Source organism: Crotalus tigris, unplaced genomic scaffold, assembly GCF_016545835.1.
Source record: "Crotalus tigris isolate CLP2741 ecotype Arizona unplaced genomic scaffold, ASM1654583v1 scf7180000017887.1893490, whole genome shotgun sequence".
In the NCBI taxonomy this organism is placed as follows: domain Eukaryota; kingdom Metazoa; phylum Chordata; class Lepidosauria; order Squamata; family Viperidae; genus Crotalus; species Crotalus tigris.
The window spans coordinates 243,353-365,248 of NW_024096704.1; the positions used below are offsets into that span (position 1 = coordinate 243,353).

At 38.3% G+C, this 121,896-nt stretch overlaps 2 protein-coding genes across 5 annotated transcripts; one reads left to right on the top strand and one right to left on the bottom strand.

Moving 5' to 3' along the window:
• Positions 1 to 15,770: 15,770 nt before the first annotated feature.
• TET2 (tet methylcytosine dioxygenase 2) lies at positions 15,771 to 90,597 on the top strand. The gene is made up of 10 exons (XM_039343986.1): positions 15,771 to 16,540; positions 69,757 to 73,078; positions 73,373 to 73,463; positions 74,614 to 74,707; positions 75,405 to 75,613; positions 77,651 to 77,801; positions 78,502 to 78,591; positions 79,867 to 80,004; positions 84,444 to 84,804; positions 87,470 to 90,597. Exons 2-10 carry the CDS (start codon positions 69,802 to 69,804, stop codon positions 88,831 to 88,833), a joined length of 5,775 nt encoding a protein of 1,924 aa, XP_039199920.1. The 5' UTR covers positions 15,771 to 16,540; positions 69,757 to 69,801; the 3' UTR covers positions 88,834 to 90,597.
• Positions 90,598 to 101,226: 10,629 nt separating this feature from the next.
• Positions 101,227 to 120,300, bottom strand: PPA2 (inorganic pyrophosphatase 2). 4 transcript variants are annotated; one of them, XM_039343987.1, is made up of 12 exons: positions 120,025 to 120,300; positions 118,208 to 118,272; positions 117,189 to 117,233; positions 116,228 to 116,281; positions 114,933 to 115,052; positions 112,222 to 112,308; positions 110,856 to 110,982; positions 109,317 to 109,444; positions 107,627 to 107,712; positions 105,203 to 105,272; positions 103,529 to 103,568; positions 101,227 to 101,443 (listed from the first exon to the last, which is right to left on the bottom strand). In XM_039343987.1, the coding sequence occupies exons 1-12, from the start codon at positions 120,230 to 120,232 to the stop codon at positions 101,379 to 101,381; spliced, it is 1,095 nt and encodes a 364-aa protein (XP_039199921.1). In that variant the 5' UTR covers positions 120,233 to 120,300; the 3' UTR covers positions 101,227 to 101,378. The 4 variants fall into 4 exon arrangements, with proteins under 4 accessions (XP_039199921.1, XP_039199923.1, XP_039199924.1 ...); XM_039343989.1 differs by lacking the exon at positions 120,025 to 120,300 and adding an exon at positions 119,851 to 119,869; XM_039343990.1 differs by lacking the exon at positions 120,025 to 120,300 and adding an exon at positions 119,752 to 119,797.
• Positions 120,301 to 121,896: the final 1,596 nt, after the last annotated feature.

A 121,896-nucleotide genomic window follows, 5' to 3' on the forward strand; every position in this document is an offset into this window, starting at 1 on the left:
AGTTTTGGGAAGGTACAGAGACCCACACGAGCCTGGACACAGAACGGGGCTTAGGGATTGGACAGCCTCCTGATAGGTCTTGGACGGACCTAGGAGGTTCTATAGAGACGCCCAGCAGTGGCTATCACTTCAAGGGGCCCGAGGGCCTACAGCTAGGCAGGTCAACCAGGTCACAAAGTGACAGAAGCCCTGGCCTGACGAGCCCGGTGGGCGAGCAAGCAGGCCAGGCATCGGGGCAAAGTCCTTGGAAGGCACCAAGGCATGATAAGGGGAACAGGCTCTTGTCACCCCTCAGTCAGGGAACACCTGTCAGAAACCCAGAGCTGAGAAGGTGACAGAGAGCAAGGAAGTCTCCTAAATACTTAGAGGATTACATAACATTGCTGGCTAAACAAAAGCCAGGTAACGCTAGGAGCACTGAGAAGCAGAACACTGCATAAAATAATGATTATATGTTGGTAGTAGTTTTAGCCCGGGGGAAAGGGGTGTTATGTCCCGAGCCTTGCAAACGGATCGGGGCATTTGCAGGCGGTCCCGGGCAGGTGCAAAGCTGCCCGGGACCAGACAGGCTGTCGCCAGCGCCATGCGCATGCGCGGGTGCTGGCGCGGGAAAAGTATCGCATTGACCCGGGAAATGCCTATATAAGAAGCTGGGAGGTTTGGGGAGCTGCTGAAGCCATCTACTTGTGAGCTGAACACAGAATAAAGAAAACTGAGAACTACAACTGCTTCTCGTGTCTTGCTTTCCGCGAGGGACTCAACAGGGGGAGGGGGCTACTTTTGCAAATCTAAATATATACATAATTTTACACAAAAGTAATATGAAATTAAGGGAACTCAATCTACTTTAGATTTTAAAACCATTAAGACTCTGCATTATTGTTTACTAAGAAATGCTGAGTGGTCAGTTACCAGTGATATTTCATTTGATATTAATGTTATATTAATGTGTTAATATTAAAATTATGCTTGCAAAACTAAATTCAGTTTAAATAATCTATTTATGGAGACACAGTGTTTTTATCTCCTAAATTATACAGAAATAATATGTCCTTCACTATTCCTCGGGTGAACATAAGCTGCAGATTTTGAAAACACTATTGTTAATTGCTAGCTATAAAATTTCTGGTTTCTATATATTGAAATCAGACCCCTTTAGGCTATTGGCCGAGCCTGCTGAATTGTAATGGAATGTTTATTAACTTTCCAGCTGCTGAGAAAGGATAGAAAAAATCTGTAAGCATAGATATTCAGATATAGTTAACTGAGGCAAAAGATGCACAAAAGAGAGAAGGCAACACTATAATAGTAAAGTAATTCAACTAGTAAACTGAATGTGTGAATGGCGTCGGTGTGAAGTAGACTGCTACATGAATGGAAAGTGTGAGGAACTGAGGTTCAAGTGTGAATTGCATCAGTTATCAGAAAATGAAAGGCAAGTAGAGAAACAAATAGAAAATATTTCAAGCAAGCAAGACAAAAAAAGCTAGACTTGCAAATTTTTGCAAGTTATCACTTATAGTTGTAGGTAAATAATCTAATAGCTGTGGCTATATGTAATGTTTGAGAAAATGAAATGTTTGCTTAAGAGAGGGAAAAGCTGTATAGTTTCAGGTTGAAAACAGTCGGCCTGCAAACACTGAAAAGTGTTCTTTTGAGCTGTATATATATATATAAAGGGATGTGAAATTTGTAAATTACTCTATGTTGGGGAATTGTAGTAACAGGTCTTTTGGGCATAAAAGAATAGATGAAGACTTGTTTATAATTACATCATGTAGATGAAAATAGCCTTTAACCTAGGAGGGAGTGAACTCCTACTGCTATGGTCAGTGAGATAATTCTGGGAGAAGCTTCCATATGAAATATAACTTTGCCTGAAACACTACCTTCTTGGTTTCTTAGAGCACAATTCTATCAAGTTACCTTCACATCAATATCCCATTCTTGTGATTCATATAGTCTGATCCATCATGATACAGAGGTGATTTGTTTCTGCCTTCTTCCAGGAGTTCTGGGGAGAAAGTCAAAAGAAAATGGCTTAGGAAGTGAATGGCAGAGGTGAGAAGGCAACAGGCCAAGGGCATCAAACACTCTTTTAAGAGACTCTTTAGATTGATGGCTACCTTTTACCAGAAGACAAGCTAGTAAGATTGCCCCATGCCAAACCTCTAATATTGCCCTCAGTGCTGTCATTAGCTGATTATATTTTGGACAGATAGATCCCACTTCCAAAAGACTAGCCCACGGATCGGCAACCCGTGCCTCAGGAGCCACATGCAGCTCTTTGAGCCATCCCTTGCGGCTCCGGAGCCTCCCACGCCATTTTCAGAGAGAGAGAAGGAGAGGCACTTGCACTTTCTCTCTCTCTTTCTCTCTCTCATGTGGACTTGCCCCCTCGCAGGGCTCCTGATTGGCCCTTTGCCCGGATGCCCCACCGCCTGGGAGAAGGGCAGCCAGGAACCCCCTTTCCCAGGCTGGCCCCATATCTGAGACGCACATGGCTGGGGAGCCATGCAGGGAAGCCCCAAGATCCCTGCTAGGAGCAGCCCGCCCGAGCCTCTGCTGAGTGGGTCAGCCCTTCTGCAAACCGCGGCCCCGAGGGAGAGCAGCCCCTCCAACGCCCAACTGGCACAACCGTTGGCCAAGCAGCAGCAGAGCCGAAGACAGAGGGTCAGTGGCAGGGGGGGCTCTGAGTCCATGGAACACTGCTGCAAAGCGGCTTCAAGGCAGGTGGCGCCCCCCCCCCCCAGCTTACTTGTTCCAGGCGGCAGTCTCGGCTGGGGCATCGCTTCCTAGGCCATGCCCGGGCCGTTCCCTGGGCAGCCAAGCCAGCCACATGTCTCCCCGGGCCAGGCGGCAGTCATGGCTGGTGCGGCGGCCAGCGGGGGCATCGCACTTGGGAAGCTGAGCCGGCCACATGTCTCCCCAGGCTGGGCCGGGTGGCAGTCATGGCTGGGGCGGCGGCTGATGAGGGTATCGCTCCCTAGAAAGCCGAGCCGGCCATGTGTCTCCCCAGGCCGGGCAGGGTGGCAGTCAGGCATGAAGCTTGCCTGGCTGCCACAAGGCTCTCTGCTGCCCGGCCTCACTTCGGCTCCATCGGTGGCGCCTTCCTCGGCCACTTTTGGGGAGCCGCCGCTGCTGCTGCCCTCAGTGGCCTGGCTGGGGGTGGCGGGAATCCCAACGATCCTGCAGTGGCTGCTGCTGGAGCCGCTGCCTCCCGTCCTGCTCCCCCTCCCTGCCCATTTGGCTGAGGACATGGCAGCCAGGCCAGGGGGGGCAGGGACCCCCGAAGATGCTGCAGTGGCCACCGCCGGAGCTGCCACCACCACCACCAGAGCTGCTGCCTCCCATCCTTCTCCCCCTCCCCACCCGTTTGGCTGAGAACGTGGCAGGGGGCAGCTGGGAGCTGCTGCCTCCCATCCTGCTCCCCGTCCCTGCCCGTTCTGGATTCCTGCTGTCATCTGTAAGATTTCTGGACCTCTATCATACAAAGTGGCCTTGGGATATGGCCGTGTCCTGCGGCGCCACATCAATCAACTGCGCTGGCGGTTGTCCCCTGTTGATTCCGCCCCTGCCTCTGCTCTCGGGGGGGAAGGGGGCCCAGGAACTATGTCACACTTCAGATCAACCTTCTGAGACACAATCTCACTGTTCCTGGGAATTGCCACAGGTCTCTAGGGATTTCCCAGGGGAGGAGCAATGGCATCCTCATGATTCAGCTATTACGCCGAACAGAGAGTCTGGTGCATCAGCAATTGCTCCCAAGAGGAAGTCATCCCAAGGAGTGGCCGGCATATCTGCAAGAGCGCCAAACAGGAATTCTCCTGAGGAGGGGTTTGCCATAGAGGCGGCTCCTGACTCTGGCACCTCAGCCACATGGGACTGGGAGTATTGGGACACACCTGCAATGCAGGTCACCTCTGAGACTGGTCACATGCTCGAGGGACTAAGTTCCCTGGAGCCATCCAGGGAAGTTGGGGAGTCCTCAACCACTCCAGTGGGTTGGGGAATTTCCTACGCTCTCATGGAGCCTGGAGAGAGCCCTGACAACTCTGCCAGCATGCCTCACCAGGGCTCACCTGCAAAATTTGTGCATAAAGGTCCTGGTCAAGCGAGCCCACCAGACGGGCCGGTAGGCCAGATGCCCTTAAGTACAAGTCCTGGTCTGCCTAGCTGGTCAGGTGAGCTGACAGGCCAGGCACCCTCCCTGATTTTGCGTAGGTCACAATGGGCTAAAGCCCCTCCTAAGCATCTAGGCGAATATGTGAGGTTACTGTCAGTGCACGGGACCTTAAAGGTCTAGGATGAGGAGACGGGACCTATGTTGGGTGGAAGATAGACACATGAAATCCACATTAAAGGGTGGGTTGTTTAGCTAACCCTATTAGTTATAAGAAGGTTGCCTGCATGTGAGCAGGAATATTATTTTCTTTTATTATTATTATTATTATTATTGTAAAGAAAATGGGAATTGTGTGTGTTCTATCCAGGGGGGAGGGGTGTTGTGTCCTGGGCCTGATGAGGGAACTCAGCAGGCCCAGAAATGTTGCAAATGGTCCTGGGCAACCTAAAAGCTGCCCGGGACCAGACTGGCTGGCGCCGGACTACTGCACATGCGCAAGGTGCGAAGAAAGAAGGATTATTATTGGCTGGACTGCCTGGGGGTTGGAAAACTATAAAAGGCCTGCGTGCCTGTTTGCAGTTGCTTGGAGTGGAGTTAAAGAGAAATAAAGAAGTTTGCTTTACGATGTGTCGTGTTTCAATGCCTCAAATCCCGAAACACAAAAGCCGAGGTGGCGCAGCAGTTAGAGTGCAGTACTGCAGGCCACTTTAGCTGACTGTGTTCAGCAGGTCAGCAGTTCAAATCTCACTGGCTCAAGGTTGACTCAGCCTTCCATCCTTCCGGGGTAGGTAAAATGAGGACCCAGATTGTTGGGGGCAATGTAAATATATATATACATTGCTTACTGGTGTACACCGCTTAGAGAGTGCTTGCACTTAAAGCGGTATATAAGACTCATAAATAAATAAATAAATAAATAAATAAATAAATACTGTTCTCCTTGGCCCACAAACCTATCAGCCATGGCTGCAGTGGAAGAGGATGGGTTGGATCTTGACAAAGTTGCCATCCTTTGCTATAGAGCAAAACAACCATAAAATGTTTGTGTGTGTGTGTGTGTGTTTCTCAAATAATTATGTAATTTTTTGTAATATTTTCAATCTATTATAAGTAACTAATTCATAAGTCAGGAATTTTATTTATTTATTTATTTTATTTATTTTCAAATATTTATATGCCGCCCAATCCCAAAGGACTCAGGGCGGCGTACAGAGTTAAAACAATCATAAAACAATAGAATAAAATAATACAGTCATACCGCGAGTCCGATCATATCCCAGCCCCCCGGGGACATCAGCCCCAGGCCTGCCGGAACAGGAGAGCTTTAACGGCTTTCTTAAAGGCTGGCAGGGTGGGAGTAGTTCGAACCTCGGGGGGAAGTTGATTCCACCAGGTCGGAGCCACCACAGAAAAGGCCCTTCCCCGAGGGCCCACCAGCCGACATTGTCTGGCCGATGGGACCTGAAGGAGGCCGAATTTATGGGACCTCACCAGTCTCTGAGAGCTGTGCGGCAGAATGCGGTCCTGTAAGTAACCTGGCCCTATGCCATGAAGGGCTTTAAAGGTGATAACCAGCACCTTGAATTGCGTCCGGAGATCCACAGGAAGCCAGTGCAGCTCGCGGAGGATAGGTGACACGTGGGCGTACCTTGGCGCGCCCACAATCGCTCTCGCGGCTGCGTTCTGAACCAACTGCAGTCTCTGAACGCCCTTCAAGGGTAGCCCCATGTAGAGCGCGTTACAGTAATCCAGTCTTGAGGTGACAAGGGAATGAGTGACTGTGAGTAAAGCCTCCCGGTCCAAATAAGGCCGCAACTGGTGCACTAGGCGAACCTGTGCAAAGGTCCCCCTGGCCACAGCCGATAGATGTTGTTCCAGATTTAGCTGTGAGTCCAGGAGGACACCCAAGTTGCGTGCCTGCACTGAGGGAGGTAAATTTGCCCCCCCAGGACTAAAGATGGACCATCCAGTTGGCCTTTGGGAGGCAAGACCCAGAGCTACTCGGTCTTGTCAGGGTTGAGTCTAAGCCTGTTCACCCCCATCCAGACCCTCACATCTTCCAGGCACCGGCACATCACGTCGACTGCTTCACTGAAAGGACACGGGGTGGAGATATATAATTGGGTATCATCCGCGTACTGATGATACCTCACCCTGTGTCGCCGAATGATCTCACCCAGCGGTTTCATGTAGATGTTAAAAAGGAGGGGGGACAGGACTGAGCCCTGAGGACCCCCATAATTGAGGCGCCTAGGGGTCGATCTCTGTCCGCCCGCCAACACCGACTGCGACCTGTCAGAGAGGTAGGAGGAGAACCACCGCAATACGGTGCCACCCACCCCCACCTCTCCGAGATGACGCAGAAGGATACCATGGTCGATGGTATCGAAAGCCGCTGAGAGGTCAAGAAGCACCAGGATAGAGGAATGACCCCTATCCCGGGCTCGCCAGAGGTCATCGGTCAGTGCGACCAAAGCAGTCTCAGTGCTGTAACCGGGCCTGAAACCAGATTGAAAAGGGTCCAGATAATTAGTTTCATCCAAGGATCGCAAGAGTTGAGACGCCACCACCTTCTCTACAACCTTCCCCACAAAGGGGAGGTTGGAGACGGGACGAAAGTTCTTCAAAACAGCTGGGTCCAGGGAAGGCTTCTTGAGGAGGGGCCTCACCACCGCTTCTTTTAAAGGTTGCGGGAAAGACCCCTCCATCAAGGAGCCATTGATTATCGCCTGGAGCCAGCCTCGTGTCACCTCCCTACTGGCGGAAACCAGCCAGGAGGGGCATGGGTCCAATAAACAGGTGGTGGCATTCATTGCCCTCACGGCCTTGTCCACTTCATCACGGGTCACAGGCTCAAACTCGCTCCAGATAACATGACTAAGACCAGCCCCTGGCAACTCGACTGGCACTGCCCAGTCGGAGTCCAGGTCTCTCTGAATCTGAGCAATTTTGTCCGAAAGAAACTGAACAAACTCCTCAGCTCTCCCCTGCAAGGGTTCCTCCGCCTCCTCCACTTTAAGAAGGGAGCGGGTCACCCTAAACAAGGTGGCCGGGCGAGATTCTGCGGACGCAATAAGTGCGGAAAAGTGAACATGCTTTGCCGCCCTTATCGCCACTAAATAAGTCCTAAGATAGGCTCTATAAATATATAGTTTCTCTCTCTCTTTCCTTCTGTTTGTTCTTTTTTCTTTGCTCTGTTAAATTAAATAAAGAAAAACAAAGATGGCAAAAATAATTTTCTTTGCTCTGTTAAATTAAATAAAGAGAATTAAAGATGGCAAAAATAATTTTTGACAAATTTTGGACTCCTCTTACAAAACAATTGTAGTCATAAGCATAGAAATGGAGCCATTGCATAATGCAATGTGTAATAGTATATTATGGGCTTGGAGTCTGGGTTTGTTTGTTTTTGGACTAAGAGTTGTAACAACATACTGTAACTCTACAAGGTAGGTAACAAGAATTATTCCAAGATATTATAAAAGCAGTTTGGATTATAACCATTACAACAATCTATGAGATACAACATATGAAAGACATCCATAAACAGCATTATTAAAACAAGTTATAACATTAGAACACTGCATTCTTTATACAAAGGTTTTGATTTTAACAAATATAAGTGAAATTAACAAAGATAAACCATATCTGTAGTTTATCTATAGATATAGATAACTATATAATTAAAACATTATTATGAACATCTTAAAAAAGGAAGAAGATTCACATAGCAGAATTTCCAGAAAGGAATACTAATATAGCAAGCCCAACCTATTAATAAGTTAATGTATTAATGTTCCATCTTCTCATTTCTGAAGAAAAGGGTCATTTAAAAAATGTGTTTAAAAGAAAACACATCTCTTGAATCCTCTCCTTAACATCTAAGGCTTTTTTTTTATAAGTAAGATAATGCTCTTACCTGATTCCCAGGCCCAGTAGAGTGAAAGTTCTTCATAAAATGTTAAATTACATAAGAAAGCACCCAATTTTATGATTTTTTTTTTTTTTTTTTTTTTGCAGTAGTAATGAAGTAACCACAGAAGTCATGAGAATGCATTGTTCGCTATGGGACATTTTTGGTGAAAAACAGAAATAAAAACCAGGTTTTGGCAAAAACATCATAAATCGTAGTCATGTGACTATGAGATGCTGCAAATGACCACAAATGCAGGTTAGTTGTTGAGCATCCAAACTGTGGTTACATAACAAATGGAAGACCAGGATGCGATTCTTGTCATTCAATCATTTACTTGGTTTGGCTGTAAACCAAATAAATCTATATATGTCTTCTGCTTCTTGTACCAGAGGTCCCAGGGTGTGTTATAGTTAATAAAATCATATAGCAAAAATATCATCAGTATTAAATATCTCACCTTAAATGTCCTAAACCAGGAAGAATTACATTATGTCCTTTTTTGTTTACTTTGAATCACATTTTAGAATAGGTAGAAACATCAGGGGATGTTGCTATAATTCTAAAGAGATTTCCAGTTATCACAGACTTTATTGTGCCCAGTGCAATGCATTTACAAAACAGCTGTCTTCTGGAAGTGTTACCATTGGCATGGATACTCAGTCAAGAAGCTGCCAGAATATGTGTCTGAACCAGTTGTATGACCATGGTATGGTCAATTAAAGGGTATTTTCTCTTGCATTCAAATGGGACTGAAACAGGAATACATATTAATATATTTGCTGATAATGCTCCAAGCAATGGGTGCCTCCAATAGACGACAAGGATACTATGTCTTTTAGTTTTCAAAAGAAAAGGCAGCATTTTAGAAGAGCAGTGATAATGTCATGTAGAATTCATTTGCACATTTCCTCAGTCTATTGCCTTCCCCCCTATCCCCCCAGGTTTTCCTATTATAATGAATCTCTTTTATTCATGCCAGGAGGTTTGTTTGGGAGAAGACAGACAAATGTGCTAAAATAAATGAAACGTTGTTGAAGATAACCTGATATGGGATAAGAAAAAGAGGTATTCACAAAAGAAGGTAGGTAAGAGATTCAAAGGTTCCTTTCTGCAAATGAAACATAGGGACTATGGTCCAGAAAATAAATGTTCAATTTTTAAAATAGCATGCCACTATTTTATTTTTAAAAAGGTATGCAGCATCAAAATATATGATGACTGCTATTTCCTGTTTGACCTTTACTAAGAATGATGTGTTTCTACTTAAACGTCAGTTGCCTTATTTCATGATGCTGTTTCTCTTTGATGAGTATCAAATTGATATGGTGTACTTATTTACTCATGGTATAAATAGAAACCATCCTCAAGTTTCATAGTCTTTTCCAGGCTTTTTACATGAGTATATGGATGAAAACATTTTCAGTCAGCACAGTTTTTGACTACAGGTTCAATGTGATGATTCTGCATTAATTTGTTTTATTATTTATGAAACAAATGTATACTTTTGCCTATCTTAACCAATATAATACTGAGGTGAACAGGAACATGAAAACATAATGAATAGATAAAAATTCTCAGAAACCCAATCGAGGCATCTTTAAAACTGTATCCAATAACATAAAACAAAACACACTTATGTTGGGTTAGTCCTGAAAAAAGTAGATTAGGTTTTATCTTTTACATTTATTTTATCCACTATCTCTCATTTTTTTTCTGCACTTTGCATATCTTGTGTCAGGGAATTGTGCAGCAGGTGTCCAAATGGAATCAGAGATTCTGACACGAACTTGTAATTTTATGTAAATAAATATATTTTACATGTATATATACAGCAAACTAGGTATTCAGGCCAACAGAAGCATCATGGGGTAAATCACAGAGCACATAAAGCACACAGAAGAAAAAGGTGGGGAAAAGGGGAAACTCCTCCTGCGTACCTATAGCAACCAATCACAGTACCGATTGCCTCACGCAGGAGCAGCACTCTCCAACCAATCAATAATTGTGTGTCCTGGCTCACTGCACAGTCCCACTGCTCCAGCTATTTAATTTAAACATCTTAACATCTTGCTTGTGCCAAGAGGGAATAGCAAAACAAATACATATGTACATACATACGTACATACATACATACATACATACATACATATGTACGTACGTACATTGCCAGTATTATTTATCAGTTCATAAATGGAATATAGTAAATACCTTGAGTTACAATTCCCCAATCAGCCTGTGAACTGGAGATGATGTCTTCCAACACATGTAAATGTTATTGGATAAGGAAAGATGAAAAATTAATCAAAGAACTCAAATTACTAGTGCTAGTTTTGCAGTTCCTGCAGTATTTATATGAATGTTAATCAAGAGCCATGTCACCTTGCATGTCAATCTCTTTTTTGTTTTCTCAAAATGTGAAATATTTCAGGATTATAAAGACTGAAGTCCAGCACCAGTAGACACCATAGGCTAGAGCTCCTCAACCTTGGCAACTTTAAGACTTGTGGATTTCAACTCCCAGAATTCCTCAGCTAGCTTTGCTGGCTAAGGAATTCTGGGAGTTGAAGTCCACAAGTCTTAAAGTTGCCAAGGTTGGAGACCCCTGCCATAGGCGACTCTACTGATGGATCTATTCAGCTGGAGCCTGAGCTTTGAGAAACCCTTTTAAAAAAAAAAACAAAAAAACACCCTAATTTCTCAAAAATAATGTTCTCACTTTCCCTTTAATAATGCATAAGTGATGAAATACTCCAGTTTTTTTTTTATTTTACTTACAAACCTAGGGACACCCATTGATTGTTGAAAAATATGATCAAGGATGAAGAACACTAAAAATTGCTGTTCAGCATCATTTAAAAGATCACAGAGTATTAAAAAAATTGCTTCAGAGGAAGAGTTAGATTATTTTTTTCATATGTATACACTATATGGGAAATTGTGATTCTGCTCAGCCAATGACAGACTAAATACTTTTGGTGCTTAATATATATGAATGTTTTCACGTACTGTACAAATGTATTAAACTATTACTTTTAACTGGTTGAGATATAACATTTATTATATTATTTTAGCTCTTGTCTAAGGATGAAGGTCTCTTCTGCATATTTCCTGCCAATAAGTCTTGAGCTTTCTTTTTCCATCTGGGCCTGCAATATCTGCTGATGTTGTCAATGCATCTGGTTTTCGGTCTTATATCTTAAATTATGTCATTTTGCTTACATGCAGACCAATTATTTGCTATTGAATTAACAGTCAGCTTACATGATCAAATTGATCAATAGAATTAATATTATTAATACTTTACAAATACTTATAACAAACAAAAGAGAATATTTGTTATATGTATTTGTAAAGTATTAATATTAATTCTACTGATTAATTTGATAGTGTAACCTGACTCTTAATTCAATAGAAAATAATTGGTCTGCATATAAGCAAAATGATGTAATTTAAGATATAGTCCTATGCAAGCTTCTATGGATGTAAGTTCTAGAATTGATTGCATATTATTAATTTTTACTAGTTTAGGCTGAGGTTCTACATATCCCTTCTTGGATGTTAATCCTCATGACTTTCTAAGTAGATTCATAAGTAGATACTGACAGACATATTTAACAACTGTTGAATAAAAGCATTTTTGGCAACAATTTTTAAAAATGGAAATACATTTAAATTTTGAAGAATGAATCTGTTTAACAAGATACATTGGCATCATTTCAGCTTAATTTATGGTGCAATATTTAAAATATACTGAATATCTTCACATTAGTCAGCATTTCTAAATGATTCAAACATGGAAGGATATGATTGGCCATAGTTTACATTCTGCTATGACATGATATTTCTATGCATTATATATTGTGTTAACAAGAGACCTTAGTTTGTAAGCTGCCTAAGGCTATTCTAAACCCAAATTAGTCCTGTTTGGAAATAAGTAGGGCAGACTTTTAATTGAGGGTCTGAATAAGCTTCAGTGAAAATGAAGTATTTCATTCTATAATATGTCAGGGTCCTTAATGATGTGGTGGAAGGAAATATAGATATATTAATCGAAATACCTGGAAGTCAAGCTACTTCAGGAAAGCATAAGATGTACACTTTGTATTCAAGGGTTAATTTCTGTTGTGAGATAATATCCTGCTATTTGGGTTATTGTAGCTTTATCAATCCTTAAGCAATAAGAACCTTACAACTAGAACCTTCTTAAAAATAGCTAGGCCACACCTCCAGAATAAGCATTTCAAGAATGCAGTCATGTTCTGCTTTTCGAAAATAAAAGAGAAAATAGGTGGATGTATTTTCTTTCATTATGTAGCAAAACAAAATTATATCTTATGTTTTATAGGAAGTATGTGATGTTTAAAAAAAATGAATTGCAGGCTACATGCATCACAGCAACTGCTTCTTTGTGGATGGAGGGGCGGAAGGCACAAAAAAGATCAGCAGATGTCATGGCATAGATGAAGAAACATTGGCAAGGAAAGGAGGAAAGGCTTCTTTCCAAGCTGGAAGAAAGCCAAAGAAGATTCCAGACAGACAAGAACCACCTGTTAGAGAGAAGGGCAGGCAGAGACGTCAAACATGAAGAAGAGGTGATTTTATTGATCATTTTACGAAACATAATGAAAATGAATACAGAAAGCAAAGAGAAAAGAACGGTTAGGGGTGACTTGTTAGTTTTCTTCCAGGACGTGAGGAGCTGTTACAAAGAGAAGGGGGTCAACTTACTCTCCAAAGGGCCTGAAGGCAGGAGAAGAAGCAATGGGTGGAAACTCACTAAAGAAAGATCCAATCTGGAATTAAGAATAAATTTCCTGACAGAACAATGAATCAATGGAGCAGCTTGCCTGCTGGAGTTGTGGGTACCCCATCACTGGAGGTCTTCAAGAAAAGATTGGATAGCTATTTGTCCAGAATACAATAAGGTCTCCTGTCTTGGGCAGGGAGTTGGACTAGAAGACCTCCAAGGTCCCTTCCAGTAATATGATTCTATAGGCCTACTTCTCTGCAAGCCCCAACACTGAACTGCTCAGGATATGAAGAAGCAATCATGATTATTATTGCAGCAAGTTCACTAAAATAAATTAGTTGTTTTATCTTTGTAGTCATATTTCAATTGTGAAAGTCAGTGTGATATAAGGGGAAAGCACTAGATAGGAGCAGGAAGACCAAGACATACAGGAGACTGGGTGATATTGGGTCAGTTGCTGTTTCTCAGCCATAGACTGGGAAGAAATAAAACATCTGCATGCTAGCCTGCGCTGGACTATTTTAGTAGATTATAGTACACAATCTTTAGTGAAGAAACCTCACCCTGGAGTGGATTGATTCAGGATGATGATAATGATAGTGGATTGTACTGTCAAATTGTAAACTTATACATTTCATTGAGTTGCAGCATATGCAGCCTTTTGAAAATAAAACCTCAACAATAATGCTGAATTTTAAACCTGGGATTATTAAAATCGATGAAAAACATAACAATGGCAGATATAGATACAAAATAATTTGTACAGTTTTGCAAGGATGTTCTTCTATAATTATCTTCCTAATTATAAAATATATGCAGTGGCCTGAATTGTTCCAGGAAATTACAAACCATGTTAAGTTGAAGGTTTTTATAAATCAGGATGTCTTAGCAGATGGCAGCCCTGGCCAGCCTTGTGTGAAACTGGAAACTAAGGAGGGTTACACCTGATTAATATTTGGAGGGGGAGACCTTGTGGGATTCATTGGGCTCTACATTAGGCTGGAATTTTTTTAAAATAAACCCACTACTATATTATTGCCAAGAAATTTGTACGGATCTGTTACTGAAGTCACCAGGATTCAAGCTGTTTCTGAAGCATATGTGATTTTAAAAACACAGAATAGAAGAAATTCTGCATCTCATAGCAACCACTTTTTGAAAAAATCTATAGGCACATAACACATTACTACAGGACAGTTGTCATTATCGTTAGGACTGCTTCTAAGCAGTGAAAGCTACACTTTCCTATTTATATCAGTCAAAAAAGTAAACTCCACAGAATGCATTAAAGTTTACTCCTAGAAATATGAAGTTGTATAATCTGGAACAGGAGTCTTCAAACTTGGTCCTTTTATGACTTGTGGACTTCAACTCCCAGAATTCCTCAGCCAGGCACACTGTCTGAGAAATTCTGGGAGTTGAAGTCCACAAGTCATAAAAGGGCCAAGTTTGAAGACCCCTAGTCTGGAACAACTTTCATGGATTTGACATTTTTAACCCACCATGTCCAAAGATTAGTTGAAGAATAGGCAGTGTGGTGCTCCCTTTCCAGAAACTTTCATCTTTGCAAAGGATTGTGTGATTGTCCAAAATGGGAAGGACACCATGTAATAATAATAATAATAATAATAATAATAATAATAATAATAATAATAATAATAATAATAATAGTAAAGTTGGAAGGGACCTTGGAGGTCATCTAGTCCAACCCCCTGCTCAGGCAGGAAACCCTACACCATTTCGGACAAATGGCTGTCCAGTCTCTTCTTAAAAACTTCCAGTGTTGGAGCATTTACTGCTTCTGGAGGCAGGTTGTTTCTACCACTGTCTTCCATCTTTACAGAATAATACATAACTTACAATCTATTGTAATTGTATATGGAAGAGGTAGGCAACCTTGGCTCTTTTATGACTTGTGGACTTCAACTCCCAGAATTCCTGAGCCAGCATGGCTCAGCTTGGAAACCTCTCCCTTTCCCCTCAGCATGGCTGGCTCAGGAATTCTGGGAGTTGAAGTCCACGAGTCATAAAAGAGCCAAGGTTGCTTACCCTTGTATGGCATTACTTGTAATCTTTTGTAGCAAAGCATTAATAGCACACCTTAGATCGATATATTCAGAAAAAGGTCTGGTGCATTCCCAGATAAGCAATTGTGAGATTGTGCTGTAAATCTATTAAATCTCAAAAGAGCGCTTATCAACAATTTATAAAATAATAGTTATTCCTAGTTACAACGTGCATCTCCAAATTACTTCGTTTCGATGCTACGCTGTCTATACAAAGTTATCAATTGTTATAGTCGAAAGATTTCCATACCATATTACTGTTCTGCTTAGGTTTGATAGACAATAAAAACAAACCATAGAAGCATTCTAATATAAAATATTGAAACATTTTGTGGACCATTTTGACAGAAATCTATTATTTCATTTTCTTCATCTCCTTAAAGTTGTAATCAACTGTATGTTACTGCTAAGAAAATGTTAATATCAACTTGCAGTTCAAAACAAGGACCGCTGGCAAAAGGAACCCCAAACTTACGTCCTTTTTTTACCCTATACCAGTTTTGCCAGTTTGTCATTCTCTGCACCGACTTGGACTTTCTGCCCAATGAAAGACAATAGTTAAATCTCGATTTCCCCCCCCCCCCCACCTATTTTTCCGGGTTTTATAATATTAAATTCGCCAGAAAGTATTCATGCTGGATTTTCGATAAAACTGGCTTGGAAAGAAAGTTGGGCGAAGGATAGGCTTTCCGTGCAAGAATAGTGGGGGGCGGGGGAGAGGGAGGGGAATGTATAGAGATTAGGGAAGTGGCACAAAAGGACGCGTGTGCCATTCGACCAGCACAACTAAGTCACAAGGAGCTACTCTAAGCGAGACCTCATCAACTTTGGGGAAGTTCCGAGGCAACCTTTGAAAGAGACTCCCAGTTTTCCCGGAGACTCTCGCCACCAATGAGCGCTGACTATGGAAATTGTAGGGCGGGGCTTGCGAGTGGGATGACGCTTGGCAGCGAGCCATTGTGAAAGCTTCCTTCTGCTTAAAGGGAGCGAGGATGCGTGTGTCCCCAGCACCCCTCCCGCCCACCAGGAAACAACATCTGTTAGGAATGACAGCTCCTTGTTTTGAGCCCTTTGTTTGCAACTGTCTCCCGCGGCTGGAGCTCCAGCCAGCACTCGTTTTCGGAGACCGGTCTCTTCCCTGGTGTTTCTCCCTTTCCAAGCTATTTCTCCGCCCTAAAGTTTGCAAAGTCCGCAGCTTTGCGGACTTTGCAACCTTCGCCCCCAATACTAGAGAGTCTACTGTGCACCCTGGACGGGCAAGTTTGTGAAATAATTCCCATCCCCATAAAAAGATTTTCCGGGAAGCAGTTCTTGGCTTTTCCTGGGTAGGCCCAGCAGAAGGGGCTTCCCCCCCCCAGGAGACAGTTGTGGTGGCCGGCCTCTCGCCCGCCCCGGAGCCGGCAGAAGCGGCGGGTCGTCCCCTTCCACCTCTCCCTCCTCTTCCCGGTGGGTCTGGGAACTCGTTCGCATGGCAGTCACGTCCGGCAGTGGGATCGTCGCTGGGGCTTCATCGAGTGATGAGAGAACAGACGTCAAAACGGCCTTATGAATATTGATGCGGAGGCAAGGCTGCTTTCGTAAAGGAGCAGAAGGAAGCAAGATGGCTGCCCTTTAGGATTGGATCGAAGGCAGGCAAGATTGCTTTGGCTGGAGTCGACGAGGCGGAGGGACTGCCGAAGGAGGTCAGAGCCCTTCTCACGTTCTTTCTCTCTCTCTCTCTCTCTCTCTCTCTCTCTCCCTCTCTCTCTCATTTACCCTGCCTTCTTCAGCCTCTCCCTTCCCTGCGTTATCTGTCGAGCTTTGTGGCATGACTTAAAGACAGTTTTGAGGGGAAAAAATGGGGGAAGCCCCTCACTCAACTCTCCAAGCCTGCAGTACTAAGTACAAAGGTGGGAGGGGGGCGAGGAGAGAAGAGAAAATTACAGGTGTCAAATAGAAACAAGGCTGTCAAGTAGGATTTTTAAAGCGAAGGTTTAAAAGAGGTTCCTCGATCGCTCGCGCGTTTCTCTTCCCCCGTTTTCTGTACGCGTCGCCGTCGCCTTGAGAACTTTGCGACTGAGCCCTGCTCCGCAACCGTGGACGGGTGGCTGATTATTTCCGTCCGTTTCCAGGGAAGTCACTCTTGTCATTTTAAGAAAGTTCTTCATTTTATTTAAGTTGCGCTTCTCCTTTTTTTTTTTTTTTCCTTCTTTCCCTTCCTCCGCCCTTTAAATATATGTTTCTCGTTCACACACGTGCGGACCTCTCCATCTCTGGCTTTATTCTGGAAAGCGTTTCCTAAGTGGGGTGTGTGGGAGCACTTTAAAAACCCCGGGGAAATCAATGGCTGGGTTAGCTGGACAAAACTTTTCAGAATTTATCGTGTTTTGTTTTGGTTTTTTTTTTTGAAGTGGGTGTGTGATCTTTCAGGAGAAAGCAAACTCTTTCTAGAGAAGTATCTTGAGTGTTATGTTTGCTGGGGCAGAAAGCAAGATAGCTGGGCGAATTTTTTATTATTATTTATACAAACGTTTCTCCTGGCTTTGTATTTTTGATGACTGCACCTTCATTTTGGTTTACCGGTGAGTGACAAGCAGACACAAAGACAGGCGCAATGCAAGGGGAGGGGGGAGGTGGCCGAAGGGGAGAAAAGAGGGGGATTTGTGGAGTTTTGAGGACTAGAAGGTCAGCGCGCCTGAGGAAACTGAGGTGCCATCCTAGAAGAGAAGAACGGAATAGGAAACCATAAGGGTTCCCCCCCCCTCCATTTAACAGTATCGTCTCCATTATCTATATTATGGCTTTAATATTTTGTCATAATAACTGCTGGCCTGTTTCCATGTGGCATCCAGAAAAACACGGAAACACGCGTCCCTCAAAAATGATGGCCTCGTGACAACCTCGATCATAAATAATATTGGCGAGGAGTGTTCCATTCAGATGCAGAATGTTTCATTTTAGCACGAAAAAGAATCCCAAGCCACCTACCTCTTCACTGATACTTTGGACCTGTAATGGAAGCCTTTATAACATTGTTTCAATCGAGCTAAGTTTTTCTCCAAAGCTAATTTATGTGTATGTCAGCTTTGTCGAGAGAAAAATGTGGATTCAGCTCTCTATCATGGGTACAGTATTCTTTTTGTGACTGTTCGTGGGGGTTGGAGATAAGGAAGGAAGGGAACTGAACTGAGGCTTACAGATGCATCCACTCTTAATGATCTCATTTTGAGTGTTTCCTCCCTCCCCTTCCACAGTGAGCATATGCAGATGCAAAATCTGATACTACAACATGGCAAGTGATGTAAGATAGAGATTTGTTTCATATTTTTAAAATGAAGAGAAATCTCTCTGTGTTAGAGAAAGGCAGGGGTATTGTTTGTCAGCTAATGAGGCCATTGTATTTGCATTTTAATGGCAAGCTAACATTGGAAAGGGGGTGGGAAGACAGAATAGTGGTAGCTTGTAAATTCATTTGCTTAATTGAATGTGTATTTTGTGATGGCACCTTCAGTGAAGAAGGGGACATTACAGGGCTTATTTGTTAAACAAATGCAGCAGATAGTTGTTAATGGTGACAAATGATCACAAAAGGTCTGTTATAGGACTGATAAAAGGCAAAGGAATTCACATTACCAGCTATCCCCAAAACATTACCTGTTGAAAGTCACCTTTCTCAATTTTGCCATCCTTCTTGAAGTTAACAAACTGCTGACTTTTTAGAGTACACCCTTAAAAGGCTGAGATAAAACTCATTCGACTGTTTCAGTTACAGTATGCTGGCAATTATTCTGTGAACTTAAGAATGAGCATTTCCCCTTCTTTCTCAAAAACAGCAATAGAAGTTGCTAGATTTATTTGAATTATATAAATTATAGATAGGTGTTCAGAGTTCTATTTTGAAGAAAGATGTTTATGGTTCCTTGGTACACTGAGCTTCTCTATCAACCACTGAATTGATCACAATGTTGTTAAATGTATGTATCAAGCTTCTTTGAAACTTAGGTGTTAAAATTTTCAAATATTTGGATATTGAATGCTTCTGCCCACACCCTGCCTTTTTTAGTTAGAAAAAAGGATTGATTGAAGATCATACTTGAACTCAGTATACACAATGATCCTGTGCATTACAATACAGTCCATGTCCTCAATTACTGTTGTGAATTTCACATGCATGGCTGCATAGAGATATGTCTGGGTATTAATACCAATGTACATGTAAAATATTTACTTCCAGCTCACTGTTTTCTGCTTTAACCTGAAACTAAACTGACAGGAACCTGTGTCCAATCCTGGGGTTCAGGCAGAACATGCTCATCAATTTTTAGTTGTTTTTTCATGCTTATTTCCTCCCAAGCTTCCTCTACATGTTCCTCATGTTTCTTTTGAGGTTGGTTGTTGTTCTCTGTTGACAGATTAGAAGAGACTCTGTTTAGAATCTTAAGAGAATGTTATTTTTTCTTAATTTGGAGATAACTTTTTATTGCCTTTCCACCAAAATTAATACTTGATGGCATCTTTAAACCCTTCCCTCAAACACTTCTAGTTTTTAATTAGCGCCTGCACAAATTTTGTGACTATCTATATGGTCCTTGGCTGTAAAGAAATAAACAGATGTTCTCCATCTGAAATGGGTGAGTCCAGTGTTCTTGAAGTCCTAAAGAATACACAAATATACAGTTAGTGTATACAGTAGATATCAATGTAAGAAATTTAAAATATTTCCTTCTTATCACAGAATGCCATTGAAAGCTTTTCTTTAGTAGAAAAAGGCTTTATCATGGTATGAAACATCTTACAGAGCTTTTTGTGGATATTTACTTTACTTTATATTTTACACACACACACACACACACGTGTGTGTGTGTGAGAGAGAGAGAGAGAATGTATGTGTTTTGGGGGGGGAAAGGAATATACTACTTTTTTAAATTTTTTTTTACCAGATAGGTTAAAAATAGTGATTTTTTTTTTCCACTAAGCATAAGATAACTGCACTGTTCTTGTTCTGGAACAATATGAAACTATTGCTTTGATGTTCTGGCTCATGAAGCCAAAAATGTTGCGCTTCATGAACTATTATTGTAAACAATAATTTTATCATTGGTTAACATAATGATTTAAGCAAATTCTACTTGCAGTCAATGAATCTTTCTTTTCAATTTTTAACTATCCTGAAGCTGACGCCATCCAAATTTATTGGGAAAATGACATTCAGAATATCTATACAACATGGCTAGGAAGGTTTTGGCAAATAAATGTGCTTTGGGCTTGCTGCTATTATTCACTCACTCACTCACTCACTCACTCACTCACTCACTTTATAGCCTACATATTGTTCAGGAATTCTCCTTCCATTTTCTTCACAGCAACAACAATTCTATGACATAGTCCAAATGGGAGTTACTGGCCCAAAATTATGCAGTGAGCTGCAGGGAGACGGGTCTCCCCAGTTCTTGTACAACATCTTAACTCCTACACTGTAGTAGCTTTATTGTTGGTGTCAAAAACATTTTTACCATTAAGATTCCATTGAAAATACAAAATTCACAGTTATGTGTATTTTACTGAATAAAATGAATACTTCAAACTGTACAAACTGTACAACTTGATTAAAGTTTATTTTTACTATATATCTAGCCTTTAATTTCTGACCACAATCCTTTTCTACTTTATGATTATAGAGAGTTCATGAAGTTTCTTTACTCAGAATTACTTTTGAAAGTCTGAATAATTGTTTTCTTGGCAGTAAATACCACAGAAGAAATATAAACTTAATAGGTTGCCCGTTTGAAATTCAAACAGATATAAAAAGTTGTTAAAATTAATATTCGCAAAAGTTTTATACTATATATTATTCTTATTTTAAGGATAATTTTTATATGACAACCATATTCATAATTCAGCAGGAACAGCTTTTCAACCTTATTCTTTTACAAACAAATCTCTATATGTAATTAATGGATTTGTTGACTGGCTTTTTCCTTATGGTTTAGCTGTTATTAAATATACTACTTTCCTTAAACTCTTAAAAATAACCCAACAACAGAAAGCTCATAAAGATAACAAACCATATATGTTTTATAGTTATAATGATCTTGCTCTCTTGGACAATGAGCTTAAGCTCTATCAATTTTTTTAAAAAATAATATCCATTATGTCCATGAAAATGCCAATCCTAGCAAGACCATACAGATTCTTGATATTTATTTCATGTATATTTTATTCTTCTGCTAAAATTTTATGTTCAAGTGTGTTACTTTCTTAACCTTCATGTTACATCCAAATGTGCAATACACAGGTGGAAATTTATTTATTTATGAGACTTATATACCGCTTTAAGTGCAAGCACTCTCTAAGCAGTGTACACCAGTAAGCAATGTATATATATATTTACATTGCCCCCAACAATCTGGGTCCTCATTTTACCTACCCCGGAAGGATGGAAGGCTGAGTCAACCTTGAGCCAGTGAGATTTGAACCCCTGACCTGCTGAACACAGTCAGCTAAAGTGGCCTGCAGTACTGCACCCTAACTGCTGCGCCACCTCGACTCTTGGAATTGGCCCTGGAATTAGAAAATTATATTACTTCATGAAAGTAAGTATATTGAAGAGTTGTGGTGACACAGTGGTTAGAATGCAGTATTGCAGGCTAATTCTGCCTCCACTACAGGAGTTTGATCCTGAGCGTCTCAAGGTTGAGTCAGCCCTCCATTTCTCCAATGTTGGTAAAATGAGGACCCAGATTGTTGGGGGTATTGTGCTGACTCTGTAAACTGCTTAGAAAGTGCTGTAAAACACTATGAAGCAGTATATAAAGTGCTTTTGCTATACCAACTGCTATATTACCACTATCATTACATATATATCATTATATTGAGCAATATAACACTACTTATTAAATCTTGTTGAAAATAAATATGACAAAATGCTGTAAACTGCTCAACAGTAACTGCCAAATAGTCTTTGGCCTATCAAAAATTAGTAGTTATATTTTTGTGAGTGAAGATAGTCTAGATTTACTATATCTGTAATTACTCTGGATGACCTCACTCAGCTATAGCTTCAGACTTTTTCCCCCTAGGATTTCCATTGTTATAGGATAGCTTTCTCACTTTAATATGGGTTATTACTGGCCAACTCTAAGTTACAGCATTTCCATCTGTATATTTGCATAATCATAGAAAGGGTCATGGAGGCCCTGAAGGCCATCCCTCTGGTTAATTCAAAAATCCCAATTAAAGCTTCACAATGGATGTCTGTCTGACTTCAATTTAAATGCACCCAGTGAAATGAATGCTTCTTTTCCAGGCGGCATGTTCAGCTGTCCGACTTTTATGGTATTAGGAAGGTTTTCATCACATCTAAGTGTAATTTGATTTCCTATATAGTTCTTTATTCCATGTCCTCCAGTCTGGGGTAATAATTTATGACCATCTGTGTATCTCTTTAATACAGACATGTCAAACACAAGGCTCGTGGGCTGGATTTGGCCTACCCTGTGTTCCATCTGGCCCGGGGACCTGCTCTGGGAACAGCGAAGGACCGGCCAACGGCACCTTGGCCTGGCCCAGGCTGACTGGGCACTGATCTACAACCTAATGCCAGCCATCAAAGCCAGAATGTGCTCAGCCTTAGATCCATGGGGCAGCCCTGGAATTAGCGACAGGTGCCCCCAACCTGCCCCCTGGGCACGCTTGCAAGAGACAGTGAGCAGGTGGAGTCTGGCATCCCTGCTGGCTGTCTTGCCCCACAGGCTGACTTCACCCAGGACACCAACACTGGTTGCCTCCTGCGTGCACACCCAGAGGGCAGGGCCGAGGTGGTGGGACAGCTCCTTGCTGATTCCAGGGCTGCCCCATGGATCTAAGGCTGAGCATGTTCTGGCTTTGATGGATGTAGATGGTTGTAGATCAGCGCCACCCCCCCCCTCCTACCAGCACCTCCATGGCCTGCTTGCTGACCTAGCCTCGTAGCCATGAGGCCTCCCTTTCACCAAGACCAGCTCTGCTCATGTGGGATAGTGACTGCCAGTGGCAGTAGGGACAGCAGCAGTACTGGCAATCTCTCCCCTTCCCACCACCCTTTCCTGAGCATGGAAGAAGGAAAGAGATGAGAATGAGAAGGGAGGGAGGGAGGGAGGGAGGGAGCCACCATTTTGACAGTTTTGCTGTACTGTTGTCTGTAGATGACCCCACGAAATGCAAGCACGGGATAAACTGAGCCTGGTTTGTTCTCAGTCTTTTAAGTGGCCACCATCTACTAGCAAAAGTGGCATTTGATCACGAGGCAAGTTTCCCCTTTTGCATTTGAGCATCCAAGAAGGGACAGGAAAGGAGAAAGTGAAAGAGGAATGACAAAGAAAAAGAAGGAAAGAGGGGAAGAGAGCAAAGAAGGAAAGAGGGGAAGGAAGAAGAAGGAAAGGAAAATGAAGAGGGAAGGAAAAAGAAGAAAAGGGGGGAAGGAAGGAAGGAAGGAAGGAAGGAAGGAAGGAAGGAAGGAAGGAAGGAAGGAAGGAAGGAAGGAAAATTATAATGAGAGGGAGGAAGGGTCTGAGGAAAGTCCTGCCTTAGCACTTGGCCACTAGCAGCCCTGCTGCCCTTTTGCCATCCCCTTGTCCCCTCCTCCTGGCCTCTCCTTGTGGTCTCCCATCCTATCGCTGAGGATGCTTTGGTTACAAAGTCGGGTCTCTTCGCAGGGAGAGGGAGTGGGCCTCCCTCTGACCCACACATTTTGCCTTCCTGCAACTTGGCCAAGGAGAGCGAGCCAATCAGCAGCAGCCTCGAGGAGAAGGTAAGCTCAGCTGGCAATCCCCTTGGGAAAGGCTGGACTAGGCGCTTGCCCTCCACTGCCCAGGGTTCTGGGCAGCTTGCATCACTGGGGTCCTCTGCAAGTCCTGAGGGGTACAGCAAGGCTTCTCTGGTGGACAAGGGTATAGTACTCATCCTGGTCTCATCTTCCTCAGCTGGAGACAATGGATCCCCCCAGCCCCACCTGGGCTACCACAGGCACCCCTCAACACAAACAATGTTGAGTTGGCCATACCCACCCCAGCCATGCCCACCCCCACTATGGCCACCCCGGCCATGCCCACCCTGGCCCCTCAAGGTCAACCACAACCCTGATGAAACCTTCAATGAAATCGAGTTCGACACACTATTTGAATAGTGCAATCATATCTCTACTCTGTGTTTCCTTCTTAGTCTTTTAAAGACTTTTGAATCATTTTTAGGTGGTCAGTTTCAAAAAGAATTGATAACTATCTAAGAAACATAAGGCTACAGTCACAAATTAATTTGTCTAACAAGATAAAATTATTGATTTATTTCTGTTTCCTGATTGCTGCAAATGCATTTTGCCAATTCTTAGAGCTGTGACATCATTGAAAAAGGCAATTTGCTTGATATGCTGGTTCTGAAACGCAGTGGGATGCATTATGAATCATAAAAAATTTACTGCAGTCTGAATCAGAAATACAGTAATCATATGACTAGATAGAAACTAAAAGGATTTTTGCATATGTATATCTACTATTATTAAGACTTGCAGGTAACAGCATATATACAGTATTTTACTTAGTTAAGAATTTATTTTTAAATGGTCCTGATATTACTGATTCTATATTGTGTATTGTACAGAATTGAAAAGTGTTTTCTCTGCATTGGAGCTGAGATGCTATTTTCCACTTCCAGAACTTAGCTGCATGAATGATAAGCACCAACCTCTGTCAGTCCTGATCTATATTAGTTACTAAGAATTTGAAATATTAAAGAGGAGTTATCCAATTTGATTCTTCCATTTATATACTAATGAACTTATGAACTGTGACTTTAGGCAAACTATTTTCTAGATTCTTCTATTATACAGAAAGCTACTTGATAAGGACTTATATCATTAGGAATATCCAGTATACAGTAGTATTAGATGGCTAAGGTAGATATTATCTACCACTGATGGATAGGGATTTATAAACAAGAGATTCTCCTATCCTGGCATGCCACGATATAACTTGCAAAGTTCTGCAAAACCAGAACTTTCTATTGTACGAGGGCAATTCGCAGATACAGAATTTTTATTATACACATTAGAAAACTACAATATTCCATTACTTTTCAACATAATTGCCATTCAAATTGAGGCACTTGTCATAACATCTTACAAGGTTTGAAATTCCTTAGTAGTAGTCACCAAATCTGGGCTATGGGGAAGGGTTAATCAAAAACATCCCAACGGAACTGCTTCAAAAATTCTTGAGTGCATTTAGCGATATGCGGGCATTATCATGAACCAACCCCACACCAGAAGTCAGCATGCCCCAACTCTTGTTATGGATGGCTCATCTGAGTTTTCGTTTCACAGTAGACTTCTGAATTGATGGTCAAACCAGGCTCCATGAACTTCACTTGCAGTACTCCTTTGGCTTCCCACATTTGGCAGGATTTTCTATGGCAATACTTCTGGTGTGTTGGTTCATGATAATGCCCGCACACTGCTAGATGCACCCAAGAACTTTTGAAGCATTTTCATTGGGATGTTTTTGATCACACACACACACACACACACACACAAACAAACACACCCCATAGCCCAGATTTGTCATCGAGTGACTACTACTAAGGAATTTCAAACCTTGTAAGATGTTATGACAAATGCCTCAATTTGAATGGCAATTAGGTCAAAAAGTAATGGAATATTGTAGTTTGCTAGTGTGTATAATAAAAATTCTGTATCTGCGAGTGTCTGTCATTGATAATCAAACAGAGGTTTATTTCCAAATTGCCCTCATATTTTGAGTTTTTTCATTATCATCCACTTTTGTTCAAATAATGTAAACAGTTTTCCTTTAGGTTATCTCATTGTAGTAAGCCTGTAGTATCTGAACAATTGTGAAATAACTGAGTTTGTTTGACATAGAGAATATGGACTATAGAACTTGATAGTCAGTGGATCTTGTGCACATCTTTATAGAATCACAAGGCTGATGGACTCATTTAGAATACTTAGTATATCTCGCTGCCCATGTTCGAATGAATCTCCATTAGAAGGAAATTAAATCTTGCTTTTCAACAGATGGTGGCCTGAAAAGCATTAATAAATTGATTAGGCGTCTTGACAGACTGTGGGCCTTTCATGTGTCTATATTATGATTATTGTCAGTAATAATACAGCAGTAATGTATATTATACAGTGCTTTGCCATTGGTGTAATTACAATTGAGGTAAATTGTTTTGTTTATTTGCCTGAGGTATTTAAGAAAACTATAGTGTATCCCAAATGGCAGTGATATTTAGGTCTAATACAATATATTAGACAGTAAGCTGCCAAGCAGGCTGCCAAATTTGGATGAAAGGCATTGTGGCTATAGCTATACAGTATATAATAATTTTCTTGAGTGTATCTTTTATCCCATATTGATATGGACTAGAGTAGCTTTCAGTCTCTTTCTGGTTGAATTTTGAAGACTTTAGTCTGAACCTTGAGCAGAAAACATACTTTGAAGTTTTATTTTTCAATAACATTAAATAAAGAATGGTTAATAATATACAGAGGTTTGGATAGAAGTGGTAGATTAGTAATCATCCTATTTCCATGTCTGTATTTTCCATACTTTAAAGATAACTCCAAAAACTTCTTATATTGGAAGGGAACAGAACCCATTGAAAATATGTGTGTAGTCAATGCTTCCGTTGAACTGGAACATGGAAAATATACAAGGAGCATTTATGGAAAATAAATACAAATCATTTATTATAGGAGCCCTTCTCCAGAGTATTGAACCTGAAAACACCTGAGAGTAGGAAAGTAGGAATACTCAAACATTTAGTTTCACAGAAGTGAAGAAAATACAGGTAACCCTCGAATTACAGCCATTCATTTAGTGACCAAAGTTACAACGGCACTGAAAAAGTGATTTATGACTTTCACACTTACAACCGTTGCAGCAACCCCATGGTTTGGGCACTTGGCAACTGGCATGCGTTTATGACAATTGCACTGTCCCAGAGTCATGTGATCACCATTTGTAACCTTCCCAGCCAGCTCCCAACAAGCAAAGCCAATGGGGAGGCCAGATTTGCCTAATGACCACATGAGTCACTGAACAGCTGCAGAGATTAATTTAGCTGTGGTAAAAGTAGATTGCAAAATGAGACAAAAATTGCCTTGCTTAACAATAGAAATTTGGGGCGCAATTGTGGTTGAAAGTCGAGGACTATCTGTAAGGAATAATGGCTTTAAACAACAAAAAAAAATCCCCATTATGAATTATCCCAATTCATAATGAAGTTAGCTGAAAGCAAATATTCCCAAATAAATATAAACTCTACAGCTGAATCTGAATATTTTTTAGTGTGTTAAAGTTCTACTGTAAACATCTTTTGGAACAACTCAGTTCTTGGGAAAAAAATAAAACTTTATTCTTATTTTAGTTATCAGGGAGTAAGATCTGTTGAATTCAACTGCTAAGTATCCTGCCCATGCCTTATGCCTGACTCACAGGACAGAGCTTTTAGTCTCACTACGTTCAAAGTTTTACTATCATTGTTATACATGTACACAGTGTAATTAATGTGTGTACACAAAAACACACTTTATTTAATAAAACATTAGCAAAGAAGAAAGTAAAATGTTAACCAAAAGTATCTCTATAAGAGTTTCTCACAATATATGTATGTACTGCACATAAAATTTGATGCAACAATTTAAATAAAGTCAGACTTTATTTCATTATAATTCCCATATATAATCTATGGTAATAAACAACATGTACACACATTGTACATATAGTAACATTACAGTAGCTCTTCAATCCACTGAGTATGGCCCATAAATTTATCTTTCCATCACTGAAGGACTAATCTTTTGGTAAGAGTAAAGAATCCATTTCTATTATCCATTAATAAATAATAAAATAAATTCCAGGCTTTTTGTTTCAACTGATAATTTTAATCCCCACTCCCTCAAAGCACAGGTAACCCTTGCAACTTTTTGCTTATCTTTTTTATCTATTCTGGCATTAGATATATTTACATTGTAGTCTGCCTTCATATAACCCATTTAGTAATCATTGAAGATCGGTACTCAGTTTGGTCTTGTTTCAGAGTGAGGACAACAAAACTAGTATTGAAAATGTCTGTTGTGCTTCCAGAATTCAAATACCTTCCAGGACTGACCTTTCTGTAAAAATTGTAAGATGTATTGCCTCTGTTCTACTATGGACTGAGTATTTGTTTTGCCCTATTCAGCGTTTCTTCAGATCCAGGCAGAGTAAAGACACCACGTGGACTTTGCGCACATGGCTACACTGTTTACAAACACCCTCCCAGAATCCAAGCAGGCACAACATATCATTGGTTAACAGCATTAGTCTGCAGTAGTCTACAGTTTCTAGTGTATTGTTCACTACTGCCCACAATCCTCATTTATTTAATGCAGGCTGGATGATATATATTCTTGGAGGGTGGGGGATGGGGAAATTGCCTTCCTTTAAAACAAAAACTTGTTCTGGTGATACTCGGCTCTGTAGCATACAATAAGGTCATCTGTGGTGAGCCAAAAATAGAAGCGTCACTATTTGACACAGAACTGGGCAGTGCAAGCTAGAGATTGTGTGACATAGTGAGTAAATATTTGTTTCAGCTTGCCAAAAAGGCTAATAAAAAGTCTGCAATTACAAAGTCAGGATACGTACATTCTGATTTGGGGATTGTAAAAAGTATGGCACAATCCAATTGGCATATGTTAACCAGAGCTGCAATATATTTGGATGCTATAAATAAAAGAAAAAAAGGATATTGGAAAGCAGGAATGTAATCTGTCATTAAAAGCCTGTATTATTTATTATTATTATTATTATTATTATTATTATTATTATTATTATTATTATTATTATTATTATATTGGGATTCTCTTTAGCTAGAATGTTTAGTGTGTATAAGGCCAGTGGGATGGACAGGATAGTACCAATTTATAATTATTAAAGCAGTCAGTGCTTTCTCCTATTTAAAAAGCAAGCCACAAATTATAATACTTTTGAGCCAACTTGCCATACATATTTTATGTGGCACGCCCAGAGAACTGTTAGTACCAGCCATCATGCAAGCACATAAATATATTTAATTCTCAAAAACCTCCTTCCTTCAGTGGGACTTGATTTTGAAACTATGCCAAGAGTAATAGTTTTAATTGTTCTTTAAAGTATTTATTAAAACAAACATAGGTATGCAATATCTTATTACATTTTCTACCCTTTAAGTAACTTTATTGAATGACTACTGTTTTAAAAATCCCTTTTAATTTATTATACTCTGTTATCATAACACATGATCACTGCTGCTCTGTGAGTGAGACAAGTGAGAGTCCTTGACTTGGCTTGATATGAAGGCTTTAGATTTTCCTTATTCCAGATTTAAATAGTCTAAATCAGGGGTCCCCAACCTCTGGGCCATGACCCATTACCAGACCATGGTCTATTCGCAACCAGGCTATGTGAGCTATGGGCTAGCGCACCGGCACACACATGCAGCTTGATTTGTGCAAGTTGGCAGCCCAGTTCTTCGTTTCCCCTCCAGTTGGGTCACCAAGCTGCAAAGGTTGGGGACTGCTGGTATAAATTACTCATGCTCAGTAGATTTGAGAGAGAGAGAAGGAGGGAGGGAGGGAGGGAGGGAGGGAGAGAGAGAGAGAGAGAGAGAGAGAGAGAGAGAGAGAGAGAGAGAGAGAGAATTTATAAGGATGTCCAGTTCATATGGGTAGCACACATATATAAGCATAAAAACAATATTTTTAAAAAATACATATAAAATAAAGGTAACAATGCATAATCACATACTTATTCACTTCTTGTTGTCTAAAAAAATAAGCTTGTGACATTTCAAACTAATGGAATAAGACATAGGTAGGTAGGTAGGTAGGTAGGAGGTAAGTAGATAGATAGATAGATAGATAGATAGATAGATAGATAGATAGATAGATAGATAGATAGATAGATAGATTTTACTAAACCATGGGTAGCCCTGTGGAACACGTTGAAATAAAATAATCCTATGATAATCTCACTAATCTATTATAAGATAAATGGTGGATATGAAAACTTCAATGTTGAAAACACTTCCATTTAGTAAATAGAATACAAGAAAATAGTAAAGGTAATGTCTAATATTTGAGTTGTTTTAAAAATTAGGGTTCCTTTTGTTGCTATGTTTGTTAAAGAAATGTTGCCAGGTTTGTTTGCCATTAGTAAAACATTTGTACTAATTATAATAGCTTTTTTAAAGATATTTTTTCCTTGAAAGGTGAGATTTAGCAATGGACCATTTGTATTTTACAACAAATTGACTATAATTAGCTACATTAAAATTGACCAGAAATTGTTAAAATATTTTCTATATCATTTGCTAAATAAGGCTGAATGTTTTTCTTTGGATTAATCTTCTTTCTCTAAGTGCAAATTGTTTTAAAAAGCTAATTGTAATGGAAGAAAGCAGAGGCCTAAGCCTTTCCTTGAACTTACAACATTTTAGAATTAGAAATAAAGTTAATTGTTTTTAAGACAAATTTTTGACAGCGTCTTATCAACTATGACAAGAGAACTCATTGACCTTAAATAGAACTTCACATTATTCTGTGTGACAAAGATAGCTTAGATGTATAAACCATGTCAGGTCAGAGTACCTCCAGAGCTATAGCTCCAGGTCATTTTGTCATCTGACAACGTGGCCGCGCACACATGGCTATGTTTACAAACATGATCCCAGAATTCCTAAGACTGGTTATGTAACAGCCAACAAGTACAGTATGAGGCTGACCAAATGATCTGGATCGCAGATGTTGGTGTAGTCTCAGCAAAACTGTTGGACGAGAAAAAAAGCAGAGCCTGGGAAACTCCACATTAGATATACCTGAGTAGATAATGTTCCTTTTTGCAGCTATTTTCGGTGTCATGAGCAAAAGCATCAGGAATATGGAATAAATGTAATGATATATTCTCTGTATTGTACTGTAAGCTTTTGTGATTTAGAATATTTTGTGAACATTATAGCAACAAAGATCATTTTCTCAAAAGATCTTAGTTATTAAAATATATTTGATATTTAAACTGTATTTTGAAAAGAAAGACTGGAAGAGCTGCATGCAAATGCAAATATTTGCCCAAGCTATAAGCTATGTAGAGGACTTCATCTGCAACAGACTTGATCTGCGTGCAGCATGCTGAATATTGTGCAGGATCATATGTAGTTATTAGAAGTCTCACTGGAAATCATGCAGGATTTACACAACCTGTGGTAATAATGAAACCAGTGGGTGTTAATCAACTCATTTGCCATATGTTAAGGTTCCATACATGCTGTGAAAAATCCTAAAAGTTTATTGTGAATGCCATGTTAATGATAAGAAAAGGTGGCCTCTTGTATTTATAGATATAGTCATAACAGATTTTTCTTTTCTTATAGCATATTAAAAAACAACTTGTTGTCATAATACATTTATTTTTGTTTTCACTCCTGGTACCAGTTTTACATTTTCAGTGTTATTTTTGTAGTAACATAATTCATATTCTTTCTTGCCACTTTTAAATTGTAAAAGTAACATAAATTGTAAAAGTAAATATTAGAGATGTTTTGTAGCTCATCATGGATGTAACCTTAAATGTAATGTTTAAATTAATACTGATTTTCAAATATAAGTGTTAGCTATTATGGTATTAGATTAAAATTAATGCAGGGGGAAATGTAAATGACTAATGCAAATGTTGCCCAACATTATCATACCTTGAATGAACAACAGTCATTGAAGTTAACAAATATATACACTGAATATGACTGTGTGGATCCTTTAAAGAGCAAAAGGGATGTGCTTATGTACTCATTCAGAAACCAAGGAGCAGCTTATGAAACAGCTGTGCATGCTTTTAAAAAGGCATGGCTGTTTTATTAATTTGAAGAAATGTTCTTTGTATAGACTTCTGCCCTAGGCAAAATACTTTTTTCAAAGGATTTGCACTGCCCTAATGTTGAACCCTTAATTAGTCCAGCATCCATATAGTATCCCATAAAAGGGTGTGTGTAAAGCATTATTATATGAAGTTTTGTAAGAAATGTGGTATACTTATACCTTAATTTAGAAGTTCTGAAGGTAGAATGTCATTGATACCATGAATGAATTTAATCATTATAGCTTAGCATTACAACTGACAGAGGAAGCTTCAAGCTGGATGTTCGTTCAAATGAATTCAGTTTGTAGATGGTTGGCAATTCCATTACATCCTTGTATCTCATTTAGTTGTTTCAGAATATATATTGAAAGAAAATCAGCAACACATTTTATTCTTACTTTAAATGGAAGTATTCAAAAACAGAATAAAATGTTATGAGATAAAGTTGGCACTGCTGTTATCAAAAGCTTATGAAATTGTACATTAAACTGGAAAAGTTCAAGGGCAAAATCTATGATAAGTTCAGAACATGAAATATTCTTGTCATTTTCCATACATTTTAGTAATTAACATCTCTATCATATCTTTTGTTTCCTCAGATTTGTTGTGTTCAGTGTCTTTAAATATATGCAAACTGTGGAGATGAATCTCTGCTGATCCCATTAGTTTATTTGCTAAAATAAGTTCACTGTTTCAACTGTTGTTTTATATGAATTAGGTAACCAATGGCATATGCATTGCTGGCATCCCATGGTATTTATCTATTTTTAAATGGTATGAGCCCTGCTACAAAAGACTATATTTTAAAGCATTAGTTCACTATCTCAATCAAATAGTTTTGAAGATACAATTGTAAAGTCCCTTAAGATTCAGGAATAATAAAGGCAAAATCATTTGCACAGAATTAAATGTTTGAAGGCTGTAATTGTGAACCACGAAGGAAGCTTCACTGAGCTTAATGAGACTTATTTCTGGCTAGACATGTAATACTGGAAGTATTTTACATCACTCTTCTGACCTCAAGAGCCTTTGAAGTAATGTATTATTTTAAAACAACATAGTTGCAACTCGGTAAATAGAAAACAAAATGACTACTATTTCAGTAAAAGCAGAATATTAAAATCCATCAACTGTACAGTAATATAGTACAACTTTTTACCCAACAAAATTCAGTGCAGATTGAGTTTATCTGTTATTCTTTTCACAAACTCCTGTAATAAATGCAATTCTGTAAAGCATACATTTAGAATAATTATGACCAAATGCTACTGATAATACAATTTATTGTTTTTGAGGAATTGTATAATTTTCAAGGGCTTTATATTTTTGGTAGCATCAGAACATATTTGCAAGTTTTTCTATGTATTTTTGAAGTTAATAAATCTCAGTCTAGGATATATCATGGATTCAACTCTTTTGTTTTCATTGTGTGGCTATTTTAGTACATCTAGATTTCCAAAGAGGCAGTGTTTAAAATCATATTCAGCATTTCAACAATTTCATCAGTCTTGATGAAGGTATAAATTGTCTCTAAAGATAATAAAAAGATTTAAAAGTTATGCTATTTAGGGACACATGTAGGACCAGTTTTTTACAAGCAGCAGATGCAAGTTGTCTATTTTTATGTGTGTTTTATTGAGTCACTTGAGCTTGAAAGTGGGGATTTTAAATTTGAATATTTCTACATTGGAAAGAGATTCACTTTAAGTGCAAAAATAGACTGGTAAGAGAAGGGTATTTCTATATGTAGGCTTTTATTTATTCAGTATGTGTGAGAAACTGTCAAGGATATACATTCTATACATGATTTGGTATCTTCTTCGTTGTTTGAAAGTCTGAGTAGCAACCTAGTGCATCTATAATGAAATAATTAATTTGTCTGAGGATTCTGACCCTTATATTAGTCTACCAGGAAACATTTCATAAAATGTAAAGCAGGGCTGCTGTATCAGGGCTGACAAGGACCAAATTACAATAACTTGACATAGCACAACACCTTGCTCCCATGTAGAAGTAATCCATATTTTTGGAAGTAGTTTTCTATTAGTAGTAATAATCTACAAAGTATAACGGGATTCAGGCAATATTCAGAGGGAAAAATACATCTTTTTAGATTTGCAAAAGCAACTGCTACGTGTCAGTTTAGATTTATGTCTCAGAATAAATACAGATGTCATCATGGGTTTGTCATCTAAACAATAAAAAGGAAGAAAGAAATCTTGTCCAGCAAGTTTAGCAAAACCACACCTTAAGCTTGAATGATCCGTCCTTTTGCTGTAACAGAAGTGAGCTGCAGCTATTGAAGGATTATGTTTAGAAGCCAGTTTTATACAATAATTTTCTTTCTATAGAAAAGATATCATTGAACAGATCTGAAGACATGCTAGAAGGCTTCGGAGGATGGCTTTTCATATGTAGACTGCTGAGTTCTTGAACTATAAATAAAAGCACCATCTTCCGACAGATGATATTTCAGTAGTTAGAATCTAGCAGTCTGGGATATAAACCTGTTCTTCTGAAAGTCCTGCATAGTTCATTCCTTCTGCAATAGTCCTTGAGTAAGCTTATTTCTGACTTTTTGAAAAGAACATCTAGAGTTAGATAACCTTGGGAAAAGGAGTGATGGAAGCAGAATGGACTAAAAATATAAAAGCAGAATCCTTTTCCTGGGCTTTGATTTCTGAGGTTTGGAGCATAAGATTTTCTAGAATTGTAGGAAAAGATGCACAGGAGCCTTCAATAATCAAAAAGTATGAAATGTCAAGAATGAAATTGCCACATTTTAAACAGAAAAAAACCCCCTCAATGAATAATACAAACAGTTGCTACGTAAGTAAGTTAGATCATTGGGAAACAATTTGAAATTTGTCCATTTGATTGCTTAAATCAGCTCTGTGAATATAAAAGATGTGATTGTTAAAGATATTGTGTAAAGGTCTACTATAATCTTACATTTCTAAAGAGCTGAAACAAATTCCAGGAAATTCCAGCAGACATTACAAATATTCCAGAAAGATATTCTTGCATGCACTCCTTTGTTTCCCATTTTAATATTTCATGAACATGTGATATTATTTTAAAGCCAGCAGTGATGGGCTTGCAAAGTTTAATATTTAAAGCAGATGGCTGCTTTAATAAGATGGTTGCTATAGGAACTGCACTGTGAATGCAGTGGTTAGTATAATGACTGTCTCCTTGCTAAAGAGCTGAAATGCTCTTGAAACAAACACTGAGTAGTAGCATAAGATGGAATATAATGGTAGTATGATCACATGGGTGGTCTCTTTATTTTAAATGGAATGCACTTGAACTGGACCCTTGATATTTCTGAGCTTTGCTCGGGTTTTCCTTGACGCTACATAAAATGCGAGTGAAGATATGTTCTAAAAATAGCTCAGTTCAGCTGCTGCTGTATGATATGGTAACTGGGATAATTCTGCATACTTATTCAGGGAGAGAAAGGAAAAAGAAGAAGCAGTGCATCAGAACCTCCTGTTATATTTTTATATTTTAAAAATGCAGAACTGGTCACAATTTGATGTACAGCTTTTGTTGTTCATGAAGAAGTTACCAGTCAATACCTGAAATCTTCACTTAAATCTTCATTGAGAACCCTAGAGAAAAAGAAGCTTAGTAACTTTAAGCTGGAGTGAAGTCCTGGGGCTGAGATAGTCTGGATCTAAAAGACTGAGCTTCAAGTTGAGAAAATATCTTGGTGATAAGCAATAATTTGGTTCAGTACTGTACTGCTTATTGAAAGGCACAAAATAATGGTAATCTTTACAGCAACCATGGATGGGTATTTTTTTTCTGCACTGTACACTCTACAGGTACTCCCTGGCTTAAAACCATTCATTTAACGACTGCTCAAAGTTATGATGCTGCTGAAAAAAGTGATTTATGACTGGTACTCACACAACTATCGCAGCATCCCCCAGTCACATGATCAGAATTTGTGTGCTTGGCAACCAGCATATATTTACAAAGGTTGTAGCATGCTGGGGTCACATGATCAACATTTCTCACTTTCCAAGCTGGCTTCCAACAAGCAAAGTCAATGAAGCCAGATTCATGTAATGACTGCATGATTCAGTTAATAAGCCAGTGTTCGGCTCTAGAATTGTGGCAAAAGGTCATAAAACTGAATATGACTCACTTAACAAGCACCTCCTTTAATGACAGAAGCTCTGGTCCCAACTGTGATCATAAACTGAGGATTACTGGAAATAAAACTAGAACAATAAAATGAAAAAACAAGGAGATGTTCCTCCCCACCTCTCAAAAAAAAAAAAAAACCACACTCCAACCCATATAAAATAACTAACCAGATTTTCAAAGCCTTCTGGAACATCCCCACAGTTGGCACCATATCTGGGGGTAGGTGCAGAAGACAGGTGTTGTAAAAATGAAGGTATACTTCTAAGATTCCACTAGATTCTGTTTAATTGAGAGAACCTGAAGTGCAACTATTCAGAAATAGGTAGTCCCTCAAATAACCAAGCGTTGTGCCAGAAAAGGCTTTATATGTAATAGCCATCATCTTGAATTTCATTCAGAAAGCTAATTGCAACCAATGCAGTTTAAAGTGTCACATGGGTCTACTATGGCATGCACATTCTGAACTAGCTACGGTTTCCTAGTGATTTTCCAGGACAGCGTAAAATATAGCCATTGCAGTAGTCCATACTTGCAGTGATAGGGCGGTGACTGTCCAAAGGGCCTTCTGATCAGGAATGGGCACAATTGGCATGCTAGAGGGATCTGTAGAAAGGATCTTATGACCACAGCTGCCCAAATGTGTTCTTGAATGTGGAGATGCATCTCCCATCCAGACTTGCACAACATCCATACATTAGAAGCACGGAGTATCCATATATGTTACACTGGGTTGAGATGTATAATTGGGTATCATCAATACTGATACTGATACCAAGCTCTGGATGAGCTGCTCAGCAGATTCATGTAGTTGTTGAACAAAGGGGGGGGGAGAGAGTATTGAACCCTGCAGTACCCCAAAGATGAAGGTCTGTAGACTTGACTATGTTTCTTTCACAGTAATTTAATTTGACTGTGGGGGAAAAAAAGAGCTTGTCTGCCCTTACTTTCAATAATAATATAAAATAACAGTGGTAAGAGTGGTAAGCAGTGGTAAGAGCAGTGGTATTCTCTGTGGTAAGAGAATAGGCTAATTATAGTATCCCTTGTGACCGCAGAGAAACAATGTATGTGATGTGTTGAGCCTCCTTTGGCTAATGTGGCTTTCTTACTTTGCACATTTGTGGAACTCTGGTGGTGCCTTGATCTTTAGATTAAAGCAGTGGTCATTGACACTTTTGACAAACTTCTGTCTCATGAGAAGAGATTCTTTCCTCTCCCTCCAGATTCATACCTGTTAACTATCATTTTAGCTTTGCGGCCTGAATATTAGAATAAGAACTCTTAATAGGTAATTCACAATTATATCTCAGAAGCATACAACCCATTCTTTTTATGAAGCAGTCAGGATTCTGGCAGTCTTAACACATTTTCAGAAGAGAAGTACAGGTAGTCCCTGATTTAAACCAGTTCATTTAGTGACCGTTCAAAGTTACAGTGGCACTGAAAAAAGTGACTTATGACTGTTTTTCAGAGTTACAACCTTTGCAGTATCCCCATGATCACGTGATCAAAATTCAGATGCTTGGCAACTGGTTCATGTTTATGACAGTTGCATTGTCCCAGAGTCATGTGATCACCTTTCGTGGCCTTCTGACAGGCAAAGTCAATGGGATAGCCAGATTCATTTAACAACCAGCTTAGTGGATATCTTAAGATATCTTAAGTTTTTGCAGTATTAAAAATAAAATAATAGCAGTTATTGTCTTTTCAGAGAAGAGACTAAGAACATTTTGATGTATGTTTTGGACTTTTATTTTGGCAGCATGTTTGTGAGGTAATATAACAACTTGCTTGATAAGAACTGAAATTCTAGATATAATTTTGCAAGTAACAGTTAAACTCTCAACTGGTTTTTCTTGCTCTGTATTCCTTTAGGGAGCTGCTAATAGAGGCATAGATATTTTTAAGAGTGCAGATTTTGATTTGAATGGAAAAATGATTCGTGAATCTCTATTCCAATTAAAAAGAACAAAATGTTCACCTGTGCTTAATTTTTTGGAAGAAGATTATTAAAATGGCTAAGATTTAATGCTTACAAAAGTAGAATCAGCCAAGGAAAGATGTTTTAAAGAAAACTCAGAACATAATAAGAAAATGCTCTGTTAATGCTCACTTAAAAAAGAGCAGAGCTTGCTTCCCTTTCCCCATTCTTTACCTGTGTTCAGTAAGTCCTGCTTTCTTAATTTGTCTTAAAGGATGAACTTTCATCATGGTCTTGGTGAGAGATTGGGAAAAAAATGGTATCCTTGGAATGTGGCATATATTTCTCATTAGATTAGGTCTTCATATCCTCTGTTTTCCCCCAAATAGTCATTTTGCTACCTGAAAGATTTTTGGGGAAGGGAATGTACCTCAGTAATGTTCAGCTAAGAACAATGGTTACAGATAAAACCAGTAATCAACAAATAAGAAAAAAAGCAGCAAGAATTAGCATTTTGTGTTGTTTTAAGATCTGAAGGGAGTTGATAAATCCTCAATTGTTCATCCCTAAAGTCCAGGGCAATTATGTATAAAGTGATCTCTCACTTATACTTGCCAATATAACTATTTTTTGTTGTAGCCAAGTAAGAAGACCTTGTGTTGTAGAGGTACAAAGAACAGTAACAACTTTTTTTTTTCAATTCAGGAGATTGCCAGATATGCAAAATAGCTGCATTGTGTAAATTAAGCTCGGATACGACTTTGCAATTAACAACAACAACAACTCCTTATCTATCCAAAAATTGTATACATGAGGCAGAGCTAAGAATCATCTCTTTAACCAATATTGTTGAATAGTATTGCAGAGTCACTGCATTAAATTCTGGAAAAATGCAAGTGGAGTTGAGGAGAACCAGTTCATTTTCCCCATCCTCTATTGTTTCTATCTGAAAACCAGGTCCAAACCTGGAATTAAGATGTTACTTTACAGTAGCAACATTTTTAAATTGAATGATAATTATCCAAAATCATTTTATTTAAATTAGACTTCTTTAATACACCATTGTGACTTCCTAAGACAGATTATCTTTTCTTGCAATGGTACTTTGGTCATATTCACCTCTGTTTCATTTGTAAAAATGGCATAAATGTAAACAAATTTATTTGAAAAATACCCTCCAAATTTCTTGGATTTTGAGGTCCTATTCCAAAAATGCTCTTTTCTGTCTTTAATAAAAGCTCCATTTGATTCAGAGGTTAAAAGTGGCATAAGGTATCATTACTGCCATAGAATAAGATCATTGGACATTTCTTAGTATTTGGCCATATTTCAGCTTTAATAATTTACACTCGTGTTCCTTTGCCTCCATTCCCTTGAACAGCAAGAATCTAATGTAGGTGAATTGCAAACATTTGTCTTTAATAGCATTGAGAACCTGGACCTTATGTCCTCCCAAAGTAGCATTTAGGCTACATCAAAATTATCAGTTAAACCTGCTGGAAAATTCCAAAAGACCAAGGGGAAAGATTGTTTTAATCTTCCTTGACAGGGTGGAGAAATTGTTTGATATTGGGAAGATATCATATATCTCAATTGTATCTACATCTTACCATAAGATATTGTCAAGACCGCAAAACCAAGACATGTGGAATTACTTCTGAGCAGTTTCATTTTTTTGTTCCTTAGCTATAGACAGAAATTTTGCCAAACTAAAGCAACTATTTTCATCACTATAAGGGTACTTAGAGAATCTTCTTGTCTCTTTCTTCTGACCAAACTTTCCATGCTTTCCTGCCTCTTTGCCCTCTGGAATCGAACCTTTCCTCCTGGGAATCCAGACTACATTTTACCACATATATAGTCTCTGAATGTTCATACTTATAACCAGACCTGGTACTTGTTGAAGGAGAATGGTTCCCTATAATATTTCAAGACTACTATTTTTCTAGGTATATTCAATACAGGTAGTCCTCGGCTTATGAGCGGTCACATAGTGGACCCACCCAAAGCTATTTATGACCTGGTTCCAAAGTTATGATGGCTGCCCCCATTTCCAGCCCCTGCGTTTTGTGCACTCAGCAACTGGCTCATATTTGCGGCCATTTGCAAGATCCCATAGTTACATGAGCACAATTTATGATTGTTTCTGGCAAAAAAAAAGGCCCATAGTGAGCAACGGACTTGCTTGATGACTACAGCATTTGCTTAATGACTTCAGTGATTTAACAACTGCCAGGAAAAAAGGTCAACAGATCAGGTCAAGATATATCGGCCTGGTTTATGCCCATCAAAACTTACAACAGTAATTACCAGGCTCAATTATGGTCATAAATCAAGGACTACCTGTATATCTCAGAAAGAATGAGTCCTACCCCTTCATCCTATGAAAATTGAGTAATACAGATCATATCAGCATGTTCTTCTGGAATTAAGATAAAGCACTCTGGCCAGTTTAATTGACTTCGCAGAAATCAGAATTATCCACTAAATGGTACTTGAAACAAGCACTTTGGATCATTTGCGCTTAGACATGATTTCAAAGATGAGCTGGCTCATAAATGTTTCATCATGTAATGTATATTTCTGGACCCTTTTCTGAATGCCAAAACACACACAGCCGTGTTCACTATTTTTAATCTGTTGCTTGGTTCTAAAGAGATAGACAGATTTCTCTCTACTTCCGTTTTCAGCATAAATATTTATTTTGATTATGGAAGTTACTTTTCTGGGAAGCACATTAAGTAGTTGACATACTTTAATTAAATGCAGAATCCTCTAGACACATTTTGTGACACCTTCAGTTAAAATACGAAATGGAAAACACTCTGCCTAAAGTCTTAGCAGAACTTTTGTAGACAACACTAGGCTAAGGGCCTATACAGCTCATCATGTGAGAGATCTTCCTAAGATCTCATACTAAATGCATTTCTTAGAAAGGACTTGGGAGCTGCAACACAAATTTCTTGTGTTCAAAGAGATTATTTACGTTACTACTGACCTTCTAGTTGATAGCACATGAACTCATTTATCATGTTTGGTCATGATGCATACTACCCTCTGTCCTTATGTGAACTTGGTAGGCTTTTTTCCAGACTTCTGTTTAATAAATCACCCTGCAGTCAGGCTGCAGTCTGATTTTGAACAAATTTATGTATCAATTACAGATGGCATATTTTTTTGCCACATTTGTCCAGCCTTCCTCAATTTAATGTTCTTATGCTACTTTTCTCTACAGTACATTACTGCTGTTTTAAAATAGGCACTGATTTTCCTGCTTAGGTTTTAATTTATATAGCTTCATTCTTATGTGTGCTGAGCAACTATAGGCTGTAATTGTAAACTACTATTTCAGTAAACATAAGCTTTGTTCATACATCATTGTTTCATGCATCACTGTTTTATGTCTGCTCACCAATTTGTTCTCTGGAAAATCCTCCCTATTATGTCCTGAGCCTGTGCAGGCAGGCTCGGGGCATTGCAAACGGTTCCGGCAGGTGCAAGCTGCCCGGGACCAGACAGGCTGTCGCCAGTACTTGTGCGCATGCGCAAGTGCTGGCGCGCCAAAAGTTGCAGATTTACCCGGGGATGGCCTATATAAGAGGCGAGGAGTTTTGGGCGTTGTCGGCGTCTTCTAACTGTAAGCTGAACACATGAATAAAGAAGTTTCCTGAGAACTACAACTGCTTCTCGTGTCTTGCCATTTCGCGAAGGACTCAACACTGGCGACGAGGGTGGGATTGCCTTACATCAACAAAAAGGTGTAAGCTTACCCGAGTGAGTCCTGAGCGGCAGGAACGGCGTTGACTCGGCAGCTACCCGCCAATCCAGCATGCATTCGGGGGTAGGCTGGCTGATAGACCCTTCCTGATACAAAAATGGCAAAGATTGGAAGGCTTTCGGAATTCAATGTCTCACATCCAGAGAGGTGGGAGTCCTACGCAGCCAGGGTAGAAAACTACCTCAAAGTGAACCAAGTGAGGGAAGAAAGTTTGAAGGCTGCCACCCTGCTGTGCATTTGCGGTCAAGACGCATTCGAAATCACTGAGAACCTTGCAGCACCTGTTCCTTTAGACTCTGTCAGCTACGCAGATCTAAAAAAGCTGCTGAAGGAGCACTTCCAGCCTAAGATGTCCGTCATCGCATGGCGCCACACCTTCGAGCAGAGGGATCAACGACCCGGAGAATCGGCCAAGGAGTACATCGCCGCATTAAGGAAAGCCGCCAAACATTGCGAGTTCAAGGACCTCGAAGAACGGCTGAGGGACAGATTCGTATGCGGGCTAAGGCATCGTGAGTTACAACAGAGACTTTTTGCTAAGGAGGACTTGTCTTTCCAGGATGCCTTGAGAGAGGTCACTGCAGAAGAAGCAGCGGGTGGCGCCATCAAGAACATGCGGCCGATCAGGAACAGTCCAGATGCTGCATCCGTGCACCAGGAAGAAGTCCAAAGAAACTCTGAGGAGGATCCGGATGAGGAAGTCGACCGTCTTCACCCCACAAAGGAAGGGAAACAAAAAGGAAGCTCTTCAGCTCCCCCCAAGTGCATCGGCTGTGGAGGTCGCCACAGGAGAACTGACTGCAAGTTCCGCTCCGCTATCTGCCGGGCGTGCGGAAAACAAGGAAACATTGCAGCTATGTGCCTGGGCCGTCTGAAGGTACAATCTCAGGAAGAATTGCGCCTGAAAGGTACCAGGGTCCCCAGCCAGAATAGGGTGGGGTTTTGCGCTTCGCGAAGAAGCATCTATAGGACAGGCACACACAAGCCAATTAAGAAAAAACTGTCACTTAAGGTGAAGCTACAAGGGGTTCCATTAGCTACGGAACTGGATACGGGGTCTGTCCTTTCAATCATTTCCATGCAAAGGTTTAGGAAGATTTGTTCCGGTAGTGGAACTCAGGCCAAGCTGAGGCCTTCTGACATTGTGTTAACAGACTTTCAAAACTCCAGAGTGTGTGTTAAGGGGGAGGCCACCCTTAACGTACAGTATAAGGATTTTGAAGGTCCACTAAACCTATTAGTAGTAGGGGGTGAACGAACGAGTCTCATAGGACTCGATTGGTTTGAGGCCTTGGGAATACACGTCACAGGGCTCAACAGCCTACAAACACTCGACCTACAGGAAGTCTGCAAAGAATTTGCAGATGTTTTCAGCCCCCAGCTGGGCACATTCAAAGGACCCCCTGTGTCCTTAAAGCTAGACCCCACTGTCACTCCCATTAGAATTAAAGCAAGAAGGGTCCCTTTTGCTTTAAAGAGTAAAATTGACACTGAGTTGGATAAACTGATCCAACAAGGAATTCTGGAACCTGTTGACTCCAGTCCCTGGGAAACCCCCATTGTCACGCCTCTCAAGGCAAATGGGGACATTCGCATCTGTGCTGATTACAAATGCACTCTGAATAAGGCATTGCAGCAACATGCCTATCCTGTTCCTGTGGTCAGTCATATTCTGGCCTCCCTCAAGGGGGGGCGCGTTTTTGCAAAGCTTGACCTAGCTCAAGCATATCAACAGCTGCCTGTTGATGATGATGCTGCTATAGCTCAGACTATTGTGACCCACAGAGGGGCTTTCAAGGTAAAGAGACTTCAATTTGGAGTAAATGTCGCTCCTGGGATTTTCCAAAGCGTAATGGAAAACACACTACGGGGCATACCGGGGGTTTGCCCCTACTTTGATGATGTCTTAATTGCAGGAGACTCCATACACATTCTAGCTGAAAGGCTAAGGGCTGTCCTGTTAAGGTTCAGGAAAACGGGACTCAAACTCAAGAAGGACAAATGTAAAATTGGGGTGCCTTCCACAGAGTTTCTGGAGTTCAAAATTGATGCTGCTGGGATTCACCCTGCTGAATCCAAACTAAAAGCCATTATGCAAGCCCCTAGGCCAAAGTCTAAGGCTGAACTACAGGCTTTCCTGGGCCTTCTGAATTTCTACAATTCCTTTCTCCCACATAAGGCTAGTGTAGCTGAGCCTCTTCACAGGCTATTAGATAAACAGGCAGTGTGGCAGTGGTCACAAACACATGAGGCAAGTTTCAATGAGGTCAAGGCCTTGCTCACTTCTAACAGTGTACTTGCACACTTCAATGAGTCCCTTCCTGTGTGCATCGCTTGTGATGCTTCCCCTTATGGGGTAGGAGCTGTACTGAGCCACCTCAGGTCTGATGGAACTCAGGTTCCTGTTGCATATTACTCCAGGACATTGTCTTCAGCTGAGCGCAACTATGCTCAAATAGACAGGGAGGCCTTAGCTGTTGTTGCTGGAATTAAAAAATTCCATGAATTTTTATATGGTAGGCATTTCACGGTCTTCACTGACCATAAGCCTTTGCTGGGACTGTTTACCACACGTAAACAAATCCACCAAATCATCTCCCCCAGGATGCTCAGGTGGTCTATCTTTTTGTCTGCATATGATTTTTCCCTGCTTCACAAGCCTGGGAAGGAAATGGGCCATGCTGATGGCCTCAGTAGATTACCCCTGCCGGTAATAGAAGCTGACCCTGTGCCAGCTATCAATATTCTCTCTATCCAAGCCTTGCCCGAGTCTCCCCTGAATGCCAGGGATGTAGCCGCTGAATCGGGCACAGATCACACACTTTCACGTGTCCTTTCTTGGGTTTTGTCTGGATGGCCTGAGCAATGTCTTAGTCCTGAGTTTCAGAGTTTCTGGTCTAAAAGGAACGAGTTGTCCACCTCTCAGGGTTGTCTGCTTTGGGGAAGCAGAGTTGTCATTCCCTCCTCAATGAGGACTAGGGTCTTAGGTTCCCTCCACGAGGGTCATCCTGGCATTGTACGAATGAAGGCTCTTGTGCGCAGCCACTTGTAGTGGCCTGGCCTAGACAAAGACATTGAAGCTAAGGTGCATGCATGCCACCTTTGTCAACACTCGCGCCCTGAAATGCCACAAGCTCCTGTGCATAGATGGGAGGAAACACAATCTCCATGGTCTAGGGTACACATTGACTACGCTGGGCCCTTTCAGGTCAATTCTTCTTGGTCCTCATTGACAGCCATTCGAAATGGCTTGAGGTTGTACCTGTCTCATCCACCACCGCTGCAAATACTATTCAGGTACTGAGGAGGATTTTTGCTGCACACAGGCTCCCAGACGTCATTGTGTCTGACAACGGCCCTCAATTCCCTTCCTCCGAATTCCAAGCTTTCTTGCAGGCTAACATGATTCATCATGCCACCTCTGAACCTTTCCACCCGTCCACCAACGGTATGGCTGAACACATGGTGCGCATCACCAAGGACGCCTTGAAGAAACTCACCTACAGAGACTGGCATCACAAGTTGGCTGACTTCCTCCTTTCTTATCGCACCACACCGTCCACTTCTACAGGGAGAAGCCCAGCTGAACTTCGTTGGGGGCGCAAACTGACTACCAAGCTTGACCGGTTGCATCCGGACAGACTGCCTCCTTCTGTCTCACACCCCAGGGCACCTAGGCAACTACTTGTGGGTGCCCCAGTTTGGACTCGTAATTACGGGCCTGGTCATACATGGGTCCCCGCATCTATATCCAGGGTCACAGGTCCTCTATCCTACGAGGTATCCCTGGACAACGGTCGTGTCCTGCGTCGGCACATTGACCAACTTCGCCCTAGATGGGACCTTCCCGATGAGATTCCTGGGTCTTTTCCAGGGGGGGAGGGGAAGCCCTTTGGGCAAAGGGAGGGGCATGGAATGATGCCCATTATCAATGGGGAAGCCACAATCAGCCCATCTCAAGATTCCGCGAGTGCTCCAAACAGGAATTCAAGGAGCCCAACTAGATACCAGGCATCAATGCCTACTCCAGCCAGGGAGTTACCCCAGGGGCATAATCACTACTCACCCGCATCACTAAGTACTCCAGTCAGGGAGAATACCCGGGAGCATCCCAATAAACCATTCCCCACAAGAGAGCTGGCACACACTCCTTCGAGTTGGCCCGACACTACCCCTGTCCCTAGAAGGGGGCAAACACACAGGGAGGTGGTCGAGGAACCAAATCCCGATTACAACACCTCTGACTCCACTCAGAGGACAACTGAGTTTTGGGACAGTACTGAAACCCACACAAGCCCGGACACAGAACGGGATTCAGGGGACAGACAGCCTCCTGACAGGTCTTGGACGGACCTAGGAGGTTCTACAGAAACGCCCAACAGTGACAGTCACTTAGAAGGGCCAGAGAGCCTACAGCTAGGCGGGACAACCAGGTCACATAGTGAAAGAAGCCCTGGCCTGACGAGCCCGGTGGGCAAGCAAGCAGGCCAGGCATTGGAGCACAGTCTTTGGGAATCACCAAGGCAAAACAAGGGGGACAGGCATGCATCACCCCTCAATCAGAGGGTACTTGGCAAGCACCCTGAACTTAGGAGGTCACAGAGAGCAAGGAAATCTCCTAAGTATTTGGAGGATTTTGTAACCCTCTTGGCCAAACAGAGCTAGTAGAAAAATAGAGCATTGAAGCTGATGGAAGACCAGGAATACCTGGTATTGGGGAGCATGGCACTACACTACAGAAATGAGTTATGTGTTATTATGGTATAAGGAATAGTTTTAGCCCGGGGGGAAGGTGTGTTATGTCCTGAGCCTGTGCAGGCAGGCTCGGGGCATTGCAAACGGTTCCGGCAGGTGCAAGCTGCCCGGGACCAGACAGGCTGTCGCCAGTACTTGTGCGCATGCGCAAGTGCTGGCGCGCCAAAAGTTGCAGATTTACCCGGGGATGGCCTATATAAGAGGCGAGGAGTTTTGGGCATTGTCGGCGTCTTCTAACTGTAAGCTGAACACATGAATAAAGAAGTTTCCTGAGAACTACAACTGCTTCTCGTGTCTTGCCATTTCACGAAGGACTCAACACTCCCCCTTCCACTGATGTTGCTCAGTCATGCAGACTCTTGGCAAACATGGAAGCCAACTCCTGTGTAGGCATGAAGCTTTCTTCCTGTAGATAGCCATGCTGAATGTACAATTGACTACAGGTTGCTGGCATGATCTGAGCAACATTGTCAGAGATAGGACTAATGTGGAATTCTTTCACATGTAGTAGCATATTAACAGAGCTATATTTGTATTTTGTCATACTACAAAAGGCTAGAGATTCCCATTGAGTTATTTGTGAATTTAAATTTACTACCTATGATTTTACTTGTGTTCTCCAACTTTTTATCTATCTGTCTGTCTGTCTGTCTGTCTGTCTGTCTATCTATCTATCTATCTATCTATCTATCTATACACACACACACACACACACACACACACACACACACCTTGTTTCTTACCTTAACTTCATTCTTTTAGGTCAATCTGGTAGAACACAGGATGACATTGTTGTCCCAATTTCTGTTCTGTTTCATTGGTTCTTAAAAGCAGGGAGCCCAAGCGTAGAGATTATTGGAGGGTTTCTTAAGCAGGGAGGGACAGCCAAATATTATGGCTATCCTCTTTATCTTTTTTATTTAATAAGGATGGGAAAGTGCTTAGACTAAGAACTCTGCTGTCTTTCTACAGCTAGAGTGAAAAGTCTGTTGGGTGTGCATTCTCTAAGACAAGAGAGTAGGCAAGTATCTATGGATAATGCTAGCAAATAAAGACTAGATAGCACAAAACACAATTGATGGCAAGAAAATGATATTTTTTCCAGTTTCCTTGTTACATGTTTATTTCAGGACATGGCTTTTGTACCATTGATCAATGGCTCTTGATTTACATCTTGCTTAGAAAGCAAAATGCAGGAAAAATAAAATCTCTGCAGGGGAATGTCAAGTTAATTCAAAGCAAAAATTATATCTCTTGCAAGCACACATATACATATCAAACAAAATAAGATATTTCTTTCTCAAAGCTCTTTGGTTCAAGTATGTTTTCATTTTCCCTTAAAATCAAGAGGTTGTATCACAGGTGGTAAATTTGTATATGGTCTTTATATGTTATTCACTATCCTGAGGTTCTTGTGGTGGGCTACATCTCAGAATAAGCAAAATAAACAAATTCAAATACAATAAATCCACCACAATAATACTGACAGAGAGGTACTTAAGGGGGAAAATATCACAGTGAGGTTGTAGACACAAAATCCTGAATGTACAAGCAAAATGCTTGGTCTTCATTTAATGCTAAAATACATAATGTCAGCATCAACCTAGCATCGAGAGGAATAACATTACAAAGCCAGGATATTAAGGTGACCAACTTTTTTACAACAAAAAGGAGGACACGAATAAATTGAAGAAAAAAATATCGTAAATAAAAGAAACATTGTATTTATTGCAACAATAATACAGAATACACTATAATATGATAAATGCATAATAAAAAACATTTGTAACAATAACATTTTATATTGTAATTATGCTTACATGCCTATTAATTATTTAAATGAGTACTTTTCCATTGAATGAATATTTTTTGTCAATGTATCATCTTCTAACAATATATTGGAAATATCTGAACAAGAAATATCCTTCATATTGAATTTTACGGCAAGTGCTGCAGCTAGACTATCAATATTCAATCTCGATTTCTCACTTGTCCAAAAATCTACACGGCTGGACTGCACGGGCGTGGGCGGCGGAGGCAGGTGTTGTGAGCCAGGCGCTCCAGGATGGCCATGTAGATGCGCAGGGTGAGGTGGTGGCAGCGCAGGTCAGCACTGCGTAGACCACCAGCTGGCGCAGCCCATGAAAGGTCAACTGCCCGCCGCACCCCCGCCCACAGCCACCCTGCCAGCACTGCTGCCCTGCTGTGGAGAGCCAGCCCTACGGCTCGCAAAGCACCAGCCGCGCCAGCTCCGGCCCTGCAGCCGCTCCCCAGCACCACCGCCCCCCCAGTCACCCCCAGCACCACCACCCCCCTGCCCATCCCCGTAGAGCCGGCCCCGCGGCTTGCAAAGCACCAGCCATGCCGGCTCTGGTCCTGCAGCCACCACCCCCCAGCCGCCCCCCAGCACCACCGCCTACCCTGTGTATCCCCGCGTAGAACCGAACAGGGAAGATCAAGTTAAACTTACCACTCCAGTCTCCTCCAGCTATCTTTGGAACTAAGAAGTAGGAGATCGTGTAGTTGGGTAGCAGTGAGGGGTGCAAGTTCCTGCAACTTGCACGTGCAAAGTTTGCTGCCCAGGTGTTTTGGCCCGCTCAGCAGCAATTCCTATTGGCTTTCGAAAGCCAATAGGGGGAGTAGATGCAAAAGTTGAAAAAAAATTTAAAAAAAGGTCCCGGAACGCCTTCTGAGCGTTCTATGAGGAAACAAAAGCCCTGCAGATTAGTCGTCAAAAAGAGGACATTTAGGCGGACATTTTCGAGAGAGGACAGAACTCACAAAAGGAGGACTGTCCTTCCAAAAGGAGGACGGTTGGTCACCTTAAGGATATGACAATAGAGAACCAGTCAAGCCAGAGCAATGATGGTGCAATGGTTAAAGTGCAGTATCGCAAGCAAATTCTACCCACAGCCTAAAGTTTGATTGACTTAGCCTTCCATCCTTCTTGATAAAATGAGGACCCAGATTCTTGGAGGCAATATACAAATGACGCTGACATTACAAACCACCCAGAGAGTGCTGTAAAGTGCTGTAAATGCTATTGTTATCCATCTACCTACTTTCATATAATGTCTTTCCCAGCTCTGGGAGACTGAGGAGACTCTTCCAACTCTTAATATTTAGTAAGTATTAGTTTATTTGTATCCCACCTTTATTATTTTTACAAATAACTCAAGGTGACGAACATATCCAACATGCCTTCCTCTTGCTATTTTCCTCACAACAAGCACCCTGTGTAGTGGGTTGAGCTGAGAGGGAATGACTGGCCAAAGTTGGCTTTCACAGCCAATAGGGGACTTTTGCCAATGGCTGTTATTATTTGTTCACAAAAATGAACAAGTTTTTCTGAAGCCCAATGAAAATTAGGAGGGGAAGCTTCTTGTCTTTTTTTCTTTTAGCAGAATAATCTTAGGAAGAAAAATACCTGATTAAAATAGATGTATTGTTTCCAGGCTTAAAAGAGCATATATTAACTAAATATTAACAAACATCCCAGAGTTCACTGGAGTTGAGCAGTTAATAAATATGAATAAATAAATAAATAAATAAATAAATAAATAAATAAATAAATAAATAAATGACATTCTGTATCATTGAAAAATCCCATGGGACTATAGTAAAATGTAGTTAGAGTTTTAACTGGAAAACTGGAATTCTGGATTAATTCATTTAGAGAATATTATGTATTTCATTTGTTTTTGATATTGATTTTGATTTTTTGATTTTTTTTACTTTTGTTTTTCTGATTCAGAAAAAAAAGGCCACAGAACAGATATTGTGAATATCATTATTCATTTTGGCTGGGAGAGGTTCATTCAATTAGTCATTTCTTTAAATGAGTTTTTCCCAGTAGAAGAGATACTAATTAAAATAAGAGCATTTAGGAAACTATCTGTATCTTTGTTTCTTTCCTAGTCTCAAAATGCAGATTTCTCATTTCTGTTTTTATTATAATTATTGCACTATTTCCATATCAACTGTTTATTGGGGGAGCCACCTGCCACTATTTATGCAGCTAGTGATTCAGTTCATTGAGGTCAATTTGGACGCATGATAAAAATGCTGATCATCACATTTTTCTAGTTATTTATACTGCATATTTATCAATATTCATTAGTTGCTCAGTTCTGCTTTGAATGTTTGGTTATCCTGCTTACAAGCATGATTTCCTGCTACTGTTATTTGGAGATGCTTTTCTTTCAAAGAATGATTCCAGCTAGATAATCAAAGCAATAAGCATCTGAATGTGATTAAAAGTGAATAAAATGCTGTTATTCTCTGAATTGCCAGCCTCCACCCTTGAAATAGGCACTGTGTTAACACAGTTGTTCACATGTGTTAAATCTATATTGGTGTGTTCAATGTGTATTGGTCAGAATGATACGTCTTCTCCACAATCTCATTCTGCTCCATCTTTCACTGAGCACATCTATTGTTCCCGTTTTAGATATGTGAAATAGGATAATGAAACTACATTTAAAATTATTATGCTTAAACTAATCCAGCACCTGGGCTTTTGATGAACTCCCCTAAAGATGTTTATGCATGCTGTTCATGAAAACAATTTTTCTATTCATGACATATATACATTGCTGGCTAACTGCCAGAAATATGGAAACTATGGGTGGAAGATTCTTTTTCATAATTTATTGAATGGTACTTACTATAGCCTCAGTCAATCTAGTTCTCCTGAGAGTATCAAATAACCCCCAATACTGCTGTCAAATATTGGAAGATTCTTTTAATGGAGATTCTATTTAATTTTCTGCAATTGAGCATTACAAATTCCAGTTATTTTGTAGCTATACTCCAAAGTGTGGAAGAGAATGGGAATGAATAGATAACACTATATAAATCAGTTTAAATTGGTGTAGAACTAAACCATCTGAAACCATCTGGAATTCTTTGTAAGGGTTTGTAAATGCTTCTGAACTGTAAGGGAGAAAATTTTGAATGTTTATTCCATTTTGTAATTCTGTGTTTTTCTATTTATCAAGGAATATTAAAGGGAATTGTTGTTGCGAGTATAGTATGATCCATTGCAAGGTAAATTTCCATTATTTATTTGATGTTCAGTAAGTCTGAAGTTCTTAGTGTGCTCAGCAGCACTAAAGTGCTTAGTGGACTGAGCAGTTTCCAAGTTCCTTCTCTCCTACCTGGCTTCTTATATTTAAATAAATATTTTAATGTTGGTATACTGTAAAGCAAATTGCCAGCCTCCATATCATTTTGGAGATGAATTCCAGATCACCTGCTATCAGTTTGGTAAATGGCTATAAAAAGAGGATAAAGCTAAGCAGGCATACCAGTAGTAGGGAGAAATTATAAGTAAATTTGGGGACATTCATGACTTTATCCCTCATGGATTTATTTTGGGAAAGGGGACTACTTCCACCCCTACATCCAACTTGCAAAAATGCCTAGAGTAATTTCTCAAAATTATAAATGTGATTACCAGATCAAACATTTGGAGAATATTGCAATGCTGATGGAGCACAACATAATATGTCTTCAACAGTAATAGTAAGTGAAACAGCTGTAATTTCTGAAGTGTTTTATTTATTTGTTTGTTTGTTTAATATGCTGCCCATTTCATTCTGTAAAGTAACTCTGGGCTCTTTTCTAGTTTTGTTTCTTATTGCTACAGATAATCAGATCTTTCCTATCTCTTTTCTCCTTTTCCAATATATTGGCTTATTTTCCAAATAAACATTACGCTTTCTTTATTAAAATAATTATAATAACATACTTGTCTGTAGCAAATATATAAAGAGGTTTATTTTCAGTGGATTGGAGGATATATGGACATTGTAATTAACACAAGCAAGTTGGCTTGGATTTGTGGATATGTTTGGCCGCCAGATTATTTGGAGTATTATATGAAACCTGTTACTGAAACAGGTTCGTGCCTGGTCAGTGCTCTCTAGGCTAATCTAGAAATCCTAAACCAGGATAGTCATTTGTTAGGGATCTTTTAATTTTGATCTTTGCTTTGAGTAAGTTTTGCACTGATGTCCCGTTTTAATCCTTTGATTCTGTTGCGTGAAGCATCTAGATCAGGGGTTCTCAACCCTGGGGGTGCGAAAATTTGGGTTTTCAAAATTACAGTGTATATGGATAATACATTGCTGTTGTTTCGAACATTTGTAAGGGGTGCGAGAATATATCAGAAGCGTTCTAGGGGTGCAGGGTATAGAAAAGGTTGGGAGCCGTTGATCTAGATTAAAATAAGAGGAGGAATGAATAAAAGCAATAGTGTTGTTGAAACAAATCAAATATCATTAATATGGCCCCCTAATGAAGGAGAAAATATGGGTTAGGGTTATTGAGCACAGTTCCAGCAAAGAGACATGAAAAAGAAATGTAAGGAGACTTCATTTACTGAGACATTTGTTGGAAAATGAACTTTGCCAAACAAAGTTGTCTTACAGAAAACCTTTCCTTCAGAGGATGGAGAAAACAGAAGAAGGTAAATTACTCTTAACAGAATGCTACCCAATAGGAAAAATGTAATCAAGTTACTGGAAGCAGCAGAAAATGTAACAAATCTGATTAGGTAAAGCTGGATACTCTTGTTTTAAGGTTAACACTGAATATAAGCAAAAACTGAATATCTTGGACTTCCAGAAAGCTGAGCTGGTCAGCAAAGCATAATGGTTGTAAAAGTATTCAGTTGAAATAAAAAGCACCAGTACTGTTTACTTTAAAAATCTTTAATTAAGTAAATGTTTGTAATGAATTGAATTATTTAAAAAAAAACCAACCTTGGAAATATTTAGTGCCTTTTGAAATATTTTGCATTGACATTCAAACCATTTTAAAATGGGCAATTAAAAATTAGCAACAATCATATAGGAGAGATTTCATGCATCTGTTATGAGGTTCACCCTAGTATCCTTTTTTTTAAAAAAAAAGGAGTAAAATTTTGTGTTAAAATGGGCATGTGTATGTATGTGTATGTATTAATTGACCACATACACATGTGTATGTGGTCAGTTAAGTATATAGATAACAATGAAGATTTAAACTCAGTTTTGAAAATCAGTTTCTTACTGTTTAACTATCTAATGGAGAAAACCCAGATTTAAGACTTAAGTGCTTTAATCAATATTCTCCATTAGAGAAATCCAATTGAACTCCCTCTCTCTCTCCCTTTCTCTCTCTCTCTCTCTCTCTCCCTCCCTCCCTCCCTCTCCTTCTCCTTATCCCTCTCTGTGTGTATGTGTGTGTGTGTGTGTGCGCATAAGTGTGTGTAGATGTAGAGTATATGTTCTAATGGAATGGATTTCCTGTTAGATCTCTTTGTTCAGAAGATCTGAGATTTCTTAGAGAAGATTAGCTAGAACAGGAAAAGAATGTAGGATATAATTATAAGTGTGCAAATAAGTGTGTGTGTCCATGTGTGTGTCTGTGTATATTTTAGACTTTCTTCTACAACACTTGACTGGATCAATAGGAGGATTAATATCTTTTGGGGCCAAGGGGGCCAAGGAGCCCTAGCATCTACATCAAGATACATGTGTGGAAGGAACTGACATTCAGTGATAATCCATTTTTGGTGACTGACAGCTTCCTGTTGAGTAAAAAGGGGCTGTAAAAGTTCATTGTAGAAGTGAAACTAGATTTACTTTCTGTAAATGAGCAAGAGGACGTTTGTGGGGCAGTTAAAGGGAGAGTCCCCAACAAATTTTTCCAGTAGCAGATCAATAGCTACTTAGTTAACCTCAGAAAGAAAAATGAAGAAATAAAAGCCAGCTACCATTGATGCCTTCTAAAAATTGAAAATGAATTGAGAAGTGTCAGACAGTTTGTAAGAGGAAGATCCTGCCCAATCAAATAAGAGAATTCTATTGGAATAAGACAGTAATATGAACTCATTAAATGTAGGAAAAAGACCAAAAATATTAAGCTGTTGGCTAGGAATATTGTGACATTTAGACTACAATCTCTGCTAATCTCATTGGAATTCTTGGTAATAACAATAACTAATTTAAAAGATTTAATACTTGACTAATGAATGCGAGCCTTTTATTTAAGCTATTAACATATTTACAAGGCACCCTTCATTTGTGACCTTATTGGGGAGGAACAAGACCTGGCCAATACCAGAGGGGATGTTCCCCTTTTGGAGATGAGTCCAACTGGGTTTAAGGTTTGGCACCAGCCCAAGCCTCAGGGCAAGGGAAGGAGAGTAGCAGTTGACATTTGGGAATCTCTTTTGGCCTTCAGGGGCCACACTTCTCAGGTTTCCAGGTATGAGACGCTGTTCCTGAAGTTGGGCTCACAGGATAAGTTGGGAGTCTTGCTGTTGCAACCTCCTTGCTGTGTAACAACCTCCCTGCCTGAGTTGCTGGAGGCTATCTCAGGATTGGCAGTCAAGTTCCTCAGGCATATTGTCTTGGGTAACTTCAATCTGCCATCCCTGGGGTTGGCCTCAGAAGGGATTCAGGAGTTCATGGCCACTGAGATGGCCATGGGCCTATCCCAGATCAACCACCCCCCAATGCAGTACAGTGGACATACTTCAAATCGGATCTTCCTATTGGAGCAGTGGCAACGTGATCTGGGGGGGATCTATCATTATCTCCTCTGTCATGGTCAGACCATGTTCTGGTGTCCTTGAGATTTTCCAAAGCTGCCTTCTTCCTCAGGGAGCCTGGCTTATTTGAACGCACCTCCCTCAGTGAGTGATAGATCCATACAGTTTCCAGGAGGAGCAGGGGAATTTCCCAGAGTTCTGTTGCATGGTCCTGCAGAGATCCTGGCAGCAGTCTGGAATCAGAAGGCAACAGGAGCCCTGCACAAGATTATGCCTGTGCACCCCCTCTTGGCTCATCATTCCTGACACTCTCCCAGCTTCCCAGAGGAGGTTGAGAATGATGAGGCTAGAGTGTTGTTGGAGGAAGGCAAGGAACAATCATGATTCAGAACCAGTATTAAAGCCTACATCATGGTGGTAAGACCAGTGAAATGTTACTATTTCTCTGCAATTGTTGCATTGACAGAATTCCGCCTGGTGGCCCTATTTACGGTCCCTCCTTGGGAAGGAGGGCTCAGACGAACATTTACAGGGCCATGTGGAACACCTGATGGATAAAAGTGCTCGAATTCATTCTCATTGAGAATCCTCCTTTTCAACCATTGGAATCCAAGCATGGAGCAAGTACATTGGAGATTCCCAAGGAGAGGATTTACCCAGTTATCTGAAAACAGTTTGACCCTGTTGGACCTGAGAAACTGTAAAGGGCCCATGGGGATATTAGTGCAACTACTTGTTTATTAAATCCTTGCCCCTCCTAGTTGATAAAAGCCGCCAGGAGGGTGACTTGCAGATGGGTCCAGACAGTAATTAATACATCCCTGCAGCAGTGAATATTCCAAGGACCTTTTAAGGAAGTCTTAGTCTGTCCTCTCTTTTACTGGATCCCACTTGCCTGGGCAATTTCTGTCCAGTTTTCCATTTTCCTTTTTTAGGGAAAGTAGCGGAAAAAGTGATTGGGCTGCAGCTTCGGAGAGTCCTAGATGAAACAGATTATCCGGACCCTTTTCTGCCAGGTTTCAGGCCTAGTTATGGGATAGAGATGGTATTGGTCACGCTTGTAGATGATCTTTGATGGGAGCAAGATGGGATATTGCATCTATCCTTGGCTATTCTTGACCACTCAGTGGTTTTCAATACCATTGACCATCACATTCTTTTGGGCTAGTTGTGGGAGCTGGGCTGAGTGGTACAATTTTCCACTGGTTCAGCTCATTTCTTCAAGGCCAGTCATAATCAGTGTTGATAGGGAGTGAGAGGTCCAGGCTATGGCCATTCCTTTGTGGCCTGCCACAGGATTCAGTGCTCTCTGCTCCTTTTTAAGCGAGTGGGTTAGATACACCATAATGTATCATTAATATGCTGATGGTACCCAACTTTACATCTCCATCCCTGGTGATCCAGCTGATGTTATAGCTATTCTCTCAAAGTACCTGGAGGCTGCAGGAGTTTGGATGGGGAACAAACAACAAGACGGAGTGTCTGTAGGTTCAAGGTCCCTTGGGATCTTGACGTTTAGCATCCTTGGTTCTTGATGGGATTGCACTACCCCAGACAGACCCGATACACAATCTGGGGTTCTCTTAGACTTGTGACTCAAAGAGCAGGTGGCAATTGTGGCAAGGAAAGCCTTTGTGCAACTTTGTGTTGTGTGCCAGTTGTGCAATTTCCTGGATCATGAGGTCCTGCACACAGTCACTCATGCCCTGTTCATCTCCCAGGTGAATTACTGCAACACACTCTACATGGGCCTACTGTTGAAGAGTTTTTGGAAGCTACAACTGGTATAGAATGCAGCCAGGAACACTGCTGTCATGTGAGCTGTGCTGGCTGCCAATTTACTTCCAGGTCCAATTCAAAATGTTAGTCATCACCTTTAAAGCCCTTTATGGCACAGGTCCAGGATATCTGGGAAACCATCTTATCCAAATAGGATTAGCCCACCCTGCTCATTCCAGCCTACTTCATATCCCATGTGCCAAAGAATTTCAGCTGGTGGATTCAGGAGAAGAGTGTCATGGTTCTGACAGACAGAGCTTTGTGTTCTATGATCCCCATCCTCTAGAATAGTCTCCCACCATAAATGGTCTGCCCCTACACTCCAGACCATCCAGAAAAGCCTGAAAAAATGGCTCTGCTCTTGTCCTGGGCCACCAAGAGAGGTCTGCTAGAGATCTTCTCTAGCTGCTCAGCCAGGTCTTACAGAAGATTCCCAGGATGAAGGGCAGGCAGGCAAGCAGATCAGATCTTTCCTGATCAATATTTTTTAAAATCAAATACCTTTTTTGCTGTTTATTGCAAAACCATTTTTTTTTAGTTCTTAAACTTGTAGGTAAAATTTGTTTTGCTAAGGATTAAAGAAAATTCACCTGGTGCTGTCAAACTTGTTGATCCAAAGGTTTCTAATAGCTGAAAAGCAGTTAACAGTTTCTGAAAATGATTAGAAAAGGATGTATGCAAACCCAGGGCCCTCTCAAAGGCACCAACTGTGGTTTGAGCAAGATGGCTAATCTCCTTTTAAGGAGCAACTTTCTGGAGCACTTATGGGCGGTTTTAAGTCCTCTCCTTGTCTGGAGGGGAATTACAGAGAGCTGATCTATTTGCTTTTTGTGGAACTGTCTTCTGTCTGCCATTTCTTCCTCTGAAAACCCAGCTTTATTTATTTTTCATATAATTTTGAAGTAGCTATTTGAGTTACTTTCTTTTTAAAAAAAAAAATCAGGAGTTTCTATCCACTTATTATTCTATAAAAACTTCATTCAGAATTGCTGCCCTAAATCTCCACCCACCTTTAAAAAATAATTTTGTGTAACGGGTCCCTTCATTGTTAAAGAGAAAGTCAACCTCCCTTTTTTTTAAAAAAATAGTTCATTTTCAGCACATGAATACTACTGCACAGCAATGGTTACAGCAGTGTTATAGGCAGAGGTTTTCCAACTGTGAAATAACATTGACTATTGGCAGTGTGTGAAGGGATTCTGTGTCAAAACTGACACAGGATCATTTTTCATTAACTTTTCATATATTGCCCATAATAATAAAAATGGAGGAAGTAATTTAGTGTTATTTCAACAAACTAAAAATACATACTTGATGTAATTGAAAGATTACCAACTCAAGTGAATTCCTGTCCTATGAGAGGATAGTCAGGTAGACTGTTTTCAAAGCTTTGAAAGTTATTTTAAAAGGAAAATGGGAAAATAAGGAAAGGTTTATGTTGCTTGTTCCAAACTTTACTTAGTGATGACCAAAAACAAGATGTTTACTAGCACCTTTTCTGACTAATATATTTCATTAAAAGGGATATGGTTTTTATGAGCTGCATCATCAGATGCACAGAATGGTTAAATTGATGTAGTACTGTGGAACTGATAAGTAGAAATAAAAAGTCTTCTGCCCGTTTTTGTGTTCTTTTAATTCAAATGCAGAGTGGATATGTGGGATTCTCCCCTTTGCCTTCATATATTGTTGTATGCAATGTTCCCTCAGCTGTACTAGTTAATGGCTAGACTAGGAGCAAGAAAACTGAATCTACCCTTAGACACAAAATTCAACCACTCTCTCAACCCTGTGACAAGCGAGCTGCAGAACAAACATCACATTGCATCCTACATTAATTCACATAGAACTACACAACCACAAAACAAAATTATGCAATCAAGCATGCAAATATTAACAACCAAAGGGCTGTTTCTCCTTAAAGGCAGTAGGCCAAAACAGGTAGCCCTTATTTAGTAACTGCAGTTAGGACAACTCAGTATGAGGCAAAATGGTTGGCAAGTGAAACTGCAACTGTATTTATGATCTTACTTAAACTTTCCTTTGCTTTACAGACCTAGAAAGATCATAAATGTGAGAATTGGTCATAAACTTACTTTTTAATCCCCACTGTTACTGCAAACACTTGGTAAACAAGGACTATCTGTAAGGGCAAGCAAGCTTTAAAGTAAACTGCAAAGGATTATTATTGTGATTTCAGTGATGAAAAAGTAACTTTACAACCATCATAAAAATTGAAGTTGTGTAAATATTTCCAGAATGAAGATTTACAAAGAAATAGAGTAGAATTTCCAATCTTGCCTTTTTGTTTTGTTTCAGTTTGTTTTTTTCTGAGAACAGACTGATTCATTTCTGTCTGGTTCCATAGATCAGTTGCTAGTCTTTGTCTTAAAATGTGCTTGATATGCTACATTCCTATAAAAAGATTGACACCTGTTCTTCCTGTATTCCTTATGTTTTTCTTTATGTATTCCTTTGTGTTCTGGAAAATGCTGTTGCCTCTGCAAGTGACTATCAAGGAGAAAGAAAGCTCTTCCTGTATTTGCATATAAATGCTGTATATTAGTTGGGCCTTGTGGTTATACACTTCCAAGAAGGCTACTATTCCTTTTCCAGCTAAAAACCATGTTAAATATGGTACATCACCATATACCAGTGAAATTAAATGCTACTGATACCATCTCAGGAAAAATACAATTTAGATGTTTTTCCATTAATTACATCTCAGTACTGGATTTATATTCTATCTTTCCAGCAAATACATTAATAATTAAAACATGCTTAATTCATGACTTTTAAAACATAACAATTCATATCTTGTTAGCCATCTCAGTCACAACAGAAGTCTCTTTATATCACAAATAACAATTAGCTACTGGTAGAAACCTTTTAGCCAGTTCCCTCTCAATTGCTTTTTAAATCCCAAAAGGTCAAGAATTAGGTAAACAACAGGTGGTTCTTGGGCTATGTAAATAGAATCATATTTATTGTATTAAGCAAATTAAGACTATATATGCATTTGCTGGACATCAGTAGTGAGCAAGAAGTTATGGAGGGATACAGATAATTTTATCTTTAAAATAAAAAAAGTGGTTCAGGATACTGAGAGATCTTTATTTTCTTATAAACTGAAATACAATTAAAAAAAGAACACGTATTAAACAGCTCTGCAGATTGCATTGGTGGCAGATTATTTTTCCCCTTTCTTTTCTATCATTGTTTAGTCACTTAAATGAGATCTAGCCTCTATGCATTTGAAAACTAGGGAACTTCCTTGGCTCTATTCCAGTGGTTCTCAACCTTTTTAATACCGCGACCCCCAACCGGTCGTAAGTCGAGGACTACTCAACCGGTCATAAGTCGAGGACTACTCAACTGGTGCAGCACCGTTTGCAGAATGGGACTTTTGGCGGGCTCAGCAGGGCAGAGACAGCCTGGACAATTCCTATTGGCTTTTGAAAGAGAGTCTATTCTATCGGCTTTCAAAAGCCAATAGAATAAAAGGGAGTAGCATAGCTAAGGAAAAGGGGGAAAAAAATGGCAGACTGCGTTGTTTGGCGACCCCCATGAAATGATCATTCGACCCCAAATGGGATCCCAACCTACAGGTTGAGAACCACTGCTCTATTCAGTAGGCCAGGAAATGACACTGAAGAGTGATTATTACATCTACTCAGGCTTACTCCTTTATTCCAACCAGGGTTTCAATGAAATTTTCCATTTTTGATAACAGGAAGAATAGCCAGGAATCAACAACAAACCTTTTTGGATCCATTAGTCTCCTGAACCATACCTTCTTAATCAGCTCCTGCCCCCTGATCTTTCCCCCATAAGGATTATGAATAAGTAAATTCTAATTAAAAAGGGTCTTCAGTAGTTTTATGGAATATTACTGTTCTTCCATATATAGTATATAGTCACACACCTGAAATAGAAAATGTGATAAAGCATGTCACCTGATTAATGAGTACAGCCAGATATAAATGGGACAAGCCCATAGTTGACATTCAGGATATGATATCATGAGTGCCTCCTGGCAGGACATCTTCAAGTGTGTAACTGAAGTCCCCTAAACTACTATGTTTCTTAATTTCACTTCTGTTAAATTGAATAATAGTGATAAATAGTACACCAGAATCCTATTCTTATTGTAAGTTTTCCTGATGATATCTCATGAAGTCTCTTAGGGAATTTTCAAAAGCACATACAATATACATACATTCCCATCACACTATTTTCTTTCAAGACAAACAGTGTTATGCAAAGTGAACAAAAGGAGTCAAAACATAGTAAGCCAATGAAATTAAAGGCACAATAAGGAAAATATAACTACATATTATGACAAAATATTATAAGGACATACATAGAAGGAACTGATGGTTATAAGAATTCTAATTGAATATTTAAAAATAATAAAAAATAAAAACACCTCCCTATTAATAAAAAAATGTTGGACAATAAAATCAATCCTTAGAGTGATGTTGAGCCTTCTTTGTTGGATATCTTCAAATAGAGGTTAGATAGTTGTTTCTCAGAGATAATTTGATTTAGATTTTTTTCACTAAGCAAATGATTGATCTTGATTTAAATTGTTCTTTTCATCATTACAATTCTATTCCCCAAGACATTCAATATGCATTGAGTAGCACTTTAATCTCTGCTATGTGCAAGACATCAAACTGGGTCATTTTAAAGTAAGTATGGTACAAAAACAAGAAAAGCTATAATATTTAGAGCTACGTAGAATATTTCCTAGTTAAAACACTTTTAGTATCGTTAGAACAAAAGAATTGCAAAATATATTTTGCATCTATAATAATACTATTATTTTATATAATTTGAATGGACATAGGGATCTCCATCCTTTTCTTTCACTTTTACACTGTTTATACTAAAAAAACACACTTTTATGTCTTAATGAAATCAGTTTATTTTCCATTCCATGGGATGGTCAGATAAAACTACTAAGCTTCATTATTTTAATAACATCTAAACTATTTTTCATGTTCTCTAATACTTTTTAGAAATGAGTGATGATATAAAAACCAGAAGGAAAATAAGAAACACTTCAAGAAAATTATATGCACCAATCTTGTGGTTTGTATTGATAGGCATGGAAGAATTGAGATGAATGAATGATATTATGGACCATGATATTGACATTAGATATTGGAGTTAAAACTCCAGGCACATAGGCTAAGGTGTTACAAGTTCCTAGTGAAATATTTTTTAAAAAAATACTGGAAGTACTGAAAGAAGAAGACAGTCTCCAGGGCATCTGGGTCTAAGATCCATGGATGATAATGTGAATAATTTTAAGTAGTTTGTAAACAAAGTAAGAAATAACAGTATTCAAGAAAAATGAAGAACATCAGAATTATGAAAAATATAAAAGTTCATTCTATCTGGATCATAAGAGAAAACATAGTTCTTTAAAAATTCTTCTTACAAACTGTAAATAATTTGAAAGTGAGAAGATTAAAGTGCCTATCAAAGAAGTATTTGACTACTAGGTGACAAAGAGTGTGTACTAGCGAAAATTTTTGTCTGATCTAAGAATGTTCTTACTTGGTGCTGCTCATGTGCAACTCTACTTCAATGACAAGACTTGGTCAGAAAAGTTTAAGCTTTCTTCATCACCCTAACCTAATGTCAATATAATTAGTTAAAAATACAACAAAAAAGCAAAAAAAGCAATAAATATAAAAATTGATATGATTGTATCTACTATGTAATTTGATTTTAGAGCAGAGAAAATAAATAGTAAACTTCCCTATTTCTAAACCCTCTAGCTAATATCTGGGGTCTTGTCAGATAGTATTTATTGACATAATATGTTGTCCTTTTGTTTCACTGTCTCAGAAAAAAATGGTGCGCCCTCAAAGAAAAACTTTTCTGGAAGTCAGATGAAACAATGATAACCACAATTTATGGCTCACCTGTTTGAAGGAGGTCTTGGCATATTTGCTAATGTACTACCTGTTATAAGAGTGAAGGAAGATGGATGAAAAGATTCTTTTGCAAAGCTGCAGAAATATGTGCCTCTCTTGTTATTTATAGTTTGTGCCCTGTATGAAAAATATTATACCAGCATTTCCTCATGTCTCAAAGCATCCATTGATGGGAGTAAAATTCTTAAAATGCATATTGGACAAATAAGATTCTCAGTCATTTGCATACTAATGTGCTGTTGTAAGTCATGCATCATGACATCTTCAAGGAGGCCAGTCGTAATTATGATGGATTAGACTGCAGAGTTGGTCCTAGATGCAATAATTGTTTCGCAGATGCTACTGATGTGCCCTGAATTTCTAATACATAATGGCTGGTGGGGGAAAAAAAACACCATAGTAAAGTGGCTAAGTGTCTCAGCTCAAGTACAATTACTGAACAGAGTGAAAAGTAAACTGCAATAGTAGACAGCTTGCTTAGAAAAGATACAATTTACTCTTAAAAAAAAAAAAGAACCACAATGCAATATGGATTATTTGTGGCCTCATTATGCAGCACTGCCTTCCACTCTATCATTTACTGTTCCCTGATTTGTACAGATAAATGTATATTACCATGTTTATGGAGGAAGGGGAATTAAATAGGATTTTGTTTTTTCCTGATTGTTGCCCATTTTTTGGCCCTCAGCCAATGCTCTTGTTTCTTTTGAGTGTAGTTAATGGGGTTTTCTCCCACCTAATTCTCTTCTTGCTAAGCAGTTATTTTATAGGAATGTATACCATAGTTGTGCAAAGCTAATCAAATACTGAAAGTAGAAATAAAAAGACAAGAGGTAGGGATTTTTTTTTTCCTTTTAGAATTCATCCTAGCCTCTTCCTCTCCTTAACACTTTATTTTCAGTAGTTTCAGAATATTCCTAAAGGAAAAGGAAGTATTAAACTCTACTTTTATTCAAAACCAAGTGCTAAAATGTTTATTAAGATAAATTAAAATTGAAATATTTTATTAGTACAGTTGTTCTCAACTTACAACAGTTTATTTAGTGACCGTTCAAAGTTACAACAGCACTGAAAAAGTGACTTGTGACCGTTTTTCACACTTATGACCATTGCAGCATCCCCATGGTCGTACAATCAAAATTCAAATGCTTGGCAAATGACTCATATTTATAACGATTGCAGTGTCCCAGGGTCATGTGATCATATTTTGCAACCTTGTGACAAGCAAAGTCAATGGGGAAGCCAGATTCACTTAAACAATCACATTACTAACTTAGCAACTACAGTGATTCACTTAATAACTGCGGCAAGAAAGGTCATAAAAAGGGGCAAAACTCACTTAACAAATGTCTCGCTTAGCTTAATTTTAGGCTTAATTGTGGTTGTAAGTCAAACTACCCTGTAATATTATTTGACTTTTTATTAAAGTAACTTGATCTTCATTACCGTAAATGCCGGCGTATAAGACGACTTCCGTGAGCGCTGAAATCGGCGCCAAAGACGGGGGTCGTCTTATACGCCGAGTCGTCTTATACGCCGGAAATACTGGTAGTTTCCGGCATATAAGACGACATTCTAGGAATGCGGCCCGGCTATAAAGACGGGGGTCGTCTTATATGCCGGGTCGCCTAATACGGCGGCATATACGGTATATATAAACCTTCGAGATGTAATTTGTTTAAAGGGAATAATTGTGGAAAGCAGGAAATTATTTCCAAGGAGCAAAGGCTGGAATTGGAACAGAAATATTTCAACATCATTAGGACTAGTGGTGACTTCTTGAAGAGGGATAGACAACTGCTGCTCTAAGTCTCAAGGATAAATGTACACCAGCAAAATTCTCTCATTCATAATAAGTTTCTGGATAAGAAGAGCTTTAGTATAAGCTGACCTGGGATTAAACAACAGGAATCTGAGCTCAGGACCTACTGTGGATTTACTGACCAGACATTGGGGTAAATCCCAGGGAGCTAGAAGGTAGTAGGTGTGTGTAATATATTAAAATCACCTTTCAAACAATATCTCCCTCTGCCATCACTATCACAATGTTAGTGCCTGTCCAATTCACATTCTCTCCCCTCCCCATCAAATCAACCCACAATCTCTACCATCCCTCCCCCAGGTTCAAGGTTCCTATCAAACATCTATGGGTCATCAGCAGCTCCCAGAACTTTAGTTCACCTCTATTGATAGACTTGGGAAATCCATAAAAAATGTTTTTATAAACATACTCAAGTTCAGTAAACAAAATCAACTAATTAAATTTTAAAATAATCAAAGCATGCTAGGTCATACTAAGGCCCATTTTAGTACAATATGCCCTTCTGATTTCTTTCACCAATTTAAAAATGTCCTATGTTCACAAGTTGTAATTTACATTTACTGTATGTACAATATTGCTATCCAAGGTAATTCTATGGAATATGATGTTCTTCCAAAGTTTGTTAGAATTTATGCCCTCCTTGATATAAAGAATGAAACCCTACTGTAGTTTGTAGTTCTCATATAATTTGTATCCAAGAATTACTGTATTCTATTCATTATCTCAGTTCCATCAGTTCTATTCCATCCTATTATACCCCCTGTATTTATCTTCTTGTTCATAAACAATTTAGCACAGAGATGCTATCTCTTCATCATTCTATCTATTTATCTTGATTCAATATACAGAAAATGAAAAAGTAATATTCAAAATAATATTTATCTTAACAACACAATTTTATTTTTATTTAAAGTACAAATCAAGTATATTGCTATTTTGCAGTCCATATGCCTCTTGCCATAACTCAGGTGGTTTAAAAATTTGATTAGCAGTAAGCTGATCCAACGCATTAGTCCTCTTGTTCACCTACGAAGAAAATTTTCAAAATGGGATTACTCCCAAATGTAAGCTTATCATGCAAATAAGAATCAAATGTAAATTAATGAAAAATTACATAAATAAAAATAAAAGTGAATGTTTTCAAAATACACCTTGCAGCTTTTAATACAGGAAACGTAATCAAACTATTGTTAAAAGTGAAGTCAATTCCCTGACAATTAGAAGTGCTTCCATTTGTGCCAATGATTTTTTTTTTAACTTGATTTGTATTTCATAAAAACATGAGTCTAAAAAGATATGCTTAGTTATAAAGTTGAAAATCAATGAAGTTAACTACTATGGTCATAATTTGCATATTCTAGGCCACTCTTTTGCACCTTCCATATCTGTGTACTTTGACTCCCAGAATTCTCTGACCAGCCATTGTTCAGAATTCTGGAAGTTGAAGTCCAAAGATAAGAAAGCTGTCAAGGTTGAGAATTACTGGTCTTATGCAAAAACTGGAAAACATTCTCTCCTGAGAATAATAGTAATTATTATTCATAACTTGGTTTTCTTTTGTCTTAAATGCTCCCATTTTTGATGCCTTGGCTTATTCCCCCTATCACTAAACTCATCTTTATTTTTATTTTGTGCTGTTCTCAAGCCACTAAACAATTCTGATTCTATCTGCCCTCCTGACTGTTTAAAAGCTCACAACTGTCTTCTTTCCAAAAACTGCTAATTGGAACTAAGATATTGGCAGAGAAGTAAAACCCATCCACTCATTAATTACTCAATGAGTGAATTGCCTACTTCTGTAAGCTCTTCCCCTCAACTATGAGAAACATAAACACACTGAGTCAGAAAAAAAATCAAACTGAAATGGATCAAGATATAATTGGTTCACTTCTTTCTTAGCCATGTATTTTGGTTGAGGGGATAAGGAATATGGAAGAGGAAAGGAACTTTTTAAGCAAGATCTAGGATTTTCATTTCTAGAAAAAGCTCTGCAACCACATCCTTCAAGATAATGGGGACCAGCCAGGAGGAATAACTGCCCAGAGTCAAAAAGATCTTGATAGACTTGAACAATGGGCCCTATCCAACAACATGAAATTTAATGTGGAGAAAAGCAAGGTTTTACAACTGGGCAGGAAAAATTAAAGTTATAGGTACAGATTAAGTGAAACCTGACTCAAAAATAGTAATTGTGAGAGAGAACTTGGAGTCCTAGTGGACGATTACTTAAACATGAGTCAGCAGTCTGCAGCAGCAGCCAAAAAAGCTAATACAATCCTTGGTTGTATAAACAGAGGCATAGAATCAAAATCATGTGAAGTATTAGTATTGCTTTATAAATCCTTAGTAAGACCATACCTGGAATACTGCATTCAGCTTTGGTCACCACATTACAAAAAAGATGTTGAGACTTTGGAAAAAGTACAAAGAAGAGCAACTAAGATGATTAAAGGCATGGAGATTAAAATATATGAAGAATGGTTTCAGGATTTGGATATGGCTAGTCTAGAAAAAAGAAGGACTAGAGGGGGACATTATAACAGTGTTCCAGTATTTGAGGGGCTGCCACAAAGAGGAGGGGGCAATTTATTTTCCAAAGCACCAGGGGGGCTGACAAGAAACAACGGATGGAAACTAATCAAGGAGAGAAGCAACTTGGAATTAAGGAATAATTTCTTAACAGTGAGGACAATTAACCAGTGGAACAGCTTGGCGTCAAAGGTTGTGGGTGCTTCATCACTGGGGGTTTTTAAGAAGAGACTGGACAGTCATTTGTCTGAAATGATATAGGGTCTCCTGCTTGAGCAGGGGGCTGGACTAAGACCTCCAAGGTCCCTTCCAGTTCTATTCTGATTCTGATCTTCAGTCCATATCAAACATTCTTTATTTCAAATTACATGGCAGGGAATTTCTATGCCTTGCCCATTCTCCACATTAAGATCCTTTTTGATCAGAAGATGTTGCCAAATCATATTTCTCAGATTGGTAAAGTTCATTTCTCTTAAACTTTAGGAACCCATGGATACGGAGCACAGCTGCCACTGTTGGTTACTAGAACCACAAGTGAGTGAAGCCCAAACAAGTTTGTGAAATGCAGAACACCCTTGTACTTAACTGCCAGTTTTTCCACAATACTCTGTCCAAGGTCCTGATTGATTCTACCTTGTCAAATTCAGAACCTTCTCATGAAGATTATCTTCAGTCTGATCTGATCTTGTGGAATATGCATCTGCCTTTTTGCTGTTACGTTGCCCATCTGAAATGTAACAGATGCAGTTTCTTCTTCTGAAAACCCTGAAGAAAAACAAGTCATATTTATTGATCATGTTGGTAAACCTATTTGAGAGGAACTATTGATTCTCTGATGATTCTTCTTGATTAAAAAAAGCAAGGATTTTTATTTGATCAGATTTTTAAGTAATTTTAAAGAATTATATAAAGATATAATCTCTTTCTCAGAAGTAATCTCTTATCTCAAGAATTACTCTCCCCCTCATCAAATCCTTTTCTTGGATTGTTCAGAAATATTGTTCGAATATGGAGACTAGAGATTTTATAGCATTGTTTAAAAAGATCTAGAAAGTACTCTATACATTGTACAAGTATTTTAAAATGTAGGTGTGTGAAAGACACAGTAATTTCCACAGTGAAAGAGTGGATGGTAAAAGTGATAAGAGTTAGCAGAGATGGCAAAATTGATTGTTTTAATTTAAAAAATTATCTAGCTTTGTTTCTCCTTGGAAACAAGTAGACTTTTTGCTAAAAAATGAAAAATGAAACATTTTCATTTTAAGTTTCAATGATTAGAATGATTTTGTAATTATAGAAATGGCTTGGAATCTTTTGAAATGTTAAATAAAAGGATTGATGTTGTATTATTTTGTACTCTACTGCACCCCCCAAAATTTGAAGTTTTTATCTTTTTTTCTCTTTCCCCATTTCTTTTTTTCTATTCTAATTTTTGTTTGTTCTATATTTTTATATTATAATGAAACTCAATAAAATAAACAAAACTCTTGGTGAATGCATGTTAAATATACAGGGAAATCTAGCTACATTTATTTATCTATTTATTTATTATTGATAAATTATCATTCACTCTTCTTTATAAACATAATTTCAAGTTTTCACTAGTATGTTATGGTTCATAAGCAAATAATAGCCTTTTAATTCATTTTTCTGTGATATCCATAGTGGAAAATAAGAGTTATATGACTTTTTACCTGTGGAGGAGAAATCTACCATGCACACAAAAGCTTTCTGTATCTTGTGCCATAGTTTTAAACATATGGATATAATTTCCTCAGATGAGTGTGTGGATATAAAATCAAAACATTGACTTAAAAAAGTAAAAAAATTTTCTTGTTATTTATTCATATAACATTAGAAAAGCATGTTGTCTTTTTTATATTAGTTTTATTCATTTATAACATAAAATGTGAAAATACAAAAGCAAATAGTAGGGGACAACAGTAGAGAAAGGGAAAAACATGTGAAAAAGGAGAGGGGAGGAAACAAAAGGCATTGACTTCCAACTCTGTTGCAGTAAAATCAGACATTAAAATCAAATCTCAACATTTTACATTTCTATAGTAGAAAGCACTAGCCATTTCTGTATTGGCAAATCAGTCTAATCAGTAAAACCCAAAATCATAATATCATTTTTTTTCTACCTCAAGCACAAAGTTCAGAAGCGGTTTCCAAGTAGAAACAAAACTACTTATGTTTTTTTCTTTTATCAACACAGCCATCTTTTATCAATCTGGCCATCTCTGCTAATTCCACCAACTTTTGTAACCATTTGTCCATGATAGGAATCGAGGCATCCTTCCACTTTTGTGCATAGAGCAATCTTGCTGCCGTCACCATATATAAAATCAGAGTTCCATTTTTTTTCCCAGTTCTCTTTCCATTAGACCCAGAAGGAAAGTTTCTGGTTTAATCTTTATATTCACTTTAAGAATTTTCTGCATTAATATATGAATCTATTCCAATATTTCTTTGCCTTATCACATGTTCACCATAAAAAGTCACTTCAAAAGCATATTGTCAAATTGCAGAGGAATAATCATGGGAACTTCCAGGGTTCATGAGTTACCTATCACTCTACAATAATCTGTGAAACAATTTTTGATATACAAAGCAGAGAGCCTTGAAAATCAAATATACAATAGATAGCTATTTGGGGGCATGCATGTTTGCATACTCTATAGATGTGATAAAGTAATATTATGATAGCCAAATAAATATGGCTTTCTCTCTCTCTCTCTTCCATTTCTTTTCAGATCCAGTAAGAGGATAACCTCGTGGATGGCTCTACAGTAAGCCAGATGGAACAGGATAGAACTAATCATGATGAAGGCAATAGTTTAAATCCTTTTTTAATTCCACATTCTTCTCGTGTTTGCCAAGCAGAGCCTTTGTCAGTGAAGCTGCATAATGGAAACACATCAGCAGAAAAGATCTACAATGAACTGAATGGCAACCATATGTGGCTGCATGGGAAGGCCAGTTATGGAATGCAGCATCCTGCAAAAAGGAATGAGAGTAGTCGGATAAGTCCTGACCTTCTTCAGCAAAAGAAACATTGCAGCGGGTATTTGCAAAATGGTGGGATAAAACGCACTTTTAGTGATCCTTCTTTGTACGGACTTCACCAGAACAAGAAGCGTAAACAAGATGAAGAAGCAAAAAGCTCATTCGCTGTCAGCAACCAAGCAGGTGCTTCTAATTCATGCAATGAGAAGAATGTTGTGGATTTTGGAACAGAACAAAATACAGCTTCAGTTCTTATACAGTCTTTAAGATGCAACTCTGGTGCTTCAAAATCTTCTCCAGCTCCCCAGATTCAGAATGAACAAGGGGGTGAAAATAGTAACTGCCACAACAGGGACTTTGACATGGCATATAAGAACAAGGCAGCTACAATGCCTAATGGTGCTATAGTTTCTGCCTCTTCCATGAGAGACATGCATGGTGAATTCCTGGAAAAAAAAGTGTCTCAGTATAATCCAGAACATGTTTTCAGTGGAATGCAGACAACTACATCTTTTACAAATGCCATAAACACTCGGGCTAGTAATGTGTTGACATGTGGCACATCACATTTACTGCATACCTCAGGGCAGATAAGTTCCGCTCAAACCTCAAACTCTGAGCTGCCTCAGGTACTGGCTTCTGTAGCTACTGAAGTCCAAAATATAGAAAACTCCAGTAAAAGATCGATTTTACAAGCAAGCTCCAATTTTCATCATTCGGAAGTAATGAACTCAGAGCAGCAAAAGTCAGAAAATACCTACCAGTCACCTACAAACAACCATGAAGTTTCAGAAAACACAGGGCAGGTTCCCAGTCAGGATTTCTCACTCAATCCTAACAACAATCTGAAGACTCATAGTAGCTCAGAGATTTTGTCACAACCAAGAGAAGAAACTGGTGCTTCCTTCCAACAAGATCCCGTGTTCAGGAATGGTTCTTTTAATCTACCCCCTATTGCACTACCTTCTCCTGGGCAGGAAATAAGAAGTGTGCTCTCCATTGAGGCTTCAGAAGATCCTAGTAATATTTTCAATTTGACAGAAGAAAATAATAGAGGGCAAGCACATCATCAGAGAGAACATGCAAAAACAATTTCTAGCTTTTGCCAACAAACTCTTAGTTCTCAACAGGGTCATCAATACAAAATTCAGGTTTCACAAGCAACTGGGAATAAAACAGATATAGATCTCAGTACAGTGATATTGGGTATGAAGCAGCAAGATCCTAGTGAAATTCAATCCAAACTGGAGTCTAAAATTCAGGATCCACAAAGATTAGGAACCAATAAAGAATTGCAACATTTTCCACATCTTCTGAATCAGGTTAATCAGCAGACTTCTCTTGATAATGAAAAAGGTCTGGTGAAAAATCACTTGGAGCAGTCACAAACCCACTCACAAGCTACTTGGATGAGAATGACTTCTTCTCCCTTTCACCCCAGTGATTCTTCTCCAAAATCAAATGAAACACTTTTGAGGACCATGCTTCAACTCCAGACAAATTCAACTGAGCCGACACATCCAAAACAATATATTAGAGGTTCCAATGAATCAAAAGGAGTCACAGGGCAATCTTGCTACCAGAACATTACAGACAGTGAACAAATACCAGCATTATTTAAAAGGGAGGCAACACAACCGCCTCATCATTTTACTCCTGATTTGCAAATTCCATTTGAAAAGCACTCACCACAATCCAAAAGGATGAATAATCAGCAACAAAATTCAACTCACTTTCACCTTCAATCACAATCTGAACTCCACCTTGAACAGACTTTGGAGGCACAGTTAAAGCCTCAGCATTCAGATCTTCCATTTGAGGATGACCAATTTATACATTCACAAATTTTGCCCCCAATACTCCAGACTCAGCCAATACAACCACCACAGAATTCACAAGTAACAATGAACTCTCCACAACAAATAAAAACCACAAAATTGTCCCAAATCTTTCCCCAGTCAAGCAACAGCCAAGAAGAGCAAGGGGAAAGAACGTCCTTAAATCATCTTAAATTAGAAGAGTGCTTTGAAGTAGCAAGTAATTACTTCAAATCAGTTGAGTTCCCAATACAAATTCCCCAGACCAGAGTGGACCATATTTCAAATACAGCCAACAAAAACTCCCATTATAACCAGACAAATAATGTAATGAAACATTCCTGTGCAAACAACATGCACTTGGTTTCTGAGAAAAAGGAAGATACCTTAATTCAAAATATATCTCGCAACTTGCAGCACATGGAATATTATCCAAATAGTGTAACTCCTAAACAAGATCTGTCCCAGGGCTTTCAGGAACAAAAACCTCCATCTCCACCAACTTCATTTATACAGGTGCCCTTCCAGCAAACCCAAGAATATTCTAACATGACTACCAACGTGGATAACTCACAAGCTAGTCAGATTCAACAAAATTACTCACCCTATAATCAGCAAGCAGCATCCCATGCAATAGATCAGAGCCATGGTCACTATCTTCCCTCACAACCTCACAAAGAGTTTCAAAAGCATGCTGCTATTAGATGGCATATTTTGAATAAACAAGCTAACCAAAATAAATCTGTGTCATGTCAAGCTATGGGCTTCAAATCTATCAAAACTGAAACTGGCACAAAGGTGAATGCTTGCCTTCCTCTACCGGTTGGACAGTTGGAAAACAAACCATGGAAGAAAACAATTAAACAAGAGGTTCAGCACTTTGGTTGTGAGAACATGCAACAAAAGAGTATAATTGAAACCATGGAGCAGCAGTTGAAACAGATTCAGGTCAAAACACCTTTTGATCACAAGTCCCTTACTATCAAATCGCCCAAACATGTGAAAATTGAGGCTGCAGGACCCGTTACTATTCTGACAAGGGATTCTAATGGTGCAGATTTCAACAGCCATGACATCTCTTTAGATCAACAAGCCATTCATTCTAATGAAAAAACACCAACCAAAAGAAGTGCTGGAACCATGCTCAATAATTTCTTAGAGTCGCCTTCTTCATTACTAGATACACCTTTAAAAAACTTGCTGGATACACCTGTCAAAACTCAGTATGATTTTCCTTCATGTAGCTGTGTGGGTAAGTTTTGATTGCTATAGTTTACAAAATAAATACTATAAATGTTGCCTATTCATTATACCGTAGTTTATTCAGAAAGGCTAGGCTTCCCCAGTTTGGAATCCTTTAAATATGTTGTTAAGAAACATCATGCTGTAGAACAGAAACTATTACCAAACCTTACAGATATTTTATTTGTCCTCACCCTTCACCTTGAATATTTAGATATACAGTATAGATTATACCAAAGCTATGTGGTATAAAACTTTTAAAACATATCTATTAATCTTTTTATTTCTTTTTTGTTCTAAACAGAACAGATAATTGAAAAAGACGAGGGGCCTTTCTATACTCACCTAGGAGCTGGTCCTAATGTCGCTGCTATTAGAGAAATAATGGAAGAAAGGTAATGAATTAGAAAAGCATGCAGCAGATTAAGATGCAGACTTTTGCATGTCAGAATTTCTTCAAGTCTGTGCACATAAATAACATCATCATTGCAAACCATTATCATTATTGCTAGGTTGTCTATTCTAATGTTAACAATCCTGGGCAGAGTCTGTTCAGTGAAGAGTCACAATATTGGACAGCTCTCCAGGTAGATGCCAGCAAATGCTGATATGAACAAGCATTCATTGGTCTGCTGAATAAGGTGGATAGCAACTGGATAATGAAATCAGTGGTCAATCTTGAATGCATAGCATAGGCACTTTAAGAAATTTCTCTGTTGAATCACAACAAAATACAAACTGTGATTTTTCTATTAATTTTGATTAAGAAATGAGGTTAATCAATTAAATGTTCATAGGTATAAATTTCAAGTCCAGATTGAAAACTCATTAATCAGTAACACACACACACAAATACACAAACGTACACTTTACACAGTAGTATTCTGCCATACAGAGTTCAAGTAACAATGGCAGTGCTTGTATAAAACCTGTCTCATTTATTACAGCCTTTTCCAACTAGTGTACCCTCTATATGTGATGAGCTATTTGCCAGTTCACCAGCCACTGTGGCCATTGATAATATTTCTGGGAGTTGAATTTTACATACCTGGAAAATTACTAGGTTGTATTAAGCTCAAATGAATTCTGGATCCTTGCTGTTGTTTTCGTTGCAATACAAATTTTTCCATACTTTTGGAGAAGCTGCATTTGCCTGATTAAACATAAACTCAATTGATCTTCAACAAACAAACAAAAATGTAATTGTTCTTTTAAAAATATAAATATAAATTTAGTAAAAACTCAAAACTTTTTCATGTTACAAATATGAAGCAAAATTAACTTTCCTCATTAAAATTACACTTCAAATATTTTGGTTTGGTTTGGCTTGGCTTGGCTTGGCTTGGCTTGGTCTGGTTTGATTTGGATTTGCCTTAAAATCTGGACCAAGCTAATTAAATGCTATAGATAGTAAATAATCTCAATACAAGAAAGGATTTCAAGTCATAAGGTAAAAGCTTCCAGTGTTCCTACATAGTTGTGTTTACAGTTATATGAAATTCATGTTTTTATATTTACTCATTTCATGATTTGATTTTTTAAAAGATATGGACAAAAGGGCAAAGCCATAAGAATAGAAAAAATTGTCTACACAGGGAAAGAAGGCAGAAGTGCTCAAGGATGCCCTATAGCTAAATGGGTAAGAATTATCTCCACAACCTTATAAAAGATATTGTTCATCTTTATAGATATAATTAGTGCATGCTGACTCAAATAAATCTTATTTATATTTTTTTTAAATCATGGAAGTTAACTGGGGATATATTTTAAATAAAATATGACATATTAATTACAGTTCTATCTTAGAAATTTTACAGAAAGTGTAGACCAGGGTGAAATTATGTCTTATGCACATAAATCCTTTAAAAATCTGTGGATCTGCAATCTCAGTATGTTATATCTTTTTAAAATATGCTAGATTTATTCTATCTTGCCTTTCCAAATCTGTTAGTAAAATTTGAAACAGCTCACAGACCTAAAGTTGGAATGAAATTCCCAGTTCCACAGTTCATAAATTGATGCTACTATTTTTTTTATCATTCTTACCTTTTAATATATAATTGGGTAGAAGATATAATGATGGGCAATTAATCCATCTAGTCCATTGTCTTTCCTAGCTCATAGTAGCTCTTTCAAGTTGTAGACAGATTATTATCCAATCCTGCTTTGAACATTTCTACAAGGAAAGATACTGCAAGCTGAACCAAAGAACTATGGTATGCAAAAGATATACAGAAATCTAGTTTACCAAAAACAGCACAAAAGCATAATGTGGCCTGTTAACCTGAAATTCCATAATTTTTTACAGGAAAAAAATATTTTTGGTATACTTTCAGGTGATTCGTCGAAGTGGAACTGAAGAAAAACTTCTTTGTTTAGTGCGAGAACGTGCAGGCCACAGTTGTGAAACAGCTGTGATAGTTGTACTTATCTTAGTGTGGGAAGGCATATCTCAGAGCCTAGCAGACAAGCTGTACTCTGAATTGTCTGACACTTTAATGAAGTACGGCACACTCACAAACCGGCGGTGTGCACTCAATGAAGAGTAAGTTAAGTATGTACTTCCTTCCCCTCTAGAAAGTATTTTTTTCTATAGTTTAGATATATACGAAACTACTAGAATGTAGTTTCCCCATTCTAGCATACAATAAATATGTTCAGACTGCAACTCCTAATATTCCTAAACAGCATGGCCAGATTGGCAGATTAATTACAGATCTGGGTCCTCCTTTCACTGTAAAAGCAGGGTAAGTAAGTATATGTAGTGCTCAACTTACAACTGGTCACTTAGTGACTATTCAGATTTACAACAGACCCTCCAAAAAGTATGTACAACCTGGTTCCAAAGTTCCGATGGCCCACTCCCCCCCCCCCCCGCAGTCATGTGACTGCATGACAGGCATTTAACAATGGGCCCACATTTATAGACATTTGTAATATCTCACAGTACATGACCACAATTAACAATGTTTTTGCCGAAAACCAGTATTTACTTTTGGCAAAAACACTCCATGGCAAACAATGGGTTCACTTAACAATTGTTGCCCCCCAAAATCATAAAATTGGATTAATCATGTGATGACTGCTTTATGACCATCATGACCTATAACCATAGTGGGCAAGCTTCATTAAAGTCATAAGTTGAGGATTACCTGTAGCCTTACAAAAGCTGAAAATCGTTTACAACCATTCAGTGAATGGAAAAACTGTCTCGTTTGAAAAACTCATATTTCATTCATTTTATGATCAATCCTATTCTGTTTTATCTCAACAGCAGTGTAGTGGATTATACCCAGTTTGACTGTGTAATAATAACAGGCATGCCCAGTACATGAGAGGAATCTAATGTCATACTTGCTACATATACAAAATACCTCACATAGTTCTTGTGAGGGGAAAATAGGCCTTATACTACACTTAGATACTAATCTTACTAGCTCTTTTCTTAGTGGTTAAATGAACGAAGTTAAATGTTCTTTCACAGTGGAAGATCTGTATTTCTGCTGTTTCTTTTCCATATTTTCTTTAATTATTTACAGGGTTTATTTTTTCTCTTATAGAAATGCCTTCAATATATTGCATGTAAAGTTGCATCTAAATCAACCTCAATATATTTTCAGAGGTATATCCTGCTTAATGACATAATTTTAATATATTTAAATAACATTTTTATTCAAATTATCTCTCCATGTATCCTGTAATGAGACACAGTACTGAATTCTCAAAGGCATCACCACCATCATCTTTCTAGTAGCAGTAAACCATTTTATTACCAAAATTGCTGTGGTGTAACAATAACAGTATCACATGAACTGATTCATAGGAATGCCTGATAGTGTTGAATTTTTTATATATTACATTGGAACTGGTATAGATTAGCCTTTCCACAAATATAAATGCTCTGCTGCTACTTAAAAAATCCTTTGATCAGCAAGATAAAAGACTACAGTGGGTTATGGGGAATTCCCCTTCCATCTCTTGGAACCTGTGTGTTCCCATCCATGTTTCTAGATGATTCTCTGGTCCTTTTTTGTACATCTTAGAGCTGAAAATCTTGAGGGGAAAGAAGGAATTTCATTTTTCAATAGGAGTGACAAATTTGACAAAGCATTCATTCATTGTTTCATTTAGATCAGGGTTGGGGAACTATGGCCATTTTATAACTTGTGGACTTCATTTCCCAGTATTCCTGAGCCAGCCATGTTCAGCTCAGGAATTCTGGTAGCTGAAGTCCACAAGTCATAAAGAGGCCATAGCTCCCCACCTCTGATTTTGAAGTATATCCTGCTTTTACTTCAGGCTCTCTCCTTCCATTTTCTCCACAATAGTAACACTGTACATACATTCGGCAAAAAAATGACTGGTGCAGAGTTACCCAGATAGCTTCCATGACTGAGGTGGAGGTGAATCTGTGCCTCAGCATGCCTAGCACAGCCTGTTCACCACTATACTACACTGGCTCTTATTTAATTTAAAACATCTACATTTCAACAGTAATCAAAAGCTGATAAAGAAACTGCTTTAAAATAACTATGGTATATTGGCAGTACACTGATAACCCTTCTATATTTTCTTTCCTTAGACGAACCTGTGCGTGCCAAGGTCTAGATCCTGAGACTTGTGGTGCTTCTTTTTCTTTTGGTTGTTCATGGAGTATGTACTATAATGGTTGCAAATTTGCCAGAAGCAAGATTCCAAGAAAGTTTAAACTATTAGGCGATGATCCAAAAGAGGTAGGGTTGTCCTTCAATTATTTTTCCTGTCAGTCTGATAGAGAGACAGAGACAGAGAGAGAAAGAAAAAGAAAAAGACATTAATTATAATGATGAGATTCAGTACAAAAAGTCTGGCAATGTCAACAGTCCATTTTTGTTTTATTTAGTCTGGGTATTAGGCTTCAACTCTGTATTTTTTGTTGTTTTAATTTGTAAGTTTTAAACATTGCTCTTCTATATAAAGAATTCCAAGAACTGAAACAATAAATCGGTTGGATCAGTTTGGTTTAATATGGAATCATATTATTTACAGTTCAAATAAACATATTCAAACCCTCTTTCAATACAGGTATTTTCAATTTTTCATTCCTGACAGATGCCGATTCACACCTTGCTTAAATACGACTAGTGGATATTCCATTATTTCCCAAGCCAATATTGCTGAACATTTCTTCTAATTTTAAGCCAAAATCTACTCTCCTGCAGTTTCTGTTCACTAATTCTATTGCTTTTTAGAACAACAGAAGAAAAACCCTTCATTATTTATACCAAAGACCTTCAGATGTTTGAAAATGGCTATCATTTTGCCCCATGCTCTTCTTGGGAAATAGTTTTATGATCTGTTGAATTACAATACACTGAATGAAATAACCATAAGTGTTTTCAGAATTAAAGCTATTACCTGTTAATGAGTGAAGTTTTTTTAAAAAAAAAATAGGAAGAAAAGCTAGAATCCAATCTGCAAACTTTGTCAACTCTGATGGCACCCACTTACAAGAAACTAGCACCTGATGCATATAGCAACCAGGTAAGTAAAGAAAAACAGAAATGTTTGGCAACAATACTAAGATTCATCACTTTATTTTGCCAATGTATAAGTCTCCCAAGGTTTTGAAAGAAACAACTGCACTTAGAAAGTAGAATTTATTTATGAGGCTACATATTTATTATTTGACATTAATATGAAAGAATTAGAAATCAACAAAAATTAATTTGTTTTGTTTCTGGCTACTATGGTGTCTCTGAAAATGCATTATTATGTCAGAGAGAAAAAATATATTTCTTTTCACCTTTTATGATGGAATTCACACTGATGAACCATGGCTTGTTAAAGCAGCACAGTTGCATGGTGTACATATAATAAAAACATTATTTTCAAGTCACAAGGACTGGGTTTATACCAAAACTAAGTAAATTATTGTCCTAGCTGATGTATAAGCCCAAGATGTTAAAATTGGAAATATCCATACATGCAACCCTATGGTTCTATGATTTAGCACCTAGTATCAAATTAACACTGCATGATTGGTTTGCTATCATTGGAACTGTATTAGAAAGAAAGGAACATTAGATTAGTCTTCCTTGGTGTATAATAATCAAAGTGTGAAGACCTTCCAGTTCTGATCTGAAGGGAGAATTTGAAACAGAGACTTCTGCAAGGGGAAAAGGGCAAGAAACAGAATATGCATCACCACATTATAGTCCAAGCTCTTCTCCTTAATAATATAACAATATTTAATCATTTTGACACCACTGTGGTTAGGAATGGAGGAAATATGCATATTTCTCTGTTTCTGTTGCTGAGGGTATTTCAAATTGGGTCTTTCAGGAATATAAGGTATAGGTAAGGCCACAAACTAAACATATTGTTTGTCTCCACAGTTAATTTCTGACTCTTGCAAATATGTTGAAACTAGAATTCCCAAAATTCCCTATTTGCAATGGGGATTTTTTTTTTATTGTAAAATGCTGAGAACAAAAAGAGGAATTTCTTCCAATATCTCATTTTATGATTTTTGGGGGAATGTGTAAATGACTGTTGCTGATGAGGTATCTGTCATTATGAAAGGGAGAGAAAATTAATAGATGAAATTAAGAAGTGTACTACAGCCTATCATCCTCTCCTAATAATTTTAGACCAATGAGCAGTGCTAATTTCAAACTACAGTATCATTCCCACCTTGGATATTGCCCTGTGGTGTTGCAACTTCAGAACTTAAAAAGTCTATTTGTAAGAGCTATTTGGTAACATGCAGTTTTAAAATGTTGGTGAATTAAATAATATAAATATGTCTGTGCCTAGATTGAATATGAACACAGAGCTCCTGAATGTCGTCTGGGTTTAAAAGAAGGTCGTCCATTCTCAGGGGTCACTGCCTGCCTGGATTTTTGTGCTCATTCTCATAGAGACCTACACAATATGCAGAATGGTAGTACATTGGTAAGTCAGTGATTCAACAAGCCATTATTGTGCAAAACTAACTTCTTGCATTAAGTTCATTATTTTTCATAATTTATATTTCTATTAAGCTGGCACATGATGTCTACCAAGGAAATATGTGAAATATTGGATCAGTAAGAATGCAAATCCTCTAGGCTTTTAGTTTTTTAAAAATGAGATTCTCAAGGTTGATTCGTAAATTCCTTGCTCCTATTTGTCTTGTTCTTTTTTTTAGTACAGTGAAATAAAGTAATTCTTGGAAACTTTAATATATGTAGTTTTAATTGGCCTGTGAATGCAGAATCTGTTTTAGAAATGTATGCACAGAAATTTTGCTGTAAAGTTAGGGCATTTTTTTCAAACTTACAAGATTGAAGTCCTTTGAAAGAAATTCCATGTGCTCATCAAGAACATGTTCTCTACAGTCATGTGTTCATCCCATCTGTCATATATCCCTTTGGAGATCCAGCCTGATGTAGCAGTTAAGGCATCAGACTAGAAACTGGGAAAGTGTGAGTTCTAGTTTCATCTTAGGTACAAAACCAGCTCGGTGATCTTAGGCACTTTCATCTTAGAAAGAGGCAATGGCAAACCACTTCTAAAAAATCTTGTCAAGAAAACTGCAGGAACTTATCCAGGCAACCTCCAAGATACTTGTTTGGACAGAAGAAAAAAATAATCTGTTTTATCTGTTGTCTTTCCTTCCCCTTTTCACCTCAACTTTGCCACACATGTCCTTTTTTGCTAATTTTTGCTAATTACATCTCATGCCTAGCATTTATGGCTTTCTGTTTGCTGATGATTGCCTCAAGGGAGCAATCAGGGTATATTTTCTCAAGAGTTGATTTATTCTTTTTAAACTCTATTGTATTCTTAGTAAGTACTCCAAATCCATAATCCAAAGGATTTTTCTTACTGTTTCTTACTGTTCACCTTTCAGAGTCATACATTATATTAGACCAGGGGTGTCAAACTGCCGGCCCACAGGCTGGTTGCATCATGCGGAGGCCACACCCACCCCAGTTTCGGCAATGCAAAAAAAAGTCGCAATACATCGCGACACATCACGTGACGCGGTGAGTTTGACACCCGTGTACTAGACCATCCCTTTAGCTATTCTGATCTTTTTTGCCATACAAACAGCCTTATCTTTCATAACCTTGTCATTGCCTTCCTCTCTAGGATTAATATGCTCTTTACTTCTTCACTGTACTATACATCTATATGTATTCTTGAACCCAAGAAAACAAAACAAAACAAAAACCTATCTACTATCTTCGCTTCTTCACATCAACTATAAGTTCATTCTGGTTAACACTATTTTTGCTTTTCTAATATTTAACATTAATTCAAATATTTTGCTTTCTACTTTTACTTTCATAATGGCTCTTCTGCATCTTTCTTATTTGGGCTGACAAAGTGCTATCATCTGTATGTCTCATTTTTTATCATCAATTTTTATTTCACAGATGTATCTTCTGTATCTTTTTTCCTATATTATTCAGCATTTTTCTTTTGTCCTCATTTTATGCAGCAATCATTCTCTTATATGCATATTTTCCTGTTCTATTCTATTCTATTCCATTCCATTCCATTCCATACTTCTGATCTATTAAGTGTATAACATACTTTCTTTTCCTAAAGTCGTTCTATTTTCACTTAGTTTCATGTCTTCTTTTTCTTCCATGCCCATTTGCCCCATGATCTATTCTTGATATTGTCAAAATATGGTTCATCCCACATTTAGAACCTCTTATCAGTTTTAGAGGTAGAGGACAGGAAGACCTGGAGGAACATTGTCCATGGGGTCGCGATGGGTCGGACACGACTTCGCAATTAACAACAACATCAGTTTTATATCCTTCTCTCTCTCAATTTTTTATCATAAGCAATCACATCATTGACACTTTTAGATTTACAGTCATTCCTCTACAATGTATACCCAGACATATGCTGGTCACATTTATGAAACAAACTGATCTTTTTAAAAACTCATACTACCAAATAGACACTATTATTTATTTTTGAGTCCCTGAATAACCCTATTTTTTTCTACATTTTCTTATCTTGTATTATCCATTTATTTCTCACCAATTTCGTCTGGATTCTATTTATCTAGAATTTTTCCAAAATCCATATTTGATTCTTTGACTATTATCATTTATTTTCACCAGCCTATAGATTCATATTTTCATATATACAACAATCTAGATGAATTACACTTTGACACAAATTTTTGCTTTTATTCCTAATTAAGCCTATAGCTTCATTTCTCTGCATATATCAACTTTGATCCACAAAATCAAACTTTCTTCTTTCAGATCAATTACATCCTTCCCCCATTCTCTCAGTTTTATAGACATACAATATGTCTATGCCATAGTTATTATTTGTTGGGATCATATATGCTGATCTCTACTGCCATTTGATCTTTAATTAAAGCTTTCACATAACATTTTTAGTTAAATGGAGAATGTATAGTCAAGGTTATTTTAGTCATATCTATTTCTTGTACAGTATTCTCTACTAATGGTAATGAACGTAATCAACCATAGCTGAAGCCCTATCGTAGGCCAACCTTGTTTACTCCATTACATGCAAACTATAATCTCTGTCATGTAGAGACTACTTTATAAACCAGCACCTTATTGTATGCATTGTATCAACATTTAATACATTTTGTATTTGATTCAGAATTGTAGTGTCTTCTATCATTGTAGTAAACACACATTTAATTAAGTATTAACAAGGCCCATTCTGATCCACATTTCTAAAATATCCAATTTGATATGCTTAATTTCCACAGGCAATTCTGCAATATTTCCTCAGTTAATACTTCTTTTGTTATATGTTCCAGTTGTATGTGTCATTCTAAAAAGAGGAATTCAGTACCAGCACTTGAAATAATCAGACTTCCTTGGTATGGCCATGTTGTTATTTCTAGGCCTACTCATGAAACTTCATTCTTCCCATTAAGGAATTATTCTGACCTGGCTATTTCATTATCTGGTATCTAAATTTCTCCATACAATTTTCTCAGAAGCCATATAGAAGTGGTTTGCCATTTCCTTCTTTCAGCTTTGTTTTCAGTTCCTTCTCTTAGGTGGGCTGGCTAAGGTTAAATTGGCTATTTCCCAAGGCAAACCTAAAAGGAATACAGTACTGATCTCTTGAGCATGAGTGCCAATGAAGATTGGTTGCTAGGTATATTCCCAAAGTTCTATTTCTGGATTGGTCAACAAATTTGAAATCTTGCAGCCAATCATTCTCTCACTGATTGACATATTCTAACTTTTTTTCTGTATTAACAGAACTACCAGCTTAGCATTTAATAGGATTAAACACAAAAGACCATACTCTCTTCAGCAATGATTAGCAACCTGTATGCTGATGTGAATGTGTATGTGAAGATGTACACCTCATGTAAAATTCCTTTTTTTTTCAATTTTAACATATATGGACATATCAATATTTAATCTTCATTCAAGCAGCATATAAAAATAAAGGTGATGCAACTGAAGAAAAATATGAAAATTTGACTTTATTATTTATTTAATTTATTATTTGCAATTGTTTATTCAACAAAAAAGATGCCATTTACTTCTGTAGAAAAATGAAGTTGGTTCTAATACCTGATATTTGGAAGAAACAACCCAAGTTGCAGTTTGTTATAAATGACAACAAGTCTCTGACATCAATTGGGGAGGAGACTTCTGTTCCTCCATGCAGAATTTTTTCCATTGTGCAATATTTGAGGGACTTCTTGCATGAATATCCCATTTCAAATCACCTCACAGATATTAGAGGGATTTAGATCTGGGCTTTGGCTTGACTATTCCAGAATTCTTAATTTCTCTATTATTCAGCCATTCCTTGTGGATTTACTCACTAATATTTTCTCAAAGCTGTGTCATCAGTTCATGGATTTCATCACTGGAACTTTTATTTCTCAGGAATATTAGGTGTTTCTAACATGAAAAAGATGCCAAAGACTTTATTTTGTACAAACTTACATAATGCACAAATAATAGTGAATACAGGGGAAAAAAATGTTGACAAAATGGAGCCCACAGTGCCCCTAGGTGGCGCTCACTGACCTCTAAATGTTTTGGGGTTTTTTAAAGGAAAAAAGTAATAAAAATGATGGAATTTTCTAGAGAGCAATCCCACAAAACATTCTTGCATGATCTACATTATTTTAAATTGTTAGATTTTTAAAGATTTTTTTTAATGGGTTACTGATCCCTGAGGAAATGGAAACTATTCAAAAATAGAATATTTGTGGTTTAAAAAATTCATGTTTAATTTAGCTTGACAAGCTGCTTCTCAGAAAAAAATTAGCACTATGTGACTTTAAGGTCATGATCAAATTTGTTTGTAGGCCAAGTTTAACCTCATTTGTCAGTCGAAATGTGTCTTCCATCATATTATTTTAACAGGTCTGCACACTAACCAGAGAAGACAATCGTGAAATTGGCCAAACACCAGAAGATGAACAATTGCATGTGCTACCCTTGTATAAAATATCCAGTGTAGATGAATTTGGAAGCACAGAAGGCCAGGAAGAAAAAAAGCGAAATGGTAGCATCCAGGTTCTTAGTTCTTTTCGACGAAAAGTAAGGATGCTGGCTGAACCTGTGAAAACCTGTCGGCAAAAAAAGTTGGAAGCCAAGAAAGCAGCAACAGAGAAGCTGGCCTCCATGGAGAATGGGCCTAACAAACATGAGAGAGAAAAATCAGCCTCAGCACGTCAAAAGCAGCTCAATGCAGAAGTGCCAGCTCATGGCAAGCGATTAGCAGGTATGTTTTTAGTAGGCATTAGTTATGATTTCAGCTCTGTCATATGTACCATATGGACTATTTGTACTATGAACATGAGAGATATGAGACAGGATCACACTGTGACAAAAAACTTACTTAACATACATACTGATGGGGTCCCAACTAACCAAGAAAAATGATTTTGGGATCACTGTTGAATGAAAATAATGTCACAAAATGTAGCAGCTTTGAAAAACAAATCTATGCTAGGGATTATCATAAAACGACTGAAGATAAAACTGGCAAACAACATCATAGTACCTTTACACAAATTTGTGACTCATAACTGAAAAAGTATATAATATTTGGGGGGAAATGCAGACAAGAACAAGCAATCAATACCATCAAATTAAGTGTAAAGTGTAAAAGTATAGCGTGGAGATGATCTGAAGCAGCGGCAATGCAGCACAGGCCTGTGGGAGAGTCAGCTGGAGCCGCAGTGTTTCCAGGGCTCTGCTGAGGACCCAGGATCCATGTCCGGCTCCAGCTGATTGGCGCACGGCTCCAGCTGACTGGTGCTTCCAAAATCTGCACACAGTCTGGGGAAAGGAGTCAGTTGCAACTACACCAAAGACAAAATGAGGAGGGAGAGAGAGGAGAGGATATAAAATAAACATGCCTGCCAAGTGTGTACATTTGGCCTGGGGCCACCCTGGAGAAAATGAGGGATTGGCCTATCCCAGCCTGCAATCAAAGGAGACACAGTTGCAGCTCCTCGCCATAGCTGGGTCAGAAGACTGCCCAACTTCACTCCGGAATTTTGGGGTTAAAAAGCAGAGGGGAAGCACTGCATATGCCGGCCTGGGGGGAAGTCTCCTTCTCCCCCACAGGAAAGTCTCCTGCCCCCCCCCCCCACAGCTACCTCCTTCAGAGCCCGAAGGGCCTTAGCCATGCTTTGCAGGATGAAGCGGGCAAACGTATGCTGGCAAGCCTGTTGGGATTAGGAAGGCTCCAAAGGAGGTAGCTGCAGGGGGGGAGCAGGAAGGTTTCCACCAGGTGCCACCAGGCCTGCAAACGCAGCGCTGCTCCTCCACTTTCCAACCCCAAAATCCCGGAGTGAAGTTGGGCAACCTCTAAGCACCCCTGAGAAACTGCATATCTGCTGTAGTCTTGGCTGCTGCCCCCCTTCCTTTGCAGGGTGAGGCTTAAGCATGCAGCCTTTAGTCGGGGCTGCCAGCATGGCGGCGGGCCGGAGCACCAGGTGAGCGTTGGTTTGCAGGATGAAGCGGATGGAGATACTTGCAAGTCCTGCCCCAACTATGACAAGGAGCTGCAACTGCATCTGTGCCATAGGGCTGAGGAGAAGAAACCAGAGGGGTGCAATGGCTGGGCTGGCTTCTGGCCCGCTGGGTTCTTCAATCCCCTTCCTATTAAGAGTTCTTTAATAAGATTTGCTCTTCCAAGATCAATAAAGGTGGTTTTTCCAAAAAATATGTGAAGAGCTGTAATTAGTGATTTAACTATATTTTCTTTTTGGCTGTGTTTTAATTTATATATAATGTATGTTTAATTGAGAAGGGCTTGGAGAGGTAGAACTGGTCAATATGGAGGCTGCACCTTGCCCTCCAAATCTCTGTCTCCCCTGCAGATCTCTGGAGAGGAGGAGTCAGTGGCAGAGAAAGGGAAGGCTGCCCCAACAAGCCAGCATCCTTACCATACATGATTGGAAATGGGAATTCCCTTTCGAGAAGGGCCAGCCTCCCTTGTGTAGGACCTGGGAGTGCTGCTCCCCTGCCACCTCCTCTTGCTCTCCAGAGATCTGTCAAGACAGAAGTTGGACTCGGAGGAAACTGCTTCCTGTAAACATTCTCCACCTCCTTTTTTGCCGGGAGGGGGCACCGGACAGGGAAACACCAACAATGTCTGGGATTGGGAAAAGAACATCTCTTTAGCGTGCTGTCACACACACACACACACACACACACACACACACAAAAACATTCCAAGCTTGGAGACTTGTATCCACATCTGAGCTAGCAAATTGCTAATCATGCCTGGGCTTGGGGAGAAGGCCCTCTTCTTCCTCTGTGAATAAAAGTCCCCAAACCTGGAATGTGGTGTATGTGCTTGTGTTTGCCTGCGTGCATGTGCTTGGCTGATAACAGTTTGGGGAGGTGAGGCGTTTGTGGGGCACCGAGTTGTCCCCATATCGAGTTAGCTGGTGCGACTTGTTCTGTCTTGAGTCAGCTGTGTCCAGTGAGTGGCATTGAGCAGGCCATGCCCACCTTAGGCGACTGGTGGTACTCGAATATCGCCATATCCTGAAAGTGGTACAATCTCTAAAAAGTTGAAAAGCCCTGCTCTAGATAAAGGGCTTTGAATACTTGTTTCAGACAAGTACCTGTATTAGTTTTCACGCCTGCTTCCAAGTCCTCATAAGATATCTGGGAAACAAAATGGTGGCAACATTTGGGCCTTGGTCTGATTCATCAAGGCTATTTTAATTTCAGAGAGGAAAAATGCCAATAACATTCATATTTTATCTAATTTCCCATATCTCATATTTGTGGCATAATTCAATTGCATAAACATCTTCCTTGAAAAGTAGAATGGGCAACATCTTTCCATAATTGAATTAATTCTATACAAATGACAAATATTTTTTCCAACCTTAAAGTTCTTTCCTTCTCTTCCTTGTGCACAGATCTTTTGCATCTTTCTGGACCAGCTGTGCCACAACAGCAACTTTACCAACATCCATGCCAGGCTTTCTCTTCTAAACATCAGTCAAACCATGGCAATTTATACTCTGCTTCTGATTCTACCAATCTCTATATGAGTCTATCTAATCCAGCTAATTCATATTCAAACTGTACACATCCTTCCAATCCTTATGGAGGATCCAATCCAATGAATATCTACCAGACTTCATCACAACCTACAGGAACTTATTTGAATTCTTCCGGCCTCATAAATCCCTATTCTATTCATTTAGGTCAAAATAACCAGTATCCTCATTATCCATGCAATGGAAGCTTATCAATAGACAATTGTTCTTATTACAATTCCTATTCTGCTCAAACTCAGCATATGGACTTGTTTAGGTATCAGAGCCAAGATTCTCTGTCTAAACTAAGTCTACCTCCAATACATACATTGTATCAGCATAGGATTGGAAATAATCAGAACTTTGGGCACAGGTACTTGAATTATGGAAACCAAAATGTTCCAGTAGATGCTTTTAACAAATGCGCCTTTAGACCAAATGTTCATCATGCAGGTTCTTTCCCACCTTACTCCCAGCATGAGACTGATAATCCTTTTATGGACATCACCTCCAGGCTGAAATCTAATCTAAATCCAGGTGTGGATTTTATGAATAAAAATGGTGATCATCTGTATCCCCCACCACACCTTACCCATGACTATCATAGTATGTTCAATGGCTCTTCTCATTCACTCCATCTCCAGAACAAGAATAGTCAGGTAGCTAATGGGTTGTCAAACCTCTTTCCAGATTTTAACCATAACAGAACAGCTTCTGAAGTAGGTGCAAATAAAACAGAGGTGCTCAATGCAGAGGATCCTGATGATGTCTGGTCAGACAATGAGCAAAGTTTTCTGGATCCAGAAATAGGTGGTGTTGCAGTGGCCCCATCCCATGGATCAATCCTCATAGAGTGTGCTAAACGTGAACTCCACGCTACAACCCCATTGAAAAATCCTAACAGGAATCACCCTACAAGGATATCACTTGTCTTCTATCAACACAAAAGTATGAATGAGCCAAAGCATGGTCTGGCTTTGTGGGAGGCAAAAATGGCTGAGAAGGCAAGAGAAAAAGAAGAAGACTGTGAAAAGTATGGTCCAGATTATGTGCCTCAGAAAGTACATGGCAAAAAAGTAAAACGGGAGCCTGCTGAATTAAACGAGAACCTGGAACCAACCTATTTTAGATTTATCAGGTCCCTTGCACAAAGGACGATGTCTCTTACCACAAATTCCACAGTAACCACATCTCCATATGCCTTTACACGGGTTACAGGGCCTTATAACAGATATATATAAAAGTCACATCTTTGTTTATTACCTCATCCTTTAAAAAAAATCCTCCTATATTAGATAGTATCAGAGCAAGATACAGTATTTTTCTTTTTCATTTGTCATTGAGGAAATCTTCTCCATCCCAGCAAAATAAGTAATTTTACCACTGCATACATATGGAGAGCTGTCAAAAGTAACAATCTGAAATTAAAACCAAAGTATCCTATGCAAAATTAAGAAGACATAACCAGTTAGGACTGAAATACTGCTATTACTACTGGTAAAAAGAATGACCATAATTTTAAAATTGTATATCTATAACCATTGTTTTCAAGAGCAGATTAAGCAAGGGAATGTTTTTGTTTTTAGTAGTGAAAACTCTGTAGTCTTTCTTCTGCAGAACATTTAAGATTCTGCTCGGTGCTCAACTGATGCTATACTGAACTGGTTACTGGAAATGTAGCTTTTTAGCATAGAACATTTTGTTTGTTTTTGTTTGGCTTTATTTTGTTTTGGCTATAATTTTAATATAAATTGATAATAATCAGGATAGCTACACTTATAACAAAAGCACTGAATTTGTTTTGGCTATTCTAAAACATGGTGCTGTATACAAAAATGGTGTCTACTGCAGCATTTAGATAAGTTTTAATGTCTTTTATTAGCACTAGATAAGGTAAAAACAGATCCTGCTCTCTTTAATCTGTAAACAAAACCTTTACATTTGTGTTGACATCGAGTTAATCTGAATTTTTTAAAAAACAAATCAGCTACAACTCATTGTTTAAGCATGGGTGTCCAACCTTTTGGCTTGCCTGGGTCGTATCAAGTGAAAAGGAATTGGTTTCAACTGCATATAAAATATATAATATAGTTATTGTGTATAAATCACATAATGTTAAATGTTTACAATCCTGTGGAGGCACATTACTAGCTGTCCAGCCACGAGTTGGACACACTTGTTTTAAAGCATGAAAATCTGGATGAAACAAGGGCAAGAGCCAACAAAGCTATCATATGAGTACTGCAGGCGGAATGTGTCACTGTGCCAGTGGCAGCTAGAACAACAAAAGCAATAAAGGCAGCTTTTGAGAAATATTTTCCCGGTAACTTAATACCCCATAGAATTGTAAATCAGAAAAGAAACTGGTCTTCTTTTGTTTGCATAAAGCTATTGAAGATAACAATTTTATCTTGATTATCAAGAAAATGCAAGTAAGGCTTTCATGCCGCAGGCCTGAATACTCATTCTGCTACTTCTCCAAGCGAAATAAGCTTTGTTAGATCTCACTAAAATTCGTTCATTTGGCAAAGATCTGATTAAGAGCAGCAAACAATAGAAAAATATTTTGTGAATGGTGCTTGAAGAACTCTTTGGGCTGCCACTGATGAACATTAATCTGGGTGCTAAAACTCCCCAAACATTTACTGTAACATTAAAAGAAACTTATTTGAAGAAATGCATTTAGTATATACATATTAAATTCATGTATTACCCAGTATCACTGGGAGTCAGGTAACATACATTTAATAACTTATTGTTATGATGATTATTAAGAGTAATCTGCAGTTAGAATTGTAGTCTAAGATTGGTGAAAAATTAATTCAAGACTTAATGATGAACTCAAGAATTATTAAGATAGTACCTAAGGATATAGACCAGGACTTCTCAACCAGTGGTATGGGTACCACCTGTGGTACATTGCCACCTGGCAGGTGGTACGCAACCATCCTACAAAAGTGGTAGCAGGGGAGGGGAATGAGCTGAACTGGTGGCAGCACCGCACAAGCCTGAGCGAGAGATGGCTGGAGCTGTAGGGCTGTCAGGGCTCAGCGGAAGCACCAGGATCAGTGCTGCTTTCCAGCTGATCCGTGCTTCTTCAGGACTGTCAGGGCTCAGTGGAAGTGCCAGGATCAGTGCCAGGCTCCAGCTGGAGCTCAGCGCTGATCCTGGTGCTTCTGCTAAGCCCTGAAGAAGCACCAATCAGCTGGAAAGTAGCACTGATCCTGGGGCTTCTGCTGAGCCCAGAAGAAGCACCAATCAGATGGAATGTTGCAGCATTTCCAGGGTCTTGTGATTTACATTCAGATGCTTGGCAACTGATTCATATTTATGATGGTCACAGTGTCCCAGGGTCATGTGAAGTGACCAAAACCTGCTGCAACCACCCAGCAGGCAGAGGGAATAAAAACCAAACACCACCCCCACTGCCAATCCTCAACAGAAATGCTCACAACAATGAAAACCTTGGATAGGAGGAAGAGCGTCGCCGGGTGGCCAGGCAGGTGTCTTGCTCGGCTGTAGCTTGGGGGGGGCACTTTTTTCAGTGCCATTGTAACTTTGAACAGTCACTAAGCAAACTGTTGTAACTCGAGAACTACCTGTACTTTATCACTTTTTTCCTTTTTTTTCTTTTTGGGTCATCAAGTTTTTGACACCCTGATAGGCGATTGGTGGTACTCGGTTGTTGCCATATCCTAAAAGTGGTACAATGGGTGAAAAGGTTGAAAAGCCCTGATATAGACAGTTTTAACAAGGCAGCTTTCTGTAAAAATTAAGATATTCAGGTTCAATAAATTCAAAGTTTCCAAATATTCAGTAAATCCTTTAGGCATGGCTTCAAGGGCTCCAATCATGATTGTTATAACAGCGGATTTTTTTTCCCCCATAAATGTTTGACTTCTATAAGCGTTCAACAAATTACTATTATTGTTATTTAAATCTTTTGATCTTTGGGGCAAATTTATATAAGATGCTTGTAACTCCAAGCAGGAAAAAGTTTTTAAGCCAGTTTTAGGCTGACTGAAATAAACTGAAACCATTGCTCAAACACTTGCTAAAAGAACAGAGAAAGAATAGATCCTTTACTTACTCTGTTCAACCAGAGGAAATGGGATTTAAAAAATAATAAAGCTTCATTTTTTGGTGCTTGTCTCACAAAGGTGTATTGTGAATATTAATTTTAACTATTTTGATGAGAAGCTCTTTCTTGAAATAGCATACATTTTAAGTTTTTAATATATAGTCGCAGATAAAAACATGTTAAACTTGACAATTTTGTCATATGATTTTGAATTACTTTTTAAGGAACCATATCGCTCTAGAGATGATGGTTACTGCTTTATTTAATAATCATGGATTATTTATGTTATGGTATATGACACTGCTCAGTGTTATGTGGCCGTATTTTCTAAGAAATGTTAAGAAGAGTCAACACAAAGAAATACTGTAGGAGCTTTGAAGCTTGGGGAGAATACAGTAGAGGCAGCTGGCTTGCTGTGATGGTTTTTAATTTGGTAATTTGTATAAAAGTGTAAGCAAAACAGATGTATAGTAACTTGTAAACAATTTTAAAGCAATGTTTTAGTATTTTAATAATGTACAAATATATAAATATATATTATATATATATATATATCTATATATATATATGGATTTGGAATTGAATTCACATCATGGTGCTACTTGGCCTGTTCTCTAAAAAAAGTGTGCTAAAACTATCTTCAAATTATGTTTGAATGAAGTTCCTACTTGTCATATACCTCAACTTTACTTGGCAATAGGATTTTAATGGAGACATATAAGGTATTATCATGTTCCCCTGATTTTCCACTTGGCTAATATTTGGGAAAAAGTAATTCTCACTACTTGATAGCAAGTGTAACTTGAATTTTAACACATAGTTTGGTTTTAAAAATTCAGGGATATATCCTCTCACAATTTCCTTAGTAAGCCAATGTATCATCTGTGTATGTGTATGTAAAATTTTATTGTACAGATTGATAAATATTGTTGAACCCTTTTTTAAAATTCTACTTTATTTTTGAGAATCTCAGCTATTTTTTAATTCTGCTTCTAACTTTTACTTGTAAATGTATTGATGGCAAACTTTGCAGAGTAAACCCATTCTTTTTTATGACAATGAAAGTGCATTTTTAATATTGTAAATTCTGTTTGAGGTTTCTTATTTTAACCCCCCTCTCCTTTTGCATGTTACATATAAAATAAACCATAGATTGCACTGAGCTGACAAGAGGACAAGTAGGTATTTGGCAGCTGACCATTTGCAAGGTTGTGCCTTTTCCAAATTCTATAAATATGTTTTTAGCTGGGTTTGCTTTTTCATTTATTGAGTTTTCAAGCCAGAATTTAAAGAACAGAGAGATTCATGGAGAAAAGACTGCAAGAAACTACCAGTCATGACAACTGTAGACTACCTCTAGAGTTGGAGGCAGTATATCTCTGAATATTAGTTGTTGAGACACATTTGGGAAAGAATTATTGGTATTTGTACTCTGCATGCAATATTTTGCATCTGGTTGTCTACTGTGAGAAAAGCATGCTGGACTTATTAACTTTTAGTTTAGCCCAGTTGGTCTTACATTAGGCATAGGCATTTATAGAGTATGGCAGTACAATATACAGTATATACATACATAAGAATGTATGTAAAGGCCCTGATTACTCTTATTTTTTTCACTCAGTATCAAGGGTACATGGGCATACCGTATCTGGGCCGCTGAAATCAGAATAACCACTATATGGCAGCAAGCATTTTTCTGCATGTCCTTGTTTCCATCCAATAAATTATTTTGTCCATAATTTGTGATCCAGACTTTTGCAACCCAGCTACAGTAAGCCTAGAGGAACCTGGTGCCCTTTGGATATTGCTGAGCTTCCACCAAAGCAACTGTAGATCAGCAAAATCTGGAGACGTTCCTCACCCTTATGTTACACAATCAATTTCCCAAAGATATCAGTGGAATTATCAAGTTGCATAAAGAGTAACCTTTACAGGATCAATGCCTTCTCTTTGTTTTTTCTTTAATTGAGTTTTATCTAATTATAATTCTTAATTGATGATGTCATGGTCAAGCATATGCAATGCTACAACTACACAAGTCCACAGCTCTCACTTTAAATATACGAGCCTAATTATATCTTATACAGTCACCCCAAACTGGAGCTCTGAGGTGCATATAGATGCCTTGCTTACATTTTGAAATAACGTAAAGGAAACCTTCTTCCGTTGAATAAATCAGAATTCTCTCTTCACTGTTGTATAAATGTATAAGCATTGTTGTATTGGAGGACTTGTCTATTACATTAATTGAACTTTAGTTATTCTTTACATGGGTCTCTCTACTTAAAGCAATGTTGATTAAAATACAAATCCATACAATACAGGTAGTCCTGCTTACCGACCATTTTGTTTAGCAATCATTCAAAACTGTAGCCATTGAAGGATCCATGTGATTGCTGTTCAGGTGCTTCAATACCAGCATACATTTATGACTCTTGTAGTATCCCACAGTCTCATGATTTTCATTTGCGAATTTCACAATTGGCTTTCACCATGGCATTTACGGAGAATGTGGAAATGACATTGCCAACTTACAATCACAAGATGTCTCGCTTAACAACTACAATGATTCACTTGGTTCTAAGTTGGCATGGCAACATGGTTTTTCACTTAGTGACTGCAACGCTTAGTGACAGAGTTGCCAGTCCCAATTGTTGGTAAGCAAAGACTACCTCTGCATGATAGGCAGTTTCATAAATTTTTGCTACCTTGTGCAAAACAATTTAAATACTGTTGTGATTGGTAGATTCCACATAATTTTTCATTCATCAGTATGTTGAGACTGCATAAGTGGAAGCACATTGTTTAATTTAGTATCATTTTTTTGGATGCAGTGGTCAACTCCAAATATAGTGCAACCTATGTATGCCCTTTCTAGAAGGGCATCTTTGTGTCTTCCCTTGCCAAATTGCTTACAAACAGAAGACAACTTCATTGAGGATGAGATGTCAGGGTAAGGAGAAATGCATCTTGTGAATGAAAATTGTGAAACTAATGTATGAAAGCTTGCATAAGAGTGAAACAGAAAGACAAAGCAAATACAACATAGCTTATATAGGATTATCAGGTTGATTATAGCCATACTTGAAATGTTTCTGAGTGGTGTCAACTCTACTTGAATGATTGTTTTCTTCAACTTGATTAATGTGCAGCAGCATTAAAGTTCACTATTAAACATAGTGACTCTATCTTTTATAGAGAAACTCCAACAGTTTGACACTAAGATTATTGATTTTTTTTTATTTGTGCATTTCTAAGTTTATGTTCTGCTGTTTGGGTATTTGTTTGTTTACTTTCGCTCATTTTTTAAAATTTTGTTTGTCCATTAAAATCTGAGAATGGTTATAAATATTGTAAGTATTGTAATGAATGCAAGTTATTTGAAAAGCTGTTTTATTATATCATTCCTGATAATGCTGAAATGTGGATGTTTTTAATAAAATTTATATTTATTTAATGCACTCTGTCTTGTGCATTGCCAGATTCAATCCTTCTCTACTTTCACTTATTCAGTAATTAGTAACAAGTTTTTAAAAAGTGGTCGGGTTTTCCAAGGATCCAAGACTGAATGAGAATGGTAACTGTTTAATGATATCGGCTTGGGAAAAGTAGCACTGCTTCAGATATGTGGTTACATGTAAATCTATTCACAAAACCGCAATGAATGTAAATTTAAAATTATTAATAATTGTTTGTGAGAATTAGTGAAGGGTACCTAGGTGGCTGGCAAGAATTTAGAACAGGGGTGTCAAACTGCCAGCCTGCAGGCTGGATACATCATAGCAAAACCGCGCCCACCCCATTGTCGGCAATGGCAAAAAAGTTGTGATATGTCGCGACACGTCACATGACGTTGCGAGTTTGACACCCCTGATTTAGAAGATAAGACAGACCACTTTTTAGTAGTGACCAGAGTGGACCTTAAGAAAAAAATGAGCATGGAAATGAAGTATGAAAGATGCAACATGAATGACTTCAGTAATAATAAGACACAAGTCCTGTATGAAAAGTATAGATAGGTAGATAGACAGGATAAATAGCAGGGAAAAAAAGCTTATTGGAACAGCAGGAAAATAATTTAAATAAATAAATTTAAATAAATGTTTGTGGAGTTATACTAGTAAAAAGTATGAAAAATCAAGCTTAATGGAGGTTGTGAATCAGTAAATTGCATATACAACAATGATTGCTACAAAAATGAGAATGAGATAAAGATTTTGTATAATCAAAGGCAGAATAATTGCAAAGAAAATAGTCAAGGAGCAAGGAACTGTTTAGATTAAAAGAGACAGGAAAATTTGGAACAATTTTGTTGGAAATAAAATACTGTTTTCGAAGTTGGGGTGGGCGATCAAATAGGAAGCTTGCAGCAAAGTAAATGAGATTAATAATAAAAATGAGGTAATTTGAGATGAAATTGAAATAAAGGAACACTGGAAATACTTTATAGATTTTTATGGGGAGGTAAGAGTTAAGCCATCCTTGTCTGATTTATGAAAATGATAATGATATATCAAGCAGTAGAGTCAAAATAAATGCTACAAATGTTAGCATCCAAGATACTAAATTTGGATTAAAGTTTTTATGTTATAAATGCTAGGACAATGTTAAAAATGGCAGTACTGCCTAGAGAAATACAGAAGTACAATTTGTCTATGACAGAGGTCCCCAATTCCCAGTCCGTGGACTGGCACCAGGCCACAGATGCTAAAAACTGGGCTGAGCAAAGAAGTGAAACCCCATCCACGGGATGCAGGCAGCACATGAAACCGCAACCCTTCCAGTCTACGGAAAAAACTCTCTCCGCATGTATCTGTGCCTGATGATTAGAATAATCATCTAATTCTTCCTTTATACAATGGGAAATGTGACAAAAATGAATGCAGAAACTACTGAGAGTTTAATAGTGTGTCTGGGAAGGTATTTGGCAGAATTCAGGATATAGGAAATAATAATGAACCAAATCTAGGGAAAGTAGTGAAATTATTTGTTTGACAGGAAAGCTTTTTCTTCTAACATTTATTAATTTAGAGAAGTACATGGTAAAGTGAACGTTTCATGAAATTGCAGTTGCAGGTTGGTTGTTGAATACAATAAAAAAGGTATGTGAGTGAAATGCAGCATGCATCAGAACTAATGGGATATCTCAAATGTGATTGCTTGCTATTGGTGTCCTACAATAATAGGCATGCCAGTGCTAGTATTCATTACCAAGGTTTACTAGCATTCTATTCTCATTATGAAATGCTTCCAACTGTTCAGAAGTACAAGGAACCAGAAACACAACTGGCACCATGGAGTAGATTTCTTCAAATTGGACTCCATCCAGGTAAGTGTATATCAGTTTGGAATTCCAAAATTCATGGCCATTGTAGAGCTTTTTGGAATTTGAAGACCACATATCTAAAAGAATCTGAAACTGAGAAGACTACTAAAGGTGTTATTATTTGGAACAGACTAAAATTAGAAAGAATGCAAGAAAACTTTGATCATATTTTTTTAGATAAATATGGCCTTTATTTTCAGTTGTTTGATTTATACATAATATTAGATTAGGTATTTCTGGCTTACTAAACTTATCCATAAAGCTTCACTTCTCATTCTTGGATAAGAAGCGAAACGTCTTGAAAGAAAAACAAGAAAGTCCAGTTGTCTCGTGAAAAAAGCACCTTTGGGACAACCATGACCTGGATGACTGAGAATCTCCATAGTTAGCCATAAAATCTTAAGCAAATTGAGAGAGAAGGTCACTTGCTTTAAATGAAGAGCAAGGGGCTGGAATGATAGTTGGTGAAATATTGCTATCTCCTAAATTTCAGAAATGCATTGCCCCTGCACAAATTATTCAACAAAAGAGACATAAAAGAGTGTAAAGGAAATGATTTGGGATGTGATTTTTGTGTCCGTTTTTTAAAAATGTGCCCACCACATAGAAACCATGAGGATAAAAATGCCAAATCCTTTGTGATTACAAAACGTAACAATGATCACAGTGTTCTTATCTGTGTACACATTTCTGAAGTTCTAAAAAAAATCTGTGAATCAGTGTCTGTGAATCAGCTTGCTTAGTGCTCAGGTGTTTTGTTCCCATTTTCTCCACTGCCAATCAACCATAATTAAATATGTAAATGCCAGTTCCCGGGATGTTATTGCTCTCAGAACTCTAGAAGAGAGTTATGTAGATGACTCTCCATAGACCATGTCAATGAAGCAATAGTAGCGATTTGGCACTGAAAACAAGTCATCAACAGACACACTCTAAATAAGGTTTCTTGTTCTCCTGACTTAATTATAGCATTAAAACACTTTAAGAGATATTCAGCAAAATACAAAGCAAAGATTAGCCTTTTAGCATCAGCTTTACTGCCAAGGATGGATTTCAATATTTTTAAAGACATTATTTTTGGTTGGGAGGTGAAGTGGCAGGTGGCTTTCCAAGTCTATCCAGGAAAAAAAAAAGTTAAAAATAATTGAGAGTGACAGGAAAACCCTCATTCACTTGCCTTTCCAATGTTCGTTATTACAGTGAAAGGATGAAAGGAAGCTCCAGGTTTTTGAGCTTCCTTCCTAGATCTCCAAAGTCAGTGATGTTACAGTACCTTTTTCCAGGCTCATTTGTACCCACCTGTTTTACTAATGGTGGATACCTTTATTAATTTATTTATTAAATTTACGTGCTGCCCATCTCACTATCAAGCGACTGGCAGCTTACAATATCGTAAAAGCAAGTACAAAATGTTATAATATTAAATATTAAAATAAAGATTAAATGAGTTAAAAACCAAAATACAATGGGGTAGAAGTTGGACCTTATCACCTCCAGCATGATTGATTCTCATTATTGGCTGATGGCATACTCCATACTTCATTTTCCTGTCTCCTGTTCTGCAGTGTCTTTCTTTCTTCCATAGGGTTGTAAGTTATTTTTTTCCCCTCCTATTAGGCCTTGAAAATTCCAAAAGTGTAAAATATTTTTATATCTGTTGCTTTTGGTCTTCACTCTTGTTGAGCTGGCTTGCTCATTTGTTTGAGTTTTCTTCCGATGGAAAGCTACTTCCTATATTAGATCCTGTTCTAGCATTTCCTTGATTTGATTTGATTTGATAAATCTTTATCCTGCAGCCTCTTTTACTTTGGCAGCTGGAGAAATAAGAATGCATCTTGTTCCTAGTGACTTCTAAATGAACAGCAAACTTTGCAATCTTTGTCAATAGTTTTATGCTGTCCTGCCATCATAATGTGAAGTTTACAATTTGAAACATCTTTATTTCTGTTACATACCAACGCCATTGTGAAATGACTGCTCCTGTATCAAAGGGCCCTTGTTTTCCCCTTGTTCCTGACTGCATTGGGTTCAAAATTTCCGTGAAAGAAAGAACGTAAATCAATCGGTTTGCTTTTGCTTTTTTGTTATTTCAAGGAGCAAAGAATACAAGTGCGATCATTTGAAATACAAGTATAGAAAAAGCTAGCTTTTAAATAAGCACAACTCATTTGTTTTAGCAAAAGCAGAGGGAAAAAAATCTCAGCATCTCAACCGGCACAGACTTGAGCCAGTAAAAAGGCCATTAATGTGCTTTCCACTGAGAACCTGAAAGCAGCAGAATCATTGCTTGTTCAAGGGCCAACATAAAGGCGAGGGAGGAAGCCAAAATTACATTTATGAATTTTTCCTACTGCAGTTATAATTGGGCTCCACAAGGTATTCCATTCTCTCAGAAATCCCCACAACCATTTTATATCATCCACAGTCGAGGCAAGTTCATTTTGTTATAATGAAGACAGTTTTTTCAAAAGTGCCATTGTGGGCCAGAAAGTCCTATATGGAGAATTTGCCTCCAAAAGAAACCTTTGCTATCCTGGCAGTGATGTTAGGTGGCAAATTACCCTCATTCCCAAGTTCTAATGATGCCTCCTAGAGTTCCTTACTAGCCTGCTTGGAAGTAGAGTTCACCAGATTGGCACACTTAACTTCCTCAATAGAAGAGTAGAAGTTCTTCACTGTGAAGAGGCTGAAAACAAGGGAATTGCCTGAGGCACAAAGTATTTGCCTCAGTGCGTGGTTATTGAAAATACTTGACCTTGAATAGAGAACTACAAAGGACCCAAAACCAAGGTGTTTTGACATTTCCAACAGAGATCATTTGTAGACATATTGTTTGTTTGTTTAATCAGTTTTTTAAAACCATCCATCCATCTGACAGAGGGAGTTGGGGTGGTGTACAAGTAAAAAATATAAAAAGATAAAAACAGTATATACAATTTACAATTTAAAAAGGCTAGGATAGGATAAAAAATAATATTGAAGTTAATTAAATGGTGCAGGAGAGGACTTTTAAGGAAGGTAACCAGCCCTATGGCTACATGCTCTTCTACAAGCTCCAAGTAGCACTATAGAACCACGTTTTTACCAAGAGACTGGGGACCCTACCTCCTCTGAGGGGAAAATATTCCACAGGGTGGGGACAACAGCAGAGAAGGTTCTCTTACTTGACCCAGCCAGTCAGAATTCTTTAGCTGACATGATCCACAATGTACCTTCCCTGCTTGATCAGGTGGAATGAGTTGATGTAATAGGACAAAGACGGTTCAATAGGTAACAGAACCGCAAATATTTATTTGCTCCAAATATATTTATTTTCATTAGAAAACGCTCAATTTCATAAATTTTAAATGTTCGTGACAATTTGGGTAAAAACACTGAAAACATTCACCTTTCCTTGCGCCTCCCCCTCCCCGGGTCATTTTTGTTCCTAAACTGTGTCATTGCAAATGTTCAAAAAACCACTCACGTCCAGTTTGATAAAATTCCTGACCTCTTCAAGGGACTGAAAAGCAAAATTGCAGGTCTTTTGAGAATCTCATTTCTGTCTTGGAATTAGTTAATCTCTGATCAGAAACTTAATTTCCAGAGACCCTTAATTTGACTTGGGCTGTCTAAGTCATCTGTGGCTGGAAGAATTATCATGGAATGTATAAGTAAATCATGTCTTAGCATACTGTTGGAACATCACATTCTTCTTTGTATATATCTTTGCTTCAGCTTAGTTATTCATCTTTATACGACAAGACAATGAACCATTTTTCCTCTCCTGTTTAATGTCTGATTCTATAAATAACTACCCTGTGTACAGAATATTAAATTATTGCCAAATTTAATTATTGAGTTAATGTTAAACATATTTAATTATCTCAGTTTAGGACCACCCACTTGTAGTTGAGAAGAACAGTTTCTTGGTGGCAAGACCTTTCTTACAGTAAAAACCATGGTATAATCTTTCGCAGACCTCAGTGGAACCTGTAATCTTACATAAGGATGTATTTTTGAACTTTAATGTAAAGAAAACTTCACACAGAATTATGAAATGTTTAGTGTTCTGTGTTTGCATTTCTACAGTAACTATAAAACCACCTCTGTCCTAATAGTTCACAAGAAGCTGTTATTTCAGTGATTAAGATTTAAGATGCTGCTTAACTCTCATACAGATCATAAGTACTCTGAAGTGTACTTCATTAACCCTTTGCAACAACCAGCCAATGTGCTTTATTCATAAACCATTATTAACAAAGCTTTATTAATATTAATCCCCTGCAATTCATATTCCAGATCTAAAACAGTGTTCCACAAACAGTGTCCATATCACTTGCTGAGTTGTATCCATTAATGACAGAGTACAATTCAGAGGAAAAATGTAAAAATCTATTTTATTTACAGGACAGAAAATCTACAGTGCCTTTGATTCCAATCATCGGTGGCTTCAGTTGTATATCTTCAGTGAAGTGTGTGCACGCAAGTGCAAAGTGGTATAGGGTGGGATGGAGACCCAGGGAAGAGAGACAAAGTTGAGATACAATCTTGTAACATGATTTCAAACAGTAGTGTTCACTGTCCAAGAAAATGCCATTTATCAACTAAGATAAAAAATGACAATGAATTATCAATAATTAACAATTATAAAAAGTTTGGATTATAAGAATTCAAAATCCAAATCGCTATTATTCTATAGAGTATACACAGGAAAGAGTGTGATCTCATGTTGTTTTGTATATCATTCTAATGAATATTCAAACACCATGTTTTACCACATACACCTAGTCCTTGTTTAGCAACCACAATTGAGAGTGGTGACTCGGTCATTAAGCAAAGCAGTCATTAAGTGAAACTGACTGTGCTTATTATCTTATTTCAACTTTCTTTTGCTTTACAGACATACAACAGTTGTAAATGTGAAAAATTATCACATTTACCTTTTATCACCTTTTATCATCATCATAATTATGAATGGTCATTAAACAAGGAAGTCACTATATTTACAAATCCTTTGGATCCCAACGTACATATAATAGCATAAAAAGTCTGCGAGGTATTTTGAGTGTGGTTTGTAAAAAGCTATCTGTTTTTTATACTTTCTATTTGCTTAATCAAGCAATAGGAAACAAGAATAAATTTGAAAATTATTTTTCTGCCATGATATTTAACTCCCAAGTTACATGTATATCTCTTTTATATCTTTTGCAATAGCATTAAATTCTAACTTCTAGACTGCTCTTCCCCACCCCAGTTCCGTAGATTGAACATTACACTGCATGTGTCTAGTTGCTGATAACTTGCCCTTAAAGTTATGCCTCAAAATGACAATTAATTCCATCTGTACCAGTATTGAAAAACAAAACTGAATAGGAGATAATGTTTCCAAAAATGAGATTTGATCTCACTTTTTCATTTTGATAATCTATCTACTGAGATGCCACATCCAGTTTTACCCAAGTCAGCACTTTCCAAATGTGTATTGGTAGTAAATACATCTGGATAGCATCTGGATGAAGATGAGGCATTCAGTTTGATGCTCTGAGGCTCCTGGGCTCCTGCACTTCCAGACATTTAGCATATTTGACAAAGTTACCCAACTGAAAAAGTAAATCCCATCAAAATCACTGAGATTTCTGCCATGTGCATAGAATTATAATTCTATGCACATGGTAGAAACATCAGTGGTTTTGATGGGATTTACTTTTATATATGCTTGGTAACACAAAAGAAGAACATCACAAGGGATTTAATTGTTTTAAAAGCCTGCAGAAAAATCACTTTTGAAACTTCAGTTAGTAAACGTTCATTAATTCTTGAAAAGGCTATACTCCATCCGCAAAAAAACAGTTTCTGAACATTTAACTCACTCTAACAGAGCTCTATTCAATAAAAAAAATACACAGATCGTATTAAAAGCTAACTTTATATTTATTATGCTATGATTATACAAATAATTGCTTAAAATATCACAATCAATTGGAATAAATAATAATCCCTCCCCCCCCTCTCTCTTTCTCACACACACACACACACACACACACATACACAATCCCCATGGGTGGCTGAGAATGTGAACTCTTCTGTTCATCCCTAATCCTAAACTATTCCATGTATAATTATTTGTAAAGAAAAAATCTTAAGAAACACCTTTGGATTTACACATTTACACCTAGGTATACTTTACTTAAGAGAGGGTATTCTACTGAGAATCCCACTGAAACCACAGTGGTTTACTTCTTAATAATTATAGAATGATATCCTATTGTTCCTCTCTTCCAGTTGCTCAGGGCAATACACTCAGCCCTCCCTTCTCCTTTTATTCTGAGTAGTTCTATAGGACAGTTTTGACTAACAGACAATGATACATTAGAGGTCAGAGAGCTCATATGGTCCAGGACAGATATACAGAGATATGCACATACTTTGGTGTCTACATCACAGTTCTCTACAAAACAATGAACCTCTTCTGTAGATCATCTAAAACTCAATATGAATTGTAAGTACTTGTTAGGACACATTCAAACAATCTGAAAATAGTTCTCACCTTCTTTGGAAACAGAAGGCTCTTCCACAAATGGTGGAGCCTAAAGAAAAGAAATAAATTATTGTGTAGAATGCATGGTGGTGTACAGATTACAAAAAGAGAGGTGGTAATATAAAATTTGATATAGTTTGTAATCTAAGAGTCTGTAGATTAAAATTCAAGACAGCAAAGAGACAAAAATCAGATGGATAAAAATACAGGAAAACACCACAATCAATTCATTTATATATACCTGGCTTTAAATACAGAGAAACTAAGTACTTCTGTAAAAGGCTTTGCAAAGAATAATTTGAGATATACATACATACATACATACATACATTACATACATACACACACACACACACAATCTTCTAAATAGAATAGAATAGAATAGAATAGAATAGAATAGAATAGAATAGAATAGAATAGAATAGAATAGAATAGAATAGAAGTAGAGTTAGAATAGAACAGAATAGAATTAAAAATAATAAAAAAAAAGCTCAGGTCCTTCTGGGATTTAAATTATTTTGTTGTTGTTATTGTGGCTTGTTTCTTTAAATAGTCTTCTTTGAATGATATTAAAATCTGCTTCAAGCTTCATCTCACTTTTGAAAATGTTACAGCTTAACATAATTAGTACAAAAGTGTATCTATGCAGGAAAACAAACACCAGCTATATGTATTTTGTATCCTGAATGTGTGGTTTGCAGTTTCTAGTACTAGATGGGCTCCTAAAGTTGAACTCTAATAATTCTTCAAAAAATTAGAAAATTGGCCCTGAAAACAGAATGAGTTTAGGCCATTTCAGAAGCGATTTTTAAAAGTTCTCTCTTGTGAAAAAGGCAAATAGTTCATTAAAAAAATATTTTTTAAAAGAAAAAAGTTCAGATCACATTTGCTCCACTTGAAGAACTGAGATGACTGACAGTAACAAATGGATGTTTTAGTTCGTTAATAGTTAAAAGGCAGCTTTTCTAAATAGCTGAGGCTTTTGAAAAATACTTAACCTTAATGATGCAATCCTCACACTAAGTGAAATAACTTATACTATAAACAGATCACCATTTGCAGTTTTAGGGTGATTATATATATGTGGGAATGTTTTAGGATATAAACAGGCATATGTACTTTCAGTTCTTGTTTTACTTTTAAAGATAACAATGAATCTAATATTGTTGAATGCGGGTTGATACAAATGGGAAAAACATGTTTTATATTGCACAAAAAATAATGCTTATTACATATTCCTCTCTGCTTCCTTCTTTTCCATACTGACTTTAGCCTCCAAGATTTATTTATTATTTATTTATTTATGAGATTTATATACCGCTTTAAGTGCAAGCACTCTCTAAGCGGTGTACACCAGTAAGCAATGTATATATATATATATATATATATTTACATTGCCCCCAACAATCTGGGTCCTCATTTTACCTACCTCAGAAGGATGGAAGGCTGAGTCAACCTTGAGCCGGTGAGATTTGAACCGCTGACCTGCTGAACACAGTCAGCTAAAGTGGCCTGCAGTACTGCACTCTAACTGCTGCGCCACCTCAGCTCATAATGAAAAACCTGCATCTAGTATTTAATTTCCAAGCTAGCATTTTGAATTATAAGAGCATTAACTTCAGTTGCCTGTAACCAATATTGAAAAGGGGACTGGAAAGAAAAAAAATGTATAAATTCCCTTACAGATTGCACAATAGCTTGGATGTCTTCTTCATTGCAGCAATATGGGCTAGTGTCCACCAGAAGGTTGGTGCTGAAAAGAGAACACAATTATTAAGACTTGACGAGTGGCAAAACCAGCTGTTATTTAGAGCAGAGATAAGGAAAGAACAAAATAAGCTGTACATGTGCAAAACAGTAAATACTATCCAGGGTTTGAGATTATTTTTGTCCCATCTAACATGAAAAGTTTATAAATTAAACTGGATGACTCTGCACATACTTTGTGGTTTTATTAAAAACCTATTAAAAACCAAGCAGAAAATCAAAACAGAACTTGATTTTTAAGTGAGAAATTGCACAAACTCAAATGTAGGCAGTTTTAGGTATTTCAGATGTTTTGGCTAAAGCCCAAGACCATAACTGATTGGAGCTGATGAGATTTCCAACCAAAACATCTAACCAAGTTCTAACTAATTTCTGTACACTATAATGCATCAAGTCCCAGGCAAGAGGCAACTGTGATCTCAAATGGCATCTGAACAAACACTCTGTTTTTACTGCCACAAACCATAATATTTTCTGATATACACATACTGTGCTTACACATTTCAAAATCTCATCTATCTTGCCCTTTTCCTCCCAAGATCTTCATTTACTATCTGAAAAATAATTAGGAAGATTTTGCTTTCTTGCAAATTGAGTCAAAGTCCAAACAGCAATTCTATGCATGCTATTCAAAAGTAAATACAATAAAATTTGACATAGTGGACCTGTGGACAGAAAGACAGGTCCATTTAACTTAAATCTAAAAGGTTCTTTTGTGCATGTGTGAGAAACCAGTTTGCTATAAAGCACAAGGTGAGGGTACCCTTATGTATTATTTTGTCACCTCCAAGTGCTACTTCATATATCTGACAACTGCAAGGAGGACAGTGTGACCCCTTCTTTTCTTCACCAAGTCTACATCCTCCCACAATAATGTCATAGCAGAGTGATTCTCAACCTGTGGTCCACAGATCCCTGGGGAGGGCCACAATGTTATCACAGGGGATCACCGAAGGCTTGAAGAAATGTTATGATTTAAATCTTGAGTTAGGTCTTAGGGGTCCATGGCCATAGTCTGTGGCCACAAAAGGTATTTAAAGGGAGTCCATGGTGAAGAAAGGCTTGAGAATCACTGTCATAGCACAATATATCCTGCTGCTGCCATCAGTCTTCCTGTTGACCCTCCCAATTCCCAATCTTACCAGCATCATAAACTTCAGTTAAACCTTGTACCTGATTAATTTTATCTATTATTCTGGGCAGGTCTTTAGATTCATTTGTCCCTGACACCCAAAGACTGTTAAATGGAGGTCCAAATGGAGGTTTACTATATAACTGATTTCAACCAGACTTATTGCCAGGTAAATGTATAAACAGCAGTTTAACAATTCAGTTGTATGCATATTACCTACTTTGATCAATAATCAAATGCTTGGACTAAGCTTCTCTGAATGAACCCCATGCTGAGCTCTGGCCTCCAATTCTTCAAAAGTCTTCAAATAAAAATTACACTTCTTAACTAATGTAGCATTTTTATGGTCTCTCTTCCCTTCTCTTCTCCCCTTCCTCCATTACACAGATCTTTACAGCCACCCTGATTACTTGTACTTTCTAAGCTGAAAACGTTTATCCCTAAGGCTCTGTTCTTGATATTTTAATTGAAGCATGGGCAAATACTGGCATTGTACAATAAGAACAAGCCATTCCTAAATACATTGATTATGAGGCAGCTGAAAGAAAAAAGGGAATACTGTGCTTGAGACATATGCAGGATAGGCTGTTCCCTTTACTCTTACTTTTAAGAAGTCCTGAGTCACATCCATGATTTCTTATTACTCCAGCCAGAATAAAGAATACTAAAAAAAAATCCCAAGACCCTTTCCAGAAAAAATAACATTATCTTCAATTTCTGTGAGAAAACTCTTAATGAAATAATAGGAATCCAATACATTTGGGAATGGCTTACTTTCCAAGAAATCAGGGCTCGTTCAGAAAGGACAAAACAAAAAGTAAAGTATTTCTTTATGATAAAGATGCACTTGTTCAGTGGCCATGCAAAGTTACAGCAAACAGGTCTTATGACTGCTCCTTGTATTTGTGGTCATCATAGCATCCTATGGTCACATGATTGTGATCTGGACACTTGACAGATAGTCACAGTGTCCTACAGCCATGTGATTGCTATTTGCAATCATCACTGCAAAGAAGCAAAGTCAATGAGGAAACCAACAGAAGATCACAAATGGTGATCATATAATGCCGTGGCTTTACTGCACAGGATTTGCTTAATGAAGGCAACCATAACTGTCACAATTGCCATTATGTTTTATGACTGCATCACTTAGGAATGATGTTACCTTAATTAAATTGGATTTTGACCAAACAATGATAGATGCATACCATTTTATGGCTCCTCCATCAGACTTTTTGTGAACCAAAGCTTTCCAGCATTCATGGGTGGACTTGATGATTTCCAAAGCAAATGCCTATTTAAAACAACATTGAGAGGAGAAAAGAGAAAAGAAAACATTGGCTAGGTATTATAATTGTCAAAAATGTAAAAAAGAGAACTTTAAGAACACTCAAGATAAAGATTAAATCTGAAACTTGAAATTTTATTTAATCATTCCTGGTTTTTTTACTGTTAATACCTACTTGACCTCCAAACTTCAAAGCTTTCAGATATCAGTAACTGGCATCTCCCACCATCATGAAATAGAAAGGGGGGGGAAGTCAATAATGACAATGTGCATTCCATAACAAGAGAACATATTAAGATGGTTTATGTAAATCAGTGGGAGCTACACTTTATCTGAGAAAAAAGTAACTCTGCTTAACTTTTCCAGACTTGAAAAACTGCTTTTAGAAAAACTGCTGAAACAAAAACTCATGAATTATATTCTTATTTTGGCTGTGTTTAAAGCAAGGCTGTTCAGCATATGCTGAAGTTAAAAATATCAGTTCTTTGGCTGATATCTTGGAAAACATCTAAATAAGGTCACAGAAGAGCCAGGAGACCATGGCTGGAGCCAAACAATTCAGGATAAGAGATATTTGGAAATAGCAATAGCATTCAGACTTATACACTGCTCTATAGAGTTTTACAGCCCTCTCTGAGTGGTTTATAAATGTCAGCATATTATCCCCAACAATCTTGAGTCCTCATTTTACCAACTTTGGAAGGATGGAAGCCTGAGTCAACCTTGAGCTGGTCAGGATTGAACTCCTGGCTATGGGCAGAGTTAGCCTGCAATACAGCATTCTAACCACTGCACTACCAAGTCAGGAACACAGGTGATCATAAAGCTCAAACTTTCAAGGAAAGTCACAGAAGATATCTTACCAAGTGAATTTGTGAGTAGTGAGAACTCTGGTCTCTAGGAACTACCTGAAAGCTAAAGTTCTCCCTATCCCTAAACTCACCTGTATTGAAATTGCACTGTAAAATCACCAGATTTTCCTCAGGCAGTCTTAGAAAATTACAGCAACTGGGGGAGATATGTTATTCCACATTATTTCCAGAATATTTTTTGTAATTCAGAAGCTAAAACTCTATCTCCCAACCAGCCAATATCCGAAGATGTTTCTTTGGCCTTTAAAAAAAATCTTTTCAGAATCTTTTAAGAAGAGAATCATTTTTTTTAACTTCTGACAGTCTTGTATTCCAATCTTATGGGGGGGAGGGTTTAGTAAAAAATAGCACTATTGAAATTGGATCATTTTGTCGCTGAATATCCCTCAGTGAGACCTCAGATACTACAAGGACTGCATTCAGATTACAAGTTGCCCATCCCTGTTGTGATAAAGTTGAGGATCCTTTACAGAAGACTAAGTTCATATTTCATAGAGCTATCAGAGATTCAAAAAAATATAGACAAAAACATGAGATGTTTTGACAAAAGAATGGCTTTATTTGTACCTCCATGATATTTTGAAGTGAAGAAAAATATTATGAATTACTATGAAATGTTTTGCAGTATTGGCTTCCTTACATATTCTTGATTGGGATTCTGTAGGATTTTACAGAGCATTTATCCAGAGAATATACTGTTCATAAAGTTTATCATCTTAAAAGTAACCAATTTTTCACCTTGTTTTTAAATGTCCCATTAAAAGCAAACTTATTTTCTGGCTTCCCATCTGGGACCTTATATAGTTTGCACCAGTTAACTGAAGCTTCAAGGTAACCTGGGAAAAACTTCCTGACATCATCAATATCTGCAATAGGATAAAAATGCATAAAAATCAAAGTTAAATAACAACTTCTTCCAAATCCACCATTCTAAATATACATGTACAAGATTCCAATACACCAATAAATCTGTCATAAATATTTCAATTAATGAGCTCATGAAAACCCAAATGCATGGGTTACAGATTTAATCCTCTACTTACACAGAGTATTACATACAGAAAATGCAAACATTTTGAATATAATTTAGTAATTGTTGGATGCATTTAGCTTACACTAGATTATAAAAACAATCACAGATACTCTTATACAAAGTCAAGATAGATTGGATGAAGCAGACTGGAAAATTTGATAAACTGGCTACTGATTAAGCACCTTACTTTCTTAAAAAGCTCAGTGTTCCAAAATTGTGTCTGGAAACACAGCCACTTATTTTCGTCTCCGTGGTAAGGGATTTAAGAAGCTCCAGAGCAACTAAAACATCTAAAATCTTCTATTCTGAAACCCAGAATGCAACAACCTTTTGTTCAGCCATGGTCTGTGGAATGGCCTGAGCTAACCATGGTCTGTTACATAAAGTGTATTAAACAATAAATCACAATAGTTCATAAACACACTGAGCTTACGAATACTTTAGTATGCTAATCCAATTAATGATACTGATTTAGGATAGTAAAGCATCTGTTCAACCAAAGGAATGAATACTAATTTGCACTATGCATTCTGTATAATTCAAGAAATCACTTAGAAAACCCAGATCGGTATACACAGACTGAAAGCTTTGTTTTCAATCTCCCAAGAACCTCTGCAAAAGTTGACTTCAAACCAAGTGTATGTATGATGGGGATTAAATAATTAAAGTCACAAGTAATCATTATTTTAACTTAAAATTAGGGATTGTCATCATACCCACTTCCTTATCCTACTTTTTGGCATATAATTATTTATTTAAACCTAAAGTCCAAGTGCAGCCCTCAACCCTTCCAAAGGGTGTCTCTTCCCTATAGGGTCAGTAAAAGTTGATTTTTTTCAAACTGAAATGTATTTTTTAAAAAATGTAAAATGTCAAATTGTCATTTGGAGCTGCAAGTATGGTAGACAGCATGGGGAAGGGATGTCCATGGGTCCTACTTAATGGACTGTAGGAATGACTTTGAGGTAAAAGGGAGGAGATGTTGCCTAGCATACAAGCAAGAGAGATAGGAGCTCCCAGTGGTTTAATGGTTAGAGAAAGAAACAGAAAAATTCACCCAAAAGGATCAAGCAGTTAAAAGTGGAAGTGGGAGGCTGAAGTCACTTAGTAGAAACTTTTGGCACCCTTCAGAATGCCATATCCAAAAGTCCCTAAAAGACAAAGCCATGACAGTTTAAAGAGATTGGGTATGTAGACCAGACAGAATTGATTATTATTATCCATTACTATTAAACAATTCTTACCATGGATTTTCTCAGCCTGTGGGTCATCCACACTGATAGCTATGACCTTCCAGTCAGTTTCTCCTTCATCGATAAGACCGATAATTCCAAGGACCTTCACCTTAACAACTTCACCAAGTGTCCGAACCTTAAAACATAGAAGATGCTGCACAATTTGTTTCCAAGATGCTATTTAAGGTTGAAAATCAACTGGAACAGAACTGAAAATAGGTTGAGATAGGATGGGGAACAAAAAGAGAGAGGAAGAAAATTCTGGAGGAAAACATAGTTGGTTAACACCTTGAAGGAGAGCATTCTGATGTTTTAAATTAAAACATATTTTAATTACAGGTGGCGTTTTTCTGCAGTAACACTGTATCTAAGATTTTATATTTCAACTGATTCAAAGGAATAAAGGCTGAAGTCACCACTCTGAGTCTAGAGAAGATCATTATGTAAAGATAACTGCTTCAAGCTACCAAATGATCCACTAAACAGCCAGGCATTTAAACCCTAAAGCAGAGATCCCCAACCTTTGAAGGTTGGCAGCCCAGAGCAGGGGGAGAAGGAAAGAATGGATGGTTTTGTGGGAGGGTGAATGCTTCGGCCCACAACAGCATGCATGAACATCCATTGCTTGTGCGAGTGGGGCCAGGAGTGTTTGTGCAAGTGGGACTGTGAACGCCTACAATGATTATGGCAATGCTTGTGTGGGTGGGACAGTAAACGCCCATGATCTTGCACCACTGCTTCCACGGGTGGGGCCAAGAATGCCCATGATGCTTGCAGTGACACTCATGTGAATGGAGCCATGAACGCTCGCGACGATGCTCATGCAAGTAGGGCCGTGATCACTTGTGATGCTTGCAAAGACACCCGCATGAGTAGGGCTGCAAACATCTGCAACACTCATGCAAGAGGGGTCTGCGAACACCTGTGATGGTGCTGGTGAGAGTGGGGCTGCGAACAATTGCAATGCTCATGGGAATGTTTGTGTGTGTGGGGCTGTGAATGTCCCACTCGTGCCTGTGGGGCCTATGTGCACAGCCCCCACTATGCACCTGTGCACATGTGTGCAAACACATGCACATCAGCCAGCCATTCAGGCACCCCGATGGCCAGTAAGCCATGGCCCACTAGTGGGCCACGGTCCACAGGAACACAGAGAAGTTGTTTACTTTTTGCACTGAAGTGGGCAATCAGGTGAGCAATTAATCAGTTTGAAGCTTTATTCTAATCTAGCCTGTAACATTCTAATCTAGCCATGTTGTCAAAATCTTTTCTTGTCAAAAGAATTAATTGTCTGGAGACTTCAGCAAGCTTCATCACTATGTTAGAAAACAAATGGTTTAAACAACTAAAGTATGCTTCTGTAATTCAGACAGACCTGGGCACCAATTTCACAAACATCAATAGGATCATTGTCACCACAGCATCCTGTATTACCATCTGTATGCCTTGGATCTTCCCAAGTCTGCAGGGGAGGAAAAAAAAGGAAATAAATTGTACCATTTATAACCAATTGTTTTTGTTGTTAATTGAGAAGTCGTGTCCGACCCATCGCGACCCCATGGACAACATTCCTCCAGGTCTTCCTGTCCTCTACCATCTGCTGGAGTCCATTTAAGTTCACACCTACTGCTTCAGTGACTCCATCCAGCCATCTCATTCTCTGTCGTCCCCTTCTTCTATTGCCCTCAATCTTTCCCAGCATTAGGCTCTTCTCCAGTGAGTCGTTCCTTCTCATTAGGTGGCCAAAGTATTTGAGTTTCAACTTCAGGATCTGGCCTTCTAAAGAGCAGTCAGGGTTGATCTCTTCTAGGACTGACCGGCTTGAATGCCTTGCAGTCCAAGGGACTCGCATGAGTCTTCTCCAGCACCATAGTTCAAAGGCCTCAATTCTTTGGCGCTCAGCCTTTCTTATGGTCCAACTTTCACAGCCATACATTGCAACTGGGAAAACCATGGCCTGGACTATACGCACTTTTGTTGGCAGGGTGATGTCTCTGCTTTTTAGTATGCTGTCTAGATTTGCCATAGCTTTCCTCCCCAGGAGCAAGCGTCTTTTAATTTCTTGGCTGCAGTCCCCATCTGAGTTGATCTTTGAGCCCAGAAAAATAAAATCTGTCACTACCTCCATTTCTTCCCCATCTATTTGCCAGGAATTGAGAGGGCCGGATGCCATGATTTTGGTTTTCTTACTGTTGAGTTTCAAGCCAACTTTTGCACTCTCCTTCTTCACCCGCATCAAGAGGCTCTTTAGTTCCTCTTCACTTTCTGCCATTAGAGTGGTATCATCTGCATATCTTAGGTTGTTGATATTTCTCCCGGCAATCTTAATTCCAACGCTTGATTCATCTAGCCCTGCCTTGACCAATTGGTTATTATTGCTTTGTTCATTTGTACAAATTATTGACATTCTGAGAAGGGAGGGTCAAGTTTTTTATGTGATGAAAGTATAACAAACAACTAGGAACTACAGTATCCATTTGTTATTTTACTTCAGTCACCTTTTAAAAAAAAAATAATAGATGTTCCAGCAGACATTTGTTTAAAGCTAGTTTAAAGAAGAGGATTTCAGCTTGAGCACAGAAATAGAGTCAGGGAATATCTACTGTGACTGAATAAGTACACATTTTCACGGCCAATGGTCTGAGCAAACCTCTATCTATATTAACTTTAACAAATCTACAAAAGTATTAAAGACCAGATTACTGGGAAAAAAATGTTTTCCTGTCTTTAGAAGCTGATATAGACTATCATTCTGACATCAATATTTGGAAAAGTAACAGCAGATTGTAAAATGATTGATCTGTTAACATTTTCAAATGGTTACCAAATGCTTTCCCAAGTCAGTTTTCAGATTTCAAACAAATTTCATGTGGCTTTTTGATCAGGTAATCTTCTTAACAGTTGGTGGAATTCTGGGACATAATATGTTTTCACTTCAACTAAGCATGAGACAAAATAACCCATGGTATTCTGAGTAAGATCTACTTAAGTATGAGCTGAATAGGATACGGTAACAGTTAGGAGATTGGCTTCAAAATTGTATTTGAACTGCACTCAAATTCAGAAAATAGCAATAAGAATGATCAGGAAAGCTGTCACTAAGTCTTGTGAAAAGAGTCTAATAGAATTAGGTATGTCTATATTTAAGAAAAGACAAGGAGAGGAATACTTGAATTAACATCTGAAAGGCTGTCACCCAGAGAATTGAGGCCAAAGTGTAGAAAAATGGATAACAGATTTAAGTTATAGGAAGGCAGATTCCAGTTAAATATTAGCAAAATTTTCTAACAGCAAAAAGGTTACCAAGTGAAATGCTGAGCTCCCCTCTCTCAAGCAGAGACAAGTCACCCGTCTATCAGGAATGTTTTAATCTGGTTTCTTCCAGCAACCAGAAGATTGGACTTGATGTCCTCTATGGATCCCCACAACTCTATGCTATTATAAGTTGTATTTCAAAAGCATCCAGAGGTCCAAAGATTCTATGTTCCTGGTATAGTTGGAAGATGGAATAGTCTTCTCAAATCTTGGCATCCTCTGGATAAATCAGGACTACAATTCCCAGAATTCTCCACTATTTGAGAATTCCAAGAACTGCAGCCTCCATCTGCAGTGGGCCAATACAGGGGATCCATCAACTTTCAGATGCAAATACCAAGTAAATCTCAAATTATTATGTCATTCTAATAATAAAATTCAGAATGAAGCTCAAAAAGGCTAAAGAAGACACCATTTCCTTTTTTTATATTAATTTCTTAGCTGCCAAAAAATTGATCTATACTACAAATGCATCTTGCAAAAAAAAAATACTTTGGGCTAAACCCAGTTTATACTCAAAGTTCTCCTTTTCCCATTTTGATAATGAGAGAGCATCACATTGAGGTATATGTTCTATTTTGAACTCAATTCTATTTTGAATGCGGTTTGCAGAACATACCCTCATTCCCAATTTATTACCGAACCAGTGTCTATGTTTTCCTTACACTATTCTGCACTTTTAAAATACATAGGATATGTGAAGAGATGTAACTGAGAAAAAAGTAGGGGAAAATTATAAATTTCATAAATGAAGAAATCCCAAAACATTACCTGTGGGAAGGCCCCATAGTTCCAAATATAGCCTTTATGGGGAAAAATGTTTGCTATGTATCGCAGCTTGCCTTTCTTTACATCTTGCTTAATAGGATTCAGTGGCTCCTTGGTGGCAATCTGAAGGTAGTATAAAACAGGATGGGAAAAAATTGGGAGAGATTATGAATAAATGTCTCAACTATTTACTCCCAGATTGAAAAAACTCAACACAGTTCAGACTTTATATTTCAATGTATTCTTTAGTTAATTTCTAAAAGTAGAAGATAAAAACAAAATACTTAAATGAAATTTGTAATCTAAGGAAAAAACCATGGACCTGCAGATGAGAATTTCTCACTATTCTAGTTTCTAGAATTCAAGAATATTAAAGTAGAATGCTAAAGAGAGCTTTTGGGTGAGATTTGGAAGAAGACTTACTGAGCGTGACAAACATGAAATAATAATACACTGTTAATTCCTGAGTTTGGAGGAATATTCAGACAGTGGGAAACTGGATAGAAACTATCAACGGGAAATTGCTGGAAAACTGTATCATTAATATTAAAGGATTTTTTAAAGTAATTTTCCATAGATTGGAAGTAAGTAGCACTCAGCATAGGTTAACACTCCATTATATTTGCAGCCATTTAATTAGAAAGCACGTAGTTTATTTTAAATTTCCATTGTTCTCTGTGGAGGGACATTGGAAATATTTTCAGTTTTGTTCAACTGCAACATGAACTACTCAAAATAACCTGATAAAATATTTTAAGTAGGATTGGTTGTTCCATGTTCTGAACAACACTATTATTTTGTGCACAGGAATAATACCATACAGTTTCTTTAGTCCCACTGTGACAACACATGTTCAGTCACTACTCATAGCAGACAAGAGAGGAATTCAAAAGCTATCTTCCATTTGTATGCTAAATATAAAGAAAAGTAGCATTAAAAACTTCAAAGACACTCCCCAACTGCTATGCCTTCCTATGTCTAGGAAGAAACAATAGCATGAAGATTTCTCTTTCAAATATAGAATAATCAAATCTGCAGAGCATGCCATTCAAGCACTGGCTACAAATGTAAAGGATATTATTCATTCAATTTGTATGGGTGCTTCCCAAGTCCAAACATCATAGTTTATTAGAACATCTGTTAAGACATTTAGAGGACATCAGTTTAAAAAAGATAAAACATCTGAAATTTGAAAGACACTATGATTGGATTGCTGCTCATGCAATGCTTTGTTGCAACTTCCCTTCTTTTATTTGCAAGCTGCTTTACAATCTTCTAGAGTAAAAATTTCAAATTACCTCCATTTTAGCATTCGTCCAACGAGGCACTTCTACAATCATATTAAATACAACCTAGCAGGAAAAAAAAAGCAAAATTTTAAAAAATATCAAAAAACAGGTTAGCATATAAAATGTACTACTCAGCAAAAGCTGTTTGCTTCTTCAGATCTATAGAAGACAAATGATTCTCTCTCTTTCTGAGTCACATCTTAAGTTTGCAAGGTAGAGGGATACAATAGCCAAAGAGAAAAACTTAGCTGTCCCTAAGTGGATCTTCCTTCCATGTAGCTTATATATATTGAATATTCCATTGCATTATATAATGTCCTGGTTTCATGGACTTTATTTTTCCGAATAATTCAGCTACTAATCTTTTTATGAAAACAAATACAGAGAACAAAAGAGGACCATCAAATTATATTGGGTATGATAAATACGCGAGTACTTGATGTGGATTAGCACAATATCATCACAGATTACCCTGCTAGCTAAGTTGTATTTTTTGGGTTACTATGGATAGATGACAGGATGAATACTCTTAGAATTCTATTCCCTCCCCCGCAAAAAAAAAAAAAAGAAACAAAGAGTGGTCAGTACAACAACAAAATGCCCACGAGATCTCAGCTATAAAACTAGAGAAGTCACCATTCTTCTCCCAAACAACAGGCACTGCTGAAGAGGTTGCAGAATTTAAGAAATGATTATGCCTTGTTTACCACTTGCTTCCATTTATCCACGATGATGCACAATATTTAATAATTGGAAAATAAAATCATAAAAATCTAACACCATAATCCATGTAACTTTCGATTATCGTCATAACTCCATCAAAGACAGAAGGCTCCAATTTACATATTTTAATGCATGAAATGGAATAAACTGTAGAATATAAAAGCTCAGCTTTGATAAAAAGTCATCATCTAAATTTCTTACTCACAGATCACATTGTAAATAATCTAAAAAAGGTCTGCAATCGTACCTCATTTCCATTGTTCTTTGATCGTTTTGCAGGAATCATCTCATCCTGTGCAAGAAATCAAGGTAGAAGCAGTGTTCACTCACAAATATGCAGATCTAAAATATGATACTAAGTGGAATAGTCTGTCAAAAATTACCAAATTCAAACCCTAAAAAAATAAGTCTGCTATCCTTTTTACAAGTCACACAAATCATAATTTGTTCTAATCATAATATATACAACAATGACTAGATTTACACATGATATCAGACTATGAACTATGGTCTATAATTCCTAGCGGCTGAATTTCTACAACACACTTAGCTAAAACCAAGGAAGGTTTGCTTACATAAAATTTGTAGTCCTGTTATCAAAACAGTATCTTTTCAGAATCACCTAATGATAAAACAAGATTTCTCAAACTGTGATCACTAGCAACTAAGATGGGACTGCAAAATATACTGAAAGCTTATTGGGTTTGCACAAGCAAAAGCAAAGCAGTGTCAAAACTTGTTCCCTCTTTGCCTCGATGTGTAGGCAAAATGAGGAAATAAACTTGGAATTGTGATTGATAAAATGGTTTTCTGCCAGATGATAAATTCTGGCATGGCACATTGTCTTAATGCGTACTTCTGAAATGACTGGAGAAGCACATGTGTTAGTAAAGTTGAGGACGACTGATCTTCTTAAATAAATTACCTTTCCTCCACTATTTTGACTACAGCAAATCAAAATTTAGCTTTTCAAAACAAATATTTCACTGGGTGATATAAGCAAAAGAAAAGAAAACCAATTTGCTGTAATGCTAATAAAAGCCTGACATGGTATAAAGACTTTACACATTTGATTTCTATCATTTTCAAATGTGGGAATATATTTTAGAACCCAATATTTGCCATATCAAACTTTAATTATAATTAAAGATTATATGACTGCAGTAACTAAAAACTAGAAGTCCAGAGATTAATTCATATCTAGTTTTCTTGATGCTGAATAGAGTCAGTACTTCAACAAAAAGGATATTTTTTATATTTAATTACCTCATTTGGGTCAGCAAACAGAGGGATGTCATGGAATGGGGAAATGTATTTTCCCTTTGAGTTCTCTGCAAGAGGAAATAAAATTATATGCAAACAGAAAAAAAAAAAAACCCAGGAGCATTTCAGCTGCTTTCATCTTAAAAGAACTTGTAGAGTTTAACTACAGAGACTATTTGTTTAGCTAAAATAAACACATTGGCCATGTTCAAATATACATGTTGGCCATTTTAAGACAATCACTGCTTTATTTAATTACACAAAATAAGCTTGAGTCTTGGCAGAAACAAATCAGGATTTCTTTAATTTACCATGGTTTCTTGTCTTGTCTAGAATAGCAAACTAGACTACGGGCTTAGGGACAGGACCGGTGCTAGATATAAAGATGAAACCATTAACTGATCTTCTGTCATCCTTACAAAATTGAAAGTAAGGAATGGATAGTGATAATGTAATTCATGGGTCAAGAGTCAGACGGATGTTAAAATGCTGCACCATCCTTATTATCAGAGATAACACCCATTTCCACCAGTCTTTCTTTCCATCTGCTCTGTAACTCAACACTATTCCCAAGGATATTCCAGACATGTCTTTTCCTCTTTAGAGGAAAATGCAGTAAAGTTCAGGACTGTACAACTCAATTCACTCCCATATTCAGCTAAAGGAATCTGTGGAAGTGCAACCAATGGTGCAGCAGACACATTTCAGCCTTAGATAGACCTACATTTATGCGTACATAAATATTAGCTTTCACTGGGACAACCCGCTCACTCTAAATTGTTATATAGCTGCTGCACGGGAAATCTGAGTTGTATAAACAGAAGCATAGAATCAAGATCATGTGAAGTATTAGTACTCCTTTATAAAACCCTAGTAAGACCACACTTGGAATACTGCAGCCAATTTTGGTCACCAGATCACAAAAAAGATGTTGAGAATTTGGAAAAAAATTCAGAGAAGAGCAACAAAGATGATCAAAGGCCTGGAGACTAAAACATACGAAGAACAGCTAAGGGACTTGGATTTGGCTAAAGAAAAGAATAGGGGAGACCTGGTAGCAATTTTCCAGTATCTGAGGGTCTCCTGCAAGGCAGAGGGGGCCAGGTTGTTCACCAAGCACCAGAGGGCAGGACGAGAAACAATGGTTAGAAACTGATCAACGAGAGAAGCAACCTGGAATTAAGGAGAAACTTCCTGACAGTGAGAACAATCAACCAGTAGAACCGCTTACCCCCAGAAATTGTGGCCGTTCCATCACTGGAGATTTTCAAGAAGAGACTACATTCACCTGAGACTGTATAGGTTCTCCTGTTTGAGCAGGGGGCTGGACTAGGAGACCTCCAAGGTCCCTTCCAGCTCTATTCTATTCTAATTATTATTCTTATTCTATTACAAATCTGACATGTGACAGCTTACACGTACTAGGAGAAAATGTAAATTTTGATCATATAATTCCAGTCAAGGACAAGAGTTAACCTGGAGATCTATTTTACACTTGCATACACCCAGAAGAACAAAGACACACATAGAAGGACTTTATTATTCACATCACTAAAGCTGGAAGACGCTCCAGACCGCTCCAAAACAGACGACCGAAGTCACCTAAACTTGGCTCCAGGCACTTTTTCTCCAAGCCACCTGCTTACATTATGCATCGGCCAACAAAGGGAAAGGCCTGCCTTCAAGACCGGAGTGGGGCGAACACCTCTTTACAACGTCATCAAAAGGCGTCATTAGCTAGGGAAACCCCCTCCGGGCGCGTTCCAAAGGAATCCCAGCAGCTCCGCTGCCGTTTTTCTCTTCCTCCGGTAGCTACTTACTAAAATAGAGGCGAAAATCGGTTGAATGCAGGCGCCCCCTTTGCTCCGTGTCGTACTGAACCCGAGCCATGAATCCGAGTGAATAACCGCGGCAACTCTGCGGCCGAGGCTGCAGAAGCCGCGTGGCTGCCCTTCTGCCGGAAATGCTGCCCTGCTGAGCAGCCCAAGACAGCCGTCGGAGCCAACCCAAAGCGGCATCCGCCCGCATGCTTCTGCTCTCCGCTTCTGCGGGCACAGTAGTCCCACCTCCGGCGCGGCGGGTGGAGTTCGAGCATGCCCAGCAAATCCTCAGGCGTTATCGCCGTGTGGGTTACTTTCCGATCGAGCCAGGAAAACTGGGCAGACATGCAAGGAGAGCAGAGTTCGAGGCGTTGCCAACCGGCGGGAAGAGAAGGGGGAGGCAGGGACACTATTTGGCAGTGAAAGATTGGAAACATCTGCGCCTTTCGTTGGTGCAGGAGCTTCAGTCTCTTTCGCCACGCTGTCCTAGAGTTTGTGTGGGCTGCGTGGAGCCCAAGTTGCATTCTGGTGTCCTGATCCCGCAGTCAGGAGCTGCAGACGAAGCACGCAAAAAAGCTGGCATCTCTCACCAGCAACCCTTTTTTGCTTGAACGGCATTTCCCACATATAATGTCAGATTGTATCGCTTAAGAAAGGGGGGGGGGGGAAACCCTCCTGGTCCCATTTAATTAGTGATGTGGGTGATATAGAATAGAATAGAGCTGGAAGGGATCTTGGAGGTCTTCTAGTCTAGCCCCCTGCTCAAATAGGAAAATATACCATCTCAGACAAGTGACTGTCCAGTCTCTTCTTTAAAACCTCCAGTGATGGAGCGCCCATGATTTCTGAAGGCAAGCTGTTCCACTGGTTAATTGATCTCACTGTTAGGAAGTTTCTCCTTAATTCCAGGTTGCTTCTCTCCTTGATCAGTTTCCAATCATTGTTTCTTGTTCTGATCTTTGGTGCTTTGGAGAATAATTTGACCCCTCTTCTTTGTGGCAGCCCATGTCGTCCCTATTTCTTTAGACTAGTCAAACCCAAGTCCTGCAGCAGTTCTTCATATGTTTTAGTCTCCAGGCTTTTGATCATCTTAGTTGCTCTTCTCTGAACTTTTTCCAAGTCTCAACATCCTTTTTGTAGTATGGTGACCAAAATGGGTTGTAATATTCCAGGTGTGGTCTCACTAGGGTTTTATAAATTGGTACTAATACTTCATGTGATCTTGATTATATGTCTCTGTTTATACAACCCAGGATTGTATTAGCTTTTTTGGCTACTGCTGCACACTGCTGGCTCATAGTCAAGTGATTGTCCACTAGGACTCTAAGGTTCCTCTCACAGTTACTGTTTTGAGCCAAGTCTCGCCTAATCTGTACTTGAACCTTTGATTTTTTTTCCTGCCTAAATGTAAAACTTTGCTTTTCTCCACATTAAAACTCATTTTGTTGGATAGGACCCATTGTTCAAATTTGTCAAGATATTTTTGGATCCTGAGCTTGTCTTCTGGGGTGTTGGCTATTCCTGCCAGTTTAGTGTCATCTGCAAATTTGATGTGTTTAGATTCGCGTAGCGTACTATGCCATAAACCTTGGCTATTAAACCACAATGGAGAGGACCACACACTGTTGAGCTAACATTGCACTCTAGGTCACTGAAGATGGAGTCAACAGAAAAAGGTCAACTCTTCTGGCTAAAAAGCAGAGCTGAAGTCTTCTTCCTGGCTTGTGGAGAAAACTCTAGCCTTTTGTGCTGCCTTTTAAGAAAAAACAGAAATCAAATAAAAGGAATAGCGTCTTCATCAATTTTGTCAGAGCATACAGCAACAAACTAGACAGCAGCAGGATAAAGAGGAAAGTAATGCAGCATGTAATT

Coding starts and splice junctions, on each gene's coding strand:
- TET2 (XM_039343986.1), top strand. CDS start 69,802: ATGGAACAGGATAGAACTAATCATGATGAAGGCAATAGTTTAAATCCT. Junction 73,079..73,372: donor TCCTTCATGTAGCTGTGTGG/GTAAGTTTTGAT, acceptor TGTTCTAAACAG/AACAGATAATTGAAAAAGAC. Junction 78,592..79,866: donor CTGATGCATATAGCAACCAG/GTAAGTAAAGAA, acceptor GTCTGTGCCTAG/ATTGAATATGAACACAGAGC.
- PPA2 (XM_039343987.1), bottom strand. CDS start 120,232: ATGCGGGCGGATGCCGCTTTGGGTTGGCTCCGACGGCTGTCTTGGGCT. Junction 110,983..112,221: donor TTTGTGAAATTGGTGCCCAG/GTCTGTCTGAAT, acceptor CTATGTTTTAAG/GTTCGGACACTTGGTGAAGT. Junction 103,569..105,202: donor TCCAAGCTATTGTGCAATCT/GTAAGGGAATTT, acceptor TCTTTTCTTTAG/GCTCCACCATTTGTGGAAGA.